Source organism: Ochotona curzoniae, unplaced genomic scaffold (assembly GCF_017591425.1).
Source record: "Ochotona curzoniae isolate NIBS_2020 unplaced genomic scaffold, NIBS_Ocur_1.0 contig_1071, whole genome shotgun sequence".
In the NCBI taxonomy this organism is placed as follows: Eukaryota; Metazoa; Chordata; class Mammalia; order Lagomorpha; family Ochotonidae; genus Ochotona; species Ochotona curzoniae.
Window position 1 is genome coordinate 27671361 of NW_024464939.1, and position 144179 is coordinate 27815539.

The 144179-nt window shown below is 38.8% G+C and overlaps 1 protein-coding gene and 1 non-coding gene across 3 annotated transcripts; one reads left to right on the forward strand and one right to left on the reverse strand.

Moving 5' to 3' along the window:
- Positions 1 to 697: 697 nt before the first annotated feature.
- LOC121166782 lies at positions 698 to 832 on the reverse strand. The gene has a single exon (XR_005885482.1). It is a non-coding gene; the product is annotated as a small nucleolar RNA SNORA70 (small nucleolar RNA).
- Positions 833 to 9802: 8970 nt separating this feature from the next.
- Positions 9803 to 70614, forward strand: CA8 (carbonic anhydrase 8). Of its 2 annotated transcripts, XM_040995107.1 has the most exons (8): positions 9803 to 10074; positions 11103 to 11294; positions 23045 to 23169; positions 54067 to 54162; positions 59618 to 59680; positions 62037 to 62085; positions 63422 to 63534; positions 70440 to 70614. In XM_040995107.1, exons 1-8 carry the CDS (start codon positions 9975 to 9977, stop codon positions 70572 to 70574), a joined length of 873 nt encoding a protein of 290 aa, XP_040851041.1. In that variant the 5' UTR covers positions 9803 to 9974; the 3' UTR covers positions 70575 to 70614. The 2 variants fall into 2 exon arrangements, with proteins under 2 accessions (XP_040851041.1, XP_040851033.1); XM_040995099.1 differs by lacking the exon at positions 54067 to 54162 and having other exon boundaries at positions 9891 to 10074.
- Positions 70615 to 144179: the final 73565 nt, after the last annotated feature.

Here is a 144179-nt window from a genome sequence, read left to right on the forward strand (position 1 = left end):
GCATAAACAAACCAGAAGCCTTATTGTGCTCAAATTGTTCCCTCTATCAATTTCATCAGAAAAAATTCACATTCTCAAAACAAATATTTATTAGGACTGACTGTTCTAGTTTAAGGGTTTATCTATATTCCTCCTAATAGCCATTTTGGTTTGGTAATATTACATCTTCATTTTATTATGAAGAAATTGAGGCAAATATAAGTGAAATAACTTAAGATAAAAATTTATGCAGCCATCATATGACAGCGCTTTTTAATGTTGCGTTAAGCTAATGATCATGATACTTTTAAGCAGGATTTGTTATTGATGAGGTTTAGGAGCATAGAGCAGCAGAGGTCCTTGTGAGTGGAGGGCTCACCAGTTTTTCCAAGCGATAATGTTTGGATATGTATTTGACTCTATAGCCATCAGGGATGAGTCACTTCTCAGCTACCATGTCTTCAAATTCATCTGCATTGAACTTGGTAAAGTCCAATTTCTTTGATGTGTGGATCTGCCAGCAACCATGGAACTTGAGCTTGGCCTTTTGTAGGGCTTCAACCACATGCTCCTTGTTTTGCATCTTGCTGTGGGTCAACATGTTGACTTGGCAAATGTGAACCCTGTCTACTGTGCCTTGGGGCTTTTGAAAGGCATACCTGTCTTCAGCCTAGATGAGGAAAAGTATTAGGGCACAGGCAGGAATGGCCACTGTAAAGGATGTGTTCAAGGTCCCGCAGGGTAACCCATACAAGCAACAGGGTGCATAAACAACCAAGGAGGCTGCTGTTTGCAGCCACTGCACACCAGCTGCCCATGAAGCAAGGGAGCTGGTGGGCTTAATTAGCTGCAGAGATTATAGTACTTTTAATAGGATAAGTGTGTACTTTGAAGTTGAATTTATTGTGGAAAGGTCCACTTTAAATTTTTTTTGATGTCTGATCATAATGTTGTGTCTATCTCTTGTGTTGTAATTCTAGTCTATATTTCTGTTGTTTGGTACTCTGTCAAGGTGGAGAATAGCAAGCTGTTGCCCCTTAAGTAATTTGGATCCAGTTACAACAGTGTGTTTGGTTTCATTCAGTGTTTAGTATGCGCTCAGTATGAAGCTTGACTTTATCTTCCATCACTGATAATTGGCTAAAGGTAATATCAATGGGGTTCCAGTCATAATATAAACATGCTGTGCTCCATTACCATTAGAAATGTTTATTGCTTTGAGTATTTCATTAGTGTCCCTGGTTCCTCTTCATTACCCAAACTCTTTGTGGAATAGAAATATTTAACATAAGACATCTTGAATTTTTTCTGGTTTTGAGGAGTGCCATTTTAGATTGCTAAGTAGGCACTTAACAATTCATATCCCATTGAGAGTTGGTTGCAAATGTGAATGAATGAATAACTAATGATACTAATGAGTGGGCTTTTTGTACAGTGGTGACTATAACTGAATTGAGGGAAGACAGGAAGAGTTTAAGGAATGAACTGTGGCTAAGGAGCCTGAAGTTTCAACTCTTAGCTCCTTTTCTGTTAGCCATGGAATCTTAGACAAAGCACTAAATTCCATGAGTTTCAGTACCCTCATCTATCAAAAGTACTTTTGTCGTATTGTGATGTTGGATGAACTCAACTAGGCTGCACAAATAATACATAAGAAGTACTTAGCAAATTACCTGTCATGAAGTAGACTTGCAGCAAAATTGAGAGATGCTGCTCAGGGCAGGACAAGCGTGAAGCTGCTGCTAAGTTATGACCAGGGAGCTGTGGAAGCAAGACAACAAAGCTGGGCAGTGGGCCAGGAGGAGCCAGGATCAGAAGGACAGACTGTGGAGAGGTCAGAGATGGATAAACAAGTGCTTGTAGTGCAGGTGTGGCTTAGGAGCAAATCTCTTCAACATGTGATTTCATTCATTAATCTCATTTCTCTACCTAAAAGTACAGATGTTCCTTAATTTGTGATGGGGCTATTCCCCATAAACCTGTTGCAAATTAAAACAATTGCCAGTCAAAACTGCATTTAATGCAACTCATACCCAGAAATAGGTACAGCTTTTGGTTGCTGAACCTTGCAACTGGGGGGTTGTTTAGGGAGAGGACTGGACACAGCAGTTTTTGACTGGGAGATCAAATTCAAAATGCCAAGCATGGTTTCTGAAGACTACATGTTGCTCCTGCACCACTGTAAAAATCAGGAAATCATTAAGTTGAACCCTATATGTCTGTCGCCATCTGTACATGGAATGTATAATGCAGTGAAAGCTGTGGTATACGAATATTGGTGCTTCTATCGTAATCAAAGTACCACGCAAGTGTTACTAACAGGGGAAGCTGAAAAAGATAGGGCTAACATTATCTGATGATTTTCCTGAAGAATGGATGTCCCTCGGCTGGAGAGTACATTTGGGTTGGCATTGTGTTTCCAGTAATGTTTACAAGATCCATGCTGGTGGTAGAGCAGAGGGAGAACTCCAGCTGAATTTGCCTACTGAAGGTGGCAGAGTTTGGCACTCAGAGAACAGGTTCTGGAACACAGACCTTGGTTTATGACCCCTTTCTGTGCCAGTGGACAAGTCTAAGCCTCATTCTGTCATCTGAACACAGGAGGATATCCCTGAACCTCTGAGATGAACTAAAGGGACTCATCTGTGGGAAGTGCTGGGTAGGACTACTACTACGACTTGGGAAGTGATTGCTTCAATTGTCTGTGCTACATAATAAACTGCTCCACAGCTTAGTGGCTTTGAACACTAAATTCTTATTTCTTATGGTTTTTTGGTGAGCCAGGAATTCTGGTAGGACTTGGATGGGCAGTCTTTCCACTCCATGTTGTGGCACTTGGGACCACACCCTTGGGTGCACCCAGCTGGTGGCTGGGCTAGGCTGGAAGGTCTGAGAGGGCTTGCTTTAAAATCTGTGACTCTGTTCTACCACATGTCTTCTCTCTCCATGTGGTCAGCTTGGGCTTTCTCCCTGCATCGTAGTCTAAGGGCAGAACAATATTTCCCCATGATGACTGGCATCTGAGAGCAAAGAGGAGTTGGCTAGCATGCCTCAAAGCTCACCCCTGTACTGACCTGTGGTCTTGTATCAAGGACTATGGGACAAAGAAACCTACAAAAGCAGCTCTGATTTGAAGAGAGGGAAAACAGTGTTCTCTTTGGCTAGAAAAACAATATTTGCCTACTGGAAGGCAGTGTTACAGAAGCTAGTTTGAATATGCTGTAGTATTTGTCCTGGCTGATCTTTCAAAGTCAACAGTGTGCTGGAGAGCAGAGTGAGGTATCCCAGTTGCTGTGGGAATTGAAGTATAGATGTGGTTAAGGAACCACCTAACTTGGCCACCTTGTCTTAGAGTTAATGGGAACTTAGTATAGTTTTATTTATTGTTGTTCTGCCACAATTTGCATATATTTTAGCACACCATTGACTTACTATTTTGTCTCAGGTCATGAGATTGAGATATACAAAAAGTCACTAAGGCAAACAGAGCCATACTATGTAAGTATGCCATCTACCCTTTTATTTATACCATAGCTAAAGGAAAAATAAACTTGGTCACAAGTGTGAACTCACACTAACTTCCATATTTGAGTTTTTGCTGCTTGATTTTCCTTTGGACTGGAGTGTCCTTCATTCCCTTCTTTCCCCTTTTTGTAGGCAAAGGAACATTTGTCTTTGAAGAAGCATTCCACATGTCACTTCCTCCATGAAGCCCCCATTGACATACCTGGCAGCAAGTAAACTGATCTCTCCCTTGTTTGGTGGCTACATTGCACACTGAAGGCTTCTACCTTAGTGATCATAACTTGTGTTGCATTAACATGTTTATGAAGGATAATCAGGTCACCGAATAGTTGGTAGCATAAAGAAACTAATTTCAAATTTGCTACTATGTGCTTTACAGGGAGATACAAAGCAGGGAATCACTTGCTTTTGGGAAATTTGCTATCTAATAGAGAAGATAAATATGTATTTAACACGCAATCTTAACTTCAGGGCTTTTTTGTATTTGTACAGAGTATATGGAAAGTCTTTGAACCACTGTGATTGAAAGAAGCCCTTGAACTATGGGGATATGAACTATGTTTGGCAGAAGGTTGCTTAGAAAAGGCCTTGCTTCCTGTAACAGTTAAGCTATAAGTCACTGATATCTCTGACATTTGGTGCTTAAGCAGCAGGTGCAGCGCCCACAGAAGTGAAGAGAACTGTGGCCCATGTCTGCTTAAAGCTTATTATTTTGTATGGGTAAGGGCTTCCTTGTTGTGTCACGATATGAGTACCCTAGCCAGTTGGGGCCAGGAATTCCTAAGAAATTTCCAATGTGAAAATAAGGCACAGTTTAGTTTCTTCTAAGCCGGATATTTTTTTTTAATGGGCAAATGAAAATTACCCTTGAACTTACCTTTACTTGACGGGTTCTTGTAAGCAATCAGCTTTCACTGTTGTAAATAATGACTCTGAAATCTTAGTGGCTTATCCACCAAAGGGTCAGACTTCTACTTGACCACATTGTGATATGGGGATATTCATCCCAGGGTTCAGACAGAAGGATCAGTTTTATTTCTTCTAATCTGGTAGTTTTGGGGGTAGAGAAACAAAAATGGTGGTGGAACCACATGGTAACTTCTCAAATTTTCTTTCAGAAAATTGTAAATGACACTTATACTTACTTTAATTGCTCGATTAAAATAAGTTAAATTAAAATAAGCAATAAATAGGAAACAAACAGGCATTTTGTTAGCAGGGAGCTGAATTGAAAATGGAGGAGCCAGGACTTAAACTGGTGATCTGAAATGAGATTTAAAAGAAAGAATCAAAACTTTTTGAAATTCAAAAATACATTGAAACCTCCAAATATTAAAGTATCTATGCTAGGTGTATTATCTTTCCATTATTCTAGCTAAATATCTGATATAGGCTACTTAGAAAGAAAGAGGTTTTTACTTCATTCCATGGGTTTGGAGGTTCACAGATAAAAAAGACTGGTTGAGCCCCATAGAGGGCTGCAGTGGTAAGGTGGCTGCAGAGAAAGATCAAATGGCAAGTCAGGAAGCAGAGAGAGAGAGAGGCTAACCTGGACCCTCAGGCTTTGAAAACCAGCCATCCCTAAACACTATCTTCTTAGTAAGGATCTCTCAGTAGGCCCGCAAGCTACACACTATAATTGGATTAAATTTCTACTCTTAATCTGTTAATCATTACCACGAAGACTTTGTGGACCAAGACTTTAAAACATGGGTCTTTGGGGGAGATGCAATTGATATTCAAACCAAAGCACTGAAGAAAATTTTGATGTTCATCCTCATAAAACAAAGTCAGACTGATGAACTAAGCAGTCTCTAGAAGAAATGTCTTATTGCACTCACAGCATATTAAAGTACACATTTCTAGTGTGCGTGTCGGATAAGCTTAGGCAGGTTGCAGATGTATTTAATTTAAAGGAGAAAATAGGTCCACCATCAGCATTTCCCTGATGGGGCACTACTACCCACCAAGAAGGTTCACCTGCTGCCCACAAAAATCTCACTCATACGTTTTAAAATTTGCTTCAAATGTAATCTTTTGCAAGAAACCTTGGATCACTTCTCTAACTGTAAGTCACGTTGTTCCTAGATGTAGCAGTATTTGAATTTTTAAAAAGAGATTTATTTATCTGAAAGGTAGAGTTATAGGATAAAGGTAGGGAGGAAGAGAGGGGGAGAGAAATTTCGCATCTGCTTCTTGGCTCTCCAAATAGTTGCAACTATTGGAGCTATGCCTGCCTAAAACCAGGAGCCAGCAGCTTTTTGTGCATGTCCCATGTGTGTGCAAAGGCCCAAGGACTTAAGCTCTTTTCCATTGCTTTCCCGGGAACGCTGGCAGGGAGCTGTATCAGAAGCAGAGCAGCAGGGATGCCCACAAGAGATACTTGCATCACCGGTGGCCACTTTGCCTGCTGTGCCATGATATTCAGTTCCTGGTGTTTGCATTTCTAGTGAACATATTTCATACTGCTTTGTATTATAGTTAAATATTTACTATTCAATCCCCAATTATGATAGTGTTTTATTCCTTTCTGGGTTTCCCACAGTGCCCAGTATAGAGAAATACACAAGAAAGAACTCAAGGAGTTATTGCTCAAGTTCATAAATTATAATCTTGACATGCCCATGTTAACTTTACCCTTGAGGCATTCTCAGAGCATAAGGTGCACACAAGGTGAAGATAATTATTTATGGTTACTGCAGGCCCAGACTCAACAATGCAGTAAGCAAGCTTGAGAAAAACTGGCAAATGGTGAGACAAGCCCTGCAGGAGAGGGCTGTGGAGGTATGGAGGGGAGGGGGCAGGCTGAGAAGTGATCTTAGACTCCTGTTCCTCTGACATTTAGATTAGTCTGTTCCTTTTAGGCATTTCTGTTTATAGTTTCCTGGTATTAAATGGTAATTGGTCATACAGATCTTACTTTTATAAGTTGTTTTATTTAATAAGTTGTTGATGTGGTTGACCGAAGTTACACAGATACTTATAGCAAGAAATGTAAATATAATTTTAAAGGATCAAATATGACATTAAGTGGAAAAGGATTAAAATTATATTTGAGATATGGGGAGCACCTTCATTTATAATACAGAACATGAATATTTTTGGATTGATACTGGATTGAACTGTGCTTGTTCAATTTTGTAAATCAAAGCATTGGCCTACATCTTTGATCTGTGTGTTTAGGGTTTATAGTAACAGACACCTTATAGAAACTCAAAATAGAAATCCCATCTTCGGAGGTAATGTAGTGCAGAGACCTGAGAAGAGAAGGTCTTAAGGTGCTGTTAATTAGCAAAAATTTGAAACACACAGTCTCAAAGCAATTAAGGCCAGTAATTGAATATTTGGATGCAGAATGTAGTGGTGCCTGTGGCCAGAAAGGGTACCCAGGCTTCCGTACAGAAGTTAACCTTACACAAAGGATGTTGAACAATTCAGAAAGAAAAATATAGGTCTATGTGCATTTGTCTGGTAGCCAACTGCAGTCTTGAATGGCAACACATGCTAAGTTGTATGTAAAATCTTCTATTATTAGTTGCAAAATTGAGTGTGCTATCATTCACCCATCTTATGTAAATACAGCACATCAGTTACTCTTGGAATACTTAGAAGTATTTTAGCCACGGTGACTTTTGTTTTCCTCTGGATTGGTTAGCATCTCTAGGGAAAAGGAATTGGTGCTCGTGCAAAGGCTGCAAACAGAATTAGCTCCATTGCGCAGACATTGTGGTGCAATGGATTAAATGACCACAGTGGCATCCCATATTGAAGCCCTGTTCAAATTCTGACTACTCTGCTTCCAATCTAATATCTGCTATTGGGCCTGCTAAAGCAGCAAGCGATGGCTTGGAAACTTGGGTTCCTTCCACTCACAGGGGAAACCTAGATGGAGTTCCTGGTTCCTGAATTTGACCTGACCCTGTTCCTAAAGTTGTAGGCATTTGGGGAGTGAACCAGCAGATGGAAGAATCTCTATCCCCCCCTCATTCTTTGTTACTCTGCCTTAAATAAATTTTAAACCAAATCAAAAAGTTACCTGTGTATATTTCTGGTTAGAGGGAAATGGATATTTCTGATAAGCTCAGGATGGAAAGTGATTTTATTATTGAGATCCTCTACAGTGTTTCTAAGAGTCTCTTGGCTTGAGATTTGATTCATGTATGAGCATACTTTTAAAAAGAAACCTAAATTAAATTTAAGATAGAAAAAATGTTTCAAGAAAGGAAAAAGAAATAAAATGGTCCATTTAGAAAAACTTCAGTGGAAAGGCTTACTATTTTTTTGGCATTTAAAATATAATTTATCTGAGAGACATAAAGAGGGAGAGAGAAACTTTCCATCTACTAGTTCATTCCCCTGGATGGCCATAATAGACACATCTGGGTTAGACCAAAGCCAAGAATTGGGAAGTCCATTCAGGCCCTCAACATGTATGGCACAGGCCCAAGCAAGTTTGTGGGCCATCATCTGCTGCCCTCCCAGGCCCATTAGCAATGACATGTATTGGAAGCAAAGGGAGCAACCAGGACTTGAACTAAAGCCACAATATGGGATTCTAGCACTGCAAGCGCTGACTTAACCTCATGTGCCACAGTGCCTACTTGGACATTTTTGTCTCCTGTCCTTTACTGCCTACTCCATCACTTCCTCATTTTTAGAAATGGATTTCACAGAAGCACAGAATCTAGAGATCTCCATCCTGATTTTAAGAATTAAGTATTTAAAGGATAAAAGGATTTAGGAACAAACTGTTGAAAACTACTAACATATTTTGGTATGTGTACAGAACATTAACACAAATTGTAGTTAAGGTTCAAATTATTGGAGTGTCTTATGCACAGAAAACTTTCAAAATGTGGAGTGAATATATTTAGGAGTTACTGGTATAGCTTTTTAAAAAAGGCCATTTAAAAATGGCCAGGCAGCTCTGGGTTCCATTCCTGGCTCCAGCTCCTGCTTCCTAGAGCAGATCTGGCAGATTCTCGGATGCAGTGGCTGTGGTCCAAGCCCCTGCCACCCGTGTGGAAGACTGGAATTGCATTTCCTGTTCTTGGCTTTGGACTAGGCTGCTGTGTCTGGCTGCTTTCTTTCTTTTTCTTTCTTTTTCTTCCTTTTCTTTCCTTTCTTTTCTTTCTTTCTTTCTTTCTTTCTTTCTTTCTTTCCTTTCTTTCTTTCTTTCTTTCTTTCTTTCTTTCTTTCTTTCTTTCTTTCTTTCTTTCTTTCTTTCTTTCTTTCTTTCTCTCTCTCTCTCTCCCTTCCTTCCTTCCTTCCTTCCTTCCTTTTTTTTTTTTTTTTTGAGGACAGTTGCTGGAGGCAGGTGGGGAGAACCAGTTGGGAGGCTCTCTCTCTCTCTCTCTCTCTTTCTCTCCTTCTCCAATATTTAATACATGGAAATGCGGAGAATGGGGGCTGAAGTCCTTACCACCGGACTAGGAAGCATATTGAGGAGGTAACACTCTGACCTCTGTGGATCAGGAAAATTCCTGTTAAGCAATGTGTGCATTTCATTATTTGCACGGTTTTACCAGGTGATTGGGAGCTGTGTACACACAACAAAGCGAGCTGCTAGCAGCACTCCAGGACTCTCAAACTAAAACCAGTCAATCTTTGTTGCCTTTCTCCGCCTCTGTTTCTGAAATTGTGTTTTCTGGTAGAAAAATTCCCTTGGTTGAAAAATTTTCTTCTTTATGTGTTTATAGGAACTAAAGTTTCTTGGAAAATTTCTGCACTCATTCCCACTGTACTATAAGCCGAATTAAAAAGTACTAATAGAAAGATTGCGTTTGGACAAGCCTTTGGCTTTTGTAAAGGCCACTCTCAGCACTTCTCACCCCCTACCCCTAGCTATGGCAACCAACCTCTCTCCACGCCATCACTCCCCTACCCTAACTTTATTATTATTGTTGTGATGATGATGATGATGTTGGTATTTCCTAGAGTTTGTGTGAAGGCAAACAAGAGGAGAAAACTTCTGAGCCGGGCCAGATGCAGAACGTCCTGAGGGCTAACCTTGGACCCCACAGATTCTTGAAAGAAGCATGAGGTGAGACAAGGGGTCCCAGAGAGGGAGCGCCCTGGTAGTGTTGCACCAGCAACAACGCCTCAGCAGGGCAAAGGTTGCAAGCATACAACTGGTATTTCTGTGGGCCCAGTTCCTGCTGTCCTCTCCCCTGGGACCCGGGCCACCGAGAGAAGGGGGCGGATCCTTGCTTGCCAGACACGCCTCCGCTGGGTTTATAATTCGCTGGGCGCAGGCACTCAGAGCTGCTGGCTCGCTCAGCGCACAGCACAGAGACTCCAGACACACTCCTGCCGGTTGCGGGAAAACTCTTGACAGACAGACCACGCACCCCGCAGTCCCGCGCGTCGTGCCGCGGCCTCCGCTAACCCCTGCACTCCAGCCGCCTCTCCCGTGTTCTGGTCCCGCCTGGGCGCAAGCACCGCTGACCTGGGCACCCTGCAGGCTCCCCATGGCTGACCTGAGCTTCATCGAGGATTCCGTGGCCTTCCCAGAAAAGGAGGAGGACGAAGAGGAAGAAGAGGAGGGAGTGGAATGGGGCTATGAGGAAGGTAAGTCGCTGGTCTGGGAGTGCGGGAGCTCTGGGAAGGCGCATCGGTGCTGCTGGGCGCGAGGCTTTGAACGCTGCTTTCTGTCGCGGATTCCAAGCACCCACAAAGTACCAGATTTGTCGCTGGGGTTCCAGTGGCATCCTCACTCTTAAGTGCTTGCGTTTCTAGACAGGAGGCGCTCCGGTGAGGGGTGCTTGCCACCTGCATTAGCGCCCGGGGAGCTGCAGCAGGGTGGACCTTCCTCGTTGGCAGCTGGCAGTTTGCACCTGCTGCAGACCCCACAGTGAATCCTTAAGCCGTGTCTCTACCTGTCCTTTTAAGCATAACACCTTGGACAGATAGCATTAGCACAACTCCCAGCTTCTTTTCTGGTTTAAGTTCTTCGTTAGCAGAAAGCACGTTAGTCTTCTCTTCAAGGAAGCTAGCCACTCTCAGCTTCATGGAAAATATAGCTTAAACCCGAAACTGTGCGACTGGGGCAAAGAGGTCAAATTTTTAAGAAAATTTTGTAGTCATGATTCCTGGACCTGTGGGGTCCCTAATAGAGATAACTGTTCATGCTGATATTTACTACAGATGTTACAAATGCATTTTAGTTACAAAGATTTTATATATGTGGGTTTATCTATGCACACATTCTTTAAAGTACAGTATTTGCATTAATGATAAGAGATGTTTATTCTCTAGCCCCAGACTTAGGTGTTTGGATCTCACAAAGCAGCTGTTAAGTGAACCAATGGGCAGGCAAACTTTTGTGCATTTGTAATATAATCGCTTTAAGATGATTTAAATATCCTAGATTTATAAGTTGTTACATCGTGTGGGCAAATAGCATATTTTATTGGTCCTGGAATTTGTGGCATTTGATAATGGTGAATTATTCAGCAGATGAAAACAGGTATTCACACACATTTACTGCGTTTCATCTGGAAAGACTAGTTGTAATGTCAACTTTTGCATGCTGAATTTTATTGTCACTTGCTGTGTTTTTCGGTGCCCATTTTTGTTGTATCTCACTTTGTTCCTAGGTGTGGAGTGGGGCTTGGTGTTTCCTGATGCTAATGGAGAATACCAGTCTCCTATTAACCTGAATTCCAGAGAAGCTAGGTATGACCCCTCACTGCTGGATGTCCGCCTCTCTCCAAATTATGTGGTGTGCAGAGACTGTGAAGTCACCAACGATGGACACACCATTCAGGTTATCCTGAAGTCAAAATCAGGTATACTCGGAGCTGTGCACGTTCCTTGTCCACTGGAAGTCACAGAACTGAGGAACTCTGCTTTAACTTGTCGGACTTGAAAAGTGCAATGAATATAGCTCTGTTTTTCAGGACAGTTGTGTATGTTATAAAGTGCTATTTTTTTGGGGGGGGGATGTTAGTTTCTGAAAGAATTTTGACAGCATAGGAGGGTGAAATTATGAGGACATCAATCAGTGGTTCTGCTTTTAGACATTCTGGAACCATAGTTTGGTCAGCTTACTCTTTGTGAAATATGAAGAACATGCATGTAGCTGTTTGCTTAAGTGCATTGTCCTAAATTTTTGATTAACTTAAATCTCTTAGATTTTTATAATCAGTGTTTAACTTTGTAATACGAAGGATTAGGGTTTTTTTTTTTTGGCATAATCCTAGTATTCAACACAGACTGTTAAAGTCTACTGTATTAACGTGATAGGAATAATTTTAGGTAACAGCAGTCAAAAAATCCTCTAAATTCTGCTGAAGATTTAAGTGACAAAGCTTCACTTTTGTTTATTCATTGTTATAGCTTCTGCTCTCTTCATCTTGTTTGAGATGGGCTGTGTTTTGAGGAGAACATGTTGGTTAATTATCAAGGAAGCCCGTTTTTGGCTTAAATGTAAGGAAGAGGAAATCAGACAAAAAAAAATTGCATTGTCAGATTTTTCAGAGTGAACAATGACCATCTTTCTCTCTTGGGAAGAATGTAAAATTAGAGATCTTGAAATAGTAGGACATATTTTATAAACATGGAATAACTATGCTTAAGTTAATTTCTAATGGATGGATTTTAGATTTCAAACCGTAGAAATTTTCAGGCTTAGTATATTGGCAACATGGGTACTGATTTTCAATTGTGTATTTTTTATTCATTGTAGATATTTCTGATCTTTAATTTGGAATCCACATTAGTCATGGCCCATTTAGCCTTCCTCACTGTTTTTGGAGCCAAGCTATGGGCATTGTCCAACAGATTCTGGGTTTTATACATACTTATTGGAAGAGATAGTTTGAAATGCAAAGTCAAACATCATATTTTGGTGGGAGTGGTTTATCTAGGATGGGACATTATACTCCCCAAGTGTCACAGTTGGATTAAATTTATACCTCTTAATTCCTTATCATGGAATTAAATTTCATCATATAAGGCCCAAGGGGACATGGAGACAATATTTAAACTGTGATAGTGTCTTTCTCACATCTAATATTTGACTGGAGTTTGCCTGGGATGCCAGACTGCGTTGGAAGTCCCTTTGATGTCATTTGATGATGATGCCATTGTTGGCCTCCAGCTCCCAGTGCTGTGATTTTCCAGAAATGGTGGGGCTTTCCTTTCCAGCTCCCAATGTCCTTTTTCCTTTTCCTCTCTCTGGAAGGTTTTACAGTTCCCTTTGTTTTCAAATTTCACAACTGTTTGGCTTGTGTGGTTCTTTTTCTCAGTCTGTGGTGGATACTGAGTCTTTTCAATCAACCTGTCTTCCATTTCTCAGAAATATATTTGAGAAGATAGATATATTTACCCTGTGCCGCATTGCACAAATGTATAAAATATTATCCTGTAAATATACAGAGTTCTTCTATGCCTCCTAAAGTTTTTTTTTTACAATGATAAAAGTTATGAGCTCAAGATTTGTTCTGAAATTTGTCCAGTTCCACTAAAAAAAGGAAATCTTTATTTTTCAGATTTCTTTTCTAACTTTCTTTCTTTCTTTCTTTCTTGCTTTCTTGCTTTCTTGCTTTCTTGCTTTCTTGCTTTCTTGCTTTCTTGCTTTCTTTTCTTTGAAGGCAGAGTTATAGAGTGAGAGACAAAGAGAGAGCTCTTCCTTCTACTAGTTTGCTCTCCAAATGGCCACAACTGGGACTGTGTCATACAAGCCAGGAGCCTAGAACTCCATCCAGATCAGGTAGTAGGGGACCAAGATCCTGGCCCAAAATCGCTATTTGTTCCCTTTGCAAGCACATTAGCTTAGGACAGGGAGTGGAGCAGCCAGGGACTCAAACTGACACTCATATGGGGTGCCATTGTTACCAGTCATGGCTTAACCTACTGTGCCACAATACAGACTCCCCTCTCTGAAAAGGAAATTTTCATTTTTTTTCTGTATTATTTAATTGATTTCTATCTTTTCATCTTTTTCTTCTCTTTTGGTTGCTCCTACTTTCTCTTTGCTTTTTAAAAAATTTGTTTTCTACTTTCCGGTAGACTCTCCTAACTTATATGTTTATCTTTCAATCTTAATATTGAACATTTTTTTCCTTTATTTTATGACACAGTTTAATAGGCATTAGTATTTTAGATACAGCTTAGTATTGAACTTTTAAAAATGATTTATTTATTTGAAAAGCAGAGCAACAGAAAGGGAGTGGAAAAGACAAAAAGAGAATTTTCCATCTCTTGGTTTGCTACTCAATTAGCAACAATGAAGTCTGGAGCCTGAAACGACATAACCCAAGTACTTTGACCATCTTCTGCTGTTTTCCTAGGTGTATTAGCAGGGGCTGGGTTAGAAGCAGAGCAGCTGGGATTTAACCAGCACTGATACATGAGATGTTAGAGTGGAAATATCAGTTTAACTTGCTGTAGCACAAAATAGACCCCTCTTGAATTTTTAATTTCTGCTTTCATATTTTTTACTTTCTAAAATAAAAAGAAACAAATTTAAAATAATTTCTAGAATAAAAAGTATGCATATTTTACAATGTTTAAAAATGTAGCATCCAGTATTTATTTTGTGAATGGAGGATCCTTTTTCCCCTCTCTATTAAATCTGTCTATATATCTGTTTATTCTGATTTCATTCCTCTCTGAAGACACCAAAAAATATTTACAGAAGATGGAATAAAAGAAGTTCATTTTAATGAAGAACATGTCATTTACTAATGTGAAGGCTCTTTAGAAAGTTTATGGAAAATGTGTATAATGAAAATTATATAAAGATTAAATATTTTGTACTAAAAGCTTATCTTATTCTGTTTCCATGAACTTAAAACACCTTATTCATTGATTTTTAAAAGCAGAGAGAGTGAGAGTGTAATATATATATATATATGCTGGTGGAGTCTAGACTCAGAAACTGGTTCTCCCAAATGTCCACAATAGTTTGGTCTGGTACAGGTTAAAGGCAGAATCTAGAACTCCATCAGCATCTAGGAACTTGGGCCATCTGCTAGTATTGGCCCAGGTGCATTATCAGGGGGTTGGATTGCAAGTGAAGCATCTGGAAATTGAAAAGATGCTCCTGTATGGGGTGCATTGTCATAAGCAGTGGGTTAACTTACTTAACCACAATGCCAGCCCCTCCACAAACTTTTTGAAACACCCTTATTATTTTTTGTCTCTTTCATTCATTTTCTAGATAACAGCTCAAAATGTCTCATGGTCTTTGACTTGTTATTCATGTTTAGAATGAGTCTGAAAAGGTCTGGAGCACCGTACATCATTGGCAGGGATTGGGGTCTGGTTACCTTCACAGTAATGTCCTTAGACAAGGTCCTGGCCATGTTGTTAGCAGCTGACATCAGCTCCTCTGGGTTTGCCTGTTTGGTGTTGGTGTTTTTGTCTCTTTGTTATGCTTTGGAGGGAAAGTATTTTGGCTCATACCTGCATGCCACATTCTGGTTGCTGGCCACAGACAGCAGAGAGTGGTATACCTAGATAGGTATGCCTACATTGCCTTCATCTTCTAAGAGATGACTAGTCATGGTCAATGGGATCATGAAGTATAGCTACTGCCTTTAGAGACATGAAATCCATTTCTCCATGTAGCAGTTTCCTGCGGTATCTCATATTCTGAAGTATCTAATGCCCGCACCTCCTGAATCTTCCCTGCTGCCTTAGAGAACTCAATTGTATAACACAATACCTTAGGCTGAGTAATCCATTAATCATAGAAATTGATTTCTTATGGTTTTCTGTGCCTGGGGAAGACTGCTTTCTGCACTGAAGAGCGTGTCTTGCTGTTGCCTTATCACATGATGGAGGGGACAAGGGGCCAGACGGGCCCCCTCAGTCCATTTATGGGCACTAATCACCCTCTGATGACCTTCCTCTTCATACTTCTGCCTTACGGATGAAGTATGCATGTGAGGCATGGAGGGCCACAGGCATTCAGTCCACAACACCTAGGTTCTGGGAATGGGATTGCCTGTCTGTTGCAACCTCCTTCTTTACTGAAGTTACTTATCTGTCTCTGTTTGCACTTACTAACCAGCTGGAGAGCCTATTCTGATGATTTTTGTCATTTCATTTCTACTCTTATTTCACACCCCAGATGCCCTGAGTGCCAGGGTGGGGTGAGGACTGAAGCCAGAAACTGGGACTTCAAAGTGGTTCTTCCATGTGAGTGATTGGAGCACGTATCCCCTGAGCCGTCGCTGCTGCTTCCCAGGGTGTTCTTTAGCACAAAGCTGGAGTTAGTAGCCGAGAGCCAGGTATCAAACCCAGGTACTCCAGTATAGGATGTAGCCATCTTAATTGCCAAGCCAAATTCTTGCCCTGGTAATAACTTGATTTTTTTTTTTAAGACTTACTTTATTTGAAAGGAACAGTACACAGAGAAGGAAAGGCAGAGAGGGCTTCCATGTGCTGGCTCATTACTCAAATGGCTTCAATGACCAGGGATGTTCCAGGCTGAAGCTAGAAACTTCTTCTGGGTCTCCCATGTGGGTACAGGGACTCAAGATTTGGGCCATTTTCTGTTGCTTTCCTTAGGACTTAAGAGCGCACTGGATCTGAAGTGGAGCAGTATGGACTTGAACTGGTGACTACTTGGGGTGTTGGAATTGCAGCAGGTGGCTTAACCTCTTACACTAAATACCAACTTGATAATGACATTTTTAATGGGCCATGGGCGTAGAAGAAATTAGGGTAGGTCACCTTTGCCCACCATCATAACCTATTGCACAAACTTTATTCAGAAAATTTTACTTCTGGTTCTTAGTAATTCTTAATATTAGATTTAGGTTTGATAATTATGAGTATTAATCACACATTTTTTTTCCCACAAAACATGACAACATTGTGAGGTACTTCTTAGCAACCTTTCTGACTTAAAAATGAAGTTTTCAAAAAGCATCTTTGAAATTATTTTTACTAAAGAAGAGGTGGAATAGTTTTTCATTTATGTGAATTTTTGGAGTTGACTTTCCTTATAATTATGTCTTTTTTGTCACCTAGATTTTGGGGCCTTGAATTATCTGGAGTGCTGATATTGGTGTGCTTTATTTCGCAGGAGTTTTACCATACCAGTATCCATCCTGATGCTGAGTTAAATTAAAAAAAATAATAAATGCTTCTGCATGCCTGTGAGAGCATCTTTTTTGTTAAAGATTTATTTGTTTTTATTGGAAAGGCAGATTTACAGATACAAGGAGAGAAAGAGTGATAGATCCTCCATCCGGCTGGAGCTGAGCCAATCCAAAGCCAGGAGCCAGGAAGCTTCTGCTGGGTGTCCCACGTGGGTGCAGGGTCCCAAGGCTTTGGGCTGTCCTCGACTGCTTTCCCATGCCACCAGCAGGGAGCTGGATGGGAAATGGAGCTGCCAGGATATGAACTGGTGCCTATATGGGATCAAGGATGCAAATATGCAAGGCAAAGGCTTTAGCCACTAGGCTATTGTACTGTGCCCCTGTTGCTGAATTTTAAAGGCAGAATTAGCGGGAGAGAAATAAATTTTCCATATGTTGTTTCACTGTATTAATGGGCTACAATGGCCCAAGTGTGGTCAGTCCAAAACCAGGAGCCAGTAGCTTCTGGGTCTCCTACTTGGTGCAAGGGTCCACATTCCTGGGCCATTTTAAACTACTTTCCCGTATACATGAGCATGCAGATGGATTGGAAGTGACACAGCCAGGTCATGACCAGCACTCATAGCTTTACCTGCTATGCTGCATGTTGGACCCAAATAATTCTTCCTTTTGTTTGTTTTTCAAAGATTTATCTTGAAGATTTATTTTATTTATTTAAAAGGCAAAGTGATAGGGATACAGAGAGAAAGTTTCCATCTGCTGGTTAATTTCCCAAATGTATGCAATAGCCAGGACTGGACCGGGCTGAAGCCAGAAGCCTGAAACTCCATCCAAATATCCCACAAGGATGGCAGAAATCCAGGCACTTGGGCCATCATCCACAGCCTTCCCAGATGCGTTATTGGAGAGCTGAACTGGAACAGAGAAGTCAGGACTCATATCACTAGTCATATGGTATGTTGATGTAGTAGGTTGGTGTCTTAACCCGCTACACCACAGTGTCAGCCTGATTTATTCATTTTAAAGACAGGCTGATAGAGTGGGAGATACAGACAGAAAAAGAGAGATGGAATCTTTTATCTTCAGATGAATGCAAAGGGCATGGCTGGATCCAGGCTGAAGCTGTGAGCCAGGAATTTCATTCTCATCTTCTGTATGGGTGGCAGAAACCCAAGCACTTGGTTCATCACTTGAAGCTTTCTCAGGCCTATATCAGGATTCTGGATAGGAAGTAGAGCAGCTAGGACTAAAATCAGCACTCTAATGTGGGACGCTGGCATTGCGAGCTGTGACTTAACCTGCTGTGCCACAATGCTGTCCCCAATACTTAAATATGAAGTAAAACTCATCTGTGCTTCTAAGGCTTTTAATATTAGAAAAGAGGGCTAATTAGTACTATTTTTGGGATGTTCCACAAATGCACTTGGGACTCTTCCCAGTTTAGTCTGAGGTTAAGCCATCTGTAAGACTATGAAGAGTGAATGATTTGGGCTTTTGGATCCTACTGGAGACTAGTGTGGGACACTGGTGCTGGCTCCCCTTTGTGTTGGCATTGAGCCTGCAGCAGGCTATGTCTCCTGGGCTATGATAATAACTTCCTAATTGGCCAGGTCTGCCCCTTTGCAATACCAGTGTGTGTACAGGCCCTGCAGTAGCATTTAAAATGCAAATATGATCATGCTAGTGCCTTGCTGGGTAAACTCAAGCCCCAGGCTCCTGATGCCCACATCATGACCCTTGTAACTTCTCAGTTTTTCTGTTGGAACACAGTTGTGCCACTGCATTTGCTCGGAGTTTGCAGATCTCCGTTTCTTCTCTCTATTCTGAATGCACGTGCTCCTTTTTCTTAGCAGTCTCTTTACTCAGCACATCCCTGAAACATGGCCCATTGACTTTCTGATCCTCACTGATTTTCTGGCCTGGTCCTTGCTGAGTGTCTTCCGTGGCCTGTGCACTTTTCCTGATGTGTTCTATTTATAGACTATTCCATGTCCTTCCTCACACACTGAGAACATCTGGCTCACCGTGAGACTGGATTCTTTATCTCTGCATGGATGTGCTGTGGGTGGGGAAGCTTTTGGCTTACGTGCTGAACTTGTCTTCAGCAAAGGACTCTAGGTGCTTAGGTCAATTTAGGTAAGTGTGTGTACTTCAAGTCCATGGAGAGTCCTCAGATTTTTCAGGAGCTTCTGGCTCTTTCTATTTCAAAGTCATAATGGCTGTGATTTGGAGCAGTTAAGGAAATGGTGGTAGCAATAGTGACATCCATGCATGGTCTTTCTATAAGTTCTTTATTACAAGGAAACCTCATATGTCATCACCACAAATTTAATTATGTTTTTACTGAAACTAACGATGTTACAGTTTGTGTGGTTGCCCTGTTGCAACCAAATGTCATTCAGAAAAATTTGATATTCATAAGGCAGGAAAGTGTACCCCTTTTGGTATGACTGCTTTCCTTATTTTTTAGATATATAAATGCCATAAACATGGAGAAGCATATCGTAAGAGGATATTGCCAGCTGGATAAAACAAAGCTGCTATTTATTTTTAGTCTGTAAACACCATCAGTTTTAGAGGATGAACAGCTATGCTTTTACCTGGAAGCTTATGAAACTCTGAACTCAGTATTCCTCATTTTTTTTATGACCTTGCTCATCCGTATGATTATAGTGTGGTTTAACTTTGGATTATGTATCTGCAGCAGAAGTTAAAGATGCCCAGTGCCTGCTTCCTGTCTGAAAGCCAGCTCTGTGTCATCTCTCGCAGGAGGACTAGGCCTGGGCGGAATGCTTCCTCTCTCTGTTCACTTCAACCTTAGAGGATGTGAGATCCATGAAGAGATTGGTGTTCTTGAAATGTGACTTTATTGAGCATAGTGATATCACGGCTAATACACCTGCCTTGTAGATACCGAGTGTAATTCACAGTGCTTGGTTCTCAACAGTGCCTGCAATTGCATATCACCCCAGAAGGATTTAAGATCCACGAGACTGTGTTGTCAGAATCAGTGCATTCTAGACACTTGTCACAGTGTAGTAGATGATAATCTATGGATGGATCCCTTTGGGACTTGAACTTCTTCTGATCCAAACCTGGATCTGCATGGTCTGATTCTGGTGGTTTACATGTATGTGCTGGCTGTTTTCCCATTAAATTAAGGACTTCATTGCTGTTGAAGAAATACTGGACATTGGTCATGTGTGTAATGTGGTTTTTTATTTTACATTTTGTTTTTATTTACTTTAAAGTCAAAAATATAGTCAGAGAGGGAGAGCTAGAGAGATGATCCATCTGGTCTACCATGTAGGAGACAGGGGCCCAAGTACTCAGACCATCATCTGTTTCTTCCCGCTTCCAAGGTTCATTAGCAGGAAACTGGATCAGAAGAGTAGTAACTGAGACTCTAGGACTCAAATCTGCACTCCAATACTCAATGCAAGCAGCAGCTTGCTGTGCTATACCACAACACTGGTCTCAGAGACTAGTGTTCTGCAGCTTGATATTTTCCTGGTTCCCTGAAATCGCTGTCAGGGCAAAGACCAGTTGTAGCATTCATGACAAAGAAAGTGCTGGGCCACATCTCTGATAGTTTAAGATTGTCTGTCTGTGTGTGTGTGTGTGTGTGTGTGTGTATGTAGGGGTGTCAGGACGAACACTGCAATCACTCCCATTTCATGTGAGCTTCCTTTCATGATACTCTTGTGTGTTCTCAGCAGTGTGGGCCTGAGCCTCTTCTAAAACAATTTTCCCCTTTCTTTAAAAAGTAGCATTTACAGAGCTCACCCTGAAGCTGTGCCTGTCAAGGGTCATGTTGTTGTTGTGTGTGAAAGGCATGTTTTCTTGTCCTGACGCTTTAGGCTGTACTGTGTCCTGAAATTTAGAGCCATCTTTCCCATTTTCCTTTTTGGTTTGGGCAGTGGGGTATGCATTGGGTAAACTCATGGTCTCCTTCCTGATTTTGCTTAAAACCAAGCTTGGGCGGCCAAGGGAAGGAGTGAGTTGGGAAGACTGTTCAGAAATTGGCACTCTGGCGGAAAGAAAAACATCTCATACTTCTCCAATCCACAAAATGGATGTTTATCCAGCGGGGAGTGGGGTGAGCCTTTACTGCACACTCGAGTATCTGTAGCCTGTTTGATCTAGGTGTTTAAAAAAAAAAATTGGAGTGTCCTGGGAAAGATGAAGTATGGTGGGCCAAAGAGTGGAGGCATAGAGAAGCCACTGTTTTCAGCTCACACTCACAGATTCTGAAATTTGAGTCAGCAGACTGGGACGTGGGTCAGAAGATTCAAAGTTCCAGGCTTTGTCCTGGGTTTGCCAACTGGGTGACGGGGCAGGTCATGCTCAGCCCCTCTCAGCCCACTTTTCTTCCCTGTCCATGGGGATGTCAGCACTGATGCCTTGGAATGGGGGTGTGACCTAAATCAGGCCCACACCAGGAAAGACATGCCAATCTATGAGAATGTTTTCTGAGAGTCTATACGTCTTGCCTCCTCTCTGATGTCAGGTTCATCGAGCTCAAAAATTAAAACCGCTTCTTGCTGTGCATGCTTTTTTTTTTTCGTTGTGCTGGTACAAAGTTTAGGATCAAATCAAATTTTCAGGATATGCTTAGTGCAGTTCTCATGACCTTCGTTTTGTGTGATAGCCCCTTATCTACCATGTGCCTTGTATTTCCTAATATGTGGTCTCTGGCTGTGTTATATGTAACTGGTTACAACCAACTCAAAATTATTTTTAAAGCAAGTTACTCAATGGAGAATTAACCTAGCAAATAAATTATGCTGCACCAGTTTGCATTCTGTTCCTTTGGGATTGAGGGTAAGAATGGATGACAAAACTCTCTCTAGAGAGATGTTTGAGCTCTGTTATTAGCTCCTTAAAGTCAGTCCAACTATGAACAAGAATCTGTTTCAAAGAACCCAAATTGAGGGTGGGAGTGGAGTTGAATTTTGTTGGCTACTTGATTAAAAATAACCTAAACTTCTTGGCTGAAACTGATTATAGTTGGAAGTTTCTAGAGGAAAAATGCCCTGAATGAAACAAACCTTGTGTTGAAATTATTTCAGGCATTTCCATATGTTACTGAAGTGTGTTCACAGAAAGTATTTTATTGCTTTGGGGAAGATTCTTGTATAGGTGTATTTCGTGTTATCCTTTAGGGTGTCCTGGTTTGGGGCAGTGTTCTGGGTTACATCCAGAAAAGGGAAATAGAGACAGGGCCCTGTGGATTGATATTAATATTTTGAGCAGCATTTATATTTTCTCATAATTTTGCTTTTTTTGAATTGTGCGTGATGCCGAATGATTTCCTCTTTCACATGTCTGATTTCATTGTTGCTTGAGTTAAGACTAGTTGTCTTTATGAATCCTTTCATTAGTTTATGTACCCATTGTTTAAATGAAGAGCTTTCTAGTACAAATTGCTGTTCTGCAAACAGTTAATGAATTGATAATTTTGTAGAAAATTGTTAGTTGGTTCTGAGACCCAAGTTACATTTTTCTTAAGGTTGTTTTCATCTTCTGGAAAAAGAGTGACAGGAAAGAGAGAGGTCTTTTATTTACTGGTTCACTCCACAAATACCTAATATAGGCAGGGCTGGGTTAACCTTAAGCCAGGCGCGTCAAACTCCATTTGTGTTTACTGTATGGGTAGAAGGGACCCAAGCTTTTGAACCATCATTTGTTGACTTCCTGGATGCATTAGCAAGAAGCTGGGTCAAAGTGGAATAGCTAGGACCTGAACAGGCACCTCAAGGTGCTAGAACATAGCACCTGCTCTTTAGTTCATTTCTATCTCTTGATCAATATTAAATCTATGTCTTGGGGAGCAATTTGTCTTCCTGCCTACCTGAAGACTAAAAGAGTATAAGTTAATATACATATTGCTACTGAGTTACTTTACTTGCTTATTTGTTTATCTAGCTATTTTTTTAACTCATATTGTTTCTATGTGGCCAGTACAAACATTCCAGCCAAAGCTAAATAAGTAGGTGTACTGCTCAAGTGTGAGCATTCGACCTACTCGTGAAGACGCCTATTAGAATTCTTGTATCTGGTATCCCAGTGCCTGGGTTTGCATCTTTGTGCTGGATCCTAATTCCAGATTCCTGCCAGGCCACAGCTTGGGGGACAGCAGTAACGGCTCAAGCGATTGTATTCTTGCCATTTATGTGGGAGACTCAGACTTAGTTCTTACCTCCTGATTTCAGGACCAGCCCACCTCCTGCTGTTGTAGGCATTTGGGAAATGAAATAGCAGGTGAATCTCTCTGTGTATGTCTTTGCTGCTTGAAAAAATAAATGAAAATAAATAAGAAAGAAGTATACATCATAGTTATGGTATATTGTTCATTTTAGCTTTGTGAATTTATTCTTCAGAGCTCATGTGAACTACTTGCCAAAAAAGCCTCTAATGTTTATAATGCTGTGCTAATGAATTTGTGAATGTAATACAGTAAAATTTATTTTCTTTTTCAGTTCTGTCGGGAGGACCATTGCCTCAGGGGCATGAATTTGAGTTGTATGAAGTTAGATTTCACTGGGGAAGAGAAAACCAGCGCGGTTCTGAGCACACGGTTAATTTCAAAGCTTTTCCCATGGAGGTAAAATGATGAATCATCTTTTAAAAATTTTGCTGTCTAAGTAAAGTGTTTAGTGATTTACCTTTTTGGGTTTAGTTTAAAAGTTGATGAATAGCTCTTAAATTTTGTCAATTTATATGAAGATTAAAATGAAGTCGTTTATGTAAATGTAAGCTTGGGGCACCCTTTGAAGCTTCCGTTCAATGAGCTTGGAATGTGCACATGAGCAATTGGCCATAAAGGCAATCTACATGATTAAGCTTCCTCTTTACTCTTATGAGTGTTGTAAAATTCTGCTGCTTATGCAGAGTCAGTAGGTGCTGTGAATAGGTGATGAGCAGGAAGTTAATAACTTTTGGAGAAATCTCAGTAGTGATAGAAATCATTTAACATTGGCAGGGTGGTTGTATTCATCCTGAACCACTTGGTGAAAAGAGAGATTTTGAGTTACTCTTGGGGCTCTCCTGCTCTGTTCCTTCTCCGGTCAGTTGAAATCTAGGTCTCCTTTGGGACTTTTCCCAAGTTCTTTCTCCAGATGGCATATATTTGTCCCTCTCTGTGTTCCCAGCATACTTGCTATGTGTCTGTCATGGCAATGATCCCACAGATGGACTTTTCCTGACCAATGGGTATTTCTCATGGATTATGGGCTATGGAAGACAGGGTCTACCTCTCATTGTACTATTTACTCCTGTCACTCAGTCCATTGCCAGGCATACTGTGGATAAACAATCAGTTCTGGTATAGTACAGGGGATGTCTCTGGTTGCATAGGTCTCATTTATGCCTCTTTCCATAAAGAACCTAAGGTTTTCTAGAAAGTCACACTTCTGGGAAGTGTCAAGTGTACTAATGGGAACAACTGGAGAATGTTGGTCCTCTGTCTTCTGCCATTAGCATCCCCACGTATTTACTGAATGTTAAATAAAGAATTGGTCATGCTTGGAGCTCACACCTGGTACTGTTGTGGTGACTGGAAATCATGACTGATTACTTTATATGAATAAAGTCATGGGAAAAGTCAAACTAAGATAGGTTGAAAAGACTAGGATTTTAAAAGGCTTAGTGGGGAAATCTTCATGCCTTGGCTTTCGAGATACTGTTTTCTTGATACTTGGAGACATTCTCTCATTTACTGCATTGAAGCAATTCTGTGTCACCCTGGCTACTGCCTCTTTCATAGTGATCTTGAGAATGAAGAGTTTACCCGAGAATGGCTGCACGAGAGGACACGAACTTGAAAGGTGGTGAGCAAGGGGAAATCAGACCAAGTTCTGGATTGACAGGCCTCAGCCCCGTGTATTTTTAGGTTTAAAATGCCATTTTGTTGATGTGTCTCAGTTGATTTCCACAAACACTCGAGTAACTGAAAGTTTCACAGAGTGGTGCGCATAACGATTTGGTCAAGAGCTTCTGGACAACACTCTGTGGCTGTGCTGGTGACACACAGGACTTCCAGCCCCGGGGAGGTTTAATTGCACCTGAGAAGTCTGTTGTCTGAGTTTACATAGAATACTCTTCAAATGCATAGACTGGTCTGGCTGCACAGTGGTGTTTCACTGGCCATAGTCCATTAAAGACACACACTAGTTTGTTTCTACAGGAGACTAAATTCTGGTCGTTAAGGTTCTGTTTCTGCAGAAATAGAAATATTTAAGAGGATGGAATTACTGAGTGTAATTTCCTCCAAATAAGTGGTGAATGATACTTTGTTATCCCAGATTATCCCTGATCTAGTCCCAGTGAGCAAAAGCCCAGGAGCCCTCCTACGTTTGCCTAAGCTTAATGATGCTTAATGATGTGGGTGTGCAGTGTTAGAGGGAGGACGTTGTCCACCTTGTTTTGTGTGTGTGTGTGTGTGTGTGTGTGTGTGTGTGTGTGTGTGTGTGTGTTGAGGGAAGTTGTGGCTACTGAGCTGGGTTTTAAGGAGGGGAGTGCTGTTATAGTACAAAGGTACAGGAGACAGGTCTCCATGCAAGAAATGGTGCAGACTTCGATGAATGATGTACTGTGAGTCCCTGGTTGTGCACTGTCACCAAATGCTTTCTTGAACTGCCTCAGACAGGAGTTCATGGCCACTGAGACCGAGCACAGTAAGGGCACCCTTTTGGACACATGATTTTTGTTGTCATTGTTTTTCTTTTGAGGACAAATACTCCATACATGAGGATGTTCATTTTCATTTTTTTTCACATTGTAAACTAACTCTAACATTAGTTTTACTATATACATGCACCTGTTTCATTTTGTTGATCTTACTTACAATTAAATGCATGGTTTGTTAAGCAAACACCATAAATAAATATTTAATGTTTCTGTTGCCTGATAGTACACAGGAGTGGCTTTCTACAGAAATTAATTGATCCTTATCTCTTGACTTTTTAAAAATGGTAAATATGTGTATAGCAACATCCTTGAAGACTTGTTTGATGTTACAGTAGCATCAACCCTACTTTAAAAATGAACACAATCTGTGATGTTATAATAATGTCTTTCCATAAGCAGAGTGGATAAGTCATTGCCATTTGTTTTTTCCCTCCGGAGGACTTTTCTTTTCCAAAAAAAAGCACGTGCTTCCACAGCCACCTAATACTTCTCACCATGCTATCATCTTATGAACCTGGACTCTTGGGGCCAGTGTTGTGGTGCAAGTAGGTTAAGCTGCCACTTATGACACTGGCACCACATATGGGCATGTTAGTTTGAGTCTGGCTATTGTACCTTTGATCTCACTTTTTTTCTAATTGGAAAGCAGTGGGTAATGGCCAAAAACGTGGGAACATGCCAGCCATGTGGGAGGCCTGGATGGAAGTTCTGTCTCCTGATTTGGTTTTGGCTCAGTTCTGGCTGATGTGGTCATTTGGGGTTGGTAAACTAGTGGATGAAAGAGTCTCTCTTCATTGCAAATAATTAATTAATTAGCTAAATAAATCTTAGTAAAAATCAATGCTGAATTCTACTATGAATACTCCGGTTTGTGCATAAATGCTGGTTCCTTAGCAAAAAAATAAGTAGTGGCGCTCCACTTTCCTACTGTTATTTGAAAACGTAATAGATACCCACATTTCCAATATTCACTGTATTCTTTGAGAGACCTAGATTGAGTTTAGAATTTGGAATGCTTTTATTTAGTGTGTGTGTGTGTGTGCTACATTGTGTTATTTCATCAATACATTAACAATAGTAGAATGTTGTGGATTTGAGAAGTTTGAGATCCACTAAAGTTTTATTTATTTATTTATTTTTGTTCTGGCCAATGTGAGAACCTTTGATCTTGGACATCAGATGGATTAACTCATGAAGCCCTACTTAAATGCTACATGAGCTTTTCCATTTTGCTCGTGTGAACTGTGCATCTACTGTGCCATTGCAGTTATTGACTCCAATTTTGTTTTATACATCTGGGGTTCTTGGTTTAAGTTATAAGTTGACATTCTGTTTTCAGTCTACGTATCCTATTTGCATAGTTTTTTCCTGAGGACATCATCTTGTTTTGTTGTTTCACAGTAGCCTGCTTCTTAGTCTATATAATTATTGGTGAATTGTGATTGATATTTATGCATAATTACCTACTCTCATAATTCTTTTTTTTCTTCTGCTTTGTTTTTAATTTTATGATACAATTCCATAGGTTCTGGGATTTCACCTACTCCCTTCCAAATTTTTTCCCCTTCACTGATTTCCTTCATATTGTATTATGTCCTTCATAAGCAGTCATAAGTCCATCATTCTGTTATTTAAGCATCCTGACATTGTGGGAAAGGATGATGGCAGAAAATCCAGCATCCTATTGTCAAAATATATCCAACAGTTTCATTGGGAGTCCATCTTTGATTTGGAAGTAGAGATGCATACTACGTTGTATCTTCACATCTGGATATGATAATCTTTATTTCACAGTTACTATACACTGATGTAAATGAAAAGCCATAAAACAAAATCAATAATAGGAATCTCATAATTCTTAGAGAGTGCATTCAAAGCATTTAGATTTTATGCTGGATCAATAAAGTAAAATTTTATTTGGTTTTGTTTAAGCTTTACTTTGTGTTTTTGAAAGAGTGACAAAACCAGAGATCTTCCATTTAATGTTTCTCTTCAGAAAAGGCTGCAATGGATGTGGCTGAGTCACGTGGGTGGCAGAATCCCATTACTTGAGCCATCTTCCACTGCTTTCCCAGATTTATACACAGGGAGCTTAATTGAAAGCAGAGTAACAGGGACTTGAGTCAGCCTTTCGATATGGGATGCTTGTGTTACAGAAAATGGCTTAACCAGCTGAACCACAATGCTCAACCAAAGATAAAATTTTAAAAATTACTGGGGAGACCAACCACATCATCAAGTTTTTTTTAAAAAAAGATATATTTATTTTTATTGGAAAGGCAGATTTACAGAGACTAGGAGAGAAAGATCTTCTATCCAAAGGTTCACTCCCCAAGCAGCCTCAGTGGCAGGAGTTGAGCCAATCCAGAGGCATCAGCCAGGAGCCTCTTCTGGGTCTCCCATGTGGTTTCAGGGTCCCAAAGCTTTGGGCCGACCTTATTGCTTTCCCAGGCCACAAGCAGGGAGCTGGATGGGAAGTGGAGCTGTCGGGATTAGAACTGGTGCCCATATGGATTCCTGGCGTGTTCAAGGTGAGGACTTTAGTTGCTAGGCTATCATGCTGGGCCCCATCATCAAGTTTTAATGTTTCTACATACAAACATTACATTATTTTCTATTCATGAACATCTCAGGAGCCGTATGTAGACAGGGCCTGATCTCAGAATAAATCCCCAATGATGAAGCCTTCAAAAACTCACTGCGTGTCTCATCTTACTGTAGATGTATGATTGTGTTGTCATGGACGGACACACATCCTGCCACACACCAACAGACACCAAGTGTGGGAAGAGACTTTACTTCTCTTGGGGCCTAAAAGTCCGGATTTCAGCTTGAATCACCCACAATGAGAGCCATTTGCATTGTAGAGTAGGCCCTTATCTTTATTTATATTATATTTATAGTGCAGCCATTTCTCTGTATACTCTGAAAGGACTCCTTGGTGACTGAGCCACATGCCAGCTGTTAGGGAAAGCTCAGTGCATTAGGTAAATAGAAAAAAAAATGTGCAGGGTGCAGAGCAATTGTGACCAAGACTTGGTTTCAAAGAGGTCACCAAAAATATTGTGAAGATTGATTCTCATAACTGCAATAGAGTGCTGATCTTAAATATCGCACTTCCTAACCCTCTGCCTCTGCCACAGGCTGCATTTCTCTTATTTTCAGGCAAATGGGTGTCACCCCCTTGTAGGCATCATAGTGCAGATGACTGCATCTTTGATGCTGCCGCCTTCTAAACATATGCAGTCACCTGGTAGAGGATTTTTTTTTTTACTACTCTGAGATGATTCCAGGAAGAATTGTCTGATTAATAGTGAAATTCCAGGGAAGACATTTGGCATAATAGTAAATTAACCCATGCCCTATGTCAGACTAACCAGGTTGAGGATCTGGCTGCAGCTTTCTGCCTATGCACACCCTGGGAAGCAGCAGTTGTGACCGGAGTGGTTGGGTCGCTGCCACCCACATGGGAGACCAGATTGAATTCCTGGCTCTTGGCTTTGGGTAGTGAAACAGCAAATGGGACATGTCTTTCTCTCTTCTGGCTCTCAAATAGTAAATAAAAATTTAGTGAAATTATGGTTGTCTCATTATTTTACCTCCGGAAGCATCTCATGTTGAGGTTCAGGTTTGAAAATCTCTTTTAAAATAGTCAATTCCATAGACTTTTCAGGAAAATGCAGCAGGATGACTTTAGAATAAGAACTGCAAAATAATAAAAAGCATTTATGTTTGAAGAGAAGCTTTCAATAATGCTCCATCTGAACTCCTATATAATTTATGAGACATCGGAGCGTCTCAAACATCATGGTCACAAAAGGCAATGCATGGATGTGTTTTGCTTAATTAAATATTCCATACCTCTCTTGGTACTCATTTGGTAGATGGTTAGATGGAAATAGACAACACAGTGGCCTCTTCTTTTGCCTGTACTGCATTTATGTGGTGTTTTAGTCTGTAGCTTCCTGCAGTCCAGTGTTTTAGCCTGACTTAACACCATGGTAGTGAGGCTGTGGCCACTAGCTGAGGGGCTTTGTTACAGCAAAGGAGTGTGGTATCAGATGGAAGGGGGATTCCTGCTGCCCTGAGAACAGGGGTGGGGAAGCAGGAATGGATGGTGTGTGGATCTCTGTAAGCTGAGATGTCAGAATCTGGTGAGGTTTACCAGCTCAAGGTCATCCACGCCCCCCAGATGACCTGTGAACCAGATGCTGTTCCAAGCAGTGCTTTATTTTATTTACCTTTTGCTTTTCAAAGTTGAATTTTAGTAGAAAAATTAGCCTTAGTTTGAGATTGTATTTGCAACTATAGCTACAATTTGGATGGAGGTTGCTTTGGAGAAAATAAGAAATGATTGCTGTTAGGACTGAAGCTAAAGGAAACAAATTATGATTTGAACTTTCTATTTTGACCAGTAAAAAAGCACATCTTGTTTCAAAAAGTCATGATTATTGTGATTATTTGGCATCCTTGCATCTCCTACAGGGCTAGCAGGATTAGCAGATGAAGGAGTTAAGCCATTTGTTATGGCCCTGCAGTGGTCATAATTACAGAAACTCCTGCTTACAAATGAAAAATGAAAGAACACTTTTTATGCATCTTGAATTCTAATGAACACTTGCATTTTTGCTCCATGAAAATCATGGCTTCTGCTTTGACTCAGGATGTTTTTTTTTTATTTATTTATTAAAATGTATTCTGAGCAGAAAGCTCACCAGTTACTGAATAGAAAATAAATTGTAATGTTAAGCAAACAGAAATGTTCTTTGAGCTGTACCGCGTGATGGGGCAATGCTGCGTTCCCACCCTGAGTGGAAGTGCTGAAGGCCGGTTTGACCTTTGAGTCCTCATCCTGAAGCTACCTTTGATTCTATATTTGTGTTTCTTTTAGTAGCTTATTTTTTCAGTTGGTTGGAGATACACAGAAGTTGTTTTGGAAACCTGAATTTGAAAGAAGCATTTATACTATACCTGACTTTGCAAGATACATTTGTGGAAAAATTGAAGATTAGTCAGTGCAACTGACATAGGAGGTGTTTATAGATTTGCTGCAAGTAGAAACTGTTTCATTTTTGTATTTTAAATGTTTTATATTAATTTATTTTTGTCTACTTGAAATGCAGAGTCTCTCTCTCTTTCCATCCCCCTCTCTTTTTCTCTCTCTATTTCTTTCTCTCTCTCTCTCTTTCTCTCTCTCTCTCTCTCACACACACACAGACAGACAGACAGATGGAATTGGGGAGGGAGAGAGAGAAGAGAGATAATTTCTATTTCCTCCCTAAATGCTCACAATAGCCAGAGCTGGGCCAGGAAGGCAAAGAACTAGGAATTACATCCTAATCTCTCACGCAGATGACAGGAGCCCAAGTACTCAACTGGCAAACCTTTAGAAGACTGTGGCCTTAAAAAAGACTAACCCCCCTTCAGGATTGTCTGTAGAGCGTGCCAATTCCAGTCCCTAGAAGTTGATTAGAAGGTCTTTTCCAAGTCATTTATTAGAATGCAGATATGTTGTTTGAAATGTAAATTTTCATCAATGGCACATGTGAACGCATTGTGCGAGATATGGTTAGATTAACTTCATGAACCTGACAGACTCTGAATCAGCAAGACACAGCTCAGGAAAGATCTCGTGTTGGGGAAATGCTAAGTAAGACATTGATTTTGGAAAGCTACTAAAGAACATGGGGCCAGTGGCTGCTTGCCTCTGTGGGGACAGTGTGGCAGTCAGTGTGTGAGGCAGTGAGGCAGTCAGATGAGCCTGGGTTTGAGTGTGTGCTCTGCCATCTTAGGCGAGCTGGTGAGTCTCTTCCAACCTCACCATTCCTGTCCATTAAAATGGCTAGAAGGTAGCTCAGAGGATGGCCAAGAGCAAACCCTTTTGTATCTCCAATGGTTGGGAAGAGTTGGTTGTATTGATAAAAATCTAGTGAAAATAACTCAAGGGAAACAAAGTATTTTATTACTACAAATAAGGAAGGCAGAGTATGAATGGAGTGACTATCTGGAGCTCTTTTGCCCCTGGAAGCTGTCTCCTTCTTCTTGGATTGATGTATTGTCTTTCAGAAGTCTAATCAATTGGACCATATCCTGGTCATTTTTCCTGACATGTCTTCCTGTGATACTTGTGCATCAAATATGCAATAGAATTTACATTGTCAGCTCATCTTGTAGTGAAAATGACTGTGGAAGATAATTTGGCAGTGGTATGATGAAACTTCTTGTTGAATCAGAGGGTTTTTACCAGTGTTTTATTTTTAAAGCTCTGATAGCTTAACAAGTGTAAAGACCATAGTATTATGCATATTATATAAATATTTTGGTGTTTAGGAGTGATGGTTAAAGATGGCATGGAGATGTTAGTAAGAGGATGTGCTCTTCCCACTGCTTCTCTGTGCTTGAATATGTTTTAGCTTTCAGTGGACCACACATGACAGAATGGGAAGCTTCTTTTTTCCCATGCAAGGCTCAATAGGAGACAGCCTATTTTGCCGGTGTGAATTATTAGGGAGTGCTACCTTCTGATTCTAGTTCACTGCAGTATTTACTGTGTGACTGTCATTTCCTTCATTTGTATATCAGCATAATAAAATTGTACTTGTCCTTATGAAATTAGCGAGAGACCGGAAAATTAATAGCATAACGCTAGAAGCCCTATACACTGGCATTTCTCATGGGTAGTGGAAATTGTTTTTAAACAAAATTGGGTATTCCCTTGAAGGTCTTTCCCTTCAAGGGCATAATTAGGTATACCAGATGTCAGTTAACTTAGGACAGTGTATTTTGTTTTGGTATTTTAGGGGCCTTAAAATGAGTAGAAAAAAATGGGAATTGGCATTTAAAATTATTCAATAAAACCATAAAGTGTAGAAGGAAGACATTTGTCATAAGGCTTGACCATGAAAGGTACCTTTCTTTCCTTAAAAAAAAAATTCATGTCTTTACTTGGGGACCTAAAAGCAGGTAAAATCTCTTAAGACCACCTTGACTAATCACTTGAACTATGGATGAATTTGTTTTAGTAGAACTGAACCAATTTGTGTCGAGAGTAGATTCCTCTGGATATTCCTGGGGAACTCTAGAGTGGCTGAATGCCAGGAGACCCAGTAAAGAGTTCTGAATAAATTAGGAAGTAGAGATTATGAGAGTCACCCAGTTAGCAGGTGTTGAAACAGCACCGTCTCTGTTACGGGTGAAGCCTGAGCTGAGCAGGAGAGGGAAGTGGGGACTGGCTGGGAAGCTGGGGCGTGAGTGGAAGGGGATGAGATCTTGAAGACTTATTTGTTTGCCTCTAGAGTTGTTCAGGGGGTTCACAGAGGAGAGGCGAGGAAGGCCATCTTTGTTTAGGGACAGGGGAAGAGGCATTTCCTATTTCTGAGACTAACGCCTGACAGTCTTCCTACTGACCTTTTCAAACTCCAGACCATAGAAGCTAGTAAGAGGATGACCTGGGAATCAGGAAAGGAAATCCTGTTTCCTCTTGCTGCAGGTGTGTGTGTTTAACCAGCTGGGAACACAGCATCCCCTTTTGCTCACTGTGTGGTTCCTCAGTCTGCCACTTTCAAAAAGGATGTGGGGGTGGGGTGGGGTAGGTAGGGAATTTAGATCACCCCAGGGTTTGGTTTTGCCTAAACTCTAATTTATCTAGGTCGGTTTTCCCCTAATTCACCAGCTAAACCTGTGCCAGTCACTGAGCCACGGAGACAACTAAGAATGGCTTATGGATAATCCATTTTTCAAAAATTACGACCATTTATCCTCCTGTCCAGGGCTTAAATCCCTAATCCTCTCCAGAATTTGGGCTGTAGGACAATGGGAATATTTTGCAGTGATTTTTAAAAACAAATACTGTTTAACCACCATGTTAAAGAGAACAAATTTTATAGATTTTTATCAGCGGGCGTTGTTGCTAATTAGTTTATCAGCCCTGAGATGCTTTTTTTAACTGTGTTCCCAATTTCACTGTTTTCTAGCTGTCTTAGAGCTTGACTGTATTAAAGGCTTCTGTGTATAGGTGGTGACATGGGTCGCAGTGGAATGAAGGTTTTGCAGTGCCTTGCTCAGCAGAACTCTACTGGGCTGCCGCCTGTGCAGTTCCTTCCAGGTCCTGTCTTCCCTACTGGCAAATGAGAAGAAAGAGGAGGCTAAAGTTTTAGAGAGACAGGAGATCTAAGTTGTGTTTTTCTTTTTCAAAATTTTTGGTTTCTTTTTGGTTTCACATCAAAATTAAACTTACCAGTTAATTCTATTTTCCCACTTTAAAAAAATGTATATTCATTTATTTGAAAGGCTTAGTGACACCTAGAGGGAGAGACAGAGTGAGATCTTCCATCCACGGGTTGATTCCTGAAAGGGCCACAACAGCTGGCGTGAGGCCAAGCTGAAGCCAGGAGCGAGGGATATGGAGTTGGGTTTGAGGCAGGACAGTAGGGAGTGGACTGGTGCTTAAAAATGGGGTGCTCATGAGGGATGTTTGTGCTGTAAGAAGCGCAATGTGCAGCAATGACAGTCCCTCCTGTGGCTGGTTTTTGACTGTCAGTGAGGGATAAGAGAGTTGTAGCTACTATTTGGTTAACACATATTTGCTGAGTGTCTGAGTTCAGAACTAAATCTTGTTAGAAATACAAGAAGAAATAATGTGTTTGTTTTTAGTAATTCTATAGTCAGAGGAAGTGGAAAGAAAGAAAAACATGTAAAACAATGGAATTGAAAGGTTAAATGACAGTGAAAATCCAAAATACACGGAGGAAACAACGACGAAGTGTTTGTGGCTGTGGTTGGTGCTGAACATGCAACAATGAATAAGAAATAATCAAAGCCTAAAAGTAGCGCACATTCTGTGCAGGATGGCTGACCTGTAAGAGAAATGATTAGTATGTCTGAAAAAAACTTGGGGGATGGGATCTAAAGGGGAACAGAGATTACAGAAAAGTGGACTTCTATAGGACTCAGGGAAGATAATAGAGAGGGATGGAAATTGGAGATGGGACTTTGCAGCCAACAGTTTTCTGGATAAACAAAGGTTGAGGAGGCTGTCCAACTAGAATGAGCCAGGGCAGAAATTCTGGTCAGACTCATTGTGCGGGCAAGGACACTGGAGGTGTCAGGGATCTTCTGGAAGTCTATCATGCCAGATGCTGTACCAGGGAGTATGGAATCTGAAAGGAAAGGCAACGTTGGAGAGGGTGGGGGATGACTTGGATGGAAACAAGAGGTGAATGTGAAAGATACAGGAGAGAACAAAAGGATAGGGCTGGGTGAAAGAATAGAAAAGGCCAATGGGATGCTGATAAAGGGACCATAAGCACAGGTGATTATTGGATTGGAAATAATGTAGTAGTGATGGTACAAAGATACTTGTAATCCCACACCTGAAATGCTTGGGTATTTTTGGAAGTGTTTTGATTTTTATTTATTTAACTTTCTGTTATGGTCATTTAGGGAGTAAACTAGAGAATGGAAGATTCTTTCTCTCCTTTTCTCTTTTCACTCTCCCTCCCTCTTTCTGTAAATTTGCTTTTCAAATAAAAGCCACAAATTACAGTCATGGCTTCACATAAAGGAGGTTTAATCAATGATGATTTTTTGAGATTGTACTACCTGAGGACATCATAGCCGCATGGTAGTATGTGTAGGGACGCTGTAATGTTCAACCAGCATCGAAGTCACCTAATGATGCCTTTCTCAGGATGCATCCCCTTTGTTAACACAGGTTGTGTATGATGATATTATGCATTTTATATATGTCTAAATTATCATAATCTTAATCATGATGTTAACGGGAAAGCAGTGAGCAAGCAATACTAAATTTTACTCAGAGGGTGAGGAATAAAGACAAAGATGGGCCATGTTCAGCCCAAAAGCTGCAGCATGAGAGAGGTGGAGAAAGACAGAACGCGAGCAACAAAGTGTGCCACCAAGTGAGAGCTCCTCGCCAGCATGGACTTTTATGGGGCTTGAGACAGGTGTGGTCAGGTAACAACGCAACACTGCCCCTCTATGTCCCAGGCAATGGTGGGTACACCTTCTTGGAGATACAGGTGGTCAAAAGTAATACACAGGTGGGGAAAGCTTCAACATTTATGACCCTGAACTAGCTGACTAATACCACGTCGGGGTGAGCTAAAAACCTTTGGAGACATAAACTGCTGCTTCTCAATTTCAGCTAAATCCGAGGCCTCAGATTTAGGGAGAATTTCCCATGTTTGCTTGATTCCAGTTTCAGAAGCTCTGAAATTATGCCTCTTACTGAATAAATATTGGATCCTGTGGGGGAGCCAAGATTTGAGAGAATGGCAAAAGACTGTCTTACTCTCTCTCTACCTTTTGTGACCCACCAAAATATTATAATTTTTCTCTTCAGAACAGTATTGAGTGAACATGTGTGTGGTTGCATGCATGAACAGTGGTTCTGAGTGCCGTGGCTAGCACAGCGTGAAGTCTTTTTATTTTATTTTATTTTATTTTATTTTATTTTATTTTATTTTATTTTATTTTATTTTATTTTATTTTGACAATCTTTACATAGTTCATTAGGGTAAAAAGGTTCAAGGGCTACAGGAAAGTGGATAAGACTAGTATTTTTTCCATATTGTTTCCTTCATGTTTCAAGGGGTTATTAAGGGAGAAGGCCCACCCAGTTTCCCACCCTCCCCAAGTCCCGGATGTAGGGCATGCTCTGAGGTTCTTACTCAAGTGGTTTTGATATTTCAACAGTTGTGAATCGCTGCCAATCTTGCCACTCCAAGCACTATGAGGTCTTTGAAAAATCCACTCATTGACATAGTCCATCATAGCTGAGATGGTTGGTTGACGTTGTCTCCTCTCTTTTTTTGGTTGGGGTTCTGAGTCCAGCATTTAGATTAGGAAGATCTCCAAAGAAACTTCTTGTATGCGCTAGCAAGTACAGGGCCCGGCACAGTCCATCGCCCTGATCATCTGGTGGTTATAATTGCTGGGTTGCTTCTGTTTGCACTCCCGACTTCCACTCGAACCAATGGGTGTTGCAGTCCAGCTTAGTTCTGCCCAGCACATGCTTGGTCCTCACATAAACCAGTGGGAGCTGCAGCCTAGTTGGAGCGACCCACAATAACCCCCACCAGGCCCGCCCCCTACCCTGGATTGCCAGTATGTGCAGCAGTAATCCAGTCTGTCCCACACCCTATTCCACCCCAGCCACTGTCTTAGTTTTATGTCCTCCCGTGGAAGTGGAAACCCAAGAGGGATGAGCCCACTATTTTCCTCCCAGGCCTCTCCCACTCCCAGATTCCAGCTGATGCTGTGGCTAAGCCCAAACAACCCTCGCCCACTCTAATTTTGTTTGCACCAGTAGGAATAATCAGCCCAGCCCGGCTTTTCCCTGATCCTGGCCACATGAGGCGCACACGTGTGGTAGCCCTGCCTAGTCTGGTCTGCCCCCATCCCAGCCTATGTGCTCCTGCAGGAGTAGCTGTTCAGCAAAGGAACCCTCCCTTATTCCCCTGCCGGCTCTGCCCCCTCCCTTCCTTGTTCTCACGCTGGTTGGGCGCTGAGGTCCCTTCCGGTACAGGCAACCTCACCTCGGCATTCCATATTGTGCACTAGTCATTGTTGCGACTGAACCTGGCTCGACCCACACTGGTGCTTGGATTTGCCAGTGGATGACGTGGACAGATTCAGCCTGGTCTACCCCCAACCCCTGCCAATTGTATGCCAGTGGGTAACTTTCCATGGCCTCTTCTGGGCTGTTTCCTATTATGTTTCTTGCGCTTACCTGCCGGGTCTGTGTCCTGCCAGAGGAGTTGCCCAGGCTCCTCCATCAGAACCTCTCCCAGTGCCAGGTTTCATGCTTACCAGTGGGTCCATAAGGCAGCCCTACTCAGTCCCCCTCCTGTCCTAGCAGGAACTGTGGCTTTTCCTGACTGGCCTTCAACCCAAACTGGTTCTTGTTGTTGGATGTTTCAGCCCAACCATGGTTTGTCCATACCCACATATGGCTCATACATGGCTCAGTAGGGGTGTGTGACCTTGCCTAGTCTATCGCACATCTGCCCTGGTCCTCCAGGACACCAGGGGGTGTTGGGGTCTGGCCTGGTTCGGTGCATCCAATCCCAGTCCACACTTGTGCCAAGGGAGACTACAACCATTTCCAGATCAGAACGCAGCCCCCCTTCCAGGTCACCCGTCCCTTGGCAGGAACCTCAACCCAGCTAGGGTTGTCCCCTTAGCTCCCAACCGGGCCTGTTCCCAGCCATAGATCACTCGCATGCCAGTGGTTGTTCTGACTCAGCTTGGCACAGCCCCTCACCTGTCCCGACCTCTGCCTTAGACACTGTGGCTTAGCGTCCCTGGCTCATGTGGACCAGTAGGTACAAGAGCCTAGTTCAGCATGACCTGTGCTCCCTCCTGGTTTCTAGTTTTACTTGTGGGCTAAGGTTTGCTCAGTCCTGCCTGATCTACTCTGTTCCATTACCAGTTGACACATTAGCCAGCTGTTGGAGCTACTTTTGCAGGACAAGCCCCAAGCCGTAGCTTCTGCATGGACTGGTATTTGGTGGTTGGCATTGTTCCGTGATTTCAAGTTTTACAAAGGAAGAGTTACTGCCAGTGGGAATCTTTATGAATGTTTCAGGTTCTAGAAGCACAATGGGTTCAACCTGAAGCTAATTAAGTAGCGACTCAAAGATCAAAATCCCTAGAGCTCCCCGGCCAGGTGGCCAGCAGGCGGAGGATGGCACCAAATGGCGCACTGGCCACCCGGGAACAGCTCACCATGTGCACATGGCAGCTGTCTGGGATCCAGGCATGAGACACCCCGTCCTGAGACCCACCACAGCGTGAAGTCTTGAAGAGGAAAAATTTGTAATGAGAAGAAAGAGAAGTTTTTCAAAAATAAGGGAGCCAGAGGAATCCTCTCTCCATAAGGGTGGATTTGGGAACTATTAATGTTGATTTGCTTCACTTGTGGGTCTTTTATTTACTGACTAATCATCATCCCACGCAGTAGGTCCTCAGGTGGATCATTCCATACCCAGAGGATGAAGGAAGAGAGCACAACACATGGCTAGATCTTAGGAATGTGTGCTGCCCAAGACTGTGGCCTTGCCATCCATGGACCTTGTTGCAGTGTCATCTCTGCAACTTTCCTCGCTCCGACATTTGGTGCTGGTGCTAGTTCCTCTCTGTCCGTTGGCTTGCTATGATCTCTCCTTAATGACCTCCAGCATCTGAACCTACAATCTTAAGAACCATACCTTTCCCCGAGGGCTTGGAAAAGCCAACTGCTGCCTTGTGTGCAGAATACTGGCAGAATGTGTGCTCTAAACAGTTTCTGCCAGCAGCATGTGGCTTTATCAGACATACGATTTTTGAGCAGTTTCTCTGATTCTAGTGGTTGTCCTTTTACTTCTTGTTGGAGTGGTTTGAATGTGAGGTACTTAAGTTTGGCGAAGTTTTATTTATGAACTTTTTCTCTTATTGGTTGTGTTTTGATGTCATCTCTATTTCTTGTTGTGTAATTTCTTTAGATAACTAACTTATGTACAGAAAAGCACCCACATTGTAAGTGTAAAAATCATTGCATTTCCACAGAATGACTATCCTGTGAAATTAACAGTCAGAGTAGTGAACAGAATGGAAACAGTATCTTAGAGGTTTCCTTCATGGATCCTCCATGGAAGTTACCCCCAGTTTGATTTCTGGCATCAAAGATAAATTTTCCTTGTCTTGGGATTGTGTGTAAATTGAGTCATAAAATATATATTAATTTGTATCTAGTATTGCTTTCATTCAACATTTTATTTAGAACTTCAGCTATATTGTGATGTACACTTTTTAAATGAATTTTAAGAATAATTATTTATTTTTATTTGAAAGGTAGATTTACAGAGAGAAGGAAAGACAGAGAGAGTTCTTCCATCTACTGGTCCTTTCCAAATGGCTGCAAGAGCTGGAATTGAGCTGATCTGAAACCAGGAACCAGGAGATTCCTCTGGGTCTCCCACATGGGTTTAGGGGCCCAAGGCTTTGGGCCACCTTTCACTGTTTTTCCAGTTCATAATCAGGGAACTGGATCAGAGGAGGAACAGCCAGGTCTAGAACCAGTGTTCAAATGGGATGCCAGCATTGCAAAGCAGAGGATTAGCCTGTTGAGCCACCATTCTTGCCCCTAAGTTAATTTTTATGTATGTGTTCTATTATGTGAATTTTTTTTATAGTATCTTTGTTGATAGGCATTTGTATAGCATTTAAGTTCAATCTATTAGAACAGAGTTTTTCTAAATAATCTTGGACTTGTGTGAATGTGTATATATATATGTGTATATGTATATATGTACATATACGTATATGTATTATATATAAAATTCTGTATATGTATATATACATATATAATTAGGCATAGTTTGTTTTGTATATGCAGCTGGATAATCAACAAAATAGTTGTCCAATTTTTGTTGCTCCAAGTTTGGTGAATCAAAAAGAATTAGGGAACGCCTCTTCACAAGTTCTCCTTAATTGCCTATCAACAGAATTGCCATAATGTGGCATTAACTAGAATTTCTCTACTTATGGGCTCCTAAAACAATTACTTCATGGGAAATACCAAAATAGTAATCATGTTAGCCTAACCAAAAGTTATCTTGTGTTCTTGGGTTGAAGATGGGTCGAGCATTACTGTAAGCACTTGAACTCCTAATATAATTGCATTTCAGTTAGCATGGAGGGACCAGGAGAGAGATGATTGGTGGGTGTATGTCTGTATGTCTAAGGGAGGAACAGCTAAGTGAAACAGTAGATGTACAACCGAGAAATGGACATCTTATTTATTTTACTCCACAAAAATTCTTTTCTGAAATCACTAGTTTTTAATAATTTTTAGTTTTTTGGAAGGTAGAGAAGATGAGATCAGGGTGTCATCCAGTTACCGATTCACCCCCCAGATGCCAGCAGTAGTCAGGTGCAGGACAGACCAAAGCCAGAAGCATAGACCTCAGCCTGGGTCCTCCATGGGTGGCAGGTATCCATTTCTTTGACCAGTCATCTGAGTGGATTCCGGGAAGGAGTTGGAGCTGAGACATGAACAGAAGCACATGACATGGGGTACAGATTTTGAGTGGTATCATAATCTGTGAGTCAGACGCCTACTTCCAGAATTATTTAGAGACCCACCTGGCTTTTGTATTTCAGGGTAGCTGAAAATAATAAGTGCTCATTAAACATCTTATGTACTAGTTGTATTTTACTTGTTCCAATTTGCATTTTCCTATGATCCTTTCCTTAGTATTTTTTTTTTATCACATCTTTTATTTTCTTCATCATACTTTATTGAAAATGTGATGACTATAAAGTGGATACTATTTTCCCACAAAACAATGGTTTTATTAAATTTTCACTTGTGGTAAAGGCTTCACAGAAAAATATTGATTAGAAATAATTTCACCGTGCTTAATAAAAGAAAAGATAATGGAGTAACTGCATATCTGTATAACCACTTCAGGCAGCAGGATTGTCTTTTAAGGTACATCACTGTGTAACACAGAAGACCTTTTCTTCTCTGAGGTTCCCATCTTTGTAAGCACATACGCATATCAAAGTACAGCTTTACTCATTGATATGGTGCATATACATGAGACAAATACATCTCTAATAAACACTCTTAGAAGATAGTACGGTGATGCACTGCTGAGTGACAGGGACGTGTTCTGAGAAATACGTCATTAATCAACTTCCTCGTTGTGTGACCCTCATATGTGCAGTAACTCACAGCCAGATAGTGTATATCAGTCACTCCACATGGTTACCCTGTACACTGAAAAGACACAATAAACATAATTGGGCTGTTACTCATGTAACTTAACTTGTCGTTTTATTGTCAACTGTTTTGATAAGTAGTTGTATAGTCTAAAATACAATAAATGTGTAGTAGCTACAGAAAGCATTATCAAGTATTACCTGTTGTACATAATCAAGTATTGTTCATTGCACAGAAGTTTGAATGCTGCATGTTTATATGTCTGGCAGTGCAGTTGATTCATTTATATCAGTATCACCTCAAACAAGTGAATATTGCCTTGTACTATGACACTGTGGTGGCAAAAACATCAATAACTAAGAGAACAATAACAGATAAAGGCACCACCTGCCAAAGCCAGCATCCAATATAGATGCCATTTAGAGTCCTAGTTGCTCCACTTCTGAATCCAGATCCCTACAAATGTGCCTGGAAAAGCAGAAGATGGTCCGATTCCTTAGGTTCCTGCATTCATGTGTCACACTGAGGGTAGCTACTGGCTCCTGGATCCTGGCTCCTGGCTTTGGCCTGGTCCAATCTTGCTGATTGTGGCTATTTGTGGAGTGAATGGAAGATCTCTCTCTCCCTCTTGCTTTCTTCTTCTCCAACTCTGCTTTCAAATACATGATGTAAATATGTTAAAAAATAAAAGCTGTCATGAACCATTAACAGTAGTTTTTCAGCTCTTTGATAATCCTATGAAGTCATGTAAGTTATTGACCATTGACTCAAATATCATTATAACACTAAATATTGTGTTTACCATTTGAATTTGCTTCGGTCTTATAACAGTTATTTGGATGGCTGAGATTAGGCTTTGGTTAGTGCAGTGTATGTCCTAATGAAACATCCTGTCTATGCAGATGAGGGAAATGACAAATAGAGTCAGGTTGAGATTCCAGCCAGCATATCTGAAACATTTAACATCCTAGTAAGTCAAATTTGCCACACTTATTAAGAATATAGAAAAACATGTTCTTGTAGTATGCTATTAGGAGTAGTCTGTGAATGGCAGGCAACCTCAGGTGAGAAGATTTGTGCTGATGCCTGCAAGGCAGAGCAGAGATTTCAGAAGCTGACTTTGAGGCATGGAGATTATCTGAAAGTCTTGGACAGTAGGTCTAGTAATAGACTGTGGATATCTAAACTTAGAGAGTGCTCATAGGAAATTAGGCGAGTAAATGGAGCTGAGAGGACCTGGCTCTGCTTCGTTTTCATATTTATTTATTTATTTATTTGAAAGGCAGAATTGGGAGAGGCAGAGAGAGAGAGAGAGAGAGAAAGAGAGAGAGAGAGAGAGAGAGAGAGAGATTTGCTGGTTGATTTGCAATGGCTGGAGCTGGGCAGGTCTGAAGCCAGAAGCAATGGGCTTTGTCTAGATCTCCCATGTATGTGAAGGGGTCCAAGTACTTGGGCTGTCTTTTGCTGTCTTCCCAGGCACAGTAGCAGAATCGGAGGTAGAGCGTCCTGGCTCTGTCACTTGTTACCCACATGATCTTGGGTAGATTGTTTCATCTCACCTCTATTCCTTCTTGTTAAATATGTTAAAATGACGTATGGGTGATAATCATGGAATCTACTCTTCTGAGGATGCTAACAAGAGTTAAATGAAGTGCCTGGCAAAGAAGATACCACCAGTGCTTATTAAGTCAATCCAAATGACCAAGGAGGCTGTTATTATATTTAGTACATATGGAGTCTTTCCATCATCTGTTTTTCAATTGGAAGGAGAAATATGTTTTACTCATTCGTGTCATGAATTCTTTAGTAAGCTTTGAGGACCTTGCATCTTCAATGATGGACGCAATGGACACTAGATGGCATCAGTGAAGGTGAATGCTGCTGCTGTTTTCAAAACTCTTGTCCAGTATGTCTCTCATCCAGGAGCACAAGAAGGCAGCATTGTTGCATTATTACCAATTCATTGTGCAGCATGAGCAGATTCAATCTGTGAGTGACTTCTGATCTACCAGAATGTTTGGACACTCCATTTGCTTGTAGAGAATTTAAGCTGGTGCATTTAATTGTAGCAATAAGTAAACATCCAGATTTTCATTTTTAGAAAATAAGAAAATAGTTTGCTGAATACAGTGTCAAAGGTCCTGTTTCAGTTGCTTCTGATTTAACACGTAAGAGAAAATATCTAAACATGATACATTTTATTTTCTTTGACTTGTATGGCAGTTCTTTTGGTCTTTTCTAGCCTTTAATAATGATTAAAAAATATTTACTCATTTATTTGGGAGTCAGAAGGACCAACAGAATTTCCATCTGCTGGTCTACTTCCCAAAAGCCTGCAAAAGTTAGGGCTGGGCTGCAATGGAAACCAGTGTGGAAAGCAGGGGCCCAGTTATATGAACCATCACCTGCTGTCTCCGAGAGTAAACATTAGCAGGGAATTAAACCCAGGTACTCTGATGCACAATGCAAGCATCTTAACTGCTGTCTTAATCACTGAGTTCAGTGTTTGCCCCTCATTGTGGTTTTTGTAAAGGAAACTTTATTCTTTGGGGAAGCTGACAATAGTGTTATAATGTCTTGTTCCAAAGAATGCAATGATAATAAAGTAAACAAAAGGAAATAATCAGTACGTGAAATGGAAATCATTCGGCTTTGAAAAAGAATGTTCTTTTTTATAAATTATGTAAGCCTAGTACCTTCTTAATTGAAGATTCTGAGTGCTGTGAACACAATGAATACCTTCTGGTGTTAATACATTAATGGATGAAGTTGCTTTGAACCATCCTAACAAATTCTTCAATTTCTCTTGTAGCTATATAGAACAATACATAATTAAGTTTAGACAAACATAGCAAGTAGGTGACAGCTAGAGATAGAATTTCAAATAATTTATTTTCCATTTCATGCTTTATAGCTCTTTGTCACTATTATATCTGTCTACACCTTGAATGTCCTTCTCTGAATAATAGCTGCATAATATATTGACAATGACATCTTAAAGTGCAGTAGCATTTGAAAATAATATGCATTAAATCTCAAGCTATCTATAGATGAATGGGCTGCTTCATGTAATTGAATGAATCTGGAGAGAGATGGTCCTTTCTCTGTTAATTGTTTTTTGGTTATATAATACACCCTTTGGTTACTTGACTACTTCACTTACAGTCTCTTTTCCTTTTGTATTTTGATGTGTAATGCCTTTTCTTCCAGTCCTGGGCATCTTAAGGCAATTGTGACACAGGTCTTACTTTAATTTAGTACTGTTTTTGAGTGTTCTGCGACTAAATGTTTTGAGTGTTGTGGAGTATTGGTGAGTGGGTTGTTGCTTTCTCAAAGTCAAAATCTTCTGGAGCCTTTCTGCAACCCTTTTTAGTAAGATTTCTGTGGGAACAAGGAAAGCAGTAGAGTGAAATTGGAACCCAGAAACCAAGAACTCCTTTGGGGATCCCATTCCTCTATGAGTGTGCACTATGGAGTGGTAAGTTCCGAGGAAAGTTCTTCTCATCTGAAGAGTGGTAGAAAGATGTTTTTCAGGTTCAGTTCCACCTGGATTCATGGGTTGCCAGGAATACATATGATTTATCACCATTTAAAGTAGCTTGTGGTTCTTTCAGCTTTTACCTTTCACCACTAAAAGAGTAGATGAATTCACCTAATCAAAGTGAATTTGGCTAAGCTCAAGTATACTGACTTTTCTTCTATATCATGAAGAATAAGAAATATACTCATGATACATAAATTTAAAAAATGATAAATAAAAACATCATGGGATAAATGCATTACATAACATTCACTTCAACCACCTCAATTTTGTTTTCTGATCCTCCTGTTCACTTTCTAGGAAGAAGGGTCTTGGCCCAACACTTTTTTCCCAGTGTCTTTGAAGTCTGTCTTTGTGCCTTTCACTGTACGGATAACTTCTTGTTCATCTTACAAACAGTAGATCCAAGGTCTCTTTTTGTCTTCTTTTGCCTGTATTTCTTTGCAGTTGTTGTAGCTGTTTTGCTAATTCAGTCTTGGATATGCTTGATGATCACACTTTCTTCTAGACTGTCTTCTCTTTTTGTCCAAACAGCACACTGGAATTTTCTGTTTCCCCCCCTGCATCATTGATCCAGCTCACTGTTTGATCTTTTCCCAGTTTCTCATGCATCCATGGGTGGAAGACTATGGCCACAGTGCTCTGAGGGTACCTTCAACTAGTGCCTTTAGTTCATTCATCTCAAGGCAACTTTAGTGCGGTGTCTCTCACTGATGAGATACCAATGTTATTGTTCTGATGTAGGTATAAACTATCTTAAACTGGGCTCATCATAGTTTTGATAAGTGATTTTGGTGGAAATACCAGTCATGCCTATCAAAACCACAGCCCCACCTATCCCTCCCTTCTCATATCCAGTTTCTGTGCCTTTCTATCACATGCCTTCCAATTCATAGCACCATGGGTAGGGTTTGGCAGGTGTCAGGAAAGGAAAAGGGGCATTCCAGAGGGTAACGTGGTGGAATTTTTGATGAGGGGTCAGAGCTACACTTGATTTAACCATTCTGTGAATAGTTAGGATGGAGAGGAATGGGTGAGTTATGGGTGAGAAGTAAAGAAAACAAGGCTTTTCAGCAGGGGAAGCATGGGTTTGGGTGTGTTCTTGCGTAGGGAGGGCTCTGGGTGAGGAAGAGGCAGAGGTGTGATGGTCTCGGGACTGAAGCTGGGAGTGGGTGTTTTATTAATAAGAGAGGGCACTTCTGAAGACAGTTGATGTCAATTCTAGAAATATGCAGCCCTGAGGTGACAAGAGGACATCTGGAAGGAAATTTTTTAAGCATTCACAAATAGGAGACCTCTCAGAGCTGTGTGAGCACACGGGGCTGCCTAAAAGAATCTGTGAGTCATAATTACCATTTCAGTTTTTACTACTTTTTCCATTCCTCATGATTCATTCTTTTGTTCTTTAATGCTGTCATGTTATTTATGTTAATAATAAACCTCATTTATCTTGAAGACAGCTTTCTGTTCAGCTGCCATGAAATCTTCAAACTTATTTCTCTCCATGATAAATAAATGATTATAAGGCTATGGCTTGTCACAGTTTTATAACTTTGAACAAATTTATCTATTGCTGTGAGTTAAGTACATTAAGATTAACATTTCCCAGGTACTAATGGTGAAGCAGTACAACATTTTGAAGAAAATTTAAATTTGTGAATCCTACAATAAAAGCTCAGTCAAGGATATTCCCCTAAATTATAAAATGATGCCTTTGTATAACGATTTATCTAACATTTTATATTATATGAAAGGCAAAGAGGTTTGTGTGCTTATGTACACATACACACATGTAGGGAGGGAGGGAGGGAGAGAGGGAAGGAGAGAGAGAGAGAGAGAGATCCAAGTTCATTGGCTAATTTGCCAGTTCTCTCTCCAAATACCTGTGAGGGCTGGGTTGAGGCCACATTTCATAGCTGACTCAATCCAGATCTCTCATGAGGGCAGGGAGTCAGTTACTTGAGCCATAACATCTCAGCTCAACGATACACCCATCCAGGGTGTTTGTTTTAATAAGGCATGATGATAATCATGCTGGGTGTACTGATGGGTCTTTGGGTTTTGCTTTTGGAATTGTGCTTCATATTAAGGCCTTGGTGACAGGGAGAGTTGATTGTGTGGGGATGAATGTTCAGTTTAATAACTGTTGGATGAAGCCCTTTTATTCTACTCGGACTTGTTGAGAATCTTTGTTTTTCAGGGAAGAATCACTGAGGGGAGGTCAGAGTGTCATCTTGTTTCAAACTAATTTTGTCGGTAGCCATGATGGGAGTTTGGGTTCAAACTGCAAGAGATAGCTCCTCACTACTTGTGTGCAGATTGTTCACCAAGGCAAGGGAGATGTGGGTTCCCAAAGGTCTGCGGTAGTTCTTCATGGGGTTATTTTACTCCTGTGGTACCTGATGCAGAGTGGTGGTTTTGAACAGTGGACTATCTGGAATCAGATACCATCCAGCCCTTAAGCTCTTTAACGATAGCAAGGAGAGTTCACATACCTGGTGTAATGGCTTGGATACAGTTTACGTGTCCTCCAAGCCTTCTTATGTTGAGTCAGTCGCCATTGTGAGGAATGATGAGGAAGGAAGCTTAATCCAACTTGTTCCTTACAGAGGAACCTTTGGGAAGTGATTGTGTTTGGATAAAGACATTAGGCCTGAGCTCCCATGATTGGATACTGGTGGCTTCATAAGCAGAGGAGAGAGGCAGACAGACTTGCCTACTCCCTGACTTGGGCCATGAGATGTCTTGCTCTGCTTTGGAACCCTGCCATGGAGAAAACCATCACCAGTTGAGGCCCCTAGACTTTGGCCCTCCCTTGAGCTAAACCAAATCTCTTTCTTTGCGAAGTCAGCCTGCCTCAGGTATTTAATTATAATAATGAAAAACACACTAAGACACTCAGTCTTCACTGTAAACTCGTAAGCTGCTCTCTGTTCTCAAAATTCTTCACCTTTCTTTTATGCCTTGTGCTGGCCGTGGATAAATAATGCTTATGACAGCAAAATGTATTAAGAGTCTAGGAATAAAAGGAGTGCTATAGGAAAATAGAGGAAAGTATGAATAATTCAAGCCTGTGAGGTACAGGTCCCTTTATGTTAACAGAAAGACTAATACTCAGAGAAGTTAGGGATCTTGTTCACAGAACTAAAGCATTGTGGGACTGAAACAGGAGTCAGAAGTCTTTTATGAGAGCACATTGCCTGTAAGCATTTATCAATAGAGTTTCAAAGGTGTACAATATTGCCGCCTTTCCAGCCTGCACTTGCCATTAACCGGACACACCCTCGAGCACGTTTGCTTTTTTTTTTTTCAGAGAATACACTATGCAGACCTCTAATAAGCCAGTTTATAAGAACTAGGAAAGGCTACTTCTTCTCTCTGGATTGCTTTTCTAAGCCATATCCTTAGTATCCCATGCATTTTAATTCAATCTCATTCGTCGCTATTTCTTGGTGGTGTTGTTTAGCCACTCCCACTGAAAGGTGACTTCTGGGCACCTGTCCTTACTAGGTGTGTGTGTGCATGTGCATTTGTTTGTGTAAACTATATTCTTGCACTAACATGTGAATTATTTTGGATGTGAAATAAAGGGGAATTAAATAATAATAAGTGCAAGTAGGAGTTTTCATATGTTCTTTCTTGTGATCAAGAGAGGTCTATTTTGTCTTTTTCTCCAAAAGCCATGTGTAGTCTTAGAACAAATCTTAGATGTTGTCTCTTAAGTAGGATTTCTTTTCGTTGTCCAGCTCACTGCTTCAAGTTTACAGATTGAAGCTTCTCCTGCTATTATCTGTTTTTATTTATACACTTCTTATTATTCAGCTTTTTCCAAGGAAACAGAGAGGAGGAATAGCAAATGGGAAGAGAAAGAGACAAAGAAGAGATTGGGACTTAATCAAAGAACTGGCTTATGTGATTGTGGAGAATAGCTAGTCTAGTCTGAAATGTGTAGGATGGGCTGAAGGCTGGAAAGCAACACAAAGTTGATGTTGTTGCTTGCAGTTAGAAGGCTGGCAACTCTATTGGAGTTTTTGCCTTGCATTCTGGGGGTTGGTGTCCTTCTCGTCTGTGAGCCCTCAGTCTTTGCTCTTGGTGCTTTCATCTGACTGCATGAGGGTTACTCATGTTAGTGGGGTAATCAGCTTTGCTAAGAGTCTTCTGAGTTACATTTTAAAAGGTCTTCATAGCAGCATGTAAATTATTGTTTGATCAGACGATTGGGAGCCATAGTTTCCACTAAAACGTCTGGGATAGCCTCCAAGGTTATGTTGTAGATTCCAGTGCTTGCTGCCTTCCATTCCATCCAGTACACTATCAGAAGGATTCGAAGAAAAGAAGTTGTTATGAAGGAGTTTGATTGCAGGCAATACAAGTTACCTTCATTGCAATAATCCATTATGCTAGTGATACCAAAAAATGCAGTGATGATAAAATTTAAAGCTTTGTTCAGTCTTATCGTCTGTCACCAACAAACTTATGTGCCCACTAACTGCCCGCAAAGAAACTCTTAAGTTCTTTGAATGTGTTGATAACTTTCCCATGTTTGTGGCTTTGCTGCATGGAACGGAGCCAACAATAATACAAGTGTGCTTGAAAAAGCCTGAGGAAAAAAGGATTTGGTGAAAATACATTTGAAATTGATGCATGATGTTTGCATAATGCTCACCTTCCAAAAAGACCATTTGTATAAGGCCAACTGATATAACTACAGGAATAGGAATGGGCTTGGGGAGGCCAGATGTTGGTGTGAATAAGTCAAGCTTTAGAATATAAAGTGTCTTCATTATGAATAGGAGAGAGGAAACAGGAAAGGATGAGATACATGGTTATTATGGGGCTGAACTATATTGCCTCCAAATTTCTGTGCCTGTATCTGAACTCTGGTACTTGAACAGGTGACTTTTGGAGATAGGTAATTAAGTTCAAATGAGATCATTAGGGTGGCCACTATTGAGAAATTCTGTTGTCCTTAAAAGAAGAGGAGATGTGGGCATAGTCCTACAGAGAGCAAGAACATTGTGAACTCCCGAGGAGAAGACAGCCATCGAAAAAGGGCATTGAAGCAATCAACTCCACTGACAGCTTCATCTCAGATGTCAGGCCTGCAGAACTGTGGGGAATAAATGTTGCTGAGACTGACCTGTCTGTGGCATTTTGTTCTGAAAGCCCTGGGAGACCAGTACTCATGAAGTTGGAAAGTACTTGGGCAGCAGAGAGAGACAAAGCTGAGAGGCAGCAAAAATGCACAGTGTGCTGTGCCTGCAGATTGCACAGCAAGGCTGCCACCATTGGGATCCTTGCTGTCAGCTGGGCTCATTTCCAGAATGTGCTGGAAATCTGCCTGCTACTTGAATTAGCTAGTCTCTCATGTTGTGGAAAAAGGGTCTCTGATATTTGTTTTCAATTAAAATGAGAGAATGCATCTTCAAGGGAAGTGTTCTTCAAATTAAAATAGAGCTTTGCTTTGTAACGCTTGGGTGGCTGTTGGCTCTCTCCTGCCCCTGTGTTGTCAGACTCAGGTGGTTATTGGAGGCCCAAGTGGGAGAAGGAGTGACAGGTGGTAGAAGTTTTCCTGCTGCTTTCACCTTGTGTTAATGTGTTGGACATGTGGAGGTACAGCAACCCTGTAGTCTGCTTGGTAGCTTGGGTTGAAGCGCCAGCATTTTTCTTCAATTTTTCTTTTCCTCTCTCTGTCTTAAAACAGCCTATTTTTAAGAGAAGTTTTAGAGGTAGAGAAACATTGTCAAGACAATACAAAATATTCTCATTTATCAGTTTTCCTCATAATTAACATCTTAACATTTGCAGGACATATTTGTTAGAACTAGTAGAGCGATGTCAACAAATACATCTATTTTTAAATTCAAATCAATTTAGTTTTTACCTAATGTTGTTCTACTCTTGGATCTCACTTGCTGATACCAGATTATGTAGTTCTCATGTCTTCCTCTTGATGGTAACATTTCTCAGGATGTCCTTGTTTTTTCTGACCTTGCCCATTTTGAGTAGTACTGGTTAGGAATTTCATAGAGCGACTCCTGATGAGCTTGGTCTGATGCATTCCTCAGGATGAAATTGGGGTTATTGGCATGAAGAGCATTGGTACCAAGTGCCATTTTCAGGACCTTGTAACACAGGTCCATTGTATCATTGTGACTCGTCATTGCTGATGCTGACCTTGATCAGAGACTGCACACTGCGTTTAGTGCCTATTTTTACCTCATTCCCTTACTCTGCTCTTGGAAACAGAGTGGAAACTCTTAATGTTTTTAAACAGGAAAGTATGCAGTGGTATTTGAAGAGCAGGAAGGAGGAGTCTTAATAAGAGGAGGAAGGAGGAGTCTTAATAAGGGGCAAAGACAAAGCTACATTTTTTAAATTACTGTTTTATTTATTCCATGTCCCGTGATGTTGCAGTGAGATGAAAACCTTGGTTTGAACTTTGTAATTTGTCAAGTAAAAGTACATCTCAACCTTGGACGGACCTAGACCTCCTTTGTTGATTTAATCCAGACAATCAGTTCTTATCTACGCCACTGTTGTTACAGCCAGAGCAGGAAATATTAAGACCAGTCTGTCCTTTATTGTTAGTTGAGAGCTTGTAGAACATTCTTTTCTTTAAGTTAGTTCCTTAACAGGTACGGTTTTTTGGCAAATACAGTTCATGTGAGTTTTTCACAGGCTGACCCAGTCTGGCTTTGGGTATAGTCTCCGTGGGTTAGTGGTTCTAGTGTTGGCAAAGAACTTCATTACCTCCCTCTAGTGGTCAGTATTATAATCTCAAACTGTACTGGATGAATAGTGGAAAAGTCAAGTTTGTGACAATCCTTGTGATAATTACTGTAGCTGCTAAGACAGTGATGAAGCTTCCTTGGGTTATGAATAATTTCAAGATGAGGCAATGATTTAAAATGGTAATTACAACTTGATTGAAAGTTATATTGGTGAAAATAGCTTCTGAGTGGAGGGTTTTCTCTATTTGCTCTTATATGAAGAACACCAGTAACACTGTTTTAACCAGGAAAGCTGAATTTGGTTTTTTGCAAGTGTCTTATTAGTGGCCTAGGAGCAAGTAATGATACAGGTGATCCGCAAATCTTTACGAGGTTATGATACAGGGAAGTCTCTGCAGCATTGTTTGTCATTTATTCAAGGGTAAAATTTTTATCTTCAAATGCAGCAAACTGATTTCTTCTAGAGCTTTATTTTGGAATCCATTATTTTCCCATGGATTTAAAGAAATGCAACATTAGGTGAGCGTTTATTCCAGCAGCTACGACGCAGAGCCTGACTTGCAATGTTGGAGTGGCGGGGCACTAAGCAACACTCTGCCCTGGCTCTTGGCTGCAACCATTGAAGGCAGTGGTGGTAACAGAGACCTGTGTTGGATTGTCAGCTCCTGGCTCTTGCCTGGACCAGACTGGCCACTTAGGGGCACATGGGGAGTTGACCGGTGAGTGAAACTCCCCTCTCACCTTGTCTCTCTGCTTCTCAAACAGATAAATAAAAAGAAACATTTTAAAAAAAATGGTTGGGGTACAATTATTTTAAAGATTTAAAAGTGTACTCTTTAGAATGTGCTGGGCAGCACCAGGCTGGACTGCAACACCCATTGGTTCCAGTGGAAGTCGGGGCTGAAAACAGAACCAACCCAGCGATCGCAACCACCAGCTGATCAGGGCCATGGACTGAGCCGAGCCCTGTATCTGCTAGTACATACAAAAATCTAGTCTGAGCACACCTCAGACAAAGTTTCTCTGGAGATTTCCCCAATGAAAATGCAGAACTCAGAACCCTAACCAAGAAAAGAGAGAAGACAGAACAGGTCAATCAACCATTTCAGCTATCTGTTGGCAGCGAAATACAGGGCAAACGGAGACTCTATGATGGACTATGTCAATCAGTGGATTCTTCAAAAACCTCATAGTGCTTGAAGTGGCAAGACTGGCAGCGGTTTATAACTGGTGAACTATCAAAACCACTTGAGCAAGAACCTCGGAACATACCCTACATGCGGGACCTGGCCAGGGTGGGAAATTGGGTGGGCCTTCTCCCTTAATACCCCCCTTTAAACATGAAGGAAACAATATGGAAATAATAGTCTTACCCACTTTCCTGTAGCCCTTGAACCTTTTTACCCTAATTAACTATGTAAAGATTGTCAAAAATATAATAAAAAAACTAAAAAAAATTGTGCTCTTTAAAAGTGTGCTATTCCTAGAATATGTGACAGGTTTTGTGTATTTCCTCATGAAAATATTGGGTATTGCAGTGTCTGATTATGCAAATACTGACCATTTGGATTACTTGTGGAATTTTCTGTTGAGATCCAGTGGGGATGAGGTTTAAGGAAACACTGCTAAGTGAAGGCAAAAGCTATGAGGCTTCCTGCCTATGCTTCTCCAGGTCTGGATTAACACTGAACTTGGGAGGCAGAAAGAATGAGCTACTAGGTCCTGCTTCCTAGGCCTTATGAAGGCAATTAGGGCAGTGCTTGAAGTCTCTGTGTGAAAGTGAATGAGAGGTAGCTTCCATCTGCTGCTTCACGCCACAAATTGCTGCCAATAATCTAGGCTAGGGCACACAGCAGGCAGACCCCGCAATACGTAGCCTCTCAAGCGAGTGTCAGGGGCCCAAGCATGTGAGCAATCTTCTGATCCCTTCCCAGAATGCATTGAATGACAGCTGGGTTGGAAGCAGAGGAACTGAGACCCAGCCTGGCATTCTCATACAGGATGTGGTTGTCCAAGTATTGGCTTAACACAATGTGCCACAACACCTGCTGCTGTGACATTCTTTTTTTAAATTTTATTTTATAATACAATTCCATAGGCTCTGGGATTTCCCTTACTCTCACCCCCAAATTACCTATCCCTCCTACTGATTTCCTTCATATTATTGCATTATGTCCTTCATAAGCAGTCATAAGTCCATCATTCTTCCATTTAAGCATCCTGACATTGTGCGTAAGAACAATGGCAGATAGTCCAGCATCCTATTGTCAAAATATAACCAACAGTTTCATTGGGAGTCCACCTTTGATTTGGAAGTAGAGATGCACACTGCATTGTATCTTCACATCTGGATATGATAATCTCTATTACACAGTCACTATACATCCCCTTAAATGAAAAGCCATAAAACAAAAGCAACAGTAGGAATAAAGATAAATAAAATTACAATGCCATGAAATTAAATAACATGCTATTGAATGATCAGTGTGTCAGTGAAGAAATGGAAAAGCAAACAAAAACCTCCTTGGAGAAAATAGTACTTCTGTATGGCCTATGAGTCAGTGAAGAGTTTATTAAGAGAAAAGAAACTATCCTGAAGAAATGAAAATAAAAGCAAAAATATAAAAACCCATGAATTGCAGCAAAAACCATATTGGAAGGGCTATTGAGCTTGTACTTTGCATGAAGGCTGCCTTATATCAGAGACAACACATGATATTCTTGTTGCATGTGGCAGCAGGAAGGCAAAGAAGGCGAGCCAGTTGTCTTTTCCGGCTTAGTGTGATCTGTTCCTTGTTTCCTTTCCAGCTCCATCTGATCCACTGGAATTCCACCCTGTTTGGCAGCATCGATGAGGCTGTGGGGAAGCCACATGGCATTGCCATCATCGCCTTGTTTGTTCAGGTAAATGGTTGGCTGTGGTCACTGTGAAGCCTACAGGCTTACTTCTAATTCATTCTCTAGGAAGAAAGAGGTGACATGTATGGGGAACACTGATCATGATGCACACATTTACAGAAACACTTAAAAAGCAGAGACATTGATCTTTGTCATTTGTGAAGGTTCAGCCATATTCATTGGTGGATAAACAGTTCATTTATTTGTTGGGGATTTTCTTCAGCTTGCCTTCTAGGGTTTTTGGGAAACTATTTAGAAAAATGAGCCTGAAAGACAGAATTCATTTTATTTATGAAGAAGTATTTCAGAAAGTGTCTTGAGTCTCTGGCTGGCTACAAATCTAAGAAAAATCAATAATATGATCATGTGGATTACTTTAGCTTTTCATCGGGCATGACTTTCACTCCAAGGTGAAGTGTCTGCTAGAAAACACTGATAAGCAAAGATTGACAATACCAAAGCAGAGCTAGGCAATGTGAAATTTAGATTCACACTCTATACTGAACAAAGGTCTGTAATTTCAGCTGAACATGAATGCAGACTATGTGTTTTCTTTTTTAAAAATTTATTTATGTTTTAAATTATATATTATTTATATATATATTCACTATATATATACATATATATTATTAATTACATTGCATTATGTGACACAGTTTCATAGGCTCTGGGATTCCCCCAACCCCTCCCCATACCCACCCCCCATGGTGGAGTCCTCCACCTTGATGCTATATTGCATTTCAAATTCAGTCAAGATTCTTTCATTGCAAGCGTATACCAAGCACAGAGTCCAGCATCTTCTTGTCCAGGTAAATCCAACGTCTTCTTGGGGAGACCATCTCTGAGACCATGTGTTTTCAATGATAAAAATTTAATCCCGTTCCTAAGTTATATGTTTTAAAACTTTGTCTAACTTACTTGATGTCATAAGAAATTTAGAGATAAAATTTAATTCCTAGTTCTTGCCTACTGTCCTCAATTAATGTGCAGGAGGATTCAAGGCCCAGATAGGTCAGGTGTGTGATTTGGTCACATAAGACTTTAACATGAGTTTTAACCATCTGTGATTCTGAGCTGCCTCTGGATGGCCTTGGAGTAGAACCATAATGGCAGCACAGTAGTCTTCAGTAATTCAGTTTTCAAAGAGTTTTGGGTCATGAACTCTTTCAACTTTAGTATTTTGTTAAATTTAGTATTTAGCATAGTGTGACTTATTATAATAATTTTCTGTTGTACATTCCTAAGATTTCATTTATTTATTTTTATTTGCTTATTTCTTTTTAACAGATTTATTTGCTATTTTTATTGGAAAACAAGATTTACAGAGAGGAGAGAAAGAGAGAAAGATCTTCCATTTACAAAGAGAAGGAGATACAGAGAGAGAAGGATTTTCTGTCTGCTGGTTCACTCCTCATGTGGTCACAATGGCTGGAGCTATGCTGATACGAGGCCAGGAGCCAGGAGCTTCTTTCTGATCTCCCATGTGGTTCAGCATCCCAAGGCTTTGGGCCTTCCTCAATTGCTTTCCCAGGACACAAGCAGGCAGCTGGATAGGAAAAAGAGGGGGCGGGACATGAACCAGTGCCCATATGAGATCCTGGTGTGTTTAAGGCGAAGACTTTAGCCATTAGGCTACTGTGCTTGGCCCCCTTGCTAATTATTTTTGAATACATGCTTTTATGTATTTATTTTAATTTTTATTGGAAAGTCAGATATCAAGAAAGGAAGAGAGACAGAGAGGAAGATCTTACATCTGATGATTCACTCCCCAAGCAGTCTTAATGGCTTGAGCTGCGTCGGTCTGAATCCAGGTGCCAGGAGCCTCTTCTGGGTCTCCCATGTGGGTGCAGGGTCCCAAGGCCTTCGGCTATCTTCAACTATCTTCCCAGGCCACCACCAGGGAGCTGGATGGAGAGTGGGGCCACCAAGATTAGAATGGGATCCTGGTGCATTCAAGGCAAGGACTTTAGCCAGTAGGCTACCGTGCTGGGCCCCCTTGTTTATTATTTTTTTAAAGATTTCATTTGTTTTTTTTAAAGTTTGAGTTACAGACTCAGGGAGAGAGCACAATCATCCATCTTCTGATTTATTCCTTGAATGTCCACAAGAGCCAGGTGCCGGGAACTAGGAGCTTTTTCTGGGTTTGCCATATGGGTGGGAGGAGCTCACTCATCCCTTCTTCCACTGCCTTTTACAGGCTGTTAGCAGGGAGGTTGACCAGAAGCAGAGAAAAGAGGACATGAGCCAGTGCATGTAGACACATGAGCCATTAGCAGGGAGGTGGGTCAGAAGTCGAGATCAGAAGTAGGGACACGAGGAGCCAGCATTGAGACATGGTGAATAAAATTGCTGCCTGTAATGTGGCATCTTGTATTGGAGTGCTGGGTTTTGGGTCCCAGCTGCTGCATTTCCAATGTAGTGTCTCTGCTTACGTACCTGGTAACAGAGTAGAAGATTTCCCAGGTTCCTGGATTCTTATCATCCGTGTGGGAGACTAGTTCAATGATCAGTTTCTAGGTTTGACCTGACCCAGTGCCAGTTCTATGACCATTTGGAAAATGAACCTGTGAGAGTGAGGTTCTCCCTGTCTCTTCCCTCTCTCTCCCTCTGCTCCTCTCTTTTCCTCTCCCTGCCCTTCATCACTCTGCCTGCCAAATTCAAAAAACAAATCTTTATAAAAAGCTTTTTTTTTTAATGTGGAATTATGTTAACTAAAATCTCCTTAGGAGTCAATTTAAAAAATTGTTTATAAATTATTCTTTGTCCTATTATTTCATATTTTGTGGGAAAAACACAAAATCTGCAGATGGTATAGAGATATTTTTAAAAAGATTGAAAACTTTAATAAACTCATGTCCTTTTACTTTTAAAATGAATCCATCTCTCACCCTTGTCTCATGGCTTTTTTCGGTCTGGACTCTATAGTCTCCATTTTTAACCACATCAGTTACGCAGACTAGAATGACAAAATATCCATGAAAATGTCTTTAATTATACATTTTGATAATCTTTAGAACATTTAAAGAATAATTGCTAAAGACAATTTAACTTAACATTTTAATGAGGCATTTAATTTGAGGTAGTAGAAGGAAAATCTCATTACTGAAAAAAATTAGAGGGGTGGGGGTCTGGTCTAGTTGTTGAGCTGCCTCTCGGGGAGCACACGGTCCATTTCAGAGTGCTTGCGGCTCTCGTCTTGGCCGTGATCCTAGCCCCAGGTTTCTGCTATTGCAGGGCCTGGGTGGCAAAGGAGAATGGCTCAAGTACTTGGGTCTCTGTCTGCAAACGGAAAGCCTTGAATGAGTTCAAGGTCCCTCATTTCATCCAAACCCTTGGAAAGCTTCTGTAGGCATCCGGGCAGTGAATTAGTGAGTGGAGGAGAGATTTCTCTCTGTTACCCTCAAAGACATAAAAATAATAAAATTAAGACAGACATTAAACAAGTAGTTTTACAAAAAAAGGAAAAGGGAGATATGAACTTCATCTTTGAAGCTGAGACTCAATAAATGTGATTAGAACCACATGAGATCACGTAGCACTTCCTTTTTATCGATTATTCATATGAAGAAGCTGATGTGGACCAACGCTGCCCTGAGCTGAAACCTAGCCTCTCGGAACCAGAATCTGTGTTTCTATCAACAATTTGTGCTGCTTTAAGGCTGAAGAAAGCCACATGAGCATGCCTGTGTAATCTAACTTTACATAAATTTGCTGCATTGAAAATTTCAGATCACCTGGGTAAAAATGCCCTTCTCAAGAGACAAGCCCGAGAAGGGATGAGAGCAAAATATGCAGGAAGAAGGGACTGATGAAGAATGTGAACCATGCAGAGAGGGAAGGACTAAAATGCACCGCAGGGTCTAGGGGGATGTCCAGAGGAGTGCCAAATGGGACGGGAGGAAGTCAGGGGCCCTGAGTGTGGACTGTTCTCTCTTGAAGCATGATTGAAAGAAGGAAGGACAGATGGGGCAAACTGTGGTGGTGCTGTGTATGAATAGTTTTGAGTTCTGAGATCTTTGAGTTCTGAGATCACCTGTGGTGCCTTTGCCTGTGGTGCTGGCATCCCATGTGGGTACCAGTTTGTGTCCCAGTTGCTCCGCTTCCAGCACTCTGCTTATGGCTTGAAAAAGCGATGGAGGATGGCACAAGTCCTTGGGTCCCACGTGGGAGATGTGGAGGAAGTTCCTGGCTTCTGGCTTTTGATTGGCTCAGCTCTGGCCATTCCAGCCATTTGGGGAGTGAGCTAACAGATGGAAGATCTCTCTCTCTCTATATATATATGTGTGTGTGTGTGTGTGTGTGCATGTGTGTGGGTGTATTTTGTCTCTGTAAATCTACCTTTCAGATAAAAAAAATCTTAAAAAATACACAAGGTAGAAAGGGGGTATTGATGTAAAGAAATCTCGCAGGAGAGAGGAGGCCTTGACATGTGAATATATGAGGGCTAGTTAACCTTGGACAGGAAGGGTCCCCTTCTTGCTCTGAAATATAGGCCTAGGAGCAAAGAGTGGACTTAAATGAGGTCAGTGTGTAGGTGGAAAAAGGCTGGGCACATGGAGATTCATGACTGATGGTTTCATTGTGTCTGAGTCATGGGAGGTGAGAGCATTTACAGAGTAAGGGAAATGTGGGGTGTAGGGTTGGGTTCAACAACAGCCCATGAGATGATTCTAATAAGCCTGACCATCAGTGGAGGAGACCCACTTTTGATTTTGGCAACTTTATGTATCTATTTTTCTGAGTTAGTGATGTTTTAAAATTTGTTAAAAATTGTTGTAACAATGTTGCATGAATGCCAAGTGTGAAAAAGCCACATATAAAAGATTTGGGCATGTGTTGAGATTTGACAGGAAGAGAGGGGGTTAGGTCAGAGAGAGAGAGAGAGAGAGAGAGAGAGAGAGATACTAAGAGAGACATAGAAAAACAGAGTGATTGAGCTTCAATGCACTTCCTAAATGACTAGGACTGGGCCAGGTGGAAGCCAGGGGCTAGAAACTCCTGGATCTCCTACATGGGTGGCAGGTGCTCAAGAACTAAAGTTATTGCTCGTTGCCTCTCAGGTACGTCAGCAGGGATCTCGATCAACAGTGCAGGAGATGAAACTTGAACCAACACACTTATATGGGATGGGAGCACAACAAACTATGGCTTAAGCAGCTGCACCCTGCCCTGAATAGTTTTCGTTCTGAAATATCTGTGACATTTGTATTTAACAGTAACTTATGATTTGATATGCACAGCACAGTGATTGATATAACTGCACAGCAAGATTAATTTAGAATAATATCTTCAGTCGTTTACATCAAATACATTATTGCATTAACAGGGACATCTTAGTTCATTTAATGGATGTTGACCTGGTTGTAAATGAACTAGTCCTCTAGGACTGGCCTTCAGTTCTGTTGTTTTCAGTAGAACAAAACATTTAACAGTGTTGTGGTTTCTGCTTAATCCATTTCAGATAGGGAAGGAGCACGTTGGCCTGAAGGCAGTGACTGAGATTCTTCAAGATATTCAGTATAAGGTGAGTCATAATTTAGAATATGTAGAACTGCTGGTCATGCATAGGGTCCCCAAAACCATCGCCATGTGTGATAATTCACAGAAGGACTCACAGGACTCAGAAAAGCTGTTCTACTTGTGTTTAGGGTTTATTTCAGTACAAGATGCCTGAGCCACACCAGCAAAGAGACAATGTGCATGGGGCACAGCCTAGGGAAGACCAGGCCCAAGCCCTTGAGTGCCCCATTGCGGTGGATTTGCCTGGGATGCCCTTCTTCCTATTGCAGTGATGTGAAGTGTCCATCCACCCAGAGAGACTCATTAAGGCTTCACGCCTTGGGTTTTAACTAAAAATCAGTCACATAAGTGCCACATGCCTACCTAACTTCCTTGACAGCAGCAGCAATTCATGCCCCCTGCCTTGATGATCGACCATGATTCACATTGTTGGGATGCTCAGACTTGGTATAGAAGCTCTAAAGCCTTAGTTATGCAACAGTTGAAGTTTACCATTTAAATATAGCACAGCCCAAGGCCTCATGCATGCAAAAATACTCTCATCATTCCAGAGGTTCAGAAGTAATTTCCCAAAAGCTGGACACTAGATAGTCCTAAGCTGGACTTTGTTTGTTTGAACAGCCCAGGCCTGCTGAGTTAACTCTTCCCTGCCCACCTGTCTTAGGAAAATTGTGTAAATAACATAAATACATTTTTTTTGGAGCCAAACTGTGACATGTTTATATTAGATAATAATGATAATAATATTAATAATAATGATAAACAAAGCACACATAATCTATAATATATCAAAGAGAGTAATTTAGATCAATATGACTCAGGAGTGAATGATGTCAGCCAGCACTGTAGAAAGCCAACATCTGTTGTAAGTAGTACCATTTATGCACACATTAAACTACTTGAATCTGGGTGGTATGCCCACTAAGAGGCACAGAAGAGCAATTGTACTTGTTATAGAAGCTCCTGCTATTCAACAGTCAATTGATTTTTGCAGAGCAATAAAAAAAGTAGGTGTTTTGTTTGTTAAGGTTGAGTTAGGAGTTGAGCAGCTGTTGCTCAGTTCTTGAACTCCATGAGAGATTAAGTGGTGAATCTTATAGCCTTGGGGTTGGGCAGTGTGTAACCAGCGTGTGTGAGTCTGGTAGGTGCACAGAGATTATGTTCCTCTCTTGATTGAACTGAAATGGATGAGCTAGCATCCTCGGAGGACACTGTGATGGTGAAGTGGGCTCTGATCTGTCTGTGCTCTCAGTGAAGATGATTATTACTTTCCTTGATCAGGGCCAGTGGTTCGTGTGAAGCATCCCAAAATGGGGTTTAGTGTACAGATGTTAACGATAGAGGTGACAATTGAATTTTGAGTCTCTTGATCTGGAGTCTTGTGGCACTAGCTGGATTCCCACACCGTTATCTTCATTTAGTGATTTAGTCTTTAGTAACAACTTGACTTGCAGTCATCAAGCTAAGACTGACTTGTTTGACAGAAGTGGGCATAGAGGATTCAGCTGGTAGGATGTCAATCATTATGAAATACAGGTGGCTGGTGGAAGTATAGTGAGCTGGGTTCTTTAATGTGTTAAGTTGTCCCATGAAGTAAAAAAAGAGGCTCACAGCACTAATATTTCCTGTTGTGTTGGGTCAACAGGGTATTCCTGTAAGAGAAATCCTATTCACAAGTCAGTATGTCAGATTCTAAGACCCAAGAAACTGTCATAATGCTAAAATACTGGTCGTAGGTGTCAAATGTTGAGTAAGTACACAGGCATTTCCCTTGAAATTTAAATCTAGATTCAAACAATGTTGATTGAAGCAGAATATTTTGATTTGAGTTTCAGATCTTCATTTCAGGGTGGAGCGAACATTCAGGCTAGGTCGTGGAACATAATTTCCAAATCCATCTGGGACAGGGTGGCAGAACAGGAGCCATGTTGAATGCTGAATGGTGAGGAGCTGATAAAAAGCAGGCAGAAAGAAAGTGATTGCAAAGGAATCCGCTGAACCAGGGTACCAATCCTGCAAACCAAGGCATGCAACCCATGGCCCCAGTGTGAATACACTGGTAGTGAGGAAAGTGGTTGGTGTGGGACAGATGGACACCATTTGTAAGGTCCACACCAGGAAGTATTGAGAAAATGGACTGCAGTAATGGAGAAAACAGTTGTGGATCCAGAGCAATATATATCTTTGGAACTAGCCAGTGTTGCCGCCGTGGGAAGACTGAACCCCCAATTCTAGAGATACCCTTAAGTCTAGGGGACCTGATGAAATATTCAGAAAGTACATAAACCTAAATGCTTAGCCCTAACATTTGAAGATTAAAACATTTACATTAATATCAAGTAAATAATTCTTTTTTTCAGGGAAAATCCAAAACAATACCTTGCTTTAATCCAAACACTTTACTACCAGGTAAGAATTTATCTGATTGCATAAAATGAGTTTCAATTATGAATATGGTCACATTATTTTCCTCAGAATATATGTAGGTGCATAGTTACAATTAAGTTTCTTTACAATTTATACCCTTTATAGCAGATCAAGGTTTAGATTACTTCAAATATGGGAATAAGCCATTTGTATAATAAACACTTTGCCACTAATTCCCATCATTCTACAAAGAACTTGGTTATACTTGTCATTTGTAAATATTACTATCTCTGTGTAAAAATGAACATAATAAAATAATCTTGGTGTACTTCTAAGATTCATCTGTGAAGTTCTTTTTAATTTATAGTGTGAGTTAAATTTGATATCTAATTGTACAGTTATCTCTTCAGAGCGATACTATTATTTACTTTTTATTCTGACTGCATTTGTGCAATGGTTATAATTGTGCAGAAATACTCAGAATGTAATTTGGAGTTAAAGATTGTTTTATATAAACTTTAATTCTTTGTGTTTCTCTACTGAAATTGTGTGTTGTTTCTTAGAGTTTCAAATGAAACCAAATAAGTTATGACATTGTATCCTTTACTTGCTGCATTTTATTGCTCTGTGACAAACCAATTTCTGTTATATGTTACACATTTTTAACAATGAATTCTTCTAATATGGAACTAAATGATTTTGAGTTATTTATCTTATCCTATCATAGTATTATTTTAATATTGTGTTATTGAAGAAGCAGAATAAAGGTGACTAGAAAAGAAATGCTTTGAAACAGAATTCTTAAAAATAAAATCCTTAAAGCCAAAGTTCATGGAATTTGAATTCTGGTTTTGTGAACTATTAATTAAATGAATGTGGGTGACTTGTTAACCTTCTGTGATGTGGTTTGTCCATCTTAAATGGGGGCTAATGATAGTACCGTTCTTGTTAGTCAGTTGTGAAGGTTGAGTGAGTTAAAGTAACATGCTTAGAAGAGTATCTGGTATGTAGTAAACATTCAATAGTATGCATGAAATAGTTAAATAAATCCCCCAGCAAAGCAAGGGAAAAATCTAAGATGTGGTTTTTCTTCCCCTAAAGTATAAAGATCACTTTGATAGGCATGTGTAGTAAAGCATTGATGGACATGATTGTGAACAGAAGGAAGATTCATCATGTGCTTTATCTGTTAGTTTCTCCATGATAGTTGGTTTCAGCATACAGATGTAAGCCTCTAGTTTCAAAATGACATCCACTGGGAAGTGTCATTTGGATAGTTTGCAAGGTTGGAGATTGTTGTTGGAATCATAAAGATTTTAACTTGCCTTTTCATCATCCCCACATTCTCCACATTCCCCACTCTCACCTGGATACACAGATCCTCTGCTGCGGGATTACTGGGTGTACGAAGGCTCTCTTACTATCCCACCTTGCAGTGAAGGTGTTACCTGGATATTATTCCGATATCCTTTAACTATATCCCAGATGCAGGTGAGTATGCTACTTTAAGTCTTTCCAAGTGAAGTTCTGAGCTAAAGGGTAAACATTGTTGCTGTAAAAAGGAAAATGTCTGCTTTATGTTCTAACTCTCTTTAGATCAGTCATACCTTTTCACATAAAAGTTAAATGTCTCAAGCCAGTGAAAGCAACTGAAAGGTCAAGGATGAACAAAACTCAGCACTGGTTTAAGGTCTGTGTTTAAAAGTTAGTTCTTAGGGAGTAAATAGAAGTCACTGAAACAGCCAAACTTTTTTTTCCTTTTTTTTTAATTTTTATTTTGAATTTTGAATTATGTGGCACATTTTTGTATAGGCTTGGATTCCCCCCCAAACTCCCACCCCCCTTCAGATTTTTCCCTTTTTTTGTTACAATAGTTTTAAAAATTACAATAGAATGTATGTATTTAGATATAATTGGGTACTTTACATCTTGTAAGGAAACTTCTTATTGCTGGAATAAGGTGATAGGCATGATGCAAAATGATTAAAGTGGCTAAATTTGCACGTACTGCTTGTACTGCTGTGAAAATATGTAATTTTTAAAAATGTCTTTTTATTTTGAATTTTGAATTATGTGGTACAATTTTGTATAGGCTGGGATTCCCCTCAAAACTCCCACCCCCCGTCAGATTTTTTCCATTTTGTTATAATAGTGTAGTCCTTTATAAGGAATCGTAATTCTATCAGTCTCTTATTTAAGTGTACCCCAACATTGTTGGTACAGACAATGTCAGACAGTCCAGCATCCCATTGTTTACACATGTCCAACAGTTTCATTGGGAATCCATCTTTCATCTGGAAGCAGGGATGCATGTTCCTTTGTACCCCCATGTCTGTGTATGATGGACCCCAGTACGCCATCACTATCCATTACCCTAAGTGAGAAGCCATGAAACAAGGTCATCAACCGGTATGAGTTAGAACAGTCACATCGTCAACAACAACAACATCAACAACAAATTATAGCACCTTGAACAAAATAACGTGCCACTGAGTAGCCAACACGTGAGTGACAAAAAGGAAACACAGAAGTCTCTTGGGAAAAATGATGCCATCGTATAATTCATGAGCAGCCAAACTTTTGATTAGCAAGTACTTGATGTGGAGTTTTCCAGGTTCATAATGGAGAATTGTCTGAAAGTAAGGTGAAAATACTGATTGCTTCTGGAAGTCAGAACATGGGCTTTGAAATATTTTTTCCTTGCTATGCGCAGGAGAAAACTAGAAAGAATGCCTTGGAAGATCTGGATTGTTTTCTGGCTCAGTTTTTTTTTTTTGTTTTTTTTTTCAATCGCAAAGTCAGGTATACAGAGAGGAGGAGAGACAGAAAGATCTTATGTCCGATGTTTCACTCCCCAACTGAGCGCAACGGCTGGTGCTGCGCCGGGTCTCCCAAGTGGGTGCAGAGTCCCAAGGCTTTGGGCCGTCCTCGACTGCTTTCCTAGGCCACAAGTAGGGGGCTGGATGGGAAGCGAGGCCTCTGGGATATGAACCGGCATCCATATGGGGTCTTGGCATATGCAAGGCATATGCTAATTTAGCTGCTACGCTACTGCGCTGGTCCCCATACCACCTGCAATTCTTGAGTAAGTTTCAGTCTGTGTGGTTCATAAGTAACATTATCAAGGAAGTCTGTGGCAAAGGCCAGGTTATTCAAGTCTGGGTACCTCAATAACAGCGAAATTGGCATCAGTATTATTAAAGAGAATATATTCTCTTCTGTGGCTTCTTTTTCAATAAAATAAAATAACAATAGACCAGAGTAAGGAGCCAGTGACAGAGTATGAAGTGGTATATGGATGGGAGATCAGTAAGAAAGAGGAAGGGGTTGTACGGTACGACGGGTGAAGTTCCTGCCTGCGATGCTGACATTGCATATTGAGCTGTCATTCCAGTTCCAGCTCTGTGTGAATGACCTACGTGGTTCGATCCTTGTCTCCATGGGGGAGTTCCTGCCTCCTGACTTCTGCCAGGGACAGCCCAAACCATTGAGACTATTTGAGGGAATAAACTAGCAGATGAAATATTGTTTGGTTTGCCTCTCTGTCTTTCAAACAAACAAATAAATAAATCTTAAAAGTAGTGATTTTACAAGGAAGATTTAAAAATAAAGAAGATGGTAACAGACAAAAGACTCAAGTCATCTTGTATAGCTCTGTGAATCTTACTGTGCATTCACGTATATGTGCTTTTGAATCTTTTATTTGATTAGTAGATGTCATTGACCAACTTCTGATGCTGGTAACAGAATATCACAGATTAGATCATTTCTACTGAGCAGACGTTTCTGTGGCTCATGTTTCTGGAGATAGTTCTGGAACACAGCAGTGGCACATGGTGAGGACCTCTGGGCTGTGTCATCCTGAGGTGGAGGGTAGAAGGGCGAGGGACAGTGAGTGCAGGGGAACAAAGGGGCCAGACTCACTGTTGCAATAAACCCATTCCTATGGGACTGACTTGTTTCCATGACAAGAACATTTATCTGTTAAGGAAGGCAAAACTTTCCTGATCGAGTCACCTGTGAATAGGCCCTGCCTTTAATACTGTTTCATTGCAGGTTGACTTTCCAGCACATGAATTTTTTGGGGAAATATTCAAACCATAGCATATGTAGGAAATTACCTTACTTTAAAAAATTCTTTGTCATTGATAATAAAAGAAAATAAAAACAATTGTCTTTTAAAAACCTGTTTTATTGAAGTATGATTTTGACATATAAAAAGCTGTACATATTTAATGTGTACATGTTGAGAAGTTTGAGTCTAATTATACATAAGAAAAACCTCATCATCAAGGCCAAATACACATCCATTACTCTTTCAATATTTTAGTAGTATTGTTACTCTGTGTGATAGGAACACTCAATCTCTACCCTTTTCTCAACTATACAATACCATGTTGTCAGTTACAGGCACTATATGGTATAGTAGATATTTAGAATTTAATTATTTTGAATAATTGAAATGTTGCATCTCTTAACTGTTGCCTCCCCATTTCACCTCTCCCCAGCTGCTGAAAATAGCACTTAAACTCTGCTTCTATGAATTAGCTAATTGAAAATTCTTTCTGTAAGTGAGATCTTGCAGTATTTGGCTGCGTTTGGCTTATTTCCACGGCTGGGTGGGGATCTGAAGGAAGGATAGTCAGCACCTTGCAGAGACACTTACACTGTCCTGTTCATTGCAGCCCAAACCTGGAAACACCCTCAGAGCCCACAGGCTGGCGAGTGACTGAAGAATGCCAGCTTCGGGTGTATTTCTCCTGTTACATGATGACACATCAAATAGAAATTAAAAATAAATCTTGGAACTTGAGACTTCTAAAAGTTAATTAGCACTATTCCACAAACCGTAGAAATTAAGCCTTGGAAAGCACTCATAAAAAATCAGTTTTTAAGCTGAACTTTTAATGAATTACTGTGATTTGTGAGTCAGTGAAGGTAGGGGTAAATATTTTAGACCAGTTGAAGTGATGCTGTGGCTCAGAAAGCAGTGACTACTCAATCTAGTTTCCACAGAAGACAAATACTTCTCCATAACCTGTCCATATCTCTGCTTCTCTCTCTCTCCCTTTCTTTGAGTGAGTCTTTGTCTCTCCATCTTTTTTCCTTCTCATTTTCTTTCTCGTTCTCTTTTAAATTGGTTAAGCATACACACTTTATAGAGCAGCATTAAAAATCAATGTTATCATATGTTCAGATATATGTGATAATGATGGCTTTTCAAATGCCCTGACATTTGAATTTTGTTGAAGGTTTTTTTTTTTTTCCAGCTCTATGTATTACTCTGTTCATTGATCACAGTCTCTCATTTCACTGTGGGCTGATTCAGTATGCACTCGAAACCATTTGAAGTGACTACGGGGCTTTGAGGAGTGGTTGGCTACTTCAGAAAACTGGCATTTCAGAAAGATATGCTTTCCTCTCGATCTCTGCTGATGTTTGAAGTCTTCAAAGAGTTGCTATGATCAGAGAAAAACATTTCTCATGAAATAGTTTTCTTGGAGAGTATAGTGATTTGAGACTGGCTGGCTGTTGATTCATATCATCTTTCCCAGAAGAAGTTGTTTTCACAGAATGTGCTTCAGGCTGATGCCTGGGGCTTAAAAGATTTATCTTCAGTTCAGAATATGTAAATATAAAATTAAGGTGGCTATGAAATAAGCCACACAGTCAATAAAAAATAGAATATTCCTTAAGTATCTTTAGGGAGTTAACTTTCTAGTCCACATTAGTCATTAGAGAAAGAGAGAAAGAGAGAAAGGGGGAGAGATAGAGAAGGATCTTCCATGCACCAGTCATTATCCAAATATCAGCAATAGCTGGTGCTGGACTAGGCTGAAACCAAGTGGAATCCAGTGCCGGTCTCTAATGTGAGCCTCTTAACTCACCCTAGCTCATAGATTCCAGCTGCAGATCTTGCGTATGTTTCTGTGTTAAATGTGTGCAGAAGTGATTTTAAATTCATCAGTACATTGGTATAATATCTAATTCATACAAATAAAATGTGGCTAATTATTTCAAAATGCTGAAAGTTTGTTTGAAATGGATGGACCAGCATTTGTCAAACACTTCCTTCTTACATGCTTGGTACTATGCTGAATGATTTTTCTAAATTTCCTTCTTTACTTTTTAAGCCTCCATCCTTATGATTCTGTTATTATCACCTCTATTGTATACAATTGGAAATCAAGACTTGTATAGATGACATCCCTTTGTCATTTAGATTTAGGTGGCAAAAGCCTAAGAAGGTTTAGTGAAAACTCCTTGTGTATATTAAACAGCTACTGTATTATTTTAAGTGAATAAAGAAGATCATATCACTTGGGTCACATTTATCCAACTTGGGAGCATTAAGCAGTGTTTGGGGACATGGGAAAATAAAACATTAGAAATCTGATTGCTAACCTGAGTTCTAATCTAACAAGACATATATATTTTTTCCCCAACTCCATCCTAAGCTGAATGGAGTAGACTGGATTAGAAACTTGCATAATTTAACTTTTGTGATTTGGAGTCTGTAGGAAAAATGCATATGTAAAAGTTCGCTTATCATTCAGGGGTTTTGTGGGCTCCTTGAAGTCTTTAGGTATTTCTAGACTTTTATTCAAACCATTGAATTAGTTCAACTCTTCTACTTCATTTCCTTTTCTGCATGGCAGAATCTTGTGACTGTATTGTCATAAGGGCTTTTGTAGAGATAATCTTTGGACACATAGGTGATGACATTTTGGTGGATTGATGCTGTTCACATTACATTGGCTCAATGCACTGGGATATTTGCAGACTGTAGATTTACACTTGATTTGAGCTGAACTGATGAAGTGGTGACAGTCGTTCTGGGAAAAGAGCAGGGGGACTTGGAACTGTCAGACTTCTGCCACCAACTCGGAGTTGTTTTTAATATTTCTATCCTTAGTTTTTCCTTCTGCGTAAGGATTGAGGCATGGCTAAGTCATATTACTATGTGATATTTAATGAAGGAACAGACAATAATCCCTACAGATTAACCAGTTAAGATGAGTATGAATAATGTTCATAATGTATTCTTGTTTAAATAAATCAGGGCCACCTATGGCAGGAGTTCCTGATGGGGACTGTGACTCGGGACTCTGAGAACTTCTACACATGCAGTAGTGAAGGTATGACGCCTGAAGAGGCAGCCAGAGAAAGGGAGATGAGCATTGTTGTTACTGTGAGAGGAAGTCAGGCTTAGCAATTTTGGGAAAATCCAAAATATTTCAACCAGTGTTTTCCAAGGAACTTGATGAGCAGCAAGGGCAATCTATTGATGAAGGAATCTTCTAGTTTGTGGGCATAGTTTGAACATAATTTGGTTTTGGAATTCCAGTAGATGCTTAACCACCAAAATTATATGTGAGTAATACTAAAAGAGTAAAAGAGTTAAAATTTGTCCAGTTATGGTATTTAGGAAATGGGAACTTACAAAAGAAGTCTTTAGCTTACCATGAGGTGGTAATTCTGGGAAAAGAAGAAGTTATAAAACTTTTTTCTCTGCTTCTTAGCTTATCAAGTGGTCCTTCTCCCATTTGCATCTACCAGTGGCTGCATCAATGAGACCATCTTGTCTTTGTTAAAAATCTGCTAAACTATTAGCAAAATAGCTTCTTCTCATTAGTTGCTTGTTTTATGTATCTCATTATAATAATGAAAAGTTAACTAACGTCTGACATTTAAAGTTAGCATAAAGTACTATCAGAATCTACTAATTAAAAGTAGAATGGAAAACATTTAGGCATACTCATTCACTCACTCTTTCTCATTGTGTTGTAGAGCTGTACAAAGGCTTTCTTAAAGGAGTGTGCATCATTTTCACAGTAACAAGTCCAGTAGGTTTCTGTGATCATTTGAGTTATCTGGAGATACTGATATAGCCTCATCTGTTTCTTCTCTTGCAAGGATCTTGCCTGAAGCCTTAGATTTATAAAAACTTAGTCTGATGTTCTTTTTCTCAAGTTTTGTCTGCATTTCATTTTTCTACTTATTGTAATGCGTGCTTTTTGTTTATCTTAAAGAATTATTTGTTTATTTGAAGGTCAAAGAGAGAGAGCAAGACACAAAAAGGTCCTTCATCTGCTGGTTCACTTTGAAAATGGCTGTGAGCCAGGAACTGCTTGTAGGTCTCTCACATGGGTTGTAGGGGGCCTGAGCATTTGGGCCATCTCCCATTACTTTCCCCAGGTCATTAGCAAGGTGCTGAGTTGAAAGTGGAGCAGCTGGGACACGACCCAGTGCCCACATGGAATGCCAACAGTGTAAGTGGTGCTTTTTCCGATATGCCATAATGCTGACCCCTAATTTATGCATTGAAGTCACAAGTGAAACTCTTACGTCTTGTTATCGTCTAGTAAATGATAATGTTTTGCTCCCCGTTTCAGATAGAAGAATTTCGAAGGCTGCGGACACATGTTAAAGGGGCAGAACTTGTGGAAGGCTGTGATGGAATTTTGGGAGACAACTTTCGACCCACTCAGCCCCTTAGTGACAGAGTCATCAGAGCCGCATTTCAATAGCCAGAGGGAACAGGAACAAGTTCATCTTCATCAGGGTATGTGTAGACCAAGCAAGGAAAATGTGGTGCACAGTTTCCCATACTTGCCGTACCAGAATCACTCTTACAGTCTCCTTGATTATTTACCAACACAGTAATTAAACTTCATTTTGATAAACTTTATCACACATTTGAAAACCTCAATGATTACAAGTCATGTGATTCTTTCAATTTAATCTAATCTTGAAAATAATCTGTGATTCTTTTGTTTTCCAACTAGATCAGCCTTTAAGTACAAGTTCTTTTTTTTTTTTTTTTTAATATTGGTTTGCATAAGCAAAAGCATGCCGAGGCAGAGAAATGGTGTTAGGCCATGATTTCTGTTAATTTCTGTGGCTGATTTCTGAAAGTTGCAGTTGTCCACTCCCATGAGTAAGGTGCACGTTAGAACGGACATGGTGAACCTCTTGTCAGACATGGATTTTTTAAATTTCATTTCATTTTATTTTATGACAGAGTTTCATAGGCTCTAGGATTCCCCCAACTCCTCCCCATGTTCCTCTATCTTATTGCAGTATTACAGTTCAAATCCAGTCTTGTTTCATTCAGTGCAAGCATGTACCATGCATAGAGTCCAGCATCTTATTGTCCAGATAAACACAACAGTTTCTTGGGGAGCCCATCTCTGGTCTGAAAGCAGAGCTGGCAGAATATCATCCTGTCCAATGAAAAGACACAACATGACATCAACAATTTACAACATTATGGAGTTAATTGACATGGTATTGAGTGACCAATATGTTAGAAAATCCAAGTTCTTAACCACATCCTGTGACTACATTGATATTTCAATTTTAGTTTATACACAACAGGCTTAAAATGGCTATAGGGTACTATTCAGTTGTCTTGTGTCTATTTTCATTTTTATATTTAACAGTTTATACTGTTGAAGCATAATTTTTACTGAACTTGGCAAATTTTAGGATAGTCCAAACAGGCTTATAGCTCTAACAAGGCATATGTCAACAACTGAGGTGCAGCACAGTTTTAGGAGGGGTGTGCAGAGAAATCTTCAATACCTTAGTGAGGAGTAACTAATCTTCGTGTTCTACCTTGTAAGGTATAAAGACATGGATTTGATTATCTTGTTTATTGGGGTAGGTGAGAGAAGATACTGACAAAGACCGTAATCCTTGTCTTATGAAAATGATGCTTATTTGATAGATCAAGAAGCACATGTTAATTTATGAATATGATGTTGTTTTACTGATACAAACATAATCTACTTGTTCATGTATTGAATTCAATATATGCATTTCTTAGCCTTAAAGAGCTAACAAAATAAAACATCATAAATGTAGGTATGTAAAATGATTATGTGTTCATTGAATAATTATGATTATATATTGAATTTTTTTTTTTTACTTTGTCAGTTGTCTAAGTGCATAGGACTCTTAGAACACCTTGAAGAGAAACCTTTGTTTCCCATAAAGAGAAAGGTGATGGATTGATTTCCTAAGGGAACTGGACAGGGCTGGGGCTGTTTAATGTACTATTGGGACTGGGTGAGTAGTATTGTCTACCTGGCAATCACAGAGACATTAAAATCTGTGAGTCCAATAATTAACATAGGATTTAAAAAAAGGATTTCTTTGTTTGTTGAAATGCAGAGTGACAGAGATGAAGAGACAGAGAAGAGAGAAATCCTCCATGCACTGATTAACTCCTAAAATAGCTAGGGTTGGTAAGTCTGAAGCCAGGAGCCAGGAACTTTATCATGGTCTCCCAAACATCATTTGCGGTTTCTTGCATATGGCAGGAAGCTGGATTGGAAGTGGAGTGGCTGATTAAGCCAAATTGGCATTAAGATATATGGGTATCCCAAATGGCAGCTTAACCTATTGTGCCACAGCTGTTCCAAACTTGGGAATTTTAAAAATATACATTCAAAAATATGCAATTACTAACAGTCATTTTCCCCATGTGTTTAATTATTTTGCTTCCCAATGGGAGAGGTATAAATTCCTTGTGAATTCTGGTTGTGGTGTGTTACCATATTACATGAAGGGTCTTCACAGAGCTCATAGGATATATGTTCTATGAAAAGACTATGCATACATTTCAAGATATTTTGCACCTAAACAAATTTACCTTTCAACTCAAGTTTCCATGAACTTTTTGAAGTATTCTCCCAGTGATCCCTTACTCTAGCCAAACTGTGTTTTGTGAATGTGTTTGCTCACTCAGTATTTCTTGGTCTTTGGCTTGTTGAAATTCTAGCCATAGTAGCACTCAAATGTTTCTCCCCATAGGTCTCTACTACTTCCTTAGATTATAACTTTCATTTCAGATTCTGTCTCCCACTTAATCTCTTTTTATTTTTCTATCATATTCCAAGCTTCTTAAGAACTTCTTAATGTTTTTTCGCTATCTTGACTTCATCACGATGCATAATATATTGTGACTTGAAATGTCATCTTCAGAACTACACCTTTTGTATGTCAGCCAGCACAGCTTCTGGTAGCAGTTCATTCTTAGTGTGTGAGTTAGCCAAAGCTGTGCATCTCTTAATTTTGGAGTTGATGAAGATCAGGCAGACTCATCTTTTTTTAAGAATATGAGGAGAAATATTCACTAATGCAGGCATGATATCAAGAACATTCTGGAACGGTTTTGACTAGACTTGATGAATGAACTGGAGAATTAAATTGACATTTAGTCAAAGATTATGTTGATAACCTGTTATTCCTGTTCTGAGTGTAAGAGATCAGAGGGTTGGGTATGGTGTACAGTCTCACACCACTCAGGGTCTAAGTGGGGTGTCTGACAATAGAAAAGTAAACACTCCACAATCCACAGTCACAAGTTATAATGAATGTCACAAATGAGAAAAAACAGTGTGGGGAAGAAGGTTTCAAGTAGAATATCCCTTAAAAAAAGAATCCACCCATTTTTATTGAAAAAAAATTGCACACACACACGTACATGCAAACATACACAGAGGGAGAGAGAGGTGGTGGAGGGAGAAAGAGGAAAAGAGAGAGAGAAAGAATAGTTGTTGGCTGGGATGATTTAAAGAGGAGTACTTCTCCCCCAAGTCCTCACAGTGTTACAGGCATTCTTCCTAACGTGACTCCAACTCTGATTTCATCCTTTCATGAATGCATTTTTGATCCTTTCATCTTGAAATATGTAATACAAATCTAGTCATAGTTCTATATAAAAATCATATTGGGAAATCAGACTTATGGATCTGTGCTTTTTATTTGATATTTAATAATGCCCTAAGGCAGGTAATTCAAATTTTTATTAAAGTGAAATGATTTGACAGTCAGACTTTGAATTTAATGCATGAATGTTTCATTTAAGCTCCTGGAACTAAAAAGGGAAAAATGTTCTGTGGTAGTTCTCCAAAAATGTTTAAATTAATTCAGATTTATTTCAGCTATGTTTTATTGAAATAACTTTAGTTTGGGGACTTAAATTGACATTTTTTTTTCTTTTTCATGACACGCCTAGACATCTGGAGGGCTTTGATAAAAAAGACCTATTATTCCCATGAATTAATCTGTGACTTTTTATGTTACCATTTAAGAAGTGTGAACTATGATTTTGTACTTACTTAAGGAACTTTAGGTCAGTGGTGCTGTTTCAGATCTCTGGTAGCCAACGTATACTAAATGATTCCTTTTCCATTGATTTTTTTTATATGATGCAAATTTTAATAGCAAAAGATCGTAAGATCAAGATTTGAAGTTAATGTTGTTTCTTGTTCTTGATATCACAATGCTGATAATGATCTTCTGACAAAGTGATTATTTTCATATGTATTAGACCGTTTTTAAAAGATTTGTTTATTTTTATTGCAAAGTCAGATATACAAAGAGGAGGAGAGACAGAGTCTGTCTGTTGATTCACTCCCCAAGTGACTGCAGTGGCCGGTACTGTGCAGATCCAAAGCCAGGAGCCAGGAGCCAGGAGCCAGGAGCCAGGAGCCAGGAGCCAGGAGCTAGGAACCAGGAGCCAGGAGCCAGAAACCTCTTCCAGGTCTCCCACACGGGTGCAGGGTCTCAAGGCTTTGGGCTGTCCTTGACTGCTTTCCCCCCACGGCCCAAGCAGGAAGCTGGATGGGAAGCAGGACTGCCAGGATTAGAACCCGTGCCCATATGGGATCCTAGTGCATTCATGGCGAGGACTTTAGCCACTAGGCCAATGCATCAGGCCCTTATTAGACCAGTTTTAAAAGGCTATACTGTTGCGATTCTTCAAGTACTATTAAACTACGTATATTTACAGCAACTCCAATGCATTATAGTATTATTTATTTTCTATAACAATCCGTGCTACAAAGCTGTTATTTAAAACAGTTTTCTTTGTATCTTCCTGAAGGTAAAAATACAAGTATTCCCTCAATATTGTAAGGAAAAGATAAGACAAAAAGAATTTTGCTAGCATCTCTGAATAGTCTTTTTGTTAAGTTGCCCTAATTTTTCTTTGAAGTCATTTTTGAGTTATCTTTCTTACTTGTATTTTTGCAATTTATAATATTGTCTTCTTTGCTTTAATAAAACTATAACTAGCATCAGTTTCATAGCCATGTTCTTTCACAAGAAACTCAGTCATTTTCTTTCATAGGAGTTGTGGGTTAGAAAAGATGAGGCATTGTAAAAAGGAGGGGACTGGCTGTGGAAAATGAAAGTTGCAAGTCTGATGACCAAGGAAGTAACAACTGTTATCCTCCCAGCATAACTGGGAAGTACAAAGCTGTATTTTCCAAATAGAACTTGGATTCTCCTCACTCACAAAATATAAACTGAAGCATGGTTTTAAACTGAGAATTGAAAGCTCTGTGGATATAGCTGTTTTCTATTTACTATATCATAGAGAATGTCCTCAAAATGAAGTAGATTTCCTAAATGATTTCTAAATGGTTTCACTAAAGTATAAAAGCACCAAGGCTTCTCAAGCTACCCACTGTGGTTTGACTATGTGATATCAAAATTATTATAGAACCAGTAATGAAAAATATCGAAACTGTAGAGGCTTTCCTAGAGGTACTGAAGAAGGAAAGTAATTCCTGCTTTAAAATCTGTCTTTTTTTTGTTTGTTTGTTTGAGAGATATTCATAATTTACTGTGGGTAAAAATTCCAGAGTGTTTTTTTTCCTATCTTTTGAATCAAAACAAGTTCATATTTGGGAAGAAAAAAGAGAGTATTTTGCAGTCATGGGCCAGCTTGCATGTCCCATGTTAACATATTCTGACACTTCAGTATAGTTGATTTCTTGATTTTAACCTGGGAATGTATTAGTCTGGTACAGAAACAACTGGCCAACTTATGTCATGCAAGTGTATTCTATCATGCTTTTAACTTTGGATGCTCAAGAAATGGTCATAGGCACAAAACCTGGCTTTTAAATACCAGCAAACAGCATTTGAGTTAATTAAGGAAAGGATTTCTGTCTTGAGGCTGCAAGCAGGACTTTAACCTCTCCGTCAATTTTCTAGAAAGACCATGGTGTGCGATAGTCTCAGTTTGGGGCTGGTATAACTAGGTGCCTTTCTGGAGAGCTGACGCCTCCCAGGCCCCTGATCTCCTTTGAGGACTGCCTGTTACAGCTCCTGGGTTCTACAATGAGTGTGCTTTTCTGCTCCTATTAACTTTATCATGGAAAAGAGAACCTGAAAGAATAAAAGGCAAGTAAATGAGGAGGAAAACAAAATGAAGGTGCTGCTTGGAACAGTGTTTCTTAGTTATTCTTCAACGGGAAAAATTAAACAAAAATTGTGTTTGAGGAAATCACTAAACATGCGTTTTAAAAATAAAGAAGTCATGCACTTCAATAAAAACTTTTTAAAATGAGATGCTTCTTTTTAGATAATAAATGAATTTGTTTTACATTTTCTCCATGTCTTAAACTAACGTAATATAGAAGCAACAGTAGCAAAAGGAGCCTTTTATGTCAACATTTCATTGTAAGTCCTAAAAATAAATAGAGGGAAGTAAAATAATAATGATGTTAACCTTAGGTGATTATTCCTAACAGAAAAAAATTCTATTAACTGACCTAGAAGTCTGGCTCAGTCAGGGTAAAACAGGGTTGAGGAATTGGCTCTTAAAATTAGGTTATCTGTTATTACGCACATAGAAGAGTTCATATTAGACTTTAAAAGATTAATCAGGAGCCATTGCTGTTTCTGTTGATCATGACAAAAATTAAGGAACTTTTCATTTTCTTTAAGTAAAAATTTACCTGATCATTCGTTTTCTATTTTTAGGATTTTTATTTTTCTTGTTTTGTCTGTCACTTTTTAGCACTTTGACAGTGATTACATATCAACAAGATTTGCATATATCAACAGGATTTGCATTGCTGCCTGCCCTATATGCAAAACTCCTTGGACTGTGCTGTCCTAAAGTCTAGAATGCTCTCTGATTATTTATTATTTATTTTTATTATTTACATATTATTTATTTATTATTTATAATTTAAAGGCTGTTTGTGTTTGAAGAATCCCATTTACGACTGATCTTGTCTTGCTAATCTTTTTTTTCCATTGCTGTCTGAGTTTGGTGTCACAGTAGTTTGATTTTCAAATATTTTTGTCTTCTAATAATGAGTTTAGCAATAAATATTATTCTTCTCTGTTTCACAAAACTGTGAATTTGTACACAACGGAGTAAATTCAGTTTGTAAAATACTGCATCACGTAGGTTTTTTTTTTTTTCTTGGAAGATTTCAGAGAACTTTAACATGCAAGGATCCTTTTTGAAACTCTCAGAAAGTATACTTTTTTAGTGTATTTTGCATTTTTATAAGGAGATACCTGAGTCAGTCTAATTATGAAGAGAAGAAGTTGATGTAGTTCACTTTTTTGGAGGCTGCAAGTCCAAGATCAGGTAGATCTTGTTTCATTTCTGATGATGATGTAATGATGGATGGCATCATGGCCAGAGAATGAATGTATAGCAGGTCATAGTACAGGACGCCAGAACAGAGGGGATCCTTTGAAAGATGAGACCCTTTGAATGATGAGAACTAACGCAGAGATCTCAAAAGATCTACGCTAGTCCTGTCAGAGAATAAGTCCCCATTGGCTCAAGATCTCCTAAGTTCCTGCCTCCTAATATGAGACGACTCCTCCAAAGAATCAAGGTTTGGGGAACAAACCACATGGAACATCAGGACAGAGCACCCACCGTTTCATAGATGTGTTTAACCAGAGAAAAATGTGAAGATGCGGTATTGACATTGATAAATGTGAGACAGTCCAAAGCATTTCCTGTGATCTGAGAGGAGCTGACGTGCGGAGGTGTGGACTAAGCCAGCAGAAGTCAATACCAGTCTGCAAAACACCCTTGTCTTTTGCCACACGTTGGAACGGCAGATGGCGGGAGTGAGCTCAGACATAGTTAAGCTACCTTGGACCAGTGTGTGTAGCAAACCTTTTGTGAGACCATTTAAAAAGTAATAAGGAAAATACTGGGCCCGGCGCGGTGGCGCAAGTGGTTAAGGTCCTCGCCTTGCACGCCCAGGATCCCATATGGGCGCCGGTTCTAATCCCAGCAGCTCCGCTTCCTTTCCAGCTTCCTGGGTCCTGGCTTCGGATCGGCATAGCATCGGCCTTTGCGCTCACCTGGGGAGTGAATCATCGGACGGAAGATCTTCCTCTCTGTCTCTCCTCTCTGTATATCTGCCTTTCCAATAAAAATAAATAAATAAATAAAAAATAACAACAACAGAAAGTAATAAGGAAAATACTAGTAATAATAGCAGTTTGTTTTCAACAAATGGCATCAGTCATCCCCCTAGAAGTTTACGTATGTCTCATTTTACTTAAAAATAACTATTCAAGTTGGGAAATTTAATTGAATTTTTCAAATTATCAGTAAAGAAACAGATCAAGAAACGTGTTAATCAAGTAGATGAAATTATACAATTGGTAAAACTGATAGAAACATGTAAAAATAATAGCCTGTCTCTCGGTTGAAGAGCTGGCTGCACTCCACGTTTGTTGCAGTTCTACTCACATTGTCTGAGAAATGTGAACAAATCAATTGTCCATCCAACTGATTAATGCATGAAGAAAATATAGTGTATATATAAATGTGTTTTATGCATGTGTATGTATAGTAAAACATGCATATTTATATGTGCAAACATGTATATGTATGTGTGTGTGCATGCGTGTGTATGAATAATATGTTGGCATGAAATCTTACAACAGCATAAATGAAGCTGAAGGTCATAATCCTAAGTGAAATAAACCAGCATAGAAAGACATGTTGCCACATGCTATTACTGGGCACTGAGTTATGATTAGGTAGGAAGTTGTGTTGTTTTTCTATTATGTAATAGGGTAACTATAGATAATGATATTGTATTGTCTGTTTCAATTATAAAAGCTAGAGAATTTTGAATGTTTTAACCATAAAAATACTAAATGCTTGAGGAGATATAGTTATACTGATTGGACATCATACAGTATGTATATGATTAGAGACATCACATAGTAGCCTATAAATAAATAAATAAATAAATAAATAAATAAATAAGATTTTTATAATTCAGTAGAAATAAAAGAAGAAACTGGCTATTCAGGATAAAATGACTTCAAAACATACACCTATGCTTATTTCTTTGTGTTGCTCCATTACAATTCTATATAAATAATTTTCAAGGACACGATTGCAGTTTAATTAAAGTATACCATGAAATTTTGTATCACTAGGTTAAATAATGGTATCTCATGTGAACTCATCATTGCTCACAGCTTCCGTCATCATTAAATAGAAGTGATTCACTCATTTATAGTTATACATCAAACATTTCCATTACATTCCAGAAATGAATAACCAAGTATCTATCTATCTATCTATCTATCTATCTATCTATCTATCTATCTATCTATCTATCTTGGCTCTGGTGGTTGTCAAAGGCAGCTTTGCCTGAACTTATGAGTTTCCTTCATAGATTTGCTTCTTTTATTTCTGTGAAACCTGTTGTGTAATAGACCTCTCTTTTCATCTCACCCACACATTTCCAGTTTGTCATTTGTTTTTATTAATTCCCATCGTCAACTTTGTCTCCCGCTCTATCATTACAACCCATAAAGTTAGCCTCATCTCACCTAGATTATTGCAGGAACATCTTCCCTGTTTTCTACTTAGGACTGTTAATTTTTTTTTAAAGGCTCTATAAAAGGTAAAAGATTTATAAGAAACATAGGATATGGATGGCATACAGTACTCAAACTTGTATACCCACTCTAATTGGTTGGTCTTAGCTGTCTGGAAAGGATTCAGCTGTCAGAGAGGAATCAGGATCCATGTGAGAATGAAGTGCGAGTGGTGATTGGCAACATCTGCCATTGTTGTGTGGACTATTATCCTTTGTTTTTCACAGTGCAAGCCAATATTATTGGCATCTAGTTGTCTTGGTTACTAAATGTGGAGAATTTCAAAAATGGGCTTTGAACAGTTGATGGACAGTAGATCTATAAGGAAATAAAGCCTCATAATAAAATTTTAAGGTTTCCCAATGTGTCTTCCTACTAGTGTTTTCATTTCATTTTAATGGTTCGTATGTTTATGTACATATGTATATATGTATGTACGTATGTATGTATGTAGATGCCTGTTTGCAAATCACTAAACCTGAAAGGTCTGAAATCTTGTAATGGAAATGAATGATGTGAGGATGAGGAAAAGATTATGCATTGGTGGTGTGAAGGGAGTTAATCAGATCCCCTTACTAAAGGTGAGACTTATCTCCTTAAGAGGGAGAAAGAGTTAAGCATCTTTTTTGGATTTCTGTAATAAAATATCATAAACTGGTTTGCTTATAAACAACAGAAGTTTACCTCTAAGTTTGGGGCACTGCAGATCCAATATCTGGCAAGCCCATTTCTTACTTTACAGGGTGGCACCTTCTCTCTGTGACGGCAGAAGGCAGAAAGGGCTGAGCTAGTCCTCAGGCTTGCTTTTGAAAAGGCATTCATTCCAATCATGTGACCTTGGGAGTTAGGATTTCAACATAGGAATTTTGGAAGGACCTGAAAATATAAACTATAGCAGGAAGTTGACAAAGAAGCTACAGAAAACACAACACGGGTTGCACTCTTACAGACGGGGAGAAGCAGCCTATTTCAAAATATTTTAAATAAAATGTAGGAGACACGAAATTTGTGTCTTAACTACAAATTTTGAGATGTGTTCATTTTGGTTACATATTATCATTCTTTTGGCTACTTAATTTTATATAAACGTTCTGGTTGAGACTTGTTTTAATAATAGAGAAAGATAACAAATCAGATCATGCCTAATACAGAGATAGAATTTAATATGTCTGTTGGATAACATGCAAGTGTTTCCAGTCAAGGAATTTTCCACTTTGTAGAACTTTCTCAGAATAAATTCATTGGGAAAATGCTAAAAATTACATTAATTTTGCATGGGTCTGTACTTCATTATAGCGCTTCTAGTGACAACTCCTTTCAACATTTCGGATTGCTTATTGCTCATGCTTGTAGGGATGTTACTTGCAATCGTGAAAGTCTTTAGGACTTTTCTATAGAAAATATTTTCAGAGACATCTTAGAAGCATGATGTTAAATTGGAGCTACAGAAATTCTTTAGTCTTTCACCTGAAGAGGTTTTCAAGTAAATTATTCCAGAAGGTTATTCCCCTTACCTGAGACAAGCCAACCAAATGAACCTTTGTGGTTTGAGAATATTTACTTCAGTAAGATGCTCAAAGGAAAAAGAAACCCTTGCAGAACACACTGTGCAGTTTTAGCAGAGTTGACGTGTCATTTTGATGGTAATGCTCTTCAGTCTTTCTGTACATAAGTGTGTTTGATGAATATAAATGGTTAGCATTCCTAGGTTTTTGTTTGCTTTCTGTGAATAGCATGCACAAATTCCTACAGCCTTTATACTGCAGAGAAACTTGTGTAATTTTTTTCAGATATGAATGTTCATTCTGATTTCACCATGGGTACAGCCGGCAGTTCTCTAATGGTATCTTTTCCTTGAGGAATGATTGTATTTAGTGAGTCCCACCAATAAAACCACTATAATGAGGAATAAGATATTGTAAATAAGGATAACAATGTTATTAATCATCTAAATTAGCCATTTATGGTGTATTTCTGTACCCAAAATATTTCCATAGGCAATAAGGCTAAAATCCACATTTACTTATAATTAGACATAATACAAACCTTCTCTCATTACAATACTTGCCCAAATCCCAATTCAGTTTAATTTCATTGACTTTGATTTCTGGGCTAAAAGCATTAAGCTTGAACTAGTGAAAAATGTATAATATGTGCATTCAATTAAGAAGTAATTAGATACTCAATCACCCCTACAACGCACTAGGGATTGGGAAAGAAGGAAGAAAAATGTGACTCACCGAGGTGTATAAAACAGTTTTGTTAATTAGTTTAGTGCTAATTGAGATTGAGAAAGTGTCAAAGCATCACAGCATAGATTTATTTCTGAACGACTTAAAAGCTAAATGTAGGCAATGAGTCTTTCTAGACTACTGTTTGAGATGCCTGCGTCCCGTAGTGGAGGAGGACCTGGATTCAGCTGCCGGCTCTGACTCTAGACTCCAGCTTTCTGTGACGTAGATTGCAAGAGGCAGAGTGATGGGTCAAATGGCTGATCCCTGTCACTCGTATGGGAGACTTGGATGGATTACATTCCCAGTTCTTGGCTCTGGCCTTGGCCCGGTGTCAATCACTGAAGGTATTTGGGGAGTGAAACAGAAGATGGAAATTATTTATCTCTTAGTCTGTCAAATAATTTAATGTATTACTTAAATATTACTTTCTTTAAAAAAGTTAAACCCAGCGTTTTACAATAGTTTGCTGTAGAATAATGTAGAAATCATGAAAATTAATTTGATGTTTAACTTTGTATGTTCATCCTCTGCTATATATTTTAGTGAGTCCTGGGGTGGAAAAGAACTATTGTTTTTTAAAAATAATTTAGATACAACATTGTACTTAATCTAATTTAATCAGCATAACAGTCCTCTGAGGTGTGTTTGTTTTTCAGGTTTAATCGAAGCTGAGATAGGTTGAGTAACTTGCTCAGAATCATAACCAGTAAGGTGCAAAGCAAGGATTCACGCCTAGATAGGCTGAATAACAAAAGTCAGAAAATTATGAACTTCTTTATATGTCTTTAGACTTTTTTTTATCTCTTTTAGATAATTTCCTGGGAATGAGATTGTTAGGAAGGAACAAGGTATCCTTTATAGTTATGCTAACTTGTGCTTATGCCACTGACTAAATATTTTATAAAAGGCATTTTTTTTGCTGGTTTTTGACTTGACTATACTTGTCAGATTTTTTTTATCTCTTTTTGGCTCGTTCATTTTTTTGAAGTGTGTTTATGTCTACCGACCTAATTGAAAATAGTGTGGCAAAGGTTGCCTTTGAGTTCTTCCTTTATTTTTTTAATCTCCTCTCTGTAAATATAATAGACGTTCATGGTAGAAAGTTCAAGTAATATTGTATTAAGTAAAACAGCAGTATTTGTGTCTTAAACCTCTCTGTTTCTGGTGAACATGGAGTTGGGAAACATAGTGTTGGTGCAGGTGGCTCTGGCTGTGCTACCAAAGAGTTGTGTGACGTTGACAATGTTACAAATATCACTAAGTCTCTTTTTTCATCATGAGTGATATGTACCTCATAAGGTGGTTGCGGAGATGCAGTGAGATCTCAATTAGCAATTAAAGTACTTACCATATAAATGTCACCTCTTTTGTTATTTTTGTCCATTTTGTCTGCTTTTATGTATGGATATCATATAACCCTGAAGATATATACTTTCCCAAATAGGATTATACCAAACTTGTATTTTCCTGTAATGTTGCTGGTACCTCTTTTCATGTCATTCAAAGATAAATGTCACACTTCAAACTGTACAAAAGCTATTTTTAGGTGTATATGAAAAAATATTGAAGTTGTTCTTTTGTTATTGCAAAACATTGGTTATTATAAGCATTGTGTCGTAGCCCAGTGTGGTGATTTACATACCTTTCTATTTCCTTAAAAATCGATTACTGGGTCAAAGAGTTTTATCATAATATATGGGCTTATCAAATTTTGTTATGTCCTTCACATGTTTATAATTGTCTCTTTTCGCCGAGTTTCCTCCAGGTTGCATGTTGGGTTCTTGAGTCAACATGTGATGTGGTTTGATGGTGAATAGAGTAACTCCACTGACTACTCCAGTCCTGGGCTCGTTATTCTTTCAATTGTAGTTTTTTCACCTCTAAAATGGGAGAGACTAAGAATCATAACCCTCTAGAGACTAGGACAATAAGTTAACTGAGTTGGAAAGCACAACACAGGACTTGGCAGAGGATCATCATTTGTTAAATGTGAGAAATCACTACTATTACTGTTGTTACCAGTATCAACTTTTATCAATGCCTTTTTATAAGATTTATTTCTTTATTTATTTTATATTAATTACATTGCATTATGTGATGCAGTTTCATAGGCTCTGGGATTCTCCCCACCCCTCCCCCTCCCCTCTCCATGGTGGATTCCTCCAATTTGGTGCAATATTACAGTTAAAATTCAGTCAAGATTCTTTCATTTCAAGCATATACCAAGCATAGAGTCCCAATGTCTTTTTAAGTAATTTTGTTTTTTATTTCGTTGAAAACATAGTGGATTAGGTTGTCCCTAGTTTTCTTTATAAATACTCTTCAATATAATTTTAGCTGATGACTTAGAAGTTTTCTACATGGACTATTAAGATGTTTACAAACAATGACAATTTCGTTTTCTTTCTGGCTTTAATATTTATTTCATTGTACTATCTCCTATTTCCTAAAGAGTAAGATAATTAGCCGTGATACCTCTTTTCTTATTTCTGATATTTTTGGATTTCTATTTCCAAAGCAAATAACATGCATCCTCCTCTTTCCTTTGAGTTTTCCTAACTATTTGAGGGTCAAAATCTCTGCCTTTCTCTTGCTCCTTTTTCTATTTTCATTCATTGTGATACAATGCTATCAAATGTGTGTTGGAAAACAAGGGCTCTTTTAAAAAAAGATTTATTTATTTATTATTGAAACATCAGAATTACAGAGAGAAGGAAGAATTACAGAGGGGAAGATCTTCCATCAACTGATTCAATCCCCAATGGCAGAAACTGAGCCAATTCGAAGCCAGTAGCGAGGAGCTTCTTCCAAGTTTTCCAGAGGAGTGCAGAGTCCCGAGGCTTTGGGCTGTCCTCAACTGCTTTTTCAGGCCACAGGCAAGGAACTGGATGGGAAGTGAAGTAGCCCATATGGGATCCTAGCGTATTCAAAACAAGGACTTTAGCCACTAGCCTACTACACTGGGAACCCAAGGGCACTGTTTGTTCATTGTTGTGAAAGATGAGCATTATTTTTACTCTTCTGTTTTGTGAATAGTAGTCAGAAGGGCTTACAACCTAATGTCATGGACAGTCAGGTGCATAACTGATAATCTTTTTTTTAAGATTTATTTATTTTTATTGGAAAGTCAGATATACAGAGAGGAGAAGAGACAGAGAAGATTTTCCATCTGATGATTCACTCCCCACATGGTCGCAATGGCCAGTGGTGTGCTGATTCAAAGCCAGGAACTTCCTCCGGGTCTCCCACGCGGGTGCAGGGTCCTAAGGCTTTGGGCCATCCTCAACTGCTTTCCCAGGCCACAGGCAGGGAGCTGGATGCAAAGAGGAGCCGTCAGTATTATAACCGGCGCCCATATGGGATCCTGGCGTGTTCAAGGTGAAGACTTTAGCTGCTAGGCCACATAGCTGATAATCTTAAACGGGTCTGATTTTAGAGATTTTACACTAAATTTTTGTGTTTTAGGAAGAGCTGTTTACAGGTTATCAGCTTAGCTACTTACTGAACTCAGGACAACCTGTGACCTGCAATGGCCTCTGAGGGGTAGGATGTGCATGCACACGTGTATTTTTATTCTTGGTAGCATTTCAGGAAATTCTCCAACAGTGATCTAATTGACATTCATCCCCTAGGGATTCTTCGTAGAAGATAATTTAAGATTCAGCATAATTGCATGACATATAAAATTAGAGGGCTGGATTAAGAAAATTCTCAGAAAGCATAGCAAAAGGCTAAACAAAACAATGGGAAACAGGAGAGAGTAAAATAATCAGAGACCCCTTCAAGGTGGTGCATTTTTCAAATAATAGGAAAGAAAGAACAAAGAAAATGAGGGAGAGGAACCTAACAGCAAAATCATTCAAAACTTTTTTTTTTTTCAGAATGCATAGGCAAAAACATCCAGACTTGAAAAGACTCTCTGAATCTCCAGCCCTGTGCATCAAAATACACCCACACCAAGACAGCCCATGAGAAATCTGAGAGCAACAAGGGGAAGTTGTAGGAAACAGAGAAGTGCATAATGAGCAAAGCCAAGTCAAAAGACCTAGAATCTTTTCAATGACAACATCAAAAGGTGCAAGTCTATAAGGGGCAATTACAACTCACGTGCAGTTCCTATCCTAGTCAAACATTCAACAGATGTGTGGGGAGAATGGTTATTTTCAAAGGTTACTAAACATTAGTTTCCCTTGAAGCTACTAAGTTTGCCTCATCATACCAGGAAGTGTTGATACCTTGCAGTATGAATGTCAATGAATCAGTTAACTAGAGCTTGTTATTACAATATTGGATTTTTCTACCTTTGTCTATACCTACAATGCTGTGAAACACTTAACTAGGAGAATTTTTAAGCTGTAACCACTACTAAAGGAAAATGCTACTGTGATAATATGGTAGAAATGGTGGGAGAGGAATATAGGGAGGGAAGAATGGCAGGGGTAGAGAGGAATCCCTATACATACAAAACTGTATCATGGAAAATCATAATAATAAAATGTTTTCAAAAGCAATGAGTAAAACAAAAAAACAGATGTGAGATCCTGGAAACATGAGTTACAATGAAGGAAAATAGGAAAGGGAGTGCCCATATTGGAAGAGAGATAGTAGGCGGAGAGAACTATCTGTGTACAAATGGGTGTGAGAGGACATCCCAAAGATGAACCCTCTCCAGGAAAATGATAGAATTCATGATGGATGTCAGCCTCCTGGGAGGGCAGCTGGGCAATTGGTAGACAGTCTTGGGTTGAACCAGCTGTGAGTATGTAGATAACTAAGGGTGGCAAAACAAACCCTAGATGCTCGTTTACTCAAGAGAGAATGAAACATTATACAGAAAAGGAAAATTAAATTAGTGTGTGTAGTTTAGCTTTTGAATATTTATGTCATTTCAGTAATAGAAGGTGTTGCAAGCAGCAAACCAACATTACTTATAACCACATTCGTAAGATGTGGTGATGGAAAAGTTTTATAGGTAATTAGGATGACATGCTATATGTTTTGTGTGTATTATACAGATGGGAAGGAAAAGTCAGATCTTCATTCTTCTGCAGAGGGCAAAATGATATACAGTGCTAAAATAGAAAAAGCAGAAAATGAAAAGGTGGCAATAAAATCTTGTTAATTAAGTCTTTGATGTTGATAAAATAATTAAATGAAAAGATTGAGAAAGAAATTAATGACACATGAGTGACAACTAGTTTTCACAACAGATATTTTAGAGCTTTATGATGTACATTTACTTGGTACAAACAGAAAAGCTAAATAAAATAGGAGCATTTGCCATCATCGTTTGCTAGTCATGTGCTTTTGGAATCCTGTATATGTACACGCAGGCACACAGGTTTGCTTTCTGTGCTGAGCTTTGGAGATATTGCGCAGAAGGATGAAGCTTTAGTGTACCATGTAAATGGTCCCTGATATTCTGAGAAACAGGTTTCAGACACATACTATGTAGGCCTTATGTCATCTTTAAAGTTACTGGAAATCATTACTAGTAGCTCATTTGTGGACCTAGGGGCACTACACCAAACACCTAACATCTGCTATTGTATAATATTCTCATATACCCACTAGGAAGTCAGTGTTATTTTTTGAGTCTCAGAAGGGACAAACCAAGTTGCTTATTGTCTTATAGCTACTTGATGTAAGAGCTGGTGTTTTAACTTGGATCTCCTCGATTCTAAACCCATACCCCAGACTGAGATCCATTGAAACATTTTCCCAGTTTATCTAATATCTTTAATAAACAAGACTGAGTATACTATTTTGAGAGGAACTGATATAAAGATCAATCTCACAAGGCCTTGCCATTGGAAGGCATGATTTTCTTTGGTTGAAAAAATATGGTGCCCATATTGAAGTGCAGCTGGTTAAGTTACCATCTGAAACTCTAGCATGATTCAAGTCCTGGCTGCTCCACTTCAGAAACATATCTTTGCTAATATGCTTGGACAGGCAGTATAAGACAACTCAAGTGCGTGGGAACCTGCTACCCACATGGGAGAACTGGATGGAGTGCCAGGTTCCTGGTTTTGACCTGACCCAGCCCCAGGCCTTTGTAGCTATTTGGAGGCATGAAGCAGAAGACAGAAAAAAAATTTCTTCCTTTCTTGTGAGCTACCCCTACTTGGGTTTTGCCAGCATCTTCACAGTATTTTTGAATATATATATACATTTTTTCAACCAACATGTAGTATTATGTGGAACATAGTTTGGGAAAGTGCCCGACTCTAGGTTGTTTCCTTTTCTGGAGGAATTCATACACTGTGAATTTTAGGTTCCTTCTATCTCTGAAATGCTGTGATTTTACAAGTTGATCCTCAGTTTCATAGCTCTTTGACATACAGTTTATTGGCTTATAATCAACAAATATGTTCAGAATCAGTGCGTTACTTTTGAAGTTACATATTTAAGGTATTATCTTAAATATTAGATGGGAGAAGAAATTCAAATATTGGTCAAAGATCACAGACTTTCAGCTAGACAAGAGGAGGAAGGACAAGGAGTCTACTCACCATCATGATGTGTCTTGCTGCACATGAAAAGCTACAATTTCATCTGCCAATTGAAAAATAACAATAAATTTAAATTATTTTTGAAATTGATCTTTGTGCCCTTGAGTTTTCATCTTTCTATGATTAATACTCATGATATTATCAAAATTTTACTTTTTTCAAGACATGACACACTTTTTTGCTTATAAAATAGCTCATACATTAATTTCTAATTTGGCTGAAAGTGCTTCCGTGAAATTTTGCATTGATAGATGGTGATGTGGAAATGAAATCATGGTAGATGTGGAAAAATGGCAGTAGTAAGAGTGTGAGCATGAAGATATTTTTGAAATTTACACAGTTTCTTGTGGAATTTTTGTTTTTCACTGTTGAAAGACTTCAATATCTCTGGAGGAGTATCAGTAATACAATTGATTTTTTTTATTGTCTATAGGAGGAAGATGGTGGCACAGGATCTTCTGGGCTGCAGCTGCAGCTATCCTCAAGACCTGCCTTGTGTATCTTCATCTAATCCAGTCTTGATGGACGTGTGTGATAGTTGCCTGTACAATGCTATAATGAAGTTTTAAGAGAAAAAGAAACCCTATACTGTATACCCACAGTACTGTTGCTAATATTTATGTTTTTGTGATACTGTTTCTTCCTCATGTGTTGAAGGAGTGAAGATAGTTTTGTGTTATTACTAATATGAATATGTATTATGTAGTAATAGCGAGACATGAAAAATGCATTCCCAGCATTAGTAGGCCTTTATTTTCTGTCTCCAGCAGAAGTGTTGTTGGTTTTGGAGACTACTGTAATTCTTGCTAAGAAAACCAGAGCTGTGATCAAGAGCAGTGTTGAGCTGCAACATGCAAGATTCGTAACAATCATGTCTCATGTTGTTTTCAATACACATAGTACAATTAATATCAGGCTGGTGTTTCATGAAAAACATTTTGAGAGTTAATGCAACAACATCATACATCATATATAAATATATATGCATATAATGCAACAATATCATATATCACTTGGTTAAAAGATTTGACTCTATAAATCTAATCATTTGATAGATTTGAAGCTTTTGGTTCTAGGAATTTGAAAAAAAAGCCTAAGAAATTAGACAATATAAAAATAAGGTGGGTACAATATGCCAGAAATAGCTTAATCTTCCACAAATAGAAATATGAATTCAATTGTATGCGATGTTAATTTAATGTACAGTTTTTAAGACTTTAAAATATTTTATTCAATGGATTTTATTGCTTTAGTATGCTAAGACATTTATTTCAAATATGACAAATGATACTCTTATTTTAATTCATTTTAAGTTAGTAGGAAATTTAAGCATTGGCTTAGTTGGAGTTAGGTATGCAGAATGAGATAATTTATGTAAAGTCATATAGTGACACAAAATAAGTACTTAATAAATATTGTTTGCTGTTACTAAGACTGTTGTAAAACTAGTAATTCCAATTATGTAGTTCCAATTTGTAGGGATTTTATGATGCAAAATATCTATTAGAAATAATGTTGATGGAGTAAGACTATATTCAGAGGTTTTAGATGCATTGAGTGAAGGTAGTGATGGAAGCATTACATACAAATTAAAGTCACAGCAGATATCTCTGAAAAAAGGAGTGAAGAGGTTCATCATTGTGTCTTGGGTAGTGAGAGAAATGATTGTAAGTGTGGCAGGTGATAAAAGTGAGCTCTCGTGGAGAGCTGAAATTTATTGGTCACCCAAGATCGTGGCAGAGCATCACCTCCAAACACAAAGGGGCTTCCTTTGGTGGTTTTTACTATTCCTTTGGGAGGAGATGCCAGAACACAGTTACATCCAAACTACGTATGTAGTTAACATCCAGATACTAGAGCTGAAGGCTTTCACATTAGTGAGGTGACTGTCCAAGAATTCTTTTGTTAGATACTCTTATTTGATCCTGAAACAAATCAATGAACTGCTATCTGCTTCTCCACTCTGAAGCCAACCAGGGACTGTTCTTGGACTCAACATCTGATGCTTCGTGCAGTCTTCTTCCAGTTTTTCCAAAGTGCAAAGCAGAAATGAATCAAATGAGTTTCAGATAGCTCCCCAAATTTCAGTCTCCAAAGTATGTTTATATTTTTATCATTTGAGGAATCAAACTTATTTACTCATTTTCTAATTCATAAGTGTGAAATGAAGTCAACAATTCTGATAGTGGTATCAGAATTGGGATAACGTGGAAGCTTACTGGATGGAATATTCTTTCATTCCACCTAAGGTACTCAGGCTTTGACTAGGAATGATTTTTACAGGATGTTTTTGCAGAATGGATTTGAAATGGTGATTTGCCAATCAACGAAAGTGCACTAACTTCAGATCCAGCTTATTTCTGTAATGAAATGGGAAAGAAAAGTGAAAACTATGTGATGGAGACTCCTAAAGCATAAGTGGAAGGGGAGTTCAATAGGGTTAAATAATACATTTCATATTAACTAGGGTAAAACTTTTAAGCAAAACAATAAAAAACCAACAAAGCCAAGGTATCTTTTCACACAGCTTATCTTCATGCGGATATGTCTGATTCATGACCATTAATGTTCCTGATATTACAAAGTAGCATTTTCAGAAACTAGGCTAATTAAGAAAATTTGAATCTTCCCCTGGTATGTTTGTTGTCAGTCTAGCTAAGGCTTGACAATTTCCCTGATCATTTCAAAGAATCAAAATTTGATCTAGCTGCTTTTCTCTACTGTGTTTTTGCTTTTAAATCTCTGCTCTTCTTATAACTGCTTTGGATTTTGTGTATACTCTCTCCAGTATCTTAAGATGGAAAATTACTGCTCTGAGATTTTTTTCTAGGAAGGGCATTTATAGTTGTAAATTTCCCTCTGCCCTTGTTTTAGCTGCATTTTGTAAGTGGGTGTAGTGTATTCATTTCAGAATCTTTGCTGATTTGTCTTGGACTTTCTTGAGTCTTTAGCAGCTTGTTGTCTGTGCACACTGACAAAATTTCTGTCCTTGATCTATTATTTTCCTTCATTGTTGTTAGCGATGATACTTTATGTGATCTTGATCATTTTTTAACATATTGAGACTTGTTTTATGGCATGGTGTATGGTGTATCATGGAGAATGCTCTGTGTGAACTTAAAGATGTATATCATGGTGGTTTGGGGTAATACACTCTATCTTGTTAGGGCTAATTGGCTTTTAGTATTATCCAAGTCATCTATTTCTTATTGAACTTCTGCCTGGTTGTATAATTGAAAGTGAAATGTAGAAGTTTCTATTATTACTGAATTACCTATTTCTGCCTCTAACTTTTATTCTTTGTGCATTTTTGAGCTTTGTTAGGTGTGTATTTATGATATTATACCTTCTTAAGGAATTATCTTTTTGTCATTATAAAATGTTACTTTAAACTCCAAAACCTTTTTTTGCTTTAATATATAATATATTTTGATGGATTTAGTACAGCTACTGCATATTTCTTATAGTAATTTGCATGATATGTTCTTAGCCATTCTATTCCATATGTATTTGTGTGTCTGTTTAAATTTTAAATTCATGCATAGTGACTTTTTCTCTTAAATTAGTTTATTTTGTATTTACTTGAAAGGCCAAGGGAAGGAATGACACATAGAAAAGGAGAGAGAACAAAATATTTCACTCACAATTCGCTCTCTGAAATGCCCACAAAAGAGCTGGGGCTGTATCCGACTGAAGCTGCGAGTATATAACTTAACTCTGACATTCAATAGAGGTAGCCGGAATATGAGTATTTCAGGCAATACTTAATGTCTCACTGTGTATGGGTTAGCAGGAAGATGGGTTAGAAGCTGAGCTGGGACTTAAATCCAGGCACTGTAAAATGGGATGCTGGCATCCCAGATGGCATCTCAGCTGCTATGCCAAATGCCGGCTCCTATTTATATTTTAAATCTAAAGTGTGTCTCAGTAGATAGCTTACAGCTGGATCTGGCTTTTTTTCTTAATTCAGCCTTACAAATGTGACTTTCAATTGTGTTGTGTAACTCATTCACATTTATAGTTACTGTTGATATAGTTGATTTTAGTCTGCTGTTTAACTTTTCTGCATATCTATGTCTTTTTTGCTGTTGCTTTTAGCATCAAGTGAACATTTTCTATTATTTCAATTAATTTTTTAGGATTTTAGTTTGTGGCGGGGATAGTTTTTGAGCTAATAATATGCTAACTTATTAGTATAAGTGACTTACTCAGACTTATTCTTACTCAATTATATTGAACTGTTTTGTTACTCTAAAGTGGTTCTATTCTTTCTTCCTCTTTTTGTGATATTACTGTTATGTGTATCATACATATATCTTCCATCAACCCACAATATTCAACATTGATATACTGTTACAATTATTATTCTGTACGTCTATTAAAGCAGCTGAGTAAAGAAAGGAGGGCAAATATGTAGTAATAAAGCTTCTCATATTACTTTTTATTCACATTAGTTCGGTCTCTCTTAGCTGTAAGATTCCAATAATAAAAACGCTTTTGAATCCAGTTTTTAAAGTTTGTCATGACCTCAGGAATTTCTTAATTGTCTTGTTCCTTGCTTTTCTCTAATAAACTAGTTGATGTATACTGGTAACTTGATGCCATCATGTAGGTAAACAACTTCATGTCAATTACTAGTCACAATAATCCTCATCATTTTCCAGAACACTCTTAACTTTGAACCTCCCCACATACTTATTCATATAGAGCCAGTTATTTTGACTAGGGCTCTTGATATTGTCTGCTGTTGCCCAGGGCAAAATATTTGATCCATAGTTTCAGAACTATGATGGTTGGGGTTAGTGGCTTACTCTTCTTGGACTGACATTTTCTTTTGCAGTTCTGGGGCTGTGTGGAGCACCATCTGGTCTCTGTGCCTGCCTCTCCCAGCATGCAATTTCTACTACAGGGATTCAGGGTGAGGGTTATAGAGGCCCAGTATTTTCAGCCTGCCGTGCCTGGCATGCAATCTGTGCTTTGTGAATGGAGGTTAAGTGAAGGAAGGTGATGATGGCTTCACGGGTGAAGCCCTGAGTTTTTGCCTCTGCAGCCCTCTTCCTATCCCTTGACTGATAACTACAGGAAGGGTGATCCCAATCTTCTTGGTAAGAAGAGTGCAAGTTTAATCACAGTATGCTGGAGTATGGTAAAGGAAGTGGTCTCCCAACTAGAAACCATGATGCTCAGTGAAATAAGCCAATCCTAAAGGACACATATCATACGTTCTCTCTGACATAAGGCAACCCTCTTGAAATCAGTAAATGTGTGGGTAAACATGTGTGTACACATACACACCTAGAGAAACTATGTAATGGAAATTAGCATACCAAGAAGTGATGATACATTGCAGTATGCATCTCTACTCTTATTCAAAAAATGGACCTCCAGTGAAACTGTTAAATATATCTTGACAATAGGATGCTGGACTTTTCTGCCATTGTTTATACGTACAATGCTATGATACACTTAAATAGTAGAATGTTGTTGAAGGAGTATATTATTGTAATAATAATAGGGAAACCAGTAGGGGAGGGGAGGGAGGTGGAAGGGGAAATCCCTGAGCCCATGGAAATGTACCATGACAAAATATTATAAAAGAAAAGAAAAGAAAAGAAAAGAAAGGGGCCAGCCTAGGGTGTAGCAGGCTATTCTCCACCTGCAAGCATAAGCATCCCATATGGGTGCCAGTTCATTGGCTGCTACACATCTGATCCAGCTCTCTGCTTATAGACTGTGAAATCAGCAGAGAATTCCCCTTACTTCAGAAAACAAAAGGTCTAATGTTTCAAGTCAAATGCTCTTATTGTTACTGAGATTTAAATTTCATTTTTAATACTTTTCTATTATCCATATGTCTTATGGCAATTTTCAGATGCTTACTGTTATTTCATTTCATTTTGTTTTGTTTTACAATTTCCATCAGTTGTGGTTGTTATCTGAGGGAGCAATTTGGGGATTCCCTTGTGCTGACGTTCTGGCTGTAACTGTATTATTTAAGGTGATAAATCACTCATGTTGTCAAATTCTCACTTCCCATTTGGAGTTTTCATTTAGGTCAGGTTATTTAAAAAAATTTTTTTTGTAAAAATCATATCTATGATTAAGTTAGGGTTCATGCTACTCCCCTGCCCTTCCTCACTTTGCTTTTTAAAGACTTGTTTGTGGGCCTGGCATGGTAGGCTGGTGGCATGCGCAAGGACCCCATACAGGTGTTGGTTTATATCGTGGCTGCTCCGCTTCCCATCCAGCTTTCTGGCTATGTCCTGGGAAAGGAGCCAAGGACAGCCCAAAGCCTTGGGACCCTGCACATCTGTGGAAGACCCAGAAATTCCTGGTTTTGGATCAGGTGAGCTCCCGTCATTGCAACCATTTGGGGAATGAACCAGCGTACCAAAGATCTTTTTTATTTTTTTCTTTTGTCTCTCCTTGTCTTTGTAAATCTGCCTTAAAAAATTGTTTATTTGCAAAGCAGAATGACAAAAAAGGTACGGGGATAGAGATCTTCTATCTGCTGGTTCACTCAAAAAATGGCTGTGATTGGTGCTTGGGCCAGATGATAGCCAGGAACCAGGAATGCCATCTGGGTCTACCATTTGGTGGCAGGGACACAAGTACTAGGGCCATTTTCAACTTATTCTCAGACTCTTTCGCTGAAAGCTGAACCAAAAGCAGAGTATCTAGAACCTGAAACAGCAGTCTGATATAGGATTCAGGAACCACAAGTGGTATCATGACAGTGCCACATGCTTGCCCTCAAGATAGTTCATGTTTTCTCATAGTTTAGCAGAGAGGACTGACACTGGTGTGGTAGCTGAAGCCACTACTTGCAGAGCTGGAATTCTTGGCTTGGGTTCTTTGCACGCCTATGGGAGACCCACAAAAAGTGTCTGGCTCCTGGCTTCTGCTTGTTCCAGCCTCAGCTGGTGCGATACTTGGAGAATGAACCAGTTGATAGACGATCTCTCTATCTGCCTCTGTCTCTCACTGTCTCTCTCTCTGCTACTCTGCCTTTCGAATAAATAAATAAATAAATAAATAAATAAATCTTTAATTCATTTTTGACTAGAATGCTTATTAAAATGAAAATTATAAGTGACATTAACATCAGTCAGTCACTAATTTATTAAGTTAATTAATTTGAAACTTTATTTCCATTTCATTTCTGTTTTTGCTAATTAACAGAATGTGCTTAATTAGTATGTGATGAATGATTTGCAAGTCTTTATACAAGATTGCTTGCAAGATTGCACATACATAATAATAAGAAAAATTTCTTTTTTTCTGACTTGGGAGAATTTACTTCTCTTAAAAATTATTAAGTTGTGTTGTATATATTTGTATAATATTGATGTAATAAAAGGCAATCTATATCTATGATCTACACAATATTGTCTTGGGTCATAGAATAGAGCAGTATGAAAAAGATGAGGCATTTTAACTCAATGACATAATGTGACTCTAAGGATATGCACAAGGAAACAGCTTTTTTTCTTTTCTGTGTCCTCTTCCGCTGAGAACAGCTGTTTCCTGTGGTACTTTTGTTATAAACATCTGGCATGATTGAAGTAGAGGTGAGAGGGACTATCCTTCAAATGTTTTTAAGAAAGTCAAAACAACACAGAGGAAAAGGTCTAAAATGGGAACTCTTGCATCTAACTTAGGTTTTGTTTTAGTAAAGTGTAAATAAGGAACACACATTTGGAAATGCTACTACTAACTTTAAAGAAACTTTTCCACGTGTGAAACTTGGGTGAAGCATTCTGAATTAAGTTACTATCTTTCCCACCACTGGGTTACTGGATCAATAGAATCATGCAAATTCTTACAGCTTCTCCTAAGACCTAACTCTGCTCATTTTACTACTTTTGCTTGATTTATTTTCAGAATAGCTTCATACACAATTCTTGTGATAGATTTTATTGTTTTCAAATTACACCAGGATTCAGTTAGCCTCTGTAGAAATCTTCCTGAGAAATTAAATTAGAGTGGATTAGGATTTTTTTAAAAAGAAAACATAGATGAAGCCCTACAATGTATGGAAACATTTTGTCTTTGGTAACATAATGGCATGTTATGGCACACAGGAAATTTACAGGGTGACTATAATGTAAGACTGGAATGAAACTGATTTGTTGCATTTTCCCGTCCTATTACTTTTACTCCTTGCGCACATTCGATTTAAATAATGTTAATACCAAGATATTCCCATATGATATACATGATCTCATTTTCTTGTTTCTATTAACTTTTAGAACTTATGTTGTTATGAAACAGTTCTAAGTATTCAAAAGCTACATTTAGGAAAAAAGTCTAAAATTAAAAACCCATCCTGAAGTTCAGTGAAATTTCTTCTGGTAGAACCATAGAAAGGAAGCTGTTTCCACCCTTAGGTTCAGTATTCATGATGTCCAAGCTCAGCCTGAATTGTATTCGGACACATGAAGTGGTTTGGGAAAACTAAGGAGAGAACAAGTAAGAAAAGTCCCTAATTCTACACAATGCCGTTTTCAGAGTCCTGAGAAAGGAAATGTGGATTAGGTTTTTCTTCTGGGTCAGTTAGTGTTCCCAGGAACAGGAATTAATGCTTCCAGAGCAGGGGAGGTGTTTTCTTCATTTATACAAACGTGAGAAAAAGATTTAAGTGACACTCTGTTATGAAAGACAAGTAGCAGGTGAGCAGTTAACCCTGAGAAACAGCACAGCTCACAGAGGTTAGCACTATTATTACTGTTGGTGCTTGCACGAAACCGTGTATTTGAAGCATTTGATGGATACTGATGACACCCATTACTCCTCGATTCAGTTTTGAGTGTGGGATTCCAGCCTGTGTTTCTGTGTTCTCAGCATCCTCCCTGGAAGACTGTTGTGTCCATTATTGCCAATTTCTACATCTTTGCCAACACAACACCTATTTTCTGTATTATCTTTGGAGACCTTAGCAACATTTCTACCATGATATGCATCTGTGTTATCATATACTTTTATTACCATACTCATTACATTATGGGAGTAGTTCAAAAGGTGTAACTAATGTTTAAGCAACAAACCCTTCATTTGCTTCTTTTTAAATGATCCTTTGAAATCTAGACTGATGGGATACACAGTTGACTACTGGGAAACTTTCCTTTAGTCGGGGTGGGGGGCAGTCCAGAAAAAAAACGTGTTAAGTACAAATGGTCTTTAAGAAGTTTGTGAAAATGTGCATTCTGAAAAGACTGTGGACTTCAAAATTTTTTGTTCCCAAGTAAACTTCTGTTTAAATTTTTTTTTTTTATTTTTTAAAGTTTATTCCCATTTTATTCAAAAGGCTGACAGAGATATTCCAGCTGATGGTTCACTCCCCAAATGCCTGGAACAACCAGAGTGGCCCATGATGAAACCAGGAGTCCTGTGTGTCATCTGGGTCCCTGATGTAGGTGGCAGGGACCCAAGTGTTGTGTCATCCTCTGCTATGTTCCAGAGTGTGAATTAGTCAGAAGCTAGGTTGGAAGCAGTGTAGCTGCCAGGTAGTCAGAAATGCCATGTTGGCATTTGAACTTTAAGTTACTGCACCTAACGCTACCCTTACACCTGTTTTTTAGTTTCACTTGCTTATGAATGTTGGAAAGTACCATCATACATTTATGGTCTTAGAAAAAACTGTTTATATTTTAAATTCATTATCAATGCTTCCTGTGATTCTGCAATATCATTAGCAAAACACACTGAGCTCAACATCATGTGTGAATCAACTGGAGGGGCAAGAAAAAGGAAAAAGAGGAAGTGATGGCAGTTCTCTTTCAGCTAGAAGATGAAGAATGGTCTACAGCATAACCTGATGCAGGGCACATAGCACCTCAAACAGAAAGTGCTCCGTAACGAGAATGTTCCTGGTGCAGGGATGAATGATGACATGGAAACTTCTCAAAAGGAGCAGAGGATTGCATGTTACCAGATTCCAACGGAGTAATGTCTGTGAAGGTAGGGCTCACTTCCTTAGCTGAATCAATGTGGTATTTGTGAGGCCATTCTCTGGGTACGATTGTCAGTAACCTCACTTTATGTAATTTGGTGAAGCGGTTGCATCATGTCAAATTGTCGCGCAGCAGAGAAATTCAAGCTCTAGTGAGAGGCAAGAATCCTTAATTGAAATTCCAGAACTTGGTCTTGCCAATGATGAATGACTTTCAATAATGTACTTAATCTCCTTGGCCTTCAATTTCTTCCTTATCAACCTCACTTTTAAGATGTTTGTTTTAGCATTCATGAAAATGAATATTTGAGCAAGTGTTAATATTACTACTTCATTACTTACAGGAATAATTAAAACACTGTAAAGTCCCCTTTTCCATTCAGTTATTTTATGATAGCTTACAAAAGAGCTTTCACTCATTGACCAGCTGTTTGTTGAGTGCTTTTGAAAGCTTCTGCCACTATGCTAGGTGATAATAATATAATGTGGAAAGAAGTGGTCACCATTGTGGCTCTCATAAATTTGACAGATGTTAGTGTGTATGTTAGTATGAGTGCATGCAGTGTTTGGCCCCTTAGCTTCACAAGTTCACAACACAAAACCTCCTGCCCCTTCTACTTAGGATTCATATCCTACCCAAGGTGATTGACAGTGATGACAGCCAAATGAAAAGCTTTCATTCCTTGGTTGGAACATCAAGACCTGGGTTTTACCTTTAACAGTGATATGACAAATAGCAAATGTGAAGAATCCTCATGTCATTACATAGGACAGAAGACTAAGAAACTGCTTGCATTGCCTCATCTTGCGCATATGAGCTGATCATCATGAGCAAGGAAGCCACCAGGTTTGTGTTTGTGTGTTCTACAGATTTCAGACACAATTGTGTGTTCCTGAGTGCAGGAAGCACTATCACATGTTAGTGGCCTAGAGTCCTCAACCTGGAGCAGAACTGCCCCAGAGCCCCCTGGTTTAGTTTCCACTTCCTGTCTCTTCTTTCTCAGTCAGTATTTTCTTTTTGAAAGAGTGTTTCCCAGGCCCCATTATGTTTGGTGCTCTTCATTCATTTCTTTTTCTTCCAACATATCAGACACTAACAGGCAGTTGTATTCCTTAAGAGAGAGCACCTAGAATAGAATTTGAGTTTAAAAAATTCTTGGAAGAAGGTGGTAAAAAAATTCATGAAAAATGAATGAAACAACACTCTGAAATTAGGAATACATACAGTTTATTATATGTAATCTTGTATGCTGGTGTCTATTGGGGCAGAAAAAATCATTCGAAAAGTTAATAATGCCTGCCTCTTCTCTGATTGGAAACAGACAATCATTTAGTCATCAAGGGACCCTCCTGAAGGTCAGGCAGATGTAGACAGCTAAGGCTTTCATTGTTTGGGGCAGTGCACAGCACAAGTTTTATGACAAAGGCAGCCTCTGTTTAGCAAGGGGAACTGCTGGGGAGCAGCCGAAGCTGAGTGCAGAGCTAGATACCTTCTGGAATGGAGGGCAGTAAGAGTCTTAAAACCCATGGGAGGTTATTGCTCAGGAAAAGCCAGGCAAAGCAATATACCACATAGGCAGGGAGAGGGCTACTCTGTGGATCCTGATGAAAGTTAAATCCCAAAGGTTAGAAGGTAGGGTTCCTTCCAGCATTTTGGGGACAGAGGTTGGACCTTGACAAGCTCTCTGTCCCTCACAGCTTTGGGTAACTTTGTTGAAGTGAAAGCTACTGATGACTCTTAAAGCAGTCATCCTGGAATGATGTACCTCACCTCCTTTGAAATAAACCCCCCTGGGTGCTTGAACAGCTTTGCAGTGGGATGCTTGGACTTCCTGCTAATAAGTACAGTGGAGTGAAAAGCACTTTGTTAAAAATAACTAAGAAGTATGTGACCATTTTTGACACACATTTGGTAAAGGATGTCACAGCTGTTAATACATGCAATAAGCTTACAAAGATGCAGTGGATTGTGGCACAAATCCACAGGTTTCCCTTGCTTTAGCCCTTGAGGAAAGGGAATACTTGGTTCCACCTGATGTGCCTTGTTGTCTTCCCAGCAGTGTGCTTTATGATCTTTGAAGACAATTATCTGGAGGTCTGCTTTTCCCTCATGAAGATTTTTTTTTCCTCTAACAGATAATCCCATTAGAAAATAAAAGTCTTGCTTCTGTATTTATTCAGTTTAGTCTTGAATTCCAGAGAGTGTTTTTTTTTTTTGGTTTGTTTGTTTTATTGATTTTTCCAAAGGTCCCTTTTCCTTGTTCTGAGATAATGAGACCTGTGCTAATAAATAGGGCTCCAAGAAAGCCAAGCTCTCTGTAGGTTCCACTGGTGCCTTCTGTGGAGCTTCACTCTGGTGGCTGCAGTGACAGAAGCATGCCCACTGTCTTTGTGGTGGCAGAGTCATTTCTGCTTGGATCTCTTTGAAATAGCCGCCCACTTTTCCTCAGAGCATCACTATGTATTAACAAAAAATCTGGGCAGTGTGGGTGGGGCAGCTTAATTAATTCCCAATTTCCCATGTGATATATAATTGTGAGGTTAAGAATTCCTGACTTTCAGCTTAAAAGGAAATACAATATATTTTCAAGATGTAGATAAGAAAAAGTGGAAGTGCTGGAGGGGTAAGTGAAGCTGTCACTACTGGAAACTCATGTATTCACCGAATACCACACAGTATTGCTTTTGCTCTCAAAGGAGGGTTAGAATTGGACCTCGTGTATGATCTGTGCATTGTCTATGGTAATGCTGTAACGGCAAACAGCCACAGTACATGGACTAGTTGCTTTGTCCCAGTGTGTGCAAAAAACCTGTTGTACCTGCAGAGATGTATACCTTCTGTTGTCCTTGAGCTACCAAAAAATGTATAACAGAACTATCCAAAGTTTCAGTCTAAAAACTCTCTAACAAGAAAATCTGTAGCAGATAAAGTGGAGGGTCTTTTGATGCAAATGATTCATAGGCTACTGAATTTATTCTAGCTCTAGTACATTAAAACTGTGATAGCTTTTCTTTAAATAGATTTTAGGCTAGGTTCTTTTACTACTTAAAAAAAGCACAATTACTAAATAATTACATGGTTAGGAAATGGGCAGGGCTCTGCTGCAGTACATTGTGTACAGAATTAAGTGACAAGGAGATGTGAGGGTTACACAGGGACTGAACCCTCATTCAGCTGCACAATGGATAAATATTTTCTTGGACAGGATGTTGGTTTGTGGGAGGGGACCTAGGATATAAGTGTGAGCCAACAATAGTCCCTTCAATTCTGTTCTTCTGTATTTTAAAATAATCTCACTCTATTGGACTATTGCCTTATTTTAATATTCCTTTTTAAAACTTATGCCACGGGCCTGGCGTGATGGCCTAGAGGCTAAAGTCTGCCTTGAATGCGCCGCGATCCCATATGGGTGCCAGTTCTAGTCCCAGCAGCTCCACTTCCCATCTAGCTCCTTGCTTGTGGCCTGGGAAAGCAGTGGAGGGCGGCCCAAAGCTTTGGGACCCTGCAGCCATGTGGGATACCCGGAAGAAGCTCCTGGCCCCTAGCTCCGAATCGGCACAGCACCAGCTGTTGTGCTCACTTGGGGAGTGAATCATCGGACGGAAGATCTTCCTTTCTGTCTCTCCTTCTCTGTGTATATCTGACTTTGTAATAAAAATAAATAAATCTTAAAAACAACCAATAAACTTATGCCACGCAATCCCAATGAATAATATCCCAATTAAACTTCTTTTCTGTAATCCATCAAGCCTCCAATCAGGATAATTGAAATGTAGGTGGCAATACATCATTGAATACCTTTCAATTTCCACTGTCAGAAATACATAACCAGTGTCGCCACGGCAGCATCTGCAGGGCAGTCCTATTGAGGGGTCGGTAAATAATAGGAGGTGCAGTGTGACTGCTTACCAAGGTATCTTCAGGTTGATGGCCAGGCTTACTTTGAAGCAGAAAGTGGAATTAAACTTGCTTGCAGAGAAGGGTCAAATATGCCAGTGAGCAGACAAGCAGAAGAAAGGTATGAGGGCAAGACTTGATAAACAGAGCAGCGGAGTTGGATCTAAATATGAACAAGAGCCAGACTTTGAATGCTAGTTATGAAATGGGATTTACAAGGAGACAATGGATCTATTTTATTAATTAGTTAGGAAGGCTTAAGTAGCAACCCTTGTAATAGATACTGGAGGATAAATTAAACACGGCCACTTCTCTCAAATAGATGCAATGATAAGATCTGAAAGAGTTTGGGGCATGGACTGAGGTTTTCTGGAAATTAGCCCCACACATTATTCACCGAGGACTAGAATGCAGAAAAATAAGGGATCAAACAAGTCTGCTTTTCAGAGGTAGACAGGTAGATTTCATAGCCAAGAAGCAAAATGGAGCAGTAGACTACAAGGAACGTGCCTGGTCTTCTTGCTGGCTCAAGCGCTAGTATTTGAGACTGCCTTCCCCTCCTCATCACAAGTTGTGTTCTTGTTCTTGTAAGAGTCACTCATTTAATGGATAGAGGAACCCAGGTTTGAGTAAGCGATGCAACTTGTTTTAGGGTGTGACTTACCTGCAACGATTTACATTACTGCTCAGGTTCAAAGAAACATATGGTACCCTTTTCTTGTTAGATAGCTTACTTATAAGTTGTCCTTAAAAACCATTATTGTTTCCACTTCCGATCTTGCCAAGGCAGAGTTTAAGCACCGCAAAGGTAAATGCGGATTGTGTTTTAAATCCATGTGAAAGTTTTCAGGGTGTTATTTTCCTTTATACCTTTACTGCCTGATGGATTTCCCAACAAGATAAGAGATTTTGAAATGACCAGATGTACATAAACCCTAGGAACAACTAAATATAAATTAGCTCATGTGCTGGAAATGTAGGGTATTGTGCCTGTGTGTGTGTCTGTGAATTTATTTTATTTTTTCTTTACTCAGCAATCATTGCTGAATGCATGAACTATGGTAAAAGTGGTTGCGTTCTAGAAAGTACTCAGTTGCTTCTTGGCCTTTGCACATCCTAAAACCACCTCATCCTTCACATTTCAGCTTGTAGGCAACACCACTCAAAGGTCAGACACTCAGGATGGGAGTATCCTCTTGATATAAACAGCGGATGTGTGGCTGTCCAGGCCGCTGCTGATATATTTTTTTCTGGCTTCTAAAAGTGTTAAGAGGATCCACGGGGAAGCTGTGACACACCCAGAGCCCTCCTCGGCCCTTCCTGAGCGTCTTGCCCCCTACCAGTCACCATTTTCTGCAGGCTCATGCAGCTCTAGTCAGGCAGTATGAAGACCTTGTAATGGGCTCTCTGCAAGGCGAAGGGGAGTGTGGCGGACAATCCGTGAGTCCTAATTCTCGCGAGATTCAGAGGCAAGTCCCTGAGACCTGTCCAAACCACCTGGTGTGTTGGCTGCAGTAGAACCCATCCATGCCTGAGAGTCTTGGAAGCAGATTTTTTTCTTTACTTTTTAAGATAGAAGTTTTTCTGAATATTTGCATTTGTTTTTTTTAAAAATCTATTCAATCCACTCTATGCCACCCAAGTGATTTTTCATTTAATGTAAGCTGTTTCCCTGTTTCACATTTTGTGTGTGTGGGGGTTGTCTTCTGAATTAATTTCAGTCATTTCTCCATGTCTTCAGCAACTCACACAGACATGACTTTGAAAGACTCGCTTGCATGATTCATTGGGCTTTTAGGAAAACCATTAATAATTCTTCCTGGTCTATAATTATTTTTCATGAATGTTACAAAGTGTTTTTTGCTTTAGAAATGAATATGAAAAAAAGAAGTTTTCTGTTTTCTTGCTTGTGGTAAATACAGGATCTAAAAAAAATATCAGGATGCCTTTGTTGTGTCTATTTATTTCAGTGTATGTTCTTCAGTGTTTGTCAATTCAAGAGCAGTACTACTACTGTTTTTCTTTAACTTTGAAGCTGTCAGAGAAAAGGTAGAACTGTGAGTAGTTTTTCAATTAGCTTAGTCTGTTTTTTTTTTTTTTTTCAGGAGAAAGGCTGTAACAAGAAAGTTGCTGGAAAGCCTTCTCCCTTCATGTTGGCATGATAAACGTGACTGGTCCATCACACCACCTTGCCCTAACATCTTTGTCTGCGCAAGCTTTTTGCATTGCCTGGTTAGATGAGCTGTCTTACAAGGACAGCCTACTGAGATTCCTTATCAGAGCACTGTAAGAGAGAGATTAGCTGCCTAAAACAAAAAGGCCTTTTTCATCTTTATGTGAGTTTTCACTTAGGCGATTAAAGACATAGTCTGTTCTTTCAGAGTGAAACTCTCCCATTAATGTTAACAAGAGTCACACACTCACCTCTGAGCCGGAAAGAAGCCTCATTCTTCCCCTAGGAAACCTACGGTAAAAGAAAGGGCGTTGGGCCTTCTTTCCCTCTTGTAGCGGGTTGGAACGTGGGCAGAACCTGGCAACGTTTCAAGTAAAGCTCTCCATTCGCTGACACTCGAAAAACACCTTTGGTGTCAGGGCATCAACACAAATGCCAGCATCGGGGCTTGGTTCTTTTCAGACTGCTTTTTTCACTTTGAAGGGAAAGGAAAAATTGTCTTGATTTTTAAAAGATAAAACAGATTTAAAATGTATTTTATATACACTGGCCACTCATTTTCTGACTAATTCAAATCAAGAGTTCTTAAAGGATGGAACCTGAGCAAAGGAGAAGAGATGAAACAGAATAGATGAAAGACACGGAGAGAAACCAGAGCAGCATAATGGTCCTGATCCTCAGCTCTTCAAGGGGCATATTCCTCCTCCTTACTGAGCCAAACCCACTCTGATGTTGGTGGGTTGAGTGTACTGAAAAGGCTTTTTTTCAAAGTATTAGCAAGATCAATGACCAGGTCCTTACTGCCAAGAGTGATAGAGAGCAACTGACAATAGGGCAGTATCCTGGAGCATTGTTCTTGTAAGAATTATCATTTTATATTTCCATGTCCGTGTCGGTCTACATGGTAAATTGTATGTGCTGAGAGTTTTGGGGTATTCAACGTTTTTCTAAAAATATAAAAAAAGCTTCAGGCAAGGCATGGAGTTTTGGGGATCTGGACACATGTTCAATATTATCTACTTCAGTAAATATTTATGTGCCTGGATTCACATGCTTTTTATCAACAGCTATGGAATTTTGTATATGGAATTTAGTTTCTTTGAACATTGGAATCATACATATCCTACCATTTTATCTGCCCAACAGTTTTTTTAGGAGCTATTTTTTCACTACCTGAAAAGTTAATAGATATTTTACTTTCTACTTCAGGTGGGAGCAATCCAAATCCTCACTCCTAAAGGCCATGCTGATGAGTCTGGGGTGAACACATAACCCTGCTTCCAAACCTGTGAACTTTGCTGTGATTTCCCAGAAAGAGGGCTTAATGGTCTATTCTCCTCGGCCATACACTGCAAAGATGTCACTAGCTTAGTGTCTCCACATATGAGCTTCTCTGAGACAAGAGTCCAATCTATGGAAAACGAAGTGCATCAGAGAGCTGTGATAACACTGGAAGAAACTGCCCTGATGGAATAACTGCACAGAATCGAATTTTTCTTTTTTGCATTTCCTTTAGACTAGTTTGAGTGCTGACAAAAACAGTTTGGGTGTTTAATGGAAAAATTGGAATGATAATGGTTTTTCCTTAAATAATTCTGCTGATGGCTTGCGGTAACACAGAAGTGAGAAGCCCACATTACTTGTGCTTGGCATTCTCTGAGCACCAGGGAGGGAACTGGAATGATCCACTGACCCGTGAGAGGAAGAGATGAAAGAGTGAGTACTGTGTTTGGGGTCTCGTGATCTGTGGAGGTTTTGTTTTTAAATTCTCTGAGTACCATTATTCAAAGTGAATTACACCTGCCATTTATGCTAGAGATGGAGTATATCTTACCCATAATGTTTAGACATTTGTATCTTTTGAGTTCCAGTTATTTTTTTTCAGATTTTGGAATATCTGCTTATGTACAACAAGATGTCTCAGGGATGGGTCTAAATATGCAATTGATTTCTGTTTCGTAAGTTCCTTTCACACATAGCCTGAAGGTACTTAATGCAGCTTAGCTTCTTAAGTACGTAGTTATAATTTAGTGTGAGTGTATTTTGACTGTGAGTTGCCACATGAAGTCTGGAGATGAATTTTCCAGTTTTATGTGGTATTGGAGAATTATGAACTTGTTTGTGTATAAACTTCAAAAGATCATAAAAATGCTTGTTTTGATAAAAGTGGCTGGAGATATAAAAATATTTCACACTAAAATTAACCTATCTTCTGACAGAATTCACGCAAACTTTTTAAAGGTCACACATGTTTGTGTGTGCATGTGTGTGTGTACTTGCCCTCATATCACCTGCCAAGAAGGATATTTCTGTATCGTTCCAATTTTAGTATATGTGCTGCCGAAGCGAGCACTAGAAGGGTATTTCTTAGAAAAATAAAAAATAAAACAGACATCTACCAGTATAGTATATTAGGTTTTTCTTCTGATGCCATCGTATTATCTAAATATACTTAATTCAATGCAATATCATTCATTCACTTATTTATAGGAAATTAGAACCCATGATCATCACACTTTACAGCTATCACTGCAATCCACATTTTACTTTTTATTATTATCATTATTATTATTTTTATTGGAAAGGCAGATATACAGAGAGGAGAGACAGAGAGGAAGATCTTCCGTCCAGTGATTTACTCCCCAAGTGAGCGCAATGGCCGATACTATGCCGATCCGAAGCCAGGAGCCTCTTCCGGGTCTCCCACGTGGGTTCAGGGTCCCAAAGCTTTGGGCCGTCCTCGACTGCTTTCCTGGGCCACAGGCAGGGAGCTGGAAGGGAAGTGGAGCTGCTGGGATTAGAACGGGTGCTCAAATAGGATCCTAGGCATGCAAGGCGAGGATCTTAACCACTTACGCCACCGCGCCGGGCCCCACATTTTACTTTTAAAAATTATGTATGTATTCATTTGAGACAAAGAGGGAAAGATAAGAGAACGCCTATTTGTTGGTTTACTTTCCAGATATCCTTGAGCCAGGGCTAAAGGGGGCTGCAGCCAGAGCCCTCAGGACCCTGGTAGCAACTCTTTTACTTGAGCCTTGACTTATTGCTTCCCATGCTCTGCACTAGCAGAAGGCAGGAGTTAAGACAGAGAGCCAGGTGTGAGACTGGGGTCCTGTGCCTTGGGCCATGGGACTCTTCCGCTAGGCTAAACACTAGCCCCTGTATCTTCTTACATGTTGAGCTGTGCATTTTTGAGCATGAATGGAGTCTCCAACTTCATAAAATTTTTGAAAAGGTAGACTGAGTTAGGGAGTAGGGACAATAAGAACACATATAACATATAAATATACATACATACATATCTGTCTGTCTGTCTCTAAATAGATGCACAAACATAAATGGGTTGCCTTGGCAACATGTGTGGATCTAAAGCTTTTCACTCTATCAGACCCTAGCAAACTACATAATTAGAAAAAAAAAGTTAAGAAAGCTTAGATTAAGAAGGAAATTCCCCCAACTTCAGGGAAGTCACCTTCTCTTGTTTTCTATTTCTGTGTTTCTGCCTTCCTGATTTACATTCTTCAGAATTAAGAGTTGTAAAAATGTGTATCTCAACTTAAACTCCCTTTTAAAATAGTGGCAACAGGTTTAGTAATTTATTAACAGGTGAAAATAGCACTTCATAGAAGATAAGCATGGAAGCTAAGTGAATTATTGCCAATGGCATTAAAAGAGTAAAAAACAAATGCGTTTGGCAAATGGGAGGATAGATTTCCAGATGGCCTTGGGATCCATACATGAGGCATCCGCCATGGCTGAGACAATAGGACAGATGTAAATGTCACCCACTTAGCAGTCCCTTGCCCACTTCACCAGATTGCCATAGAAAATGTACCAGGTTTATTGGCTCCCCATCAGGCTCCCAGGAAGGGTCTTGTTTAGGATAATGAAAAGTAACTTGTTAAAGGTACAATGCCTCGACAGATTCTGAAGTTTAAGTTTTCACTTACAGCTTGGATTGAATTTGGCTCTATGTTTCACTCGTTCTAGCACTGCATACGGAATGTGACGTTCCAAAAGCAGTGTTGGTGTATTTAGTGAAAAAAGTGTAAGCTTCAGAACCAAACTCATTTATATGGCAAATTAGTGGTGTTAATGCACTATTTGAAAATAGGTTTTCCTTATTCATTTAGATGTCTTCAAAAAAAAAAAAAACTTCCTGAAATTTATGCAGATTTTTTATGGAGCAATAGCTTTTCCGATTATTCTAATTGCCTTCTATCTAAACTCAAAAGCTCTTTTAGATCATCATTGCAATAGATTAATGGAATAGGAGTGAGACTCCCTAGAATTATTGCAAGGGGGGTGAAGAAACAAATACTTGAAATATTATCTATAGTTCAGAAATGAATATTTTATAAGCTACTCTTTTTCAAATATGTAAATATAATGTTGAGTTAATACTAAAATAAAACTGGAAATTTTACCTTATTCTAAATAGATTTTGGGCTACTTCAATCAGTGGATGTAAACGTGTAAATAATCTCATGTATGTAATATATTGGATTTTTTAACTTCAAAAGAAAAATCCTAAGAAGTTGTATTTTAAAAAGGTTTCTCTTATTTATTTGACTGTTACCTCCACCTAATAATACTCCACTTCTGCTTTTCTTTTCTCATTACTTTTCTTTGTCTTCAAGTAGGTTTCATTATTTCTCTGTGTTTAAACTGTTCATTAGTTAATAATGAAAACCTGCCAAAAATAGTGGACCATACTTCCCTTAGCTTTTCCCTGAGATTCTTGCTCAGGTATGTGAATTGTACAATAATGTCTTTAAGATGCTGCTGAAGTAGCATTTTCAAAAGTATTTGTTTTTCTTTCACTTAAAGGGAGGGGAAAAGAGAGTTTTCTAACTGCTTGTTCAGCAACTTCATGTTGAACATTGGACCAGGCCCAGGCAGAAACCTGAAGCTCAACTTGGATGTCTCATATGGTTAGCAGGCACCCAAGCAAGGACACACTCTGTCTCCTAGATTGTGCAAATGTAGGAAACTGAATAAGAATAGAAAGTTTATGTCCTGACCCAGGCACACTGATGAGGAGTGAGGATCTCCAAGGTAGTGACTTAACAGCTGCACTAAATGTCTACCCTGAAATATCTCTAAAGAAGCTTTTAAAATTCTCTCAGTTGAGGTTCTCTGTGCGTTACATATACAAGACACATCAAAAATTCATACAAATGTATATTATGAAAAATGCATAGATTTAAATTTTCTTGGCACAAAATAAACATCTTTAAAAATTCATAATATCACTTTGGTTATCTACTCACTCACTAATTATATCATTTTACCTTGCTTTTTCACTCAAGATTATGTTTTGACAGTTACATGTGTTTTTATATATACATACAGTATTCTGTTTTATGGATATGTTATGATTATTTTCTTCTATATTTTGATTATTTATTTTCTTATCCATGGTTCTTTAGATTGTTTCCACCCAAAGGTGTCATATATACATATTTTCACCTGCATTAGAAATTATCTAATATTTTTAGATTTTGTATTTTGGTATTACAGGAAATATGATGCAATGTAAAAACCTTGAAATTTCTCTTGTAGCGGGGATATTGATGTGAACATTCTCTTTCGTTTTTAGACATTTATGGTACTATTTCACCAAGTTTTCAAAGTTTCTACATCTTTTCTATCAGTTGCACCCCCTACCATGAGTGCCCTCTCCTCCTGTAAGATGCCTTTCTTCTATAGGCCTAGTTAGAATCAGCACCCCATTCCACAACTTTATCAAGTCTGATTACTCAGACGATGCAAAACCGTGTAGATCAGATGATACTTTCTTCAGAAATAGTAGAAAATGACTCTGGTGGAAAACATGATAGAAAGTTCTGTTTAAAATGACGCTTATGAGACTGATATGAACGACTCAGATTCAGGAATTGACAAGCAATGTATTGTCATTTGAAAATAGAAATTACTCATCTTTAACCTCTGACCATCCCAATAAGATTTCCTAATCACTTCCTAAATAGGGGCAGGAGGCAGCCTAACACATGCTTTGCACAATACCTGTTCATTCCACCATGTGTCAGACCTCATCACTGAATATTTCATGATGGCAGTCAGATAATTAAGCAAATATTTGAAGGAACAAAAAGGGTAATAGTAACAAGTGGCAGGGCGTGAGGAAGAGCGGAAGCTTTACATGCAGTCATTTTGTCATGGAATTTGATTTGATTAAACAAGACCAGACAGCAACAGACAAGATATTTATAATTATACATAGAATAAATAGAATTTCTAAATTTCGTGACTCATTTAAAATCTGGTGTGTGAATAGGGAATGGAGGCTCACATGAGGTCACATTGATATGACCTGGCAAAATGGTATTTGAATGTGCACCACTTTTCCAAGTTGAATGCCTCCAAGGGCTGATCGCTGTTCCCTCAGTGAAGCAATGATGCATGTTAGAAGTGCTAAATGTCATTGCAATGAACAGATTACTCTGTAGACCATGCAGTAGCTTGAAGGAATTTGAACTTGCAGTCAGAATCAAAATAGCCTCTCATTAGCAACCTGACCTTGGGCAAGTGCCCCCCCTCCCGTCAGTATCATTAAAGTTTGTTAATTCTTTTACACACATGAAATCCACATCATAATCTTCACATTTCTCCATTAACAAATATCATTTCCCTTTCTTTTGGCTTTTCCCCCTTCTGAATTCCAAGTAGCAAATGTACTGATTGAAATTTCAGACGTAAAATTAGTAATATTTTATGAAATCAATAGTTGGGTGAAAGAAGAAAAGGCTTTGTAGGATATTTTAAAAGAAATTCAGACATATTCATCCCAAAGACCATACACAAATAATAGAATGCTTGTAACATCTCTTCAAAGTTGGTGTGCTGGGTGGAAAGTGAAATATTTTCTCATAAGTGGATAAATAAATATTCATTGGTGTATATTATTTGAATAAGTTTAAACATGGGAACACTTGTGCTATTAATCACAAAAGAAACCTACAGAAACAGACACTACAGGACTTGCACTTACATCTATGAAGGGTCAAAAGCTTTATGCATTACACTCTGGAAAGCTGGACTATGATTCCTGAGAAGGTCCTGTAACTGGCATAGTTTACTGCTGAGATGCAATTTCCCTTCTAGAGCACAGCAATGAAGATGCCAACTGGAAATGGTGCTGACTTTAGAAGATGGAATGTAATTTTGAGATGCTAACACAGTCACAACATTGGGGTAGAGCACCAAAAAGAAGGAACGAACAGACAGCTGTTCCTACATCCTGGAACTCTGTGGATGGAAACTGTGAGTCTTTGGATAAGTATTCATCTGCATGGGCCAATACTCATGGAAACCTGGAGTCCAAATAATGCTCTGAGCTCACGTAGGATTGGACATTATTTGTCTTCTTACAAGCTTGCATGAAGAAATCTTGTTCTGTGTGAAGTGTTAGGCAAAATTCTCAAAAGGATTTCACTTCAGTTGTGAGTTGAATTAGTATCAGGGAGAAGTGAGCTCTGCATGCATCCTAATGAACTCAGCAGCAAGCCTTAGAGGGGTGAAATGATGTATGTGTGAAAGTGTCATAATAAAACCAGCTACTCATTACAGTAAAACAACAAAATCCAGCACTCAACAAAATAATATTTGTAGTAAACAATAAATGATAAAAAGAATTCATTCAAGTTACAAATAAAGTGGGAGAGACATTCAATAATCAAGAGGAAAACCAATCAACAGAAGAATCAGAGATGACAGAGATGACAGAGTTAGGAGGCAGTTATTAAAAAGTACTTTTTTATTTTTATTGGAAAGTCAGATATACAGAAGAGAAGAAATAGAGAGGAAGATCTTCCACCTGCTGATTCACTCCCCAAGGGCCTGCAACGGCCAGAGCTCACCGATCTGAAGCCAGGAGCCAGGAGCTTCTTCCAGATCTCCTACACAGGTGCAGCTTTGGGCTGTCCTCGACTGCTTTCCCAGGCCACAAGCAGCGAGCTGGATGGGAAGTGGAGCTGCTGGAATTAAGGATTATGGGATCCTGGCATATTCAAAGCAAGGACTTTAGTCACTAGGCTATCATGCTGTGCCCAGGAGACAGTAATTTTAAAAACAAATTAAAAACCATGAACAGAATGATACAGCATTCACAGTAGACTGAAACAAACCAACACCAGATTAGACACTGAAGAAAAGAGCAATGAACTTGAAGACAAAACAACAGAAATTATCCTAAATGAGGTACAGAGAGAAGTGAAAGACAAAAAGAACTGGTATAATTAGATAACAAGAATAAATTTTCATGTTTTATTGTATAGCATAGTTACTATAATTAATAATGCATACATCCAAACTGCTAAAACAGAGGATTTTGGATGTTACACTACAGAGAGACAGCAAATATTTGAAGAGATGTATTAATCATCCTTGCTCAATGTATACACATGCTTAAACATTATGTATCTCTTGAATTTGTACAATTATTATGCGTTCATTCAAAATGTGTAAAAGAACATAATCTCTGTGACATATAGCACAATATCAATCTAATATACATTTAATTATGGTTACATAATAAGTGAAAAATATTTTCATCTGCAAGAAATGAAGACAAGCCCCCGAAATGTAAGAGGACAGTATTTCAGTTGTAGTCCAAAAAAGGCAGACACACTGTGAAATAATTTCAACTGAGAGTTTCATATATGCAATTATTTACTGTAAGATGGTATGGAGGAATGAGAACTTGGTTAGTAAGATGCAAAGAGAATTCTAAAGAACACAGGAATAATGGCTGGAAAAGGCATAGGGCCGAGAGAATGCTCACAAGGAAGACATCCTATGGAGCTGGACGGGGTCCAGAACTCACCGTAGAGGGCACAGCTATTCTCACTCATGGCGCAGAAGGCACTGATTGCTACCTTTGTAGAGATGTTGAAATTATGCCACTTGGAATGTGGTAACATTCCACAATCTAGAGTTCAAGGAAATTTGCTTCTGTAGAGGAAGGAGTTTTCCTGAAGGCATTCTGTGCGGGCTGCCAGAGGAAGGGACTGGCATGGAAGTGCTGTTGGACACTGCACCCCAGGAACCAGGCCCTGAGAACTGCTCACAGCATGTAAGTGCTGTTGGACACTGCACCCCAGGAACCAGGCCCTGAGGACTGCTCACAGCATGGAAGTGCTGTTGGACACTGCACCCCAGGAACCAGGCCCTGAGAACTGCTCACAGCATGGAAGTGCTACTGGACACTGTGCACCCCAGGAACCAGGCCCTGAGAACTGCTCACAGATGCACCCAGGAACCAGGCCCTGAGAACTGCTCACAGCATGGAAGTGCTGTTGGACACTGTGCACCCTAGGAACCAGGCCCTGAGAACTGCTCACAGCAGGGTGTGGTACTCCTTTTTCCTCAGGTGATTCTGGTGCCCTGTACTGTCAAAACGCAGTGCCATCTGGAAAAGGATACAGTGCAGTATGCATCTCTACTTCTGAATAAAAGATGGATTCCCAATGAAACTTAAATGCATCTTGACAATAGGATACTGGACTTTTTAACATTGGTTATATCTATAATATCATGAGGTCCTTAAACAGCAGAATGATGGACTGACATTGAAGGACCATATTATTGTTATAATATAAAGGAAAACAGTAGAGAGAAAGGATGAGGGGCTGAAGGGGGATAATCCCTGAGCCTAAGGAACTGTCTCATGAAAACTAAAAATTAGAAAAAGTTTTAAAAATCCAACAATCTGAAAAATTTAAAAATACTCTCATCTAACTTTTGCAGAGCTGGTATTTGTGTGTTTACTCCCTAAATGCTCCCAAAATCCAGAGCAGGGCCAGTCTCTAGCCAGGAACTGGGAACTCATTCTGGGTCTCCCATGTGAGTGAAAGGGGCCAAACACTGTTCTGTCATTATTCTCTGCCTCCTAAATACATTAGCTGGAAGCAGGGATGGAGAGTACAGCTTGGACATGACCCCAGCCAATCTAATAAGGGATGTGAGTATATTAACCTTTGTGCCAAATGTCTACCCTCACATTATTGATAAATATATGCATACCACTGCCTTAGTTTATCTATTTATATCATTAAATCCCTTAATTTGGGAATGTTAATTTGATCTAATAGCTAATTTTGGACTAGCCATTTACATTCCTTTCTTCTCTATATTAGATTAAGACTGATTTAATGAATGTTCTGGTTTCCCTTTAAAGCTCCTTGCTGTGTAGATTGGAAACATTTTTTTTTTAAAACGCTGGATTTAGCTTTCGAAGTCACATAACTTTTAGAGTTTTGTTAACAAATATTTGTCTAAACACCTGCTCTACAAAGAAAACAAACTTCTCTATTTGATCCTACAATCACAGCATGCATATATTTAAAAAAAAAAAGAAAATTTAGTTATTTTGAAATCTTTTATTAACCATCAAGTATGGAATTCATACCTTTCCAGGGATCTGCTGCTAATTGTGTCTTCTTGAATTCAGCATTCACTCCAAGACAAAGCTAAAACCATATTCTTGTGCTTTGGTCACAAGAATTTTGCTTTCATTCTCACTCTTTTTTCTTGGTAGACTACCAGCCTCTTTTATTCCCTTCCTTTAGCTTAACTGCATCTAACTGAATATTTTATATTATCCTCCTGATTATAACACTTCCTCTGTAGAAAGTGAAGCCTTGAATTTATATAAGATTTTCAAATGTATGCAGAGCTGGAATACAGTATCATTTAATTAAGTAGTGCACATATCAGTTCACTTAAAATTTACTTTTTCAGAAACATGAGAACAAATATTGTCTCTTTAAAGCCAGCTCACCAGATGTATGTCTCTTTCTCCAGTGGACAAAATCAATCCCAAGCTGCAAATGTGAGAGAATACATGTAGACATGGAAATTACATGTATACCTTAAAATTATTATTTTGAATCTATTATTTTCCCATGATCCAATATCTCTTTACTTTATCATATTAACACCCAATTATATTGAAATAAAACACAAATAATAGAATGGATGCAGAAATGAATTTCTCCTTCATTATTATGACAAAAAAAAAACCTGTTCTTTTGGTCTATTTTAAGGACAAAGTAATTTAGCTTAATTATATTTTCCTTCTGATCGAGTATTATTCTCACTCCTATATTTTTTAGTTTTCTTTTGGAAGCAATGCCATCTTATTTTTTTTGCAAAAAAAGTTTTTGCCTCCTGATAGGAAATGTTAATACTTCTGCTTTTTTTTTTTTCACAAAACCAGAAAGTTTCAAAGGATGTGGACAAAAAGGAGTGTGTTATGTTATTACATAAGCTGTTTTAGGCTAAGATTGTATTTTGTTAGATCTTGCAAGCTCTTTGTTCACACAAGGTCCACAGAAGATTTCAGATAGAGTCAGACTTGAAGCCTTAGGTCAGGAGCATAGATGTAGATAAGAAAGCTGAGCCACTCAAGCATATGGGAGTCTCAGCTTCTGGGTTTGTGTGCTGGTATTCATGGACAGATTTAAGAAAAAACAAATCTGAAATTCTTCAAGCTCTTGACCCCAAATGTCATAAGTAGGATTGGATTTTGTTATTGTGTCTGTATCACTGAACCAAAAGCACAGTGTAAGATAGCCCCTGACCATGAGATGATTTTTCAATTTTACGTTGACATAAGAGAGATATACATGCAGCAGAGACTGGACTTGGAATTCTGACACCTATATTTTCCTGGACCAGTGCTACACTGTATTTTCTTACAGTGCTGGGCAGTGCTGAGGAGAGCAGTTTCCAATCAGTCCTGTGATTTCCAGGAGAAGAGTTCACACTTGAGAGGGTGCCCTGCTGCTCAATGGGCTTGGACTAAACCATAGTTTCAAATTAAGGTGATCACATTGTAACTCTGTTAGTCAAGAATGTTCCATAGCACTTTCAAAGAATCACATTTATTTCCCCAGTGGAAAGAATTATTGTTAATTGTTTTCCCCTTCTAACTTAATTAACCTTTCTATACCTTACTTGTTATCTATACAAGGGGATTCATATATTCATTACATTGGGACTGAAAGCATTTGGAAAACTTCAATTATATCTTGTTTCCCTTCTTTCTTAATTACATTAGTGATTTCCCACTCGGAGCTGTTAAAGCTTATGCTGTCTAATTTTTGCCTTAGTAGAGTCCTCCGTAAATGTCCTTATGATGCCACTGATGCTTAAATATAGAGAAAATATTACTTCTTTCCATTGTGTTAGAGAACAGGTGGACTGTTCACTGTCTTAAGAATTCCATTGTAGCTGGAGGAAAGAGAGTCACAGCTGAGGAATGTGGGCTGCTTGTATGAGATAGGAAGGCAGGTGCAGTGGCCTAAACCCTTTAAACTCCAGGAAGGATGCAGCCCTGCTGATGCTTAATTTTAGCCCAGTGAGTTTCAGTATTATTCTGTGGCTTGTAAGACTGTAGAAAAATAAGTTTGTATTTTTTAAGCCATGAGGTTTACAGTATTTGTTGCAGTAAGACTAGAAAACTGACACAACCTTAATGACCTCAGTCTTTGTTCAGCTGGATAATGAAGTGTAATGACAGAGCACACAAAGTGCTTGTTTAAAATTACTTTGTGTGTAATTCTCACACATACATACACAGAAAGGCTGTGTCTACCATCCAAATGTCTTGGAACTGAAGTGACTGACACAGACATTTCACGTTGCAGTGGGAAAATTTTGTCGCATTTAGAGATTTTGCTACAATTCAGAAAATTTTTGCCTCTGAGACATCCCTGAATCATTCGGTTAGAACATTTCGAGAATATTTAAGATAATTTCTAACTACACAAATTAAAAGTAGAATTAGGGCTAGAGTTATTGAGATGCTCCAGCTTGCTTGTGTTGGATTGGAATTTTAGAATTTTATGAACCGTGAAATTATCCTCAGTTGGTATATTTACTCCTCAGAAATCAGAAGCCACTCCAAAGAGAGGCAAGTTGCTAAACCTTTATCAGCACACTCCAGCTATGGTGCTGTTGGACACAAACGTTTGTTATAGCTCTTAGAAAGGTGGAATGCATCTTTCAGATAATTTTATGTATAATGGACTGACATACAAACACCATGTAGAAATATATGTGTAACTATATGCAAATTGCTTATGTGTATCTATTTTTACTTTTCATATACATATATAGCTTATATACGTATTCATGTTCTCAGATAAAATATAACTTTAGCATTTTTGTCTGTTTTTAAAAAAATCGTCATGATAAACTTATTGACCAGTGGTTTACTTTGTCAGTACAGACTCGGGTGTCTATCCACGTTAGCATATGCACATAGATCTGGATCATTTTATGGCTATAGTGTTCCCTTTATCATATGAATGCTGTATAATACTGTCAAATGATATGTGCCAATTGCTGTGTATATACAATTTTTCAGTTCTTGGTCCACTATAAACAATCCAGCAATGGATGTCATTTTTTTACCTGATTTTGGGGCCACTGTGCATCAACAGTGAATAGTGATATTTGGAATTTCTGCTTCTGAAGGGATAGGCATTTATAATGTTAATATAAGCTGTCAAATTGCTTTCCAAACAAAGTGCAATAATTCATAGCTGTATCAGCAGTGCATGGAAACACCGTTTTTCTAATTTTGACTTCCATGTATTCCATTTACATTTGCCAACGTGATGGATAAAAAAGTTATTTTAATTGTGTTCTTTTGATCACTATTGAGGCTTAACATAACTTCATGGTTACTGGATATTTGTACATGTTCCAGTCTGCTCTGGTGTTTTCCATTCTTCTACTTTTTTGCATGTTCATGTAACTTTTTCCTAATCAATTTGTAGGCTACATTTTTAGATGCATTTACCTATTATAGTGGTGCATTTTTTTTTTTTAAGGAGAAAGTCTATTTCTTTGCTCCATTAGAGGCAGGGAATACACTGGTTTCAACATTTCATTGGCTCAATATTCAGTTTGTAACCCTAGTCCAAGTCAGCATAGCACAGGAGAGAGTGTCCCTGTGCTTCACGTACTGCGCTGCCTCTAAAGGTGGAAAAGGAAGGCCACAGCCGGGGAATAGGGGTGGTTTCCACAGGTGGAAAAGGCATTGCAGGCATTCTGCCCTAGAGCTTCCAGAAAGGAATCAGTTCTGCAGACATGCTGATTCAGCCTCCTGAGGCTGAGTATCATTCTGTGGAATGATAATTATAACATCATCATTATCCTTTCATGGTAAAATTTTTCAGTTAGAAGTGATTATTATTTTAGAATTGTATTTAATTTATAGAAAAGCTGCAAAACCAACAGTTTCTGAAAACCCTTTGCCCTTTTGTTAGTATTTTAAATTATACAGTACCTATGTTACAACAAATAAGACAATGTTTATTATTATTAACCAAATTCCATACTTGTCATGTTTTATTAATTTTTCTTAAAGTCCTTTTTCTGTTGCAGTAGTCGTTCAGGATACCATGTTACAAGTATTTGTCAGGTCTCTACAGCTTCTTTTGATTATGGTATATTCTCAGACTTTAAATTTTTTAAACTGTTGTCCAACTTCTACATACATCATCATATGATCATGAAATATAATGTGTCACTTGAATGGCAAGGTCTAGTGTTCTATATGTGCAGGCAAATTAGTATAATTTGCAACTTTTCTATTAATTTAAAACCAGTCAGAAAGTAGAAAAAAAAAAACCCAGAATGCATTTTACCTAAATCTTCCAACTCTTGTCATTCATTTTCACCAGCAATTATCACTCTTTCAAAAAGAAAAGGAGTCATAAGAATGACTTCCAATGACTTCATTTATTTATACCAGTTCTGCATTTATGATACTAGCACAGCAATGCTTTTAATTCCATTTTTCATGAGCTATTTGAAATTTCTTGTCCATGCTCATTTGCCTTTGTTATTATGGTATAGCAGGCATTGTGTTATAAATTTACCAAGGCAGTTTTGTAATTATGCTTCACACAATATTACAAATTTTAAATGAAAAGATAGTCTTTTATGCATAGTTATCTACCATCTTTAATGCTCCCTTCCATTTTTGAAAATCTGCATTTCCCCTTAGCATAATTTCTTCTCAAACAGTTTTTCTTTTTTAGTATATTTTGTACTGCAGAACTGATGGTGCAAAGCTACTTTTTCCTTATAGGAGTATGTTATAAATTCAATTTTGTTCTTGAAGGATGTTTTTGCCAAATACATACTTCTGGTCAACAAATATTCTTTTAATCCCATCTTCCTTTTGTTCATCACCTTAAGATGTCCCAAAGTCTTCTAGCTTCCATATATGATATGCAATAATGTTATCCCCTATGAAGTTTTAATTTCTCATTTTTTCATAATTTAATCATTATCTTGTTTTTCAATTTGATTATGATGTACTTAGGTATAAATTTCCTCAGATTTATCCTGTGTGCTTATTATTAAATTGATTGGTTATTACTCTTCAGTTGGGACTCTATTGGCTTATGTGTTGGATCTTTAGGAATTGTCTCTTATGTTCTGAGGACATATTTATTTTTTAAAAATATTTTTATCTTATTTTCATAATAGACAATTTCAGTTGTTTTTATTTTGTTACTTTATCCATACAGTAAATTTCCTAGTTCTGGTACTATAGTATTCATTTGTGAAGAAGGCTGAATTTGGGTTTTTCATCATAGTTTCTTTCTCTCCTGAGATTCCATGTCTTTCCAGTGATTACAAACATATTATTTTGCAACTCATTGAGTGTAGCTATAGCAGGAGTTTTAACATCAACTGTCTGGTACCTCCAACATCTGGCTCCTTCTGGAGTTACACTTGGTGTTAAATAGACCATAGTGCACAATTATATTGGCTAATTAGAAATTAACCCGACATTCTGCAGGTCACAGGACTGACTAACGCTAAGCAGACCTCTTTTTCTTATTGAGTACTACTTTTGATGCAATCATACTCCTCCTCAATGATCTAGCTATTAGAAATCTGAGATAACGTTCCATGGATCTTCTGAGATTATCAAATATTTCTGCACAAAGAGAAAGCAGCCAGAAACTGTCAACTTTGGAAATTATGGCAAGTCACAATGTCCACTTGTATCACTGAATGGTAATGGCTAACTTTGTATTTGGCACAATATATACGTGGGAAAGTATTATACACATAATAGGAACTTAACTTAAGTGTTTTATGCAATGATTCAAAACAGCTATATATCTGAGTTTTCTGTGCTAATTAAGCTGAAGATAACTTTGTCAAAGACTAATGCAGTGATTTTTTTATATAACAACTATTGCACAGCATATAACATTGTAACCTTAGTTGCATACTGATTCTATGTCATTTGTTATTATAGACATAAGCTGCTCTTTTATCTAGGATATTCCTTATATGAGAACAGGAAAGCAGACTTTCCTTATTTTAATGACTTGATAGTTTTGAGAAGAACAGTCTAGGTGTTTCATAGAATGCATTTGTTGATTTTCTCATGATTTGATTGGGATTGGGGCTTTGGAAAGGAAACCATAGAAGTAAAGTAGTGCTAATATGAAGAATTCATGTTTTCATCATGACTCGTGATGCTGTCGAGTCTTCATTACCTGAGAAGGTGGGTGCTTCAAGTAGGAAGTGTAGGGCGAATCATGGCATTGTAACTGTAAGCTGTTTTCTACCTTTCTTCTGTAGAAAATGAAAAAGGTTTAATAGGAGCTTATTGGTACCATAAGAGAACTCAATATGATAATTAACTTTATTTAATAATCTCAAGTAATTGTGTATTAAACTTCTAAAAAGTCAATTATATTTTTACTTTATTTATAGAGGATGGATTTTGCCATTGGTTTAACTGATTAAGCTTTCCCTGAGGTTATTTGGTAAGAAAAGAAAAATTTCCTACATTTTACTTATTAATAGCAAGTAATAATAACTAATTTGATGGGTGATGAGCAAAAAGTAATGGTACAGCATTTATTGTATTTATTATAGTATAATTTTGCAATTATACTTAATGGCCTGCATTAAATACAGTGTATTAAATTATTCAAATTGCTTTTCAGTATAAATTATGTCATTGATTAGATTTACAGTGGTAGCTATGAGATGTAAACTAAATATTGTGACATTCCTTAATTGAAATAAATGCGTGTACTTCAATTAATGATAATTTTTAAGATCATTAACTCTAGAAATTTGTTTCTATAGCCTATTCAGATTTCTATAATCAAATGAATTGAGACATATATGCAGTGCAGACTTATTAAGAGGATATCAATGTCATATAAACCTAACCATTTTTTTGTACAATGATAAGGTAGCACATAAAATCTGTAGTGCAAAAAATGAAATCACTTATTTCTAACTCTCTGAAATCTTATTACATTAAATATGAGTCTTCTTATTCCCTAGGAATGGTTTATGGAAAAATGATACCTTGAGGTATATGAATTTTTCTCCTCTAATTTCATCTTAAAATTCTCCATCAACCTGCTCACATTTTTACATTATGTAAAGAGCAGAGTTAGCACAGTTGTACAAAATGTACTAGTACTGTAGGAAAGACCAATGTCTTCAGTTTTTAGTAAAACTTTGTCAAACTGTGTTAGCTCTCTGCATGTGGTCAGTAGCCACACCTGCTTTTGGTGGAAGTTCTGAGTTTATTAATTGGGGCCTTTTTGACCAGGTCTCTGGGACCGACAACTCTCCACTTCCATCTCTGCTTGGATTGTGATTCAAACTGGTAATTAAAGTTTAGAAAAATGTTTAATAGAACTTTAGCAAATCTTCATCACTTCAACTTAACAACATTGAAAGAGAAAATCTTTGAAGGACATTAATCAATGCCAGTGTTTGAATGATAGTTCTTTAAGTTTGGGCTGAGGATTTAAATCAAGATAATCTTCAATCTACTTAAAATGGATACCCAGTGAATCTGATACGCAGGAATTGGAGTGGTGATAGCATATGTACCATTTATCTCTTTCATTATCCTTTTTTCTTTATTCATATTTTTCTTATGATTTTCCACGATTCAGTTTTGTAGGTATAGGAATTCCTCTCTCCTCTTTCCCTAACTGTTCCTTCTTCCGCATTTCCCCTCCCTCTGTTTTCCCCATGTTATTACAATAGTATAGTCCTTTAGTAGCAGACACGGTCCAGCATTCTACTGTTTAAGTATATCATGTCATTATAGGTAGAAGCAAAGGCAGAAAATTTAGGTTTGTACTGTCAATGTATATTTAACTGCTTCATTAGGAGTTGTCTTTTTATTTGGTAGTAGAGATGCCAACTGCAACCTATCTTTGCTTCCCGGTGTGCTAGTCTCCATCACACAGTTCATCTGTGAGAATATATGTGTGCACTTGTTTACATATATAGATATATATCTATTTATTTTATATTTTGCACGAAAGCTTTCTTGTATCAGAGAGAACATAAGATATTTGTCTTTTTGGGACTAACTTATTTCACTGAGTGTAATGGTCTCCAGCTGAGGGCATTTGTTGCAAATGGCAGGCGGCTAACATTTGTTTGAAGTGTGCTGCTTTATGCATGATGTGCAAAGGAGAACAAAAATGAATAAATTAAGTTCTTGTGCAGAATGCTTTTTTTCTACAAAATAAAAAAATCCATGTGAAACTGTTCATTGCTTCAGAGGAAATCATATTCCACAGCAAGTGTCTTCTCTTTCCAGTTCTTTTATCAGTTCGTGATCTTTGCCTTCTGTGTTTGACCTTAGCCCTGTAGCTATGATGCTTCTGTGTAGTACTAGATTGTAACATTCTTGAGGGTGTGGATTATGTGACTGCATGTCTAGAACGTTATAGTGCCTATCTATGTGTCCCAGAATTATAAAAGTGATAAGCTAGTGAGGTACAACCACTGCCTCTGTTTGTGTTATCATCTGGTCCAATTTTATATATATATATAATGTCCTGCATATTGAATATGGATGGTGCAGGCCCTGCCACTATATCCATCAGCACATCAAGCCTTGCACAGGGGGCAGATTGTGCCAGGTAAGAGCCTACCATGTACTAGCATCCTTTAGATCTGGATCTGGGAGTGGGCCTGGTGAGGAAACATGAAGAACTCCCCTGGTGGGACTTAACTTTTGCTGGTGAACATGTGAGTTGGCTGGGTGTTAGGTCAGGCACAGTTGCTTCACTTGTCAGCAGCTCTGTGGGTTGCTTCTGGAGGGATAGTCCAGCCGGGGCTAGGCCAAACTGTAGCACACTGGCATATGCAGGAGTCAGGATAGGGTGTAGGCCATGCTGGGCTAGGTTAGCCTAGGCTAGCTCACATACTGGTTTGCATGAAAGCCAGGGGTAGGAGCAGGATAGGCAAGGCTAAGCTGCAGCACCCAGCAGTGAAAATTGGGTCTGGGGGGCAGGCCAGGCTAGGGCAGACCTGGATGCAAAATTCAATGGCAAAGGCCAAGCCAAGTAACTGATAATTGCTGGGCTGGGTCAGAGCAACTACTAGCATGCACAAGACTGGGCTGGGAGTGTGCCTGGTCAGGGATCTAAGAAGATGCTCTGTCTGGGATGCAGTTCCCACTTGTAAGCATGAGGGCTGGAATGGGGACAGTGAAGTGGAATGTACATGGCTACAGCATTTCTCAGCATCTGTGTGGACTGGGTCTGCAGTGTGCCAGACTGGGCGAGGCTCCAGCGCCTGCTAGTGCTCGCTAGAGCTGGAGTGAGTATGGGACAGGCTGGACTAGGTCTCTGTACTTGCTGAACTATACAAGAGCTGGGTCTGGGGTATAGCACTTAATAGAGCCAGAATGGGTATGTACTTGCCAGGACAGGGGATGGGCTCAGTCAGGTTAGGCCAAGAATCCACCAATGTGCACAAAATCAGTGACTGGGAGGTGACGTGATAGAGGAGCTTGGGCAACTCCTCTGTCAGGATGCAGTCCCTGCAGGTGAGCAGAAGAACCAAGGCTGGGAGCAGCCCGGCCCAGGCCAGGTTGCAGTAACTTTTGGTATACATGTGGATCATGTCTGGAGGTGGACCAAGCTGGACCAGCTCATAACATCCACTGGCAGATGTGACTAGAAAAAAGACTCTACCTGGGACACTAGCACTCCATGTAGACACTCTACTTCTGATCCAGCACCCTGTTAATGTGTCCAGGGAAATAGCAGAAGTTGGCCTTGTGACAAAACTGAAACTCTTGGGAATTCTTTGTAGTTCAGCATGCTTAGACCTACGCACTAAGTAGGTTGTAGCAAGCAGAGAGTGGGTGTGAGGCTTCTTCTTGTCTTCTGAAGTTTGGGCACTCTCACTTCACAGGATTACCCTTGGAGCCTTTTTGGATGCATGAGAATTCCCAAGGTCTGAACTGGCCAACTGCTTGGTAAAGTTGGTGATAAGTGTGTGAAACACTGGTATGCTGACTGGGCTGCCAGGGAAATCATTATAATTGATTGAGTGCTTATCTGAAGGTTCGGGTAAGGTTGACCACCTGGAACCCAGCTGCCTGGCACCATTAGAATAAAACTTAATTATGTTACTGTATCTCTGTGATTTTTAAGTCAAACAAGATGTGATTCTAAGGTTTAAAAACTCTTTGCTTTAGGGGCTCTGCACAGTAGTGTAGCAGTGTCTTCCTGTGTGGCTGCTGTTTTGGTAGGTAAATATAGGCTCTGAACTTAAAACAAATAGAAGTAGCATGAAAATGTGTTAAATATATTTCACTCTAAGCTGGTACTAACAAATGCATAGATATTGGTTTTCATTTTCCACGTCTTTATTCCCAGAAAATATAAACGCTTCTATGTTCCTCAGTGAACACAAAATGCTCTTCTTGCCCCTTGAGGGATGGGGCAGTGAGAACAAGACTCCAGAGATTCTGTAATGCTTATAGTTTTAATTAATTAGTCCCGATAACACAATTTATAGTGATGGCAAGAAATTTTATAGGTTACTTGCCTTCTGGAGATGCCATCATATTTGGGAATTATTACTTTGCAAACATCATATTTTTCAGCTGCTAAATTGAAAAATTGCCTTTTTAATCTCAGCTCTTCCAAGTCCTGTGTGTCCAGTGCAGATCACATTCAGAAATGCATGCAAAGCCAATTCCTACCAAAATGGTTGCACTACCTTTAGTGTCCTGCAATGGGGAGTATTTGAGGTTTATTCTTTCTTCCTTATCTTCTGCATGTCATCAGTTCCTGGACTTGGTTCTGCTGTGAGCTCTGACCCACTGGTGGACAGAAACCTTTCTACAATCTTGCTTTCTCTTGTTTGGAACCCTAGGATCTACTACTCTAGACATTCAACTCAAAATTGTGCTTCAGCCAGTCAATTTGGCCAACACATTGGTCATAGCACCAATTGACTTGACCGTCTTTGTTAAACAAAAAGCAGAGATGTAATTTCTGTCCCACCCAATTGCACTTGACACTCTGAATTGTGAAGTAAAGCTTAGTTGAAGAACTTATTCAGATATTTCTCAGTGGATTTGTGTAATTTTAAGAAGAAAATGAGGATGTTTAAAATCTACAGTTAAAAAAGCCGGAATATCTTAAAAACAGTTTATTGTTATTATTGCTATTTATTTACCTGAGAAGTGGAGAGACAGAGAGAGAGAGAGAGAGAGAGAGAGAGACCTGGAGAACTCCTGCAAGCTCTTGTCTACTGATTCATTCCCCACACGCCCACACTGGTAGAGGTAGGGCTAGGTCAAATCTGTGAACCAATAGCTCAAGCCAGGTTTCCCACATGGGTGTCAAGAACTCAACTGCACAAGATTTCACCTGCCGCCTCCCAGGGTGTTCATTGGCAGGAGACTGAAAATCAATATCCCGAGCCTGAGTGGAATGCAAGCACTCTAATGTGGAACACTGCATTCCTACATGGTATCTTAAATGCTAGACCAAAACCACCCCCCCTCCGATAAAGTGACTTAAATGGAATTGTATGATCCATAATTTACAATGCCTCAAATTCAAGACTAGTTGAAAGCAAAAGCTAAATAGGTGGTGATGGAATAAGTGACAGCTGGTTGCTGTTTTCACTCACCCATGTCTCCACTTGATTTTTCAGTGCAGAAACAGTTTTACCTCACTGAGCCTAATTTGCATGAGATGCTGAATTCAAGTTCCTGCTCAGTTGTGGTGGAAGTTAGAAGTATTCCAGATTTTTTTTTTATCCAGTCTCACTATCATCATACTGAGTGTGAAAATTGTGAATTGTAGATGACTGGAGGAGGAACTGGTCTCCTAAGCTAGATTTTTCAATCTTCCCTATAATGTTAGAGACTTTCCCAGATTTCTACATTACCTATGTTTCATTACCCTATGCTTCATCTGGCCAGCTTGGCTGGTCATCAATAAGTAAAAAGGGAAAATACTAAAGTCACATTGGCACATGAGGTATTGCAGAGTTGACATTGTGGTACAGCATGTTAAGCTGCTGCTGGCACGTTATACCAGCATCGTGTATCAGTGTGATCATGTGTCTCCCAGTTGTTTAATTTCGAATCCAGTTTCTTGTTAATGTATTTGGGAAGGCAGGAAATGGTGGAAGAGTCTGGGTACCTGACTCACATAAGGCAGATCTTAATGGGGATCTTAGCTCCTGACTTCAGACTGCAGTGTTTAGTCATTTTTGGAGCGAGTCAGCAGATGTAAGCCCTCTCTCTTCCACCTCCCCAAATTCTTTGATTTAAGCAAATATAAACAATAATAATATATATTAAAAATGTGTTGTTTGTTTTATCTCAAATTGGACACTTCTGTCTTTACCATGTGATTGTGACTTTCAGCTATTTGTTGCCTTATGTTTAGTGATCTAGTTCATGAACTTGAAAACAATCACTTTCCTTTCTTTATATACCAAACGTTTACAAAGTGGCAATTCCTGTGGATTATGACATGCGTGGCAGTCAGGCGACCTAGATATTCTCATTAGGGTGAAATTCAAAAGACAGTCATGTGCCACATTCTTTAAACTTTACGTTAATCAAAATCATCAAAGAACATGGCAGCCTGAGCCTGTCTCAGATTTCATCCATCTCATTGTGGGCAACAAGACATAAAGCAACCGGAGACCCGTGCCATGAGTCAGAGTGCTCCCAACAGCTCTTTTCTCACTGGTTCAAATGTGATCATTTTGCAACCCAATTCACAAGTTTTAACTGTCCTGCAAGCTTAATCAATCCCTGATTGAGAGGTCAGGCCTGTCAATCCAGAAAGATTGCCATTTTTGTTTTTACTGATCTCAGTATTGTTGGAAAAAACAGAAAGGAAAGGTCCTTGTGTGGTTTGCAGCTTCCAAGAAAAACACTAATATCATGTCACTCTATACTAAATACCAAGTAGCAATCAGAGGTTCTTTATGCATCATTAATTTTCATGACAGACATATACAAACAACTTGCATATAAAACTTGCATATTTTTATGGCAATTTGCAAAATGGTGTCATATGTAAAGATGGCTTTTCTAAAAAAAGATTAACAAGATCTTTTAAGGCTTTATTTCAAGATTTACACTTACAATAGGAAAACCTATAACCTCAGAATGAGTGAAATATGTGACAGGGTAGTTACAGCATCTTCAAAACAGTTTCTCCATCACTCTATGCTTTTTGCTGGGAAGTGTTCATCATGGGGAAAGAGACTGGACCAAGAATCTTCAGTTGTGTCAAAACCGGCGATTCCCTCAATGGCCACCAGAGGATGTTGTAGGCACGTTTTGGTCACAGTAACTCAACATTGACTAAAATAGCTCCATAGAGGATGTGGAAAAGCTCACTGTCAACAACAGATCATAAAATGGAAAAGAACATGAGATTGGCTATGTGTTTAGAAAAGTCTGAGTCATTCAGCATTACTGTGGTTAGATCAGTACCATGGCACTGACAAGCCAAGACGGTCCTGTGAACTCTGTCAAAGTTAGTCCTTAAATGCACGGTTAATAGAGAAAATAGTGAGGCTGGCCACGCAATAATTCTTTTCAAGTTCTGGGAAAGCAGCCCAGATTATAAACGATGACAGTGATGATGATGATTACTGCAAATCTTTTTTTTTTATTTTGAAAGGTTTATTTGCATGAGTTTAGGATACACACACACACACACACACACACACACACACACACACACACACGAGAGGGCGCTTTCATCCACTGGATCTCTCCCCAGATGGCTGTAACGCTCATGACAGAACCAAGCTGAAGACAGGAGTCCGGATTCCCAACACGGGGATAGGAGCCATTCTCCACTGCTTTCCCAGGCACATTAGCAGGGAACTTGTCTGGAAGTGAAGCAATCAGGTCTCTAACCTACACCCATATGCAGTGCTGGTGGTGCAGGAAATGGTTTTACTCATTCTGCCACAACTCTGTCCTCTCGTTTTTATAGTTCTGATGATGGTACAGAGATAGGTAGAGACATAGCGAAGACAAGAAAATGAATTTTAGTTTACTATTCCTAATATCAGGGAAGGGGAAGAACAGAGAAACATATTTCACATTTATCTGAAAAATAAACATTATAACACAACTATATTGGTTGCAAGTAGACTTTACACAGATAAGAGCTTTCAAAATTGATATAGCAAGATCTGCTACCAAATGTCAAGTGTCAGCAACTACTAGATGTTATAAACTGTCAGCTTAAAAATTATACATTTACGGCCCCACACAGTGGCCTAGTGGCTAAAGTCCTTGTATTGCACACGCCAGAATCCGATATGGGTGTCGGTTCTAATCCCGGCAGCTCTGCTTCCCATCTAGCTCCCTGCTTGTGGCCTGGGAAAGCAATCCAGGATGGGTCAAAGTCTTGGGACCCTGCATCCACATGGGGACCTGCAGGAGGTTCCTGGCTCCTGGCTTCGGATTGGAGTAACACCGGCTGTTACGCTCACTTGGGGAGTGGATCATTGGTGGCAAGGTCTTCCTCTCTGTCTCTCCTCTCTGTATATCTGACTTTGCAATAAAAATAAATAAATCTTTAAAAAAATGGATAAATTTTGCACATATTTATTTTGGTAACAACTCAACATGAAGTTTATCCATTTTATAAAAAAAAATTTAATTGTTTATTTTTTTGAAAAGATGATTCTGAAAGGCCTAGAGGAAGAGAGATCATCTGTTCCCTGGTTCATTGCCCAAATGGCTGCAACACCAAGACATGAGTTGATGTGAAAGCAGGAACCAAGATCTTCTGGCCCTCCCACATGGATGCAGAGGCCCAAGGATTTGGGTCATCCTCTGTTGTGTTTCCAGGCCAGAAGTAGGGAATTGGATCAGAAGTGGAGCAGTGAGGACTAGAACTGGCACTGATATGGATTTCTCTGATAGGAGATGTAAGTGTCCCTGGCAGTATCCTAATTTTCACACCAGAAGCACGCCATATCCACAAACCTTTTGAACTATCCATTGCATAAGAAGCAGCTACAATTTGCTTTTTCATCACTCCAGGATTTTTCTGTATCTAACTCCCCTCGGTCCTCTTTCAGTCTAGACATTCTTTGTTAAGTCCTGTGTTTCTAAGGGCACTGCTTTCTTCTTTTGTAACTCAGTTCTTTGCTCTTTTCTGTACCCGAAGTTTCCCCTTCATCATTTGTTCCATTTCCCCCGCCACCAATTATTCTCAAGCTTACAATCCTAATGTCCTAGAAATCCTTTCTTTGATATTATGACTTCTTTGTTTCCCCCCAGCTGTCAGCCTCTGATGTGCTGGAATATTTTATAACATGTGCCTATACTTCCGAACCACAGAGTACCAATCTCTGCTATCAAAAAACTCAGAGCCCAGTGGCCTGAGAGGGACTTGCCAATGCATTGTGACATTTGAGTGCTGTCAGTGTTAGCTCTGTGAGAGTATTCCTGAAGGCTTGGAAAGTGAACCAAACTTTCTCAGTAGAAACAAGATTTGACCGCACTTCAAAAATGAGTTAGGACTTGCCAATTGCATAGCAGTGGTGGTGAGAAGCAACACAAGCAATATCCAATTTTGATAAGCAGGAAGCATCAGATATCTAGGGGAAATGTTACACAGGGATTCGACATCATGGGGTGCTATGGTTTAAAAAAGGTGTGGCAGTCCAGCTCATGCAGACATTTAACACCCAAAGACAGAAGTTCATGATGCTAAACGGGGTGAAGGTTTTATCCAATTATATCTGAGGATGGGGGTTTCGGGATGTGAACAGATTAGGTTCACAGTGTGGAGGTCCATGATGAAATCTCCTTAGTAACGAGAGATCACACAGACTTAGAGATGACTTTGCTCCCTTTCTCTACTTCCTGGTTCACACTGTTGTTGAGGCCTCCTCTGTGTTCCATGACTCACTTGCCTCTTCAGATGCAGGACCATTGGTGGTGCTGACATTGCACTGTATTGCACTGTGAGCCTCTAAGTCCATAAACTGACAAAAATTTCCTTCTTTTCTAAGTGGCTCTTGTTGGGAATTTGTTATAGTTCTGAAAGACTAATACACAGGAGTGTTAATATGCAAGGCAGAATACCTGGTAGGAAATAAGTTTTAGAGATCTGACCAACTGAACCCCTGTTCTCAAGAAGTTTCTTTTTCACAAATACCCTTCACGATTTATCCTTTAGGTATAGATTGCCTATGCCAATTTTCTACAAGTTGGGCTTTTCATTAAATTCTAAAATCTCCTGTCTGAACTCTCAAGACACTTTAATCTTTGTCCACTATTCTTTTTTTTTTTTCCATAATAGCCTTGTAACGATGAAGTGTTACTGTGCTTATGATTCCTGGAGCAGACACTGTCCATGGAAACCCTTACCATTCTTTCTGCTTTCAGTAGCAGTCTGCAGACTCTGAGTCTACCCACATACCGCTACGTTTTCCAGTTCTGCAGGTTGGTGTGGAGATGGTTACATTCTAGGCAGTAGGGTATAAGCAGAAATGCATTTCTAATTCATGTATCTATAGAAATATGACTATACCTCTGTGTCTTTTCCCATTTCCTGGGTAAGAGCAAGAGCTGGGGTCCTGCTCTGCACACGGAAGTGGAAGCTGCAGTGGATATGGCAGAGGCAGCCACCAGCTCAGAATCACTTTGCCTTTCATAGGACAGAGAAAGAAAATTACATATAAATCAACTTTACTCTAGCAACATAGTTTATTTTGTGAGTAATGATATCATTGAATATCTAAATTGATAATAGCTAATAATATAGATAACAGGAATGTTCAGGAAAGAGTGTCCTAAAAGCTTTTAAAAAAAATCTATATTTGAAAAACAGGTGACAGCAAAAAAGACAGAGTGGGAGGGAGAAAAAGAAGAAGATGGAGAGAAGAAGAGAAAGCCGGGGGTGGGTAGAGATTAGCTTCTGTCTGTTGCTTTATTTTTCTAAGTGGCTACACAAGCCTGCGTGGAGCCAGGCCAAAGCTAGGAGCCAAGAATTTCATTCTAGTCTTCTTCACTAGGTGGCAGGTGTCCAAATAATTGGGCCATCATTTACTGTCTTCACGAGTGCATTAATGGGGAGTTGGATCGAAGGCAGAGTGGGTGGAACTCAGACTGCTGCTCTGATATGGGATCAGGTGGCACAAGCAGTAGCTTAACTCTGTGCCATAATGCCAATCCTATGAGTATTCCAAGTTAAAGCCCCTATCCAAAGTTGGGCATCCCAGGTACATGAGTGCTGAAGGGCAAGCCCAGTCTGGTAACTGTGGGCAGCATCTCAACATTTTTATTCAAACTACCTCTCAGAACAGTGAAACTATAAATGAACTGCTTGAGTAGTTGAAAAATTATCAAGGGAAAAGCACATATCAAGCCTGAGGAGCTAGTTCATACTAAAGGACACTAGATGGACATGACAGCTAAACGCAATGTGTAGTGTGAGTTAGATAGGAACAGCTAAAAAGGATGTTATTATAACAACTGATCAAATTTGAACATGAGTTATCAGTTATAGCAATTCAAAAAAATCCTGATTTTGTTATAGTTTTGAAAGAAAATATTCTTATTCTTGAAGTAAGTATTTCAGATTAAAGAATTATGATAAAGGTAATTTATTTTTAAGTGTTCCTGAAAAATCATGCTTATATATTATGTATATGCACATATACATACTTACACACATATATACATATACACATATATACATATATGCAGGCTCATAAATGAATGCTAAAGTAAACAAAGTGAAATGAAAGCAATTGGTAAGTCTCAGAGATATAGTGTGGTATGCATACCAACAAATGTTCTGTGAGTTTAAAGTTGCATCAAAATTAAAAATTTCAAGAAAAACAGGTGTATAGTCTTTCCTCTGTGAAAATTACCAGCATCATTGAGAGCCGTGTACTTACATGAGGTCTGTCAGTCAGATCATTGCCACTGGCTATGTGCCCATTTCCCACATCCTGAACTTTTCCTGAGGCAAAATATTCCAGACCACTTTGAAAGAAGCTCATATTTTAAAAGCCATTGGAATAAAACTGCTTGTTATGTTTTCTCTGAAGATAGATGGGGTGTTTAGATGTAATGCGACATGCATTCAGAGACTGGTTCTTGCTGGTAGGCTAAGGTTTAATTAGTATGATTTTGATTAAAGACAAACACATATGCACACACATCCAAACTGGAGTACATCTTACAAAATAATTGCCTATCTCTTCCTAAAATATCAAGGATGCTAAATACAAATTAAGAGGAGGATTTAGCTAAGGCATTGACACTACAATTCTAAAAGTATCTTCTTTTAGCTCCATTTTTTGGCTTTAGCTACCTTTACATCATCATAAGAATTATGATGACATGCATTTAAGAAAATATACCAAGCAAACTGGTTGTTTTCCAAAATTCACTTTTTAATATGGCTGTTGCAGTACTTGTCATTCCCTGAAATTATTTCAATAGTATTAAAATTATATGAAAAATTATAACACATCATAAATTTATTTTATTACTTAACAACAAATGAGAAAATAAGTAAATTTATCAATAAATAATTATAATACTGAATTAATACTTAATGTAACCATAAATTTTGAATAATTATATAGGTGCATTATTTGTAAGTGTACCATTAAGGTCATTTTTGTAACAAAAAGGCTACTTTAGGTCATGAACATTGTAATTCAATAAAATCAACATTTTTTTGATGATAAAATGAGGAAAAAATACTATTGAAACCAGATATTTTAATGATTACTTTTTGTTTTGCCAATAAATAAAAAAAAATCAGATACCTAGGTATTGCATACTGTGTATCATTTGAACTAATTTTATTCAAACTGTGGTTAGATAATTATTAGTCTTTCATTCAACAGGGTACTTAAAGCATGGTTAATTTTTATCCAGTGAGTAAGGACCTGAAATTCCGTGGCTTATGTTTCAGGTGCCGGTAGTGGAGAGACAGGATGAAGGAGGCAGATAGAGCTGAAAACACGTGTTGTGTTATGTGATCCTCTTTTCTGTAATTGACTCTTAAGAGACACATGGCTAGGAATGCATTATTATTTTAAAAAAGTGATATACCTGTTTGCAGATGATATGAATATGATATGATATGATGATATAAAAAGGAACAGCAAATGTCTCTATCAAAAGACTATTGGAATTTGTAAGAGAGCTTGGTAAAGTTGTAGGATATGAAATCAACACACAAAAATCAATATATATATTTTTATAGATTCATTTACTATTTTTTATTGGAAAGGAAGTCAAACAGAGAGAAAGATCACAGAAAGAAGGAGAGACAGAGAGGAAGATCTTCCATCTGCTGGTTCACTCCCTAAGTGGCTGCAATGGGCGAGAGCAGAACTGACTCAAAGCCAGGAGCCAGGAGCTTCTCATGGGTCTCTCATACAGGGTCAGGGTCCCAAGGTTTTGGGTCATCCTCTTCTGATTTTCCAGGCCACAAGCAAGCAGCTGGGATACAAACTAGTGCCCATATGGGATCCAGGTGCATGCAAGGTGAGAATTTTGGCCACTAGGCTATTGTACTAGGCCCAATCAATATGTTTTGTATACACAGACAACAGCATGGCTGAGAAAAAACTTGTAAAATCTGTACCATTTATAATACCCACAAAAATTTTAAGCACTTTGAATGAACTGAAGAAAGGATGTGAATGATCTCTACAATTAAAGTTCCAAAATGCTACAGAAATAAAAAATTAAAAAATGAAAATATGCTTCTGTGTCCATGTATTAGAAGAATTAATAGCATCAAACTGTCCATACCCAACAAAGTACTGTGTATATTCATTATGATTCCAATCAGACTAATACTCATAAAAGATGGCACTACAAAATTCACATGGATAGATGAGAGATTCTGCTTATCCAAAATAATCTTTAACAGCAAAAACAAAGAGAGTGGAATTACACTATCAGATCTCATTGACATACTACAGACAGTTACACTCAAAACAGTCTGATACTGGCATGAGAATGGACATGTGGACCAATGAAATGTGTCAGAAACTTGAGGAATTAATTCGTGCATTTACGATAAACTGATACTTGACAAAAGACCTGAAGTCAGTCCCTAGAGAAAGAACCATCTCTTCAACAAAGAATGTTTGGGAAATTGGATATACTCATGCAGAAGTATGAAACAAGATCCATGCTTATACCTTAAACATAAAGCAACACTAAATGAACCCACAATCTAAATTTATGAGGTGATGCTATTAAATTACAAGAGAAAAACATTGAGGAAACTCTGCATTGGCACTGGCAAAGACTTCTTGGAAAAGACCCCAGAAACATGGGCAATAAAGACAAAAACAGATAAATAGGATTACAGCTGAAAAGCTTGTGCACTGAAAAAGAAACCCTCTACCCAGTAAAAAGGCAACCGACAGAATAGAAGAAAATATTTGCAAACTAGGCAACTAATAAAGGGTTAATATCCAGGATATGTGTGTGTGTGTGTGTGTGTCTCCCTAAAAAAGTTTAAAAAAAATCCAGTTAGGAAATGGGTAAAGCATGTAAGCTGACGTTTTTTCAAAGCATTGAATTGAAACAATCAATAGACTCATGAACAAATGCTCTGGATCACCAGACATCAGGGAGATAAACAAATAAAAGCTACAGTGAGATTCCATCTCACCTTAGTTAAAATGGCTTTCATCTAAAAGTCAAAGAAACAGTAAATCCAGTTATGGGCATTGGAGAAAAGTACCCTAATCCATTGTTGGTGGGATATAAGTTAGTACAGCCATTACGAAGGGCAGTTTGGAGATTCCTCAGAGATCTGAAAACAGATTTATCATACAACCCAGCAATCCCCCTGCTGGGGATTTGTCCAAATGAAATAAAATCAGTATATGAAAGAGCTATCTATAATCTCCCCCCCCCCCCGTTTATTGCAGCTCAATTCACAACAGCTAAGTTATGGGATCTATTCAGATATCTATTAATTGGTGATTGGATAAAGAAAATGAGGTATATATACACTGTGGAATACCATTCAGCTGTAAAAAAGGATGGAATTCTGTTCTTTGCATTAAAATGAATGCAACTGGCTACCATTCTTCTTAGGGAAATAAACTAGTCCCCAAAAGATAAATATATGCTTTCCTTATTTGCAGTAAAATATGTACCAAGTACAAAAATGTAATGTGTATTAGCTGTTAATATTTATAATAGACAACTATAAGTATTGTGGGGTATTATACATTTGAATTCAAAAATACCTGTCTGCATAAAAAATTGCACACAAGAACTTCTTACTTTCTGAGAAAATGGATTAACTAAAATAACTGAAATTGTAACACCACAGATGCTATGGGAGTGTTCCTCTAAAGTTAGTTGCATGAGAATGTTTTTGGTTTTGTTGAAGAGATTAGATGTGTCTTCCATAGCAATCCAGGAAGTTACTATTATTGGCTCAGCCTGTGGGATTCCACATATGTGAAAAAGAACTTTGCTATAATAATTGTCTTGAGATTACTGTGCATGATCAGATTGTTATACCTGATTTGTTTTTGTACATGAAATGATGAAAACTTAGTACCTACTATCATCTCAATACCTAATGAAGATCTTAATATTAGATACTGAAAGAGCGAATTTTAGAAAACATTTTCAATGATTTTTTCTTTAAAAAAAATTGTTTTTTCTTCTGCACATTTCTTCTAGGTTTTTTTTTTTTTCACTTACAGATATCTAACTTGAATGTGTTAAGGTTAATTATACCTGACTCATGAAAATCTTAAAGGTGTTCTTTGAAATCCAATTAACTTAACTATGCCTTGAAAAAAAAGGTTTAATGTTAGAAATTGTTTGCCAGTGCAGAATAAACATGAATGAGCCAGTTTGAGTTGTCTTAAGTACTGCTCTGCCAATCTGCTTTGAATTTCCTGAAAGCCATCTTTTATGCATTCACTTCTTGTAAAGAGTAAAATTTGAGTAGAAAAGCCATAAATCTTTGCCTTCTTCCTACTAGTGGAGGAAACAATTTTGTAGTCCATTTTAAAGCAAAAGGCTTTCTTTGTGATTAAGTTCGAATAATTGAGTCTCTTCTTAGTAGCTCCACTAGTATTATTTTAAAAATATTTTTTAAAATAAAAATATTTATTTTGAAAATCAGCTAGAGTAAGAGAAAAAGAGAGAGAGAAAGAAAGAGAGAGGGCACAAAGGAAATTGAGAGAGATCTTTGATTCCCCAGGCAGCCTCAGTGGGTAGCACTAGGCCAGGCGAAAGCCAGCAGCCAGGAGCTTCATCCAGGTCTGCCTTGTGAGTGGCAGGAGTCAAACGCTTGCGGACATCTGTTGATTTTCGCAGGCTGTTATCAGAGAGCTGCCAGGGTATTAGCCATACTTCATGGGATGTCAGTGTTGAGGTTGTGGCTTTATCAGCCATCCTGCATGTGGGTCCCCAGTTTGGCCATTATTGATATTAAGCATACAACATAGGATAACTTCAGTTGGAACAATTCCTTGAAATTTGAATAACCCTAATTTAGTTTAGGCTAATTCAGAAACATCTCTCACCTTGTTTTGTTTGAAAACTAATTTGTCATCCAAATCTGGCCAAAGAACCACGAAGGCAATTCATCTGAGACAAAAGCTGCCATCCTGTGCCCTAAAGGAAGATGGCTCTGATTCACCGAGGAGCATCCATTAAATTGCAGAGATGTGTGTTTCCTGTGTCTGTGTGGTTTCGCAAGATCCTCTCAATGTCACTAGAGTTGGGGAATGGCGTTGGTTTGGATTGGCATCAGGTCCAAAGAGCATGGCACACACAAGCAGCTCATACAGCACCTCCATGATCATGGTGTGGAGTGGGCTAGAATAAATAAGCTGGGAATGATAGGGAGGAAGAACCAATGGAATGGGATTTAAGGCTGATGGATCACTTCAAAGGCAAAAATACAACTTGAAATAAATAAATAAAAAAGTCCCAGTATGGCAGCCACAACCCACACAAGGATTTTTTAAATTAAAATTAGGTAAAATTAGGTAATGCTCAGCCTCTCAAACCTGGGACTTGCACGGTATATTTTCAATGGTTAATATTGCTAGTACTGTCATTTTCTGAATCTAGGAATTTTTATAAAGGTTTTCATTTTCTTAGCTTTTTAAAGATTTAGTACAGTTCATAGACAGTTCCAATATAACGAGGTTTCCATACTTCCTTCTCCCTCTCTCCTCCTATCATTCGTCTCTCTCTTCCTCTCGTCTTTCCTTTCTTTTGATTTTTGAAGTAACATTTTAAATTTTCTTCACAGAGACTTAATGATGCATCAAAAAGTCTAAGAAGTAAAAAGCATAAAGACCCTAATTTAATAGGTGTATCTTATCCACAAACAGTAAGCATTAAAGCTATCATACACTATTGATATAATTATCTTTTATTTGTCTGAGAAAGGTATTAAACTCAGATTGACAAAATCATATTTGTAGCAATGCTGATACACAGGTATTTCTTTCTCCTTTGCTGACCTTTTCCTTTTTTGATTTTGCCTTCCATATTCACGGGAGAACATATATTTGTTTTGCCGTGCCCAGTTTATTTGACTCAACATGATGTCCCAAGTTGCATTCATTTTGTTGCAAGTGGTAGAATTTAATCCTTTTTTATAGTTGAATAGTAATCCACTGTGTGTGCATCTGTATGTGTATGCTTGCACATACCACATTTTGTTTAAACTTATTCTTCTGATGATGGAGACCTTGCAAACTGTGCTGTTATATACATGGTGGTGTTGAGTACCTGTCATTTTGAACAGTATGGACAGAGTATTTCAATCACTGAAGATGTAACTCATTTGAATTATGCTTCCTAAGCTGAAAATATTCAATCAGGTAGACAGCCAAGTCTGCTTTTTCTGTGGTGCTAGTTATACTAGCTACTTCTATTGAATGTGGATGAGCAAAAGAGAAGGGTTGCCTTTAGGAGTCTGAAACTAGACAGAGACCATTGTTTTAAGGAAGGATTGTATGGTTAATTTATGAGTTTTTACTCTTGGGGAAGATATCTTTGATTCTCAAAGCTTTTCTGAAATTTCTTTGGTTTAATTATTTTTAAATATTTTGTGTGTCTAGTTTTACCAGCACACTTATCGAACATTCAACATACTGAGACCATACAAGATGCTATGGGACTTCAGCCAGCTCTGTGTTAATTGATTTGTGTTAGTTTCTTTATTGCATTGGTCACTTCTTAAGTGACTTTTTCATTTTTTGGCTATTGTCTGTCCCCATTCTCTATATTCAGTGCCTAAAATAGAGCCTTGCAATAAACCTTTGCTTAAGAATGAATAAATGAGTGCATGAGAACGATAGAATCCTTATTTTGGATACTTACACTCTTATGAAATAATAGTGCTAACAAATGAGCAAACACTCAATACAGCCACTTTACCTGAATGTTCTAACAGCAATACTAATGATCTAATATAGCCTTCCTATTTTACAAATTAAAAATACTGGGTCTTAGATCAGTAAATTATCTTGTACAACATTAAACAGGTGGAGCCAGAATTAAACTCAGACCATCTTGGCTGAGAGCCATGCCTCAATGAAGGGACCTTATTTCCCCTTGTCTCTTTACTTTCTGTACACAGAAATTTGAAATTTAAAAATTTAAAACCAATTTGCCATTGGATCCCATGAATCCTTGAAGCATGACTTTTGTCTTGGATGAATTATAATGACAATAATCAGCAACTTATAAAATCTTTGCAGTTTTTAATAACACGTTCACATCTGATATCTCTTTGTGGATCCTTGTAGCATCCTGCGAGCTAAGCAGGAAAGATATTATCATCAGCAATTTCATCCAGTGGAGCAGATATGCCGCATAAAAAAAGAAATCATTATTTTTGCATGCGAGAAAAACAATGTCACCCTGATTTTAAATGTCACCCCAATTTTGAAAATAGCCTTTGGCTTCCCGGTGAAATCATTGGAATGAATGGTAGAAGACAAGAAGCACTACTCTGCATGAATAAACCATGAAATATATCTGACAATAAAATTTTCAATTAATGTGGAAATATTTGCTCTGAATTCTTGGCACTTGAGGATTTAAGTCTTGGCCAAATATTAAAAATATGTTTTATTTCATTGCACAAAGTGCATCTCAGCCTTTTAGATGCCTGCAAAACTGAAAATTACTGTTTGGATAATTTTGAATATGGATTAGGCTGATTGCATTGGGAAAGCTGGATTTGCCAGGACACTTAAACGTGGTCTTTATCCTCAAGCAGTGTGGCTCTGTAAAAGAAGTGCATACTTTTACTCTGACCAACATTTAAATGGTATTTTCCCCTGGCCTCCTGCTGCTTGTGAGTATTGTTGATGAATCCTTTACAATTCAGTGAACATGGAAGGTGTGCATATATGTGCACACACACACACACACACACACACACACACACACACACACACACACACACACACACACAGAAGATCTCTGACCAACGTGTTTCCTAGAATTGTCTGCTTGAAAAACAGATGTGAGATGTCTTAGACAAATATAAAATAATATATATTTTTAACACTTTTTAAAAGATTTCTGTGCAGATGTTTTCTTCATTCTACTTGTATATCCCTTGTATTGGGAGTTTTCCTTTGCTGAGAATCAGAAGTGCTTAGTGATGTAGCCCCAGTTTAGATTGCTCATGTTTCAACTTGACGCAGCTAGAGTATCTCTAACATGTCAAACGTCATGCACCAGGGTCTCCTATGCATCCCTGGGCTCAGCGCTGAGAGAAGAAAAAGGGGAAGGCCTGGATGATGGGGAGGCAGGAAGTGTGTGAAGAGGTGAATTTAGAAGACACAGTGGCAGTGCTCCCCAGTGTCAGGCTACTGCTGCTACCTCTGGGGTTCTCTTCATAGACCTACATGCTAAGAAAGGCTTTAGTTTCCAGGGATGAAGCACATAAACAGCCTCTCTGAGGAAAAGGAAAACTGCTTTACGTACACAAGCTTTTGCTTTGCAGTTTCTAAAATGACACAACCTATGGGAACATGAGTTGTAAGGTGAGAAACTATACTTGGGGGATACTTCATTGAAACCACGTGTTAAAGTGGATATTGCCAGATTTTCTTTTTAAAGACAGTTCTGAAGTAGGAAGCATGAAAACATGTTGACAGCATTGCTTCACAGTGAGAGCGTCTCCTGTAACTCACACACCTGCAAGCCTGTGTTACTGAGAATTGCATCAAAAGGATGAGCATTTGCTTTAAATAAACGGAATGTGTCTGTTTTCATCACACTATGGTCATGCACTTATTTTCCCATTGCAAAGATATTTGCCATATGTGTATATCATAAGAATATATTTATACATAAGCAGACTCCAGATCTCAGGTTTGGGGGAGCATATAGACAAGTGACTGGGTCCTCACATTGTACTGTGAGACATGCTCCATATTGCAGCCAATTCATGGAGAAAGAAGGATATCTGACCTGGGTGTGGACTATGAGAGATACTTTTGGAGGTCTCTAATGACCTCTGAGATAGAACTGTAGTCCCGGAGGCGCTGGCCAGTAAAACACTCACAAAGCAATGGAAAACTTAAATTGTTATGCAGCATGACACATTGTGTAATATATTTATTCCAACAATAAACCAATTATTGATGAATAAAGATTATTTCCAAGAAGGAAATTTGCCTATGCAGGATGCAAGATAAAAGTAAAATCTGCAACCACCAGTAATACTAATAATGATGATTTTGTGAGTTTTAAGAATTCTCCTTTCCTCAAGTCAGCTTTGCCCGGGGTCTCACTATTTTTATAGTACAAAATGTTCTGTGAAAGCAAAGGGTAAATAAAACCAGGTGACCACACACAAGTAAAACAAAAAACCCAAAAAATAAGGGAAAGCTGTAAATGCATAATGAACTTTGAGTTGAAAACTGAGTCTGCTTTTTTAAAAAAGATGTTTTTCATTCTTACACATTTTATGTGATACACAGTTAGAAGGCACAGGTGGGGATAAGGCCAAACAAGTCTTTGAGGGGTTGACGAGCTATGCAAGGGGACAGAGGAAATGCCAGGGTTGGACAAAGCAAACATCAGAAAGACCTAGTTATGTGTAGCAGAGAATTCAGGATGGCAAATAGCTAACACTAGGGATGAAAATGAGGTTTTTAAAATAATGTAGCTCATCCAAATTGCCATAGAGAATAATTTAGGAATATTTGCATAGACTTGCCTTTATAAGATGATCTTTAATAATGAAAATTGCATTTAGTACATTTGGAAGATAAAGAAATGTGGTCCAGCAATATCATTGATAGCCTCCTCAACTCCCACAAATATTCAGTATTTTCCTACATATATTGCAAATTATAAATTTTCTGTAGTTTTATTTTTTAAACCCAGTAAGTGTTTTACAAGAAAACATTTTTAATTAAAATTCCCAAATCATAAAACAAAGGCTAAAATGAAATAAAATAAAATAAAATAAATTTATTATTATTATTATTTGCTTTTTCAGTAAGGTGTTGGTTTTCTTGGGAACCAAGGCTTTAGATTTAGGGTCATTTATGACAGAAGATGAGTCATTAGACAAAGTGTTGGGAAGAGGCTCCACCGTGGGAACCAGTATGATGGCTTAGTGGTTAGAATTCTTGCCTTGAATGCACTGGGATCCCATATGGGGGCTGGTTCTAATCCCGGCACCCCACTTCACATCCAGCTCAATGCTTGTGGCCAGAGAAGGCAGTTGACGATGGCCCAAGGTCTTGGGTTCTTGCACCCGCGTGGGAGACCAGGAAGAAGCTCCTGGCTCCTGGCTTTGGATTGGCTCGGCTCCTGTTGCAGCCACTCAGAGGAAGATCTGATAGAAAATCTTCCTCTCGGTTTCTGCTCTTCTCTGTATGTTTGACTTTCCAATAAAAGTAAAATAAATCTTTAAAAAAATAAAGGAAAAGCAACACCATGAAGTTGGGAATTTCTGGAGGTCTTGTCTCTCAGTTAAAGGATCCCTCAGAGAAGCAATTGGCTGTTGTAAAAGGAAGATGAGTGATTTTCTTTTTTTTTCCGGTCTAAGAATGGAGTTGAGATAAGAAGAAATAAAATATTCTATTATAACTACGATCTGAGTACAGCTTATACTAGCTGCTTGATCTTGAAATTTTGTGCTGAGAGTAAACATGGAAAATCTTTATGAGCCAAGGTAAATACATAGTCAGGGCAGAAGACTAAGAAAAAGAAAGAAAGAAAGAAAGAAAGAAAGGAAGGAAGAAAGAAGGAAAGAAAATCTGGCAGAAACAATCTCAGTGCAGGCTTTTCTATAAGGCAGCCTTCATGCAAAATACCAAATAGATATACAGGTAAATAAGTATGTACATTTATTCTCATAGATGAACTGTATAATGGAGATTAGCATACCAGGAAGGGAAGACACATTGCAATAAGTATCTCTGCTCCCAATGAGACTGTTAAACATATCTTGACAATTTGATACTAGATCTTCTACCATTAAGTTAATCATAATGTTATAATTAACTTAAACAGTAGAATCTTAAACTTAGAACTGTTATTAAAGGACCATACTGCTGTAATGACATTGAGGAATATGCCGGAGCGGGAGAGGGGAGGGCAGGATAGGGATGGAGAGAAGGGAGGGGAAGGGGAGAAACGGTATATCTACAAAACTGTATCTTGGAAAATAATAACAGTAAAAATGAAATTAAAAAATAGTTGCATAGCGACAATGTGACAACTCTGTAAAAAAAGCAGTTAATCATGAGTGAATCAACAGACACAGTAAACAATCAATTTTGATCATTAAGATGTTTAAATATAAGTTTGGGTATGTATTTAAAAAATGATCAAAATTAATCATTAAAGATACATAACATCAAAATAAAAAAGAAACAACTTACCACAAAAAAGAAAAGCAAGTTTTTGCCAACATTTTATTATGAGAATTTCTAAAGAAAAAGAAAAACTGAAAGAATTTTGCATATAACATCTAAAGTATTGCTGTTGTTAACATTGCTACATTTTCTTTTTCTTTCTTTTGTTGTTTCTTTATTTTTTCTTTTTTATTATTTTATGATAGAATTCCATAGGGTCTGGGATTTCTTTTCCATGCTCCCCAAGCTGCCTGTCGCCTTCCCCCTTACTCATTTCCCCCCATATTATTACAATAATATAATCCTTTATAAACAGTCCTAAGCCTATCATCCTGTTCTTTAAGTATATGCTTTATAGGTATGGGCAATGGCAGAGAGTTCATCATCCTATTGCCAAGATATATTTAATAGTTTTATTGGGAGTCCACTTTATATTCAGAAG

Coding starts and splice junctions, on each gene's coding strand:
- CA8 (XM_040995107.1), top strand. CDS start 9,975: ATGGCTGACCTGAGCTTCATCGAGGATTCCGTGGCCTTCCCAGAAAAG. Junction 11,295..23,044: donor TATCCTGAAGTCAAAATCAG/GTATACTCGGAG, acceptor TTTCTTTTTCAG/TTCTGTCGGGAGGACCATTG. Junction 54,163..59,617: donor TCATCGCCTTGTTTGTTCAG/GTAAATGGTTGG, acceptor AATCCATTTCAG/ATAGGGAAGGAGCACGTTGG.